Genomic DNA, 130195 nt, shown 5'->3' on the forward strand with positions numbered 1-130195 from the left:
CCTGCAGTTTATAAAGCACCCTGTTCTTCGGATAGGCTTGGCAAATCAGCCACTATCCGTTTAGATGAAGGCAAATCTTAATGTACAATCACGACTATGGTCAATCTGACTTTTCAGACCATGTGGTTGGGCACAACTTGTGTTGCTCTCTTTACCATTTACACAGGGTTTTCTGAAAGAAAACCATGATCCACCAGAGTAAATTTAAAAAGGAAAGACTGTCTTTGGAATCTGCAACAGCACCCAGAAATCAACCTAATTTTAAAAAATATGGATGCATAAAACTTCCGAAAATTTGGGAAACAGTAATTGCCAGAGGTCCCAGTTTATATCCTAAGCCCCCTACAAGCATCCATAGAGAATGTACTATCTAGGTAGTACATTCTCTATGGTTACCCACGTGTTTCATTAACTATTGTGTATGTGTGCACGCATGTCACAAGTGTTATTGATATCCCTGAAGATTTTAGTTTCTAATCCTTTCCTAGTGCTGTCAATACCCCATTAAATCTCCAGCATGATCTGTGTCTGTTCTGTGATACATCCTTATGAAGTGCTCTCAACAGCTACAACCTATACTTCAAGAAGAATACCAACATATTCCTTAACCTTTGCATACACATGGCAGTGATGTGCTATAGGTTCTGCCTCTAGTGTGTGGATTCATATTAAATTATCATACATTTATCATAAAAATAAATATTTATTTTATTATTATGTGACACCTCCAGGGAGTCCAAAGACTCATTGAGGGAGAGTGTGCCAACAGTATCGAACGATTATCTCATTCCAACTACTAACCGCGACCAAAGTTGCTTAACTTTTTACAATCCATTAGTAGCAGAGGCTCTACCAATCGACCAACCTTTGCTAGCATCTCAGACTTAACAAAATGGTCCTGACAAACATTGGTCTGGAAATTTTGCACTTCTAAGATACAGGAGCATGGGTACTGAAAATATGCAACATAGGTAGGTGAAACCCGATAAATCATGATTATAAACAATCAGAATCACATGCAACATCAGCCTGTAGTTGCATTTAGTCTAATAGCGTGGTTCACATTTATTGAATCAGTTGATGTGCAATTTTATTGCATGCTAGTGGAAATGAACATGAAACATATTGGTTATACTAGATCTTTCAGCCTACACGGGAGATGACAAACAAATGGTAAAGAGAACAACACAAAATACTTTTAAGAAGCGAGGAAATACGTAATCAAGTAGAAGACACATTTTTCACCCTCTGTCCAAAAAGAAACCGAACTTTTCGAAAATAGAAGAAACTAGTGGCACCACCTGTAGTACCTTTTTCTTGTCGAAAGCGGAAACCTTCATTATTGTTCTATCAACTGTTTATGACATTTGTTTCATTAGAAACCGAGTGTTATAGCGCCAAGAGTGACAGTGTGTTTTGACGAACGGTCGGAAAATGAGTTTCAAACAGAGAGCTGCGATTGACTTTTGTGTTAAACTTGGTAAAAGTTTTACCGAAACGCATCAAAGGCTTCAAAAAGCATACAGTAAAGAATACGTATCGCGTACTCAAGTTTACGAGTGGTTAAAGCGATTTCAAAGTGGTCCTCAGGACGACGAAAAGCCGGGCTGTAGAAAAACTGAACTCAGCGAAGTTTACATCCAAAAAGTGCGTGATTTCATCAAAGAAAACCCGAAATCGTAATTGAGATTGATTGAAGATGAATTGGGGATTCCGAAATCAACTGTGCACAACATTTTGACCGAGAGTTTGAGCTTCGTAAATTAAATTCGCGATTTGTTCCCCACAAGTTGACCGACGACCAAAAATCGTGTCGAATTGAACACAGCAAGGACCTCATCAAAAGCGCTTGTAATGACCCAAACTTCCTTGAAACGATCGTTACTGGTGACAAAACGTGGTGTTTTGAGTATGAGCCAAAAGCAAAGTGCTGAGTGAAGACCACCAGAAGAGAGGCATTCGAAAAAAAGTCGCTTGGAGAAGTGAAAAGTAAAGACAATGCTGATTGTTTTCTACGATTCCAAGGGCATTATCCACAAAGAATTCGTTCGGCCTGGTCAAACTGTCAATGGTGAGTTTTACCATTTACCTCGAAGTTTTGAAGCGAATGATAGCGAGAATTAGTCGCGTACGGCATGAATATTGTGAAGACCGACCGTTCGTCAAAACACACTGTCACTCTTGGCACTATAACTCGGCTTCTGATGAAATAAATGTCATAAACAGTTGATTGACACAACACTAATGAAAAGTGCCGTTATCGACAACAAAAAGATGCAGCAGGTGGCGCCATTAGTTTCTTCTATTTGCGAAAAGTTTGGTTTCTTTTTGGACAGAGGGTGTAAATAACGCCTATAGCTCAGTGGATGTGGCGTCTACTGGTAGGTTTCGACATTGAAAAGGCCTTTGACTCAGTGAGTCATCATTACCTACATGAAGTCATCAAAACTGCAGGTTTTGGGAAAAAATTTCAGAATCTGATTTCAAATATTTACTTCACAGCAGAGTCTCGCCTAATCATAAACAAGAAACTGTCTGCACTGGTTAAAATTAAATGCTCCATCAGACAGGGAGACAGTCTCTCTATGATCCTCTTTGGTCTCGCCTTAGCGCCGGTGATACGAGAAATATCAAAGCATCCCGGCATAGCGGGCACTCACATAGGTGGTGAAGGAAAAACAAAAGTGCTCGCTATGCCGACGATGTAACACTAACCGTAACTACAGCCGACTCCTTCACACTCGCATACAACATACTCAAAAAATTTGAAAAAGCGTCAGTACTCAAAGTAAACCTGCAAAAATGCCATGCGATGTTCGTCGGCAGGCGGGTAAAAAGGCCTACCATGCCAAACGACATAAAAATAAACAAGCACCTACCACTTCTGGGGATCGTCATAGGGGAACAAATCCAACACAACACACAATGGGAGCTTGCACATAAAAAAAATAACCAAGAAAATTACACAGATGAGACACAGACAACTATTACTAACAAGTAAAGCTAAAATATGCAATCAATACTTACTGTCTAAGATATGGTACCTCATGAACATACCAACTACAACGGTCAAGAAGTAGACAGAATATACAGAGTGCGCAAAATTCATCTGGGGTTCCAAATACGAACCCATCAGAAGATCCACAATATTCCATGCCATTGAGGCGGGAGAATCGGCTTAATAAGCGTACACCTAAAAACTGTAAGTGCGAGAGAAAAAATCATAGATGAGCTTACACAGAGGAAGAAGCGTGGAGCGCATATGTAAATATTATATGCAGCAGATAATTCCGACAAAGTAATATGTTCCCTTCTGCATTCGAGTGGCAAAACACCAAGAATGTTCCACGAGATTGCGGAAGGTTACAACTTTATTAACAAATACATAGGAATAAACGAATTCTTGAAGATGAGACCTAAAGCAGCACACATCAAACTCACGCGCACAGTTATACCACCATCACAACACAGGGAGATTGAAAGAGGGACATTAAGACTATCAAACGCACTTAAAAAAGCTTTCAATCTGCCCATAAACCCAAAATTAAAAACATTTTACTACAAAGTACACCACGCTAGTTTGCCCACCAAAATATGGAGCACAGTGAAAGGGATCCCTCTCCAAGGCCCCGCCAGATGTCATTTTTCCTCCAACCAGAAACACTTTACCAGTTAATGATGTACTGTCTTTACACCTCCCGAATATGGAACACAGTTCAAACATTCATAAAACACAAAAGAACATACATTATACTGGTTAAACGAAGGTAACATTAACACAACTAAAGCAATCATCATTATAACAACTATGTACTTGATTTGGACATACAGATGCGACAAAATTTACGGAAGCGAAACAGGACCAGACATACTCAGGAAAATAAACAACATATTAAAAGAAGCAATCACAGATACCATAAACAGAAACAAAATAACAAAACACCAATGGCGGCAAATAGGTCTCATCTCAGAATTCGAAGAACAACTGCAAATCATAAAAATAAAGGACCCACCATAAATAAAAAAACATAAAACGAGTATTTATGATATGTAAAGTAACTACATGTGTATGTATAAATATGGTATATGTAAATAGCGCTTAACACTTCATGATAAGTTAATAATGTATAATCCAAACTATATTATCTGTATAATCCAAACTGTATATGTACAATGTACAATCCAAAATTTATATGTCAAGTCAAACATAAGTGTCTCCGAAAGAATAATTATATGTATTATAGGTAAAATAGTCATATGCATAGAAGACGTATTATATGTAAAGTAGTAATAGGTATATATGTATGTGTATGCATATGTGTGTATATGTACATACATGTATAAATATGTATATTTATATATGAATATTGTCAGATTAGTTAACAATATAAAATCAATTGTTGTATATTCTAAAACAAACCTTAAATAGGTTTAAGGAAAGGTGTCTCCTCACAAGAGATAACAACGTAGATCGAATCCCATATGTAATTGGAAATATACCACAAAAATATAGGAATTTCATTATAAAAAGGAAATATGATTTATGGAAATAGAAATGTGACTGGTTACTTAAATTCATGATACAGAATTACATGGATAGCAAAGTTATGTTACATTAAAAGAAAAATACTGCTCAACTCACGTAAAAAGGACTGTAGGAAGAAGCAGACACTGAGCAGATTATGATGTTAAAAAAAATAAGGAAAAATAAATTGTACATAATATATAAAAAAATAAGCTAACGGCTTTTTATTCCCATATATAGGGAGTAGGTGAGGCCGTTTTTAGCCCTATCTAACTTTTGGAGACTGAATGGGCAGTTCAATCTCCACTGGTACCCAATCAGAGGTAGCTGACTCAAGGCTATCACTATTTAAGAGGCACGCAGTGAAGAGTGACGGCTCAACAAGTGCCGCCATCTCTTGGTCCCTAACATTCGTATTTAATGTCTGAAATAATGTGGGTTCTATGGTCGATTTTCTTGAGTTTATGAGACGAAAAACCCGAGTTTACAGGAGAAAAAACCTGCTTGGCCGTGCCAGAGATCGACTAACTCGGGAACCGGTCGAAAAAAGGCTTAGAAAAATTGCCTCTAGTCGCCGACTAGACTCAAAACCAAGTCTTCCTTCGTGCGGCCAAGCGCCGTGGTATGCAAACACCACATTCACTGAGCTACATAGGCTCTTAATAATATATATATATATATTATTAAGATATCAAGAAATGTAAATCAAAATGCCAATTAGAATAAGCATTCTATGTACAAATGTATATATTGTAAATAGTTGTATATATATTTATTTTGATTGTACATAGATGCTTTAGTGTTAATAAAATATAATGGATGTGGCATTTGCACACCATGGCACTTGACTGCATGAAGGAAGACTGTTTCGAATCTAGTTGTCGACTAGAGGAAATTTTTCAAAGCTTTTTTTCAACCGGTTCCCGAGTTAGTCGATCTCTGGCAACGGACAAGCAGGTTCCTCCTCCCCCCCGGAAACTCTGGTTTTTCTTCCCGTAAAATGAAGAAAGTCCACCGTAGAACCCACATTATTTCAGACATTAAATATATTGTGGTAGAGTTAGGGACCACGAGATGGCGGCACTTGTTGAGCCGTCTCTCTTCACTGTGTGCCGCTTAATTAGTGATAGCTTTGGGCCAGCTATCTCTGATTGGCTGCCAGTGGAGATTGAACTGCGTACTCAATCTCCAAAAAGTTAGATAGGGCTAAACGGCCTCGCTTACTCCCTATGGGGAAATAACAAGGCATTAGCTGATTTTTTTTTTTTTGGAAAACTTTATTGGCATTCATTTCTAAAGGAAAGAAAAGTTTTGAGATGAGCTTAAAATATTTTGTAATCAATTCTAAGTTTCTAATTATAAAATAAATGTTTGGTACTTTCTGTTAGTTTACCGATTAGTAATTGGATCCATGGTGACAATTTTTTTTTTTGCTTAAAATCGTACAAAGTATCAACCGTGAACTTGAAAGAGGGTTTTTCTCCTTGAAACTCGGATTATTTGTCCTCAGAACAAAATTACCCCTTGAACATGCAGATCTACAAGTAGAATTACTTGTCCTTAAGCAAATGAAGCAGAGAAGGACGTCCTGGCTGCATTAATTCATCGTGATACCCTAATTCTATCTTCTGGGTGTTCCAGAAAGAAGTTGGCTAAGATAGGTGAAAAGAAAGAGCCTATTGCTGTTCCTTCCTCTTGTTTTTAAATTTTATCTTTCCATGTAAGTATCCGGATGTGATAGCAAATTTGAATAATTCCACAATATCGGATGGAAATTTTTGATTTAACAATTCTATTGTCTCCTTGTGAGGAATATTAGTGAAGAGTTTGAGTACTTGTAAACTCCAAGCTGCAGTCGTTTGTGATCGACACGTAGTAGACAGAGAATACGTAATTTGCGATTTTTTAAGAATATATTTACATGTGCAATGTTGAAAAGCTTCCTGTATTCATGTCAAATTGATTCACATCTACTGCTCGTTTACCTCTTCCTCTCTTCAACACGGAAATGTTTGATTTTGGACGAATTTTAATTTCATTTGCACAATAACCGAATTCAAAAGCAGTGGCGGCTCGTGGCTTGAAATTGTGGGGTGCTGAAACTTTCGAAATATACATACACATTGTAAGTACAGTGTATACGTGTTTAGATAAAATATCAAAATTATGGTAAAAATTTAAAAAAAAATTAAACATGAAAAAATATTGTTTATTATCGATAAAATTATAGTTTGGTATAATTCAAAATTACTTTAAAATAAAATCCATTACCATAACCCCAATAACGTTCTGAAATAAAAACTATAACAAATGTTATGTCTTTAATTGTAATGTCCAAATATTTAAAGAGACGGAGTATGATAAGCACTACGAACACTCTACTACTAGCGCAAACTGCATATAAACAATAGTGGAACTGCGCGACGAGCAGTGCCGCATTACGCTCATAGTTCGCATCTCATTATGACGTGATATGCTTGCGCGCGTTGCTACAAGATGGATTATTATTATTATTATTTTTTTTTTACAAAATAAGAGAATTGTATAGGATTGTTGATGATAAAATTAAATATTACAAGCAAATATAAATAAATTCATAACTACATTTATATATCAGAAAAATTGGGGGTGCTGCAGTTCCGCAGTGCCTATGCACGAGCTTCCCCTGTTCAAAAGGTCAAAAACAATATTTCAATTACTTTTACAGTGAATGGCGCTATTTTAATAGCTAGTGACATTTATAATCAATACAGGATAGTTCATTTTGCTCTGTGGGCTACCAAAAAGTTGATAGGTTTGAGGTTTGTAAAGCCATATGCGTGTTTAAATAAATATTTAGTATTAAAATTATTGCACTTTTTTTTCCTTTTTTTTTTTTTTTTTTTTTTTGCCGTAATAGGAACAAATTCGTCGGAAACGTTCGTTTCGAGCTTTTAAGAATACTGAATTCGCAAAATTAACAGGGAACGGATTTTTCATAAGATGCATTTGTATTTTTGCCAACCCTAAAAGTGATTTTTTATTATTATTCTGAGTTTATTTATTTGTTTGCTTGCTAAGTCTTTATTATTTTATGTACCACTGTTTACCTTATTTCTGAGTGCATGTTCATTTCCAGCAAAAAAAAAAAAAAAAAAAGCAACAAGTACGTAACATTTTCATGATTGTTTTCCCTTCAAGTAGCTCAATATTTACATTATATGTTCTCAATCAATGATCTGCAGAAGTACCACTGATCCAGTTCCGCCATTCCTCTTGTCAACAAGACAGTTAACTTTTTATATTTATTTGTATGCTTATTAAAAAGCCAGTCCGTGAAATTTTATTGCGTTACCTAGGTCAACTGTTGTTATACAGACATATTTTCTCCTGAAACCTGTTTGTGCTGAAAACTAGCTCTCTTGTGGTTCCGAATCTACTCTTTCAGAATAAAATGTTGCGATTCAGCTTTTATTTCAGTGAAGTTTATATTCGGATTGTGTGTGTTTGACACAGGTTCAACGCTGATGATCTACTGGAGCGTAAAGCATGCTGAATGTTTTAACCACATCGGGCGACAGGTTCCCATAAAACCAAAATCTTTTTTCTGGGATAAACAGTAAACGTGCATATTATTAAAATTAGGTCATGTTACTAGATCGGTTCCGTCAGTAAAGAAGCTGTAGAATCAAGCAACTGCAAAGATGCGAGCAGCGGTGATATGTGTACTTAAAAATCAACCATTTATGAATATTTTAAAGCAGAATCTCTAGGAATGTCTCCCATACAACCCCCCCCCCCTTTCTTTTATTATATAAATATCAGTGGCGGCTCGTGGCTTGAAATCGTGGGGTGTGCTGCAACTTTCGAAATATACATACACACTGTAAGTACAGTGTACACGAGTTTGGATAAAATATCAAAATTATGGTAAACATTTAAAAAAAAAAATTAAACATGAAAAAGTAGTGTTTATTATCGATAAAATTATACAGTTTAGTATAATTCAAAATTGCTTAAAAATTACTATAATAAATGTTATGTCTTTAATTGTAATGCTATCCAAATATTTAAAGAGACGAAGTAAACATGATAAGCTCTACGAACATTCTTCTATTGGCGCAAACTGCATATAAACAACAGTGGAACTGCGCGACGGACAGTGCCGCATTACGCTAATAGCTCGCATTTCATTATAACATGCATATGCTTGCGCGCGTAGCACTATGACACTGTGGTAAACACAGTGCTGCTAGCGTCCCTCGCCCTCCTAAGTGCTACAAGATGGATTTTTGTTATTTTTTATACAAAATAAGAGAATTGTTGATAAAATTAAATATTACAAGCAAATATAAATAAATTAATAAATATATTTATATATCGAAAAAAATTGGGAGTGCTGCAGTTCCGTAGTGCCTATGCACGAGCCGCCCCTGAAGCAAATGCAAAGGAGTTCGGTATTATAATAATCCAGTATTTATAATATTTATATTTATTATCTTCTTCTTTGAGTGCCATCTCCTATCGGAGGTCGGCGACCACCTTGGCAAATTTTGAGCGATTCTCAGCTATTCTGAGCAGTCTCTCAGAGTTCATACCAGTCCACTGTCTGATATCTGCCAGCCAAGATTTTCTTCGTCTTCCTTGTCCTCTTCTTCCATTTATCTTCCCTTTTATAATCAATTGAAGTATCTTATATTTTTCATTACGAAGTAGGTGACCAAGATATGCAGTTTTCCTTCTTTTTATGGTATCTAAAAGTTCACGTGATTTCCCCATTTGTTCCAGTACTTCCTGATTGGACGTTTTTGCTGTCCATGGGATTTTTAATATTCGTCTGTATAACCACATCTCAAAGGCTTCAAGTCCTTTTATTGATGTTATCTTCAAGGTCCAAGTTTCTGCACCGTACAGCAGTACAGACCATACATAGCATTTAACCATGCGTACTCTAAGCTCTAAGTTTAAACTGCGGTTACACAGTGTTGATTTCATCAAGAGAAAACTTTTTCTTGCCATTTCAATTCTAACTTTTATTTCCATTTCTGGATTGCAATCTTCATTTAACCAGCATCCGAGATATTTAAACTTTGCCACTCTTTCTATTTGTTTCCTATTTAAAGAAAGTGCTAAATTAAGAATTGGTTTCTTACTTATGACCATGAATTTAGTTTTAGTGATATTTATTTTTAATCCCATTTTTTCACTCTCTGCATTTATTAGTTCTAAAAGATTTTGAAGATCCTGAATACTGTCAGCCAGAAGAGCTGTATCATCGGCATATCGGATGTTACTGATGATTTCACCATTTACACTAATCTCTTCCTTTCTTCCTTCCAAGACTTTTTGAAATATGGCTTCTGAGTAGATGTTAAAAAGAAGAGGTGACAGCACACATCCTTGCCTTACTCCTCGTTTAATGTTAATGGAGTCTGTAATAATGTCATCAACTTGAACAGATACCTTTTGGTTCCAATATAAGTTTTCAATGATCCTGATGTCTTTACCATCTAATCCAATTCTTTTTAATAGTACAATCATTTTAGTATGTTGGACTATATTAAATGCTTTCTCGAAGTCGATGAAGCAAATGAATATTACCTTGTTTTGGTCAATACATTTTTGAAATAAGATCTGAGAACAGAAAAGGGCCTCTCTTGTTCCCAAGCCGTTTCTAAAGCCGAATTGGGTATCACTGATGGTGTCTTCACATTTTCTGTATATTCTTTTTTGAATTATTTTCAGAAACATTTTGAGAACGTGACTCATTAGGCTGATCATTCTATAGTCATTACAAGTTTTCGCATTTACTTTTTTAGGTAGCATGATGAAGGTCGACTGTAACCAGTCTTGAGGGATTATACCTGTATCGTAGATCTTATTAAATAGCTTTACTAATATGTTAATGTTGTCACCTTCTAATAACTTTACTATTTCTGCTTGTATTCTATCTGGTCCTAGGGCTTTACCATTTTTAGCTGAGTTTAATGCACATTCTACCTCTGATTTTAGAATGCATGGACCTTCCATATGTTCATAAGTATTTCTGGGTTCTGTCTGTTATCAGTAAAGAGTTCTTCTACATATTTCACCCATTCTTGTATTTTGTCATCCTTTTTGGATATAATTTCTCCCTTTTTGTTTCGAAGGATACAGAATTGTTTTTTCTTATATAAACCTGACGTCTCTTTCATCTTTTTGTGTAGATTAAAATTGTCATGTTTTTCCTGTATAATTTCTATTTCTTTACATTTTTCATTCATCCAGATTTTTTTTACTTTTTTGATCTTGTGCTTAATAATTTTCTGAACCTCTGTATATTTTGTTGGATTATGATTTTTATATGACTGCGTTGATCCATGAGAGAAAGAATTTCATCAGTCATCCAATCTATTTATTTCTATATTTATTATAATAACATAAATTGAAAAAAATCTCGAAAATAATAGAAATGATTCAGAAATAAAAATAAGGGGAAATATCTGGTTTTGACATTACGTGATTTTCTCCACATTATCTTTAACCCAATCGAAATTGTTGTGCTTCGGTGAACTTCTTATGCTGCAGTGACGAAGCAAGGATTATTATTACACTATTCATAATATGTTCCAACGAGTCAAGCTGTGTATTTATGCTAACAGCGACTCCATTTTGAACAATAGTAACTTAAACAACTGTAAAATAAAATGTTTTCTATGATGTATGAAATAGGATAGAGAGTGGTTTGTGCAGTGTGAAGTATCCTTGGCGATAAAGCCTTGGACTCTGTGGTGGTGTCATGTAACACTAATATCTGGAGGTTTTAATACGGCCTGAAAAAATTCCACTTTGAATTCGTGTAAATACTATTAAGAGTTTGTATTTCTTGTTGATTTTCATCCCTCTCCTCCCTGCAAAACAGGCAAACGTCCAGAACACACGCAATTCGACAAACGAAATATATTTAATAGGTTTAAGACTAATTGCCACATTCATTAAATTTTCGGAAGTTAGGTTTAGTAATGAGTTTTTTAATGAATTTTTATCGAAGCGTATGGCGAGCATAGCGCAGAAAAAAAAAAAAAAAAAAAAAACTCGAAATCTCTCAGAATGGATTTCGCGGCTTTATTTACTCCTGTTTTTAATTTCAGCGCAAAATAAATAATCTACAGTGGCTTTCATGAATAAATAATTCCAATGCTATAACTGATATTTCATAGAACAGCTATATTTCAGACTCCTGAACTGATAGAAAATCGTATTATCGAACAAACGAATAATAGTTCCAGAGGACTGTCAATTTCAGAATGGGATAATTCTAAAAATACAATTTTTGCTTTTATTCAAATTTGAGTAAATAAAAACAAACCTGCAAAAATGTATGATGTTTTTTTTTTGTTGTTGTTGTTGTTTTTTACGTTAACTACGAGAATACGAGCTTAGTTTGCTGGTGAAATACTTTAAAATTATTTTTATTTTATTTTAGCTTAGTTTTGACAGTGTATTCTTATGGCATAAGATCCACAGTATATCCACAATAATTACGAAAAACAAACAAATAAAAAAAATTAAAGGAGGAATATATTATTTTACCTTTAAGTTTTTTGGCGAAACATTTTGTATCGTAAAAAATTTGATTAAGACGTATTTTGGAGTATACTGGCCTAGTTTGCCTAGTGGATAAAGTACCCACTCTCCAGTCAACAAGATGCGGGTTCAAAACCCACTGTGGACATGGATGTTTGCGAAATTTCATCGCCCGGCGTGAACACACCACTGCCTCCGCTTATTGTAGGTTTATATTAGCTTGAAAAAGTTCCATGTTTAGTCTCTTGAGCAGAGTTTCTTAATTATGTAAAAATAAATTAAAATAATAATAATAATCCCTATAGTCTGCCTAAGCTGTATAGAGTTACAACCTTTCCCTGGTCGGATTCGATAAATAAATTGCCAAGAAATCGTGCAGACGTATGCCAGTAGGATTCAGTGGAATAAGTTGTTTTCTGTGACATTTGCTTTTAGCTATTTTTATTTTTGCAAAGGGAGTATATTTATTCCAAATTACTATCCCATATAACTTTCCAGATCGTGATAATCAGCACAGCTTTATTATTATTATTATTATTTTATGCTTCGTTTCTTCTCTGTTGGGGTTTACCGATGTGCTCAACCGTAAAATCTATATCTGCTTCATATCATATAGAGATTAAAGAAGTAGCGAAGCACAACTCAAGTCCTAAAGATGGATTGTGTTCTTGACCGAAAAAAAAGAAATTATGAAGATTTGAAACGCATTTAAACAAAATCGGTTTAAGATGTTTGTAAAACCTTCGAGTTAAAAAAAAAAAATGGAATTTGTTAATAGTTCTGATCATCAAAAAACAAGAGCAATTTGAAATTCGTGCTCAATATGAATTTCAGTGTTCTTAATTCGAATATTATTATTATTGATTATAGTGATTAATTATGTATAATAATTTGGCATTTGTAATCAATTCTTCATTTGTGAAATGGTTTAAATTGTGCATTGAAAGCTGTTCAACTGTAATCAGTTATGATCAGTTGTTCCGGTGTTTATCGTCTGTGGTCTTGTTATTAGTTTCATTCTATATGAAGGCGAGGTTGATCTTGGAAATTGGATTGTGTCCAAGGACATTTTAACCTATAGACGCACTGGGAGACCGCCAGTAATTCTTGCCAGCACCTCATCTAAATTCGATATTGATGCTAGAAGAAGCACATTTTCCAATATTCAAACAGTAATCGTAAAAAATAGTTTATGCGATGCGTACACAATATCAGTATTTCTGAACTTGAAGTTACTATTCCTGTGCCGTGTAGTAGGAACAATTAAGCCAATTCATCCTACCAAAAAAATAAAAATAAAATAAAATAAAACATATATATATATGAAAAAACTTATGGAGACAAAAACTGTATATTATTATACTGATATATATATATATAAAGTTTATTTTATTTTATGAATTAATTTTGTATATATTCTATTTACTCATATTTTATTTATTTTTTCACCAGAGGTCAGGCTAGGGTAAACGATTAACAGAACATTTAGATTCGTCTTACTTTTGTGTAGCATTATGTAGCTTGTGTCCTGTACATATGTATGTTTTCCTGATGATGACTTTAATACAGAGGACGAAACATCGTATATTATTTTCTTAAAGTAATTACTCCATCAGGTGTGTTTTCGTCTCCATAAGTTTCATTTTGAATCCTTTCATTATGAATTCATTATCCGTTTATTTATATCATAATCAACTGTTTACACTTTTCACTTAATAGTAACAAATTTGATGGGTAACTGATCTAACTCACAAAATGCCTTGTCATATATCTCCCTAAATTCATTCATCGATGTTGCATTGTAAAATAATAACGGATATAGGGATCGCATTTCCAAACATGTCTGGAAACCAAAAAAGTTTATATATTTTAATGTGAGAGGAGGAAACAAATTAGAAATTGATAGCACGATTAATATTTTTTAGATCGATTTTACTGATTAATTTTTATTTTTAAGAGGGATAAGAATAAGAAAATATATGTGTCGTAAATATGGATGGTTCGATATATACAGGTGGTACATAAACAGAAATATATGTTGCAGTAAGCTGAATAACTACTTTTAATGAAAAGGAAAGTTCAAGATTTTATAAGAAGATTGAATTGAGTTTAAGGGGTTGAACTATTCCAAAATATTGGAGAGTAAATTGGTAGCGACGGCAGACGCACCACTGAGATTTGTTTTCTTGTAATTGAATAAATCGATGTGATATACTTTTTTTTTAATTATAATACTTTTCAATTTGAAATTTCTTTATTTACAATTTTAATTTTCTTTATAAAATGTAGAATGTTTTTGCCTTCTAATATTCATTTATCCTTGAACTCTGTTCTGAATTTTTGAAAAAAATCCCCACTTCCAAACATGCATGTATTTACCAGTAATTCTTAAAAAATGATTACACTTAATTAGAAAAACATAAGTATATGCAGTCGTGGCCGAGTGGTTAAGGCGACGGACTAGAAATCCGTTGGGGTCTCCCCGCACAGGTTCGAATCCTGTCGGCTGCGAAGTTTCTTTTTTTGTTTGTTTGCCTAGAGACTTGTTTTGCACCAGTATACATCGCACGTATTCACAAGCCCAAGAAGATTTCGTCTAACAGTAAAACGTTATGTATGTTATTAAAACAGTACTAAACATAATATAAATAACAACCATCTGTTTTTTTTTTTTTTTTTCTTTTTTTTTTGGAAAAAAGAAAAAAAACCCTCCTTCCTAACGGATTTTAGGCCAGGTGGCCTATTCCGGTCTCATGCCTTCTCTTTCTTGGTTTTCCGATTCTTCTTTTTCCACTTATTTTATATCCGTATAATATTTATGGTAGTCTGGCGTTGTCCATTCACTTTAAATGTTCTATCCATTTTTGTTTTTACTGTCTTATGTAGTAATTAATTGGTTTTATATTCAGGAATTGTAAAATTTCTTCATTTGTCCATATCCAGTAAAGTTGGTATAACCAGCTGTTTTTCTGAGAAATTTCATTTCTGCTGTTTGAATTCGTTTGTCATTTTTCCTTTTTATGGTCCATGTTTCGCTTCCGTATAGCAGAGTTGGTTTTGACAAGACGTTATATTAAATGTCTGTGCAAAAAAAAATATTAAATGCAAAATATTAATACTAAAGTTAATAAAATAAACGGACACCGATCTGTTTTGACGTTATTCTAAAAGCTGTATTTGTGCCTAGGCATCAAATAATTAAAGTGTTCTTTAAGACAGTGTATAGTTTTAATTTAATAAAAAAATTGCAATTTATCATAAATGTATAACACGCTAAAATAATATATTTTGTCGTATATATGTCTAAATAAATTATTATTATTATATTTGTAAACGATAAAAGAGTGCCTTGAAATATAGTGCCTATGGATGTCAAACCATTTTTTAAATCAAGCTCATCTAATAGTTCGCCATTTTCAAGGTGTATACTTCAGATAGAAAATGAATTTTCAAGTAAACTTAAAAGAATTGATTACTTAAAAAGTCAATAGCCAGAGGAACTTTAGCACAGTAGAAGCAATCGTCTCGTATGCTTGCGTCATTGCATGACAGCCAAAGCTGAAGTAGACGTCGTAATTAACTAAATACCGGTTGGCATATCGCCAACTACGCTATAGTGTTGCCAAGCCCAAAGCAATATTCGCACTGATTAATCTGGCCTGTGGCCTTTAAAAATCAAGTCCACTTTCAGTAACCTCATGACAGCTGAGTGAAGAATAAAATATTAAAATTTGAAATCGAAGTTCATTTATACCTTATAAAGAAAATAATTAGATGAGATTATTTCAAGTATGACCCCGTGATAAGAAACAGTTTTTTTAAAGAAAGAATAATATCTCTATATCTTAACGACTCCATATCTTAAGGTATTAAGAATAACGAGTACTTAACTTGTCTTGGAATGAATAAATAATAATATTTATATTTATAGCAATAATAAGTCATGTCGGCACCTATGGTTCATGAAACAAACTTTATTATTGGTGGTGGCGTACTCAGTGCCCATAAAAATACTTATTAATAAAAATGCAAACACACAGCGTCTATGAGAACGAGATTAAAGAGGATACATGAAAGAGGAGCAATCTGTTAAGAAGATTACCTTCTAGGTACAATTCAGCATTCTTAATAATAGTTAAATATAAATTTAAATATTAAATATTTTATCAAAAAAAAATCAGCTAACGCCTTTTTATTCCCGTTTACGGGGAGTAGGCGAGGCCATTTAGCCCTATCTAACTTTTTATTTAAATAAAAATAATATTTAAGGTTTCGGCGGATTTGGAATTTATAAAGTGTCAGAAATTGAGTTGAAGTAATTTTTAGAATGAAATGACAAATTTTTGGAGACTTAAGATCCTATGACTCGAAGTGTTTAGGCCGGGATAGTCTAAATGAGAAATTCCCCTCATATTTCACCTCTTATTCACTAGTAATGGGATCAAAATGATTAGGCTGAAAAGAAATTAATCATAGGCAGCAGTCGTGGCCGAGTGGTTAAGGCGACGGACTAGAAATCCGTTGGGGTCTCCCCGCACAGGTTCGAATCCTGTCGGCTGCGGAATAAAAATTTTTATGATTTTCTAAAAACGTATTTTGTGTTAATGCAATGTGGCACAGAATGAGATTATTTATAGTATGAGAATAAAATTTACAGAATGAGATTACTTATCGTGAAGAATTTCCAGCAATAATGATTTTTTTTTTCATTTTAAGAAATATACATTAGTTCATAGCATGATGATTTGTTAAGGTAAATCCACTGATTACTTTATAATGAATAAATATTAATATCTCTCTGTCTTGAGGTAATAATATTAATTATTACCTCAAGTTTAATATGAGAATAACGAATTCTTATCTTAAAATGAATACATGAAAAAAATCATCTCGGCGCCTATCATTATGTAACAAACTCCTCTCTGAAATTTGTTTTTATGTGTGCAGTTGCGTAACAACAGAACATATTGGGAGCTATTAATCATAATGGGTCCCTATAAGTTATGAATACCAGGCTAGCATACTATACTTCTTAAGCAGATTTCATAATTATTTCCAATAATATGTGCCAATTAAGTTTTTGTATCACCAAATCAATTTTATTCATTTGAAAGCATGTAAAATAAATTAAATATTGCTATTATTAGTGTTTTATTAACAAGATAAATATACAAAATTTTATATTATGCATACCACACGTTTTAATGATAAAGAAGTAATCGCAACTTAATCAATAGTTCTACATCAAAGAGTGTGATTTGTTCATTTACAGTAATCGGGGTGATTCCGGTGCAACAGTAATTAAAATGGCTGTCCAAATAGGCTCCAAAAATTGTAGATTTGGGCGAGGAGGATAATAGCTAACAAATACCTCTTGCTTTGGAAGGAGAAAACTTTCCTGTGAATCCCACGTATCGTAAGATGTCAATACACTTCCTGTTTTCAAAGAAATTGAGAAGTCATAACAAAATTTCCAAGGGTAAGATTCCCACCTCAACGTAAGATAAGGGAGACACTGAACTCATGGGGATATCGATGTTCTCTAAAACACATTAATTTGAAAATAGTTTTCCTGCTCGTTCATCTTCGTAAGCTTTATATGAAACTTTCATCTATCCGAAATTTATTTTATGAAAATCAACACAATTACTATGAATGAGTACTTCAGCAGTTCCTTTCACGTTTGCAAACTCCTCTCTGAAATTTTGTAGTGCCTCTGCAGTTTTGCCTAGCATTCTTCAGGTAAGATGCAGATTAAAGGAATGAAAAACATTCGACAAGAACTTAATACATAACTTGGGCTAAATCACTGATAACTGATAACTTCTGTGGCTTGATGGACCTCAATCCCATGGATTATTATCCCGTCATCTATATGAAAATGGCTTAAATTAATGAGAATTTATCGAGCACCTGGCTCACCCATTTTAGGGTAGTGCGGGAGCGTTTGTACCGATGAGCAGAGCCGCTTTCGGACGCTTGTGTTTCCCCCTATCGTTTTCACCGTAGTTAGATGACTCTCGAATGAGTTGATTGGGATGACTGGCTGCTTTGGTGAAATATGTAATGGCAGTATCACGGAGAAACATGTGAATATCAGGAATGTCAGCGTCTCGGTGGAGGAGAGTATTCCTGACAAACCACGGAGCATTGAATATCATACGGAGACATTTGTTCTGGATGACCTGTAGCTTTTTGATGTTGCTAGGAGGGGTGTGACCCCAAGCCGGTGATCCATAACTTAATGTTGGTCTAATGATTGTTTTGTAGATCTGTAGTTTATTTTCTGTGCTGACACAGCTTCTTCGGTTGAGAAGAGAGTAAAGTTGCATAATTGCGGAGTTTGCCTTGCTGTAGGCATAGTCGATGTGAGAGTTAAAGTTGAGGCGGTTGTCTAGTTGAATACCTAAATATTTGGTGCTGGATTTCCATGGAATAGTTGTGTTGAAAAGTTTGACTTCTCCGTAGTGGGATGCCTTCCGTCTTGTGAAGAGAATGGCAGTACTTTTGTCGGCATTCACAGCTATTCTCCATTTCCTGAGCCATTTTTCCAGGTTTGTTGTTGCTGTCTGCACGCGCTGTGTAGCTAAGTTCGGCCTGAGAGATCTACTCAAAATTGCCATGTCATCCGCATAGCAAGCTGTGGTGGTTGATGTGTTAGGGGCGTCAGCAACGAAGATGTTAAAAAGCAGCGGAGAGAGCAACGAGCCTTGAGGAACACCTGCAGTGATTCTTTTCAAAGAGGATGTGAGTCCTCTCAACTTGACCTGAAATTTCCGGTTTTTAGAAAGGAGTCGATAAGGTAGAGCCGAACTTTGGCCATAAATAATTTATAGATGAGGCCTTTGTGCCAAACCTTATCAAAGGCTTTTGCTACATCCTGAAAAACAGCTCCTGTATGTTGTCGCCAATTGAATCCAGTAGTGATAAATTCGACCAGTCTGTGAACTTGTGTAGTACTGTGCCCGGTTCGAAACCCTAACTGCTCTTTCGGTATTGTGTTGTTATTGTTCACCACATCTTGAAGTCGATTGAGGATGATTTTTTCTGCAATCTTTCCCAAGCATGAAAGTAGACTGATGGGTCTGTAACTTTGCAGTAACTGAGGCGCTTTTCCCAGCTTATGAATGAGGATTATATCTGCTTGTTTCCATCGGGTTGGAAAATAGTTTAGTCTGAGTATTGCATTTATGATTGCTACCAAGTGCATGACAGCTTTGTGTGGAAGGGCCTTGATTGTTTTGTTGTTAATTTCACCTGGGCTTTTTTGTTGTTAAGCTTCCTAATGATTGAGTAGACCTCTTTAGGCGAGGTAGGACAGATATTTTCACAGTTGTTAGGCTGCTGGAGCACAGTACAGACTCGACGGTGAATTTTCTCTATGAAGACCAAATCCGCATGCACATAATTAGGACTGCACTGAAGTTGAAGAGCTTCAGCGAAGGCTTCTGCCTTTTCATCGTCCCTATAAACTATACCTCTTTCTCCGTGAATGGAGTGGATATTGCAACGGTCCGTACGGATAGCCTTTGCCAACTTCCACAAGGTCTTGGCGATCTTGAGGAGATAGCGTGTTATGAAAGCGACGTCTGATTTTATTTTTGTTTTTGATTAGAGCAAGGATTTCTTCTGGAAGTAGGTTTACTTGAGCTGGAGTGGAAATAGAAGAGGCTGCAGTTAAGCTAGTTTGAATTTTTCTTTCCAGGTTGTTGACTGCTGCGTCAATTTCTTCACAGTGGAGATATTCGGTACTGAATCCATGATAGTGTTGATTGTAGCCTTGAATTTTGTGAAATTAGTAAATGACTGACTGGGAATAAGTTGTGGATCCTCTCCCAGTTTTAGAAGTACTGGGTTGTGGTCTGAACTGAGGTCGTTAACTACTTGCAGCTGGAATTGATGAGATGTGTTTTTGAATATGGCTATATCTAATACATCGGGCCTGCCATGTGTTCCGTAGTGTGTTGGTTCAATCTGGCCTGCGATAATAATATTTCTCAGCTTAGCAAAATTTGAAAGGATTTTTCCATTGTAATTGGTACACCTGCTATTCCATAAGGGATGTTTTGAGTTTAGATCACCTGCTACTATTGTTGCTTCCGTAGCGTCAAGCAGCTGAGAAAAATCAGAGGATAGTAGAGTTCTGCCTGGAGGGTTATAAACAGAATATATTTTTAAGTTGCCTGCATTAATGGTGTAAATTTCTATGCCAGTTTTTTCCAGATTAGTTGTAGGAATCTTTTTTTATCTCATTATAACGGATGTTTTTCTTGATAAAGATTGCAGTACCTCCACCTCTGGCATTAGGTCTATCATTTCTAATTAACGAGTAATTTCTTAGCTTGGGATTATCACAGGGCCGCAGATGGGTCTCATTAACTAACAGGATATCAATTTTGTAGTGGGTAGCAAATTCTTGGAGTTCTAGAATGTTTGTGCTGAGTCCATTAGCATTCCAGAATGCAACCTGTATAGAATTTATTGCGATGGCCGAATTAGCCATTAATCAACGAGAATATGACTTGGGTATTTTTGAGAAATCTGTTTGTGTCAGCCTAGTTTGGATTTGATTTGCTAAAAGCTGATAGCATTTCTCCCAAAGTGGCAGCAAGCATTGCGGCAGAGTTTTGGCTGCTTGGTGTGGTTTCTGCCGATTTGTTGCATGAGGAAACTACAGAGGCATATGATTTATCAGGTGTAATAGCCCGCACTTTAATTTCCGATTTAAGGTGTGTGACTCGCTTCTCAGTGGACGGGGTTACTGCCTTCCTAGTCCTTGTGAGGTTAGATGGGTGAAGTGAACAGCCCTTGTAATTACTGGATGTGGGCTGGCACACTTAGCAGGAGTGGTTCTTGGTTTGGCACACGTGTGCGAGGGATGATTATTTCTGCACTTCACACATTTGTATTCCGCCCTACAAAGTTTCTGCGCATGACCATACTTTTGACAGCGATGGCATTTCCGGCGGATGTCTTCCTTCCGAGGGGTTCAGTCTTGATAACCAAGTTACAGACAGTTTTAAGGTCATAATAAATCTCTCGTTGATCTTTACTGATCTCCACCAAGATCAGAGGCATGGGCCGCTTATCCGCACTGTACATGCGTGATATTTTTATTGGTGTTAATCCTTGCGATTTGAGATCAGTGGCTATTTCTTCAGATGGTATGGTTTCTATCAAACCTCTGATTACCATCTTGAGATTTTTTTCACTTTTAAGTTGAAAAGCGTGATATGGGACATTCAATTCATCTAAATGTCTGGTGAGCAGACGGTAGTCCGATGCACCTTCAGGCTGAATCTGGACTCCTTCATCGGTGTTCTTTGCTGAATTGAATTTAATGTTCTTGTTTTTCATCAACTCAGTGATTGATGACCATTTTTCTTTTGATCGTAAGATCACTAGTGGAATTCTCTCTTTAGATTGAGCCACTGTATTCGTCTCCACCACTCCCTAAGCCTGTGCTGCAGTATCCATTGGTGTTGCTCTCTCTGAGGTCCGAGACAGCATTTCAGGTTCTAGAGACTCCTTTCGCTTCTTCCTACTGACTACTTGGAAGTCGTCATTATCCTCTAGTGTGTGAATATCAGCTGATGTGACATTTTCTTTGCTGGAATCTTGAAGAGGGTCAGGGGATTGGCAGTCCTCTGATTCATCCTCTTCTATTTGGTGAATTGCTACCTTTCCTGGCCATTTCCTTTGCAGCAGGCCTCCTACATGTTTGAAGATTGCCAATAGCTGCTTGAAGTCGAGCTCATCGTATGGAGGAGTCCATAATTTGGCCTGAGAGAAAATAGCGGTTTTCGGGTTTCCCGAGTAATCCTATAGACTGAGAGTCTACTAGCAAATCCCGTAGACAGCTTAGAGTAAGCGTCTACCAGCAAAAAGTTAGTTCATTATAGGTGACTATCCTAAAAACAATAGGAAAAAGGAGTTTCGGGAACTTACTTGGACACAGTACAGAGACCTACCTCCCTAAAATACCATTCATCCACCACTGGTCCTCATTGCGGGTGGGGCCTGCCGGCCATCAGACCTCTGTATATTTCATACAGAGGGGGAGATAGTAGGTCTCGAACTGTGTTAGTTCCAGTGCAATGCCAGCTTCCCGAAAAACCTTATATAAAATTCAACTAGGCAGAGTCTAAAGGAATACGTCCGATCACAATGAATCACGCCCAAAACCTCAAATCCTAATGGGCTGAATCACAAAATGTAACGTCTTAATATGAGGCTACCAAGCCAGTGCAATTGTATCCCAGTGAAATGGCTATAAGAAGGAACTGACGGAGTTTGAAAGAGGCTTTGTGATAAAATGCCATGTTACAGTGCTATCTATTCTGCAAATTGTTGAAAAATTGGGCCATCCTAGGTCAACAATCAATGACACCATACTGAGGAGGAAGCGCAGGGAGTCAACTGCAAATGTTAAACGCACTATATACTCGTCACACTCATCAAACGTGACCATAGGAGGGACTATGAAGGATATGTAAAAAAAAAGGAAAAAAAAAGAAACGCCATTTGTCTGCCGACACGTTGAATGCAGAGTTCCGGTCATCAACTAGAACACGAATCTTCGCAAAAACATTTACAACCGAGACTCACAATGGGTTTCCACGATAAGCCCCACATCACCCGAACCAACATGTAGTCAGTGATGCAAAAAACGTGTACAGTGGAAGCTTGGAAAGCTGTGTTATACAGCGATAAATCACGCTACATCCTCTACCGAGCAAATGAATGGGTGTAGCAGTGTGATGTATGGTCCTGTTTTGTTTTTTTTTCCTACTTTGGCCACAGATCGCTGTTTGTTTGTGGTGCTATGAATATTGAACTTCGAGAGTTATCTGAACATTCTGGACATTGCAATGCTTCCTAATTTGTGGCGTTTCTACGGAATTGGCCATTGTCTCTTTCAGCAAAAACAATGTGGTTTGTAGACGTCACCACACTTGACTGGCCTTCACAGCATCCTGATCTCAATCCTGTTGAACATCTGTGGTATAAACTTTAGTGTCGGGTGAGGTCAAGGGACGTCCGTCTCACAATAGTCCAGGACCTCATTACATTCCTAGAGGAAGAATGGTCCAAAATTCCTATTGATCGCTATCGTACGCTTGTGAAAAGTGTTCCCCGTAGGATTTCTGCAGTCATCGTAGCAAAAGAAGGTTCTACATCTTAGTAAGGTGAGCGCCATGGCTTTTGTTCCTCACACTATGATGTCCATTGACTTCTTTCTAAGCTCTGTGTGTGTGTGTGTGTGTGTGTGTGTGTGTGTGTGTGTGTGTGTGTGTGTGTGTGTGTGTGTGTGTGTGTGTGTGTGTGTGTGTGTGTGTGTGTGTGTGTGTGTGTGTGTGTGTACAAAGTGCTTTCACAGCGGAACAAACATGAAAAAGAAAAAAAAGAATGACCAACCTTTTAATGGTCTAATTTAGAATAAATTTAAAGAACAAGAGACGTCTACAGTTTCCAGGCACTGAGATTCAATTCTTTGATAATTTGAAGGTTCTCGGTAAGGATTACTTTGCCAAATTTTAGCACAATTCATTATAATGTGACCATGGACGAATTCTCCATGCTTGCTGCGTAAACTCGTTAATTGAGGAAGAAGTAATATTTATTTGTTAATAAATGCATGCATTCATAAGCATTCCATTTAGGCTTTTATTTTTGTAGACAGAAGACGTCTTAAGCTTGCGCGGCAATAATTGAGCTTTGCGTTGGGTATCGAACGCCAATGCCTGCTCCTCTAGTCAAAGCTTCTTTGGCTTGCTCGGTTGTAGGAGCTTCCAAGTCATCGCTACAGCACTGTGATTTCATGCACGCGCATAGCCATTTTTGCTCCCTTCACGTCGTCTTAAACACAGCCCATACGCAGTCATAGTAGCTCTAGCCAGAGAGCTTCAGCTAGCCTTTACAAGTGTGCTTGTTGCTTGGGAAAATTAAGTTATAACCAACTTTTTATGAAGATGTTATTGACCAGTTCATAAAGAACCGTAGGGTAGAATTTGTATTCAAGTAGCTAAATTGAAAAAGATAGAATATCATTTGTGAAATAAATGTTGTATTTGTATGATTAAATGTACATAAATTTCTAAATATATAGTTTTAAATGGTCAGTAATTTATTATTCCGGTAATCAGACTTTAATCTCTCACTCCCTGAAGGATAATAAGAGCAAGCGTGAATTTCAAGACCAGATTCGTCCCTGAATGTGACACGTAGAAATATAATGTGTGCTGATATAAAATACCTTACACATGAGAGAGGTCATAATAGCTATAATACAACAGTCCCTTGTGATGCAAAGTGCTGTGAAGAAAGACGAAACCTGTTAATATGTTTTTGAAGATCCGGAGCTCATATTCATTGAAGAAAATATGCAAAAACAGTAATAATAATAATAATAATAATAATGACATAAACGCTATTTCAAGGAACAGGTGGAGGGAAAGAAAGAAATGGGGTAAGAAGGATAATAAGAGCAAGCGTTTTATACATTTGTAGCTGAACTGTTTATAGACAATGATCAGCAGCCGTTGACGTTACATTTGAGAAAAGAGGATGGTTCAATGGAGAGCAGCGCACATAAAAATACCTGTTGAAATTAAAAAAAAAAAAAAAAAATATGTATATATATATATATATATAGCATAAACAGAACTTTCGTAAAAGGATTACGGGGAGTACGTAAAAAGAGGGGAAAACTCTTAAGCAGATTGCCTTCTTCCGGATACAATGAAGCATTTTTAGTTAAGCTTGGCAGCATCATCCTAAAGGTGAAGGCAAATATAAGATCGACAGTTTTGGATCTGTAAAACGTCAGAAGCTGAGAAGAAGAGACAATTGAGAAATGTTTAGAACGAAAAGAAACAAGAACCAAGTTTTTTTAGAGGCTGAAGAGATGACTTGATGTATGTTTGGCGAGGATGGGCTATAAAAGTCAAACTAGGAAGAGAAAAACGATCATAAGCGGAGATTCGAATATTGTCAAAAATGAGGACTGTGAAGTAAAATCTTTTTGTCGAGAAATAGGACTGGACTATGTTTGAATAGCATCGAAATTCACTACGTTATCTTGACCTTATTTGAAATCAGCATTTAAAGCATTTTCATGACGATCTTGAAGCTTGAATCATTTGGATACCATTTCTCAAATGAAAAAATTTGATCAAATCTCTTGGAAACATCACGAGTTTTTGTACGGGAAAGTCTTGAGAAATCACGTGAGTTTCTGTAGACTTTTCCATGTCTTGGGTACAAAAGTAGGTAGGATTAGCTTGGAAATCTACCATACAATGAGAGTTGTAGGATTCATTGAATAGGCGATATAGGATGGGTGTTATTTCTACAGCACACGTTTTTAGCACAATCGAAAGGATATTATCTGGACTGAGGGATATCAGTATAAGTTCACCTATCCCAGGTCCAACTTTTCCCCTCTTTATTTATTTTATTTATTATTATTATTAAAAAAATATGATTATGCCTAAACCATGGTGTGTGTGTGTGTGTGTGTGTGTGTGTGTGTGTGTGTGTGTGTGTGTGTGTGTGTGTGTGTGTGTGTGTGTGTGTGTGTGTGTGTGTGTGTGTGTGTGTGTGTGTGTGTGTGTGTGTGTGTTGCTGGTCAGGCACAAGAAATGTCTGTAAACTGATAAAAATAATGTAATACGGATCAATGATTCTTGGAGTGATTCAAGAATAATTCCTGTCCATTGCATAATAAGGTCAGTTGCTTTGCACTATTGCTGTTCTTGTTTACTTGAGTATACAAGTGAAAACACAATTCATTACTTATAATAAGTAGTAGTAGCTGTATTACCCGTCATCTTCTGATTCCTCCCCCTCCCCAATATTGACTCTCTGTCTGTCACACACACACACACATAATTTTTTAAACTGGATAATGCTAAATTTGTTCTTTTGAAGTTAATATAATGTGATTTATTTATGTCGTCAAGCAGAATAGAAAAGGTCATAGTCTCTGACTCGCAATTGTAATTTTCTATTTCAATATATACACATACCAGACACCGAATTAAAAACTTTTATTTAATACCATGTTGGACCCCCCTTTAGCGACTGCCAATACCGATCCTGTCTTCAATTTCCTGCGTATAGTTCGGTCGGGAACAGCCTTAAATAAATACTTCGGTCAATTCAGTGTTCAACCACATAGGAATTTTGTTTATTCCTACTAGCCTTCTCAGACGACGGCGGTTTTGTTCCCGACAGACAGTTACACCTCTTAGACAAGCAGTGCAGGTTATTTGTTTGTTATTTTTCCATTGATTAAACACCCGGATATCTCACCTTTTGAGAAACCAGTCAGTTTTGTTGTTTTAAAAAACGCGGCTCCAGCCAGACGGACACCTACGATAAGCATACACGCTGCGTAAGTGATGTTTATGTAGAATGAATCTTTATACATCTGCATAAAGGTTTCTAATCCAGTGGCTGGTATGTGAATAAACAACCTCTTTAACATTGAAATTAGTAACTAATTAGATTAGCGATTTGGAATCCAGCAGTTATTTACTTTCCATAAGTATTAGATTATTACCAGAAATCCACAGAATTGTCTCTCTTCTGAATTCACAAAAATGTCTTATAGAAATATCATTTGCATCCATACCGCTAGGCTGCCCAAAGGAAGACGGTTTCTGATGGAAAAACGATTTTAGCAGCCTATAACAGGAACTTTTCTAAGCTATCCTTTCACCGGTTCCCGAATTAGTCGATTTCTGAAATGACCTTAGGTTTTTGCCTCCTGGAAATTAGGATTTTTAATCACACAGTTCAAGAAAAATTGACCATAGAACTTACACTATTTCAGACAATAATAATTTGCATTAGGATTAGATACCCCGAGAGGGCGGCAGTTGTCTGCCGTACTGACTTCATCGGATGCTGTTTAAAATCATTGAGAGGTTTAGGCCAAGTCTTTCGTATTGACTCAAGATGAAGATTAACTTTCCATCAGTCTCCAAAACTAAAACGACCTCGTCTACTCCCTTTGGAGAATAAAAGGCGTTATATTAGCAGATTTATTATATTTTATTTTGTTTTTTTCTGAATATTGCTTATTCAGACACTGTTGTTAAATTGCCAGATAACTTTTGTTGTTGTTTTACTGCAAATCCCATCACAGTTTGAGAAAATTTTAACCCCCCCCCCCACCCACACACACGCTATTACTCTTTATGATATTATAACACTTGCACAAGCAATCAGGACCTGGAGATTATTTATCATCACTTCTTAAACCCAATCTTTAGATAATTTTCCAGTAGCATGAGAATAGATAAATTATTCTCGTTCTACTGGTGAACTTAGTTATTATAATGGAGAGCGTAACCTATGTTATTATAATTCTATTTGAACTAAAGAAAGAAAGATTCTATCTATCTGTGTTTTTAGTGATAACAACCAGATAAGATGTCATAATCTTTTTGGTGGAGCATGTATTTTATCTCTCCTCTAAGCATGAAACTGTCATCCTGCTTATTGGAGTAGCTTACAGTGTTCTTTTGTTTGGTCTTCATAACACAGCTTCTGGATTATCTAATCCTCACTTTAACAACAGTACTAATATTAGTGTACTCGTATTGTGGGCTGACAGGTTTTCGTTGTGAAGATGTATAACCACCACGACAAACAAAAACATCTCTTAATCTGCTATCACATGTAGAGCAGTACGTTTAAGCTTCCTTAGAAACATTAAATACGGTTTAGCATAGAGTAGTAAGTTTTTGATCCGCTCTGTATCACACATTCAGTTTTTTGTCTTTTTTTGTTTGTTCTAAAAACATTCAATGTTCCTCCAAACAATGCCCAACTTTCTCTCAGATGTGTTAAAATAACCACAACAAACACTGTCTAATAGCAATCTAGCTAAAAACCCTCTCCCGATCAATATTTTTTTCCTATTCATTCCGGGGAGGGGAATGTCTGTACTCGCTCTCATTGAAATAGCTGTTGTAAGCCATGCTTAATTTTACATTCTGATTATTTGCAACTCGTCACGACTTAGATTCGCAACAGCGTTCACCTTTCAAGCATTGAAATGGACCGAATTATTAGCGAAAGATGGCAGGGGAACCATATTATTCAAAAGTGGAAGTTAGAGATGGATATAATCTAAGAGACTGATAATAACATGAGTACGAAAATGGAAAAAATAATATTGGATTGATTAAAAATTATTACAATTGAACTGTATAGTTACTACTACTACTACTACTACTTAACGTTAACTTGTGTTAAAAATTGTGTTGCAAATCCAAAAATATCGTATTACAAATAATAATAATAATAATAATAAGAAGAAGAATAATAATAATAATAATAATAATAATAATAATAATAATACCGCGTTACAGAAAATAGTCATTTTTAGGATTACATATTTACGATTTTTTTAAAATTTGAATTCCAAAGTGATGCACCAGTTTGCAATAAACAACGAAGATGATCGTCTGCTTTACTATTTCTAGTTTTAAACTTATTCCATTTTATCAGGAGAAAATGTTTGCTTGGAAATATCTGATAATGATGCGTTAGAAATTGCCCCTAAAATAAAAGTAACAAACTCTTCAATGAATAATTGTTTTACACCTGCATGTGAGTATAACTAGAACATGAGTTTGTGGCTGTGAGTATTTTGAATGAGTGCTTACGAGCTCACGTTTATAATGCTTGATTATATAAATCGATATTTTTAAACCATTTCACGATATTTTCTTTAAGGATCATATGAAAACTTCTAGGGTTTCCAGACTTAGAGTTAACCTATTCTTTCACACACAAAAAAATATTTTACTCCATTGTGATTTTTGTTATACTCGAGACATACAGAAAACTTATTACTACTACTCCTACTAGACCCATATTATTTGCGCTTGCTTTGTTTTTCCGTTCTGAACCAATTATGAATAGCAACACGCCAATTTGTTAATGTGCCATAAAAAACAGAAAGAAAATTTACGCACTAATAAACTATAACAATGTTAATGTAAGTATTTCAATGGCTGAACAGGTGTGAGATAGAAGTGAACTATTCTTACTCTCAATTCTATTTCCTTTTTTATTAAGGAGGTAGCATTACATTTAAAAATACTTGCATAGAATTTTAAACATGATTCTTTTCTTTTAAAATATTACAAAATGCGATTTTTACTCTATTTTTTTCAATAAATGAAAAGGAAGTGTAAATTTTAATTCTTCTAATTCGAGCTAAATATCCAAAGGGCTATTTTAGTCACTTCTGTATAAAGTATAGTCTATTATTTTATGGACAATATTGAATATGAAATATTAAATTTTTCTCACCATAAAGTACAACGGGTTGTTTTTTAATTTTTTAATTTATTATTATTATTTTATTTTTTAAGGAGGATAGGAGGTTATTTTTTCTACTAGCACGAAAAGCTGTTTCCTTTCATATTCATCTTTTTTTTTTTTGGAGGGGGGGAGGAGATTTTATGCCCGTTTGTTCTACTTAGTAGTATAGCGAAAATAATGAGTCGCCATACGCAACAAGTCTAGTCTCTCTGGATATAAACCTTTGTTTTTTTTTACGTTTTTAGCTAATCAACAAAATATTTTGTTTTAGAAAAAAAAAAAAAGACAGATTTTTTTTTATTCATTTATATATTAAGGTTGGTTAATATAATGCTAAACGAATAATCTTTAAATAAATAATTAAAAAATAAAAGGCATTCTTAGTTGCAGGGGAATTTCGTCCTGAAGACAAAATTTGACAGGGGGCCCAATAGACATTTTATTCCTATAAATAAATAAAATAAAATAATGTAGTTAAACTACTAGTTATATTCGATTAGAATTTCTCCCTCAAGCTAAAATTCTGAGCTAAACAGTGGCACACCCAAAAGGGGAGAAGAGGCCCTGGCCCCCTCCGAAGAAAAAGGAAAAACACTACAAAATTTTCCAAAAATCTTTTCCTAATTAAGATTCATTTCTTTATATATATATATATATATATATATATATAAAGACATGTATACTAGTAGACATGTCTTTAGTAAATAATAGACATGTATACTCTGTATTATATAAATAGACAGACATGCTCGTGTTGCTTCAGTGCATATCGCGCAATGCAATGTTCGGCTGTTAACCATTATCCGCTCAAGTTATTTTGGCAGAACAATTTTGTCTGATTAGACTACTGTTCGTTTGACATATCTAAGATTGATTCTACTAAGTTTCCTACAAGTAGTCATTAAAAAGCAAATAATGACTGCCTAGTTAAATGGAACATTGTTTTTTTTTTTTTTTTTTTTCAAACTATGAAACTTTAGCTGCTGGAATTTCTCAAACGTTTTTCACTCTATTTCTTCATAGGCACTGATGTTATGCAAGAATAATACTGTAGATGACGTAGAACTTTATATTTGACAACTGTGCTACTTTGTTATGCTAGATTTTATTTATTTTTCTTTTCTTTTCAACAGATAACACACACACAAACCACCTAGAGATCTGAGAAATTAATAGATAAAGGGGAGCCGGAAGAAGTGCAAAATTCGAATGTTATTTATGGGGACTGAGGTGTTTATTGTTATTACAAAACTAGAGTCGTGTGTATATAGGTTTGCGGATATCCACTTTTTTATTTTATTTTATTTTATTTTTTTCATTTTGAAATGTTCTAGCGTAAATCTCTAAAATCCATATTTCTACGATGAATAATCAAAAAAATCTTACTTTCTATGAATAACTCTACACTTTTCGTGTAATTCTTAACCGATGCATCCCTAAGGAATTGTGCTTTATAGAGAATGAATATGGCGTTTATTTATTTAAGCCCAGATAATTAAACAGTTTCTTTCAAACCCACTGCGAAATTGAAGAATGATTAGTTAAATGACGCAATAATTTTTATTAAATTTTATTTTATGTTAAATTCAATTCCATACACGAGAGGTCTCTAAAACCTATACCACAACAGTAGTACGTATTGGTACTGCAAATATTATTTAGTATTATTATTTATTGACACTTATATGATGACTTCATGTCGGTATTTACATGATTTTACTAAACTAGGAGCTCTACAAAATATAAAGATTACCGATAATTTAATTTAAACATATCTAAATTATTTAGCGATTCAAAATGAGTATTTGACATTTTTACGAAAACTAACGGGCATAAGTGAGGTGAGTATATCTTAGCACTACTGAGCAAGAAAAATTCTTAGGTAGGTCAATGAATGTTATACTTTTTTCTTATTTTTTCTGCTGATGACGTCATTGTACACCTGTCTCAGCTTTTGAAATTTTAAAATCTGCAACCAAGAAATTTTTTGTAGGGAGTTCTGAGAAATAGTTCATGTGCTTTTTAATATTATTATTCTTTAAACTAAAACTTCATCTTTCACTTTATTTGCATATGTTTCATCTACAATCATACAAAAAAAAAAAAAAATCTCTCTCTATCTTTTGAAGCTATGCGTTTACTTATTACTGGTAAAAGTAATAAGTTAACGTGATGACACTAAAACCTCCTTTTTATGTCCTCGTTCTTTTTTTTTTTTTTTTTTTCAAAAGAGAGCCGGTTAATTAGGTTAACTAAATTTAACAGGCTATCAGCTCTCAGTTAAGTTGTTTAAAGGCAACGAAGTAACTTTAGTAAATAACTTTGATTACACTCCCACACACACATTCAATATTTTATGGATTTGTGCTCCTTGTGTATAAACATTATATACTTGCTGGAATAATGGTTACGAAAAGACCGAGTTTTGGAAAATGATTACAACTGTTTTGTATTTTAACGATAAAGCAGTAATTTATGTATCATTAGATAACCAGATAAGGGTCAAGATAAATGTTGCAAAAATAGTTCTGGGTTAGCAAATTGTATATGGTGTATGTGTGTGTGTGCGTGCGGAAGAGGATGGCATTTACAACTAATGGATTCACTAATTTTTATTATTTTTTTTTTTGGAAGCGTGTACTCCTACATTTTTTGTTTGCTTGTTTACTTGCTTGTTTTGTCTCATGCTGTTTTTAATATTGAAAATAAAGCTCTTTACAGAAATTTAAATCTAAACAAATTTGCTGGTCACCTTTATTCAATTTTCTTTTCGGGTATCCATTAAGAAGTTTTTGCGTTAATTTTTTTTTTTACTTATTTAATAAAAAAAACTTTTAATTAAAGCTTTTAATGTATTAATGATAAAAAAAAGGACTTTTTCATCTTAATTATTGAATAATTGGTATTAGTAATAATAGTAATTACGGTGACCATACGATCTTTATTTAAGAGGACAGTCATTTATTTCACAGTTCTGTCCTTTAGAGTTTTTTTTTTTTTCCCTAAAATGGCCATTTTGTCCTTTATTTTGTGAATTGAAATAGTAAATTGAATACTGGTGCCCAGCACACGGCCCATAGAAACATGAAACTGTCATTTCACCGACATTCGCTAGCGAAAAGATCGAAGAATGGCGACAAAATGACGAGTCCTGCCAACGTAGATGGGTTGAATTTTTAAATATTTCACAGATAAACACGTGTCTCTTAAAAACGTTTTAAAAATTGTTGAATTTTGCTTATGTCTCCCTGGATCTAATGCCCCCACTGCACTTTCACTGGTACAGATATTAGTGAACAACACTTTATGTGGACCAGTGAAAAAACCAATTAAAAATCGAAACACTGAAAGCATGCATTTATACCAAATGCAGCTTTGACATGAATTGTATACAGTTTCATGAATTTTTAAAACACCAAGCTGATTTGTTAAAAAAAAGTTCATTCTTGTGAAAAGTGTCAAAATTAATTTTTTAAAGTAATAATATGATTGTTTAAAATGCTATGTATATGCTTATATTTTATAACAAATGTTATAAAGCTTTTTAGTTTTAGTGAAACAAATAAACGCAACCTGCTTTTTTATAATGAAACAATTTCTGATTTGTCCTTTATTTTCTCCAAAAAAAATATGGTCACCGTTATTATTATTATTATTATTATTATTATTATTACATGATACCTCCAGTGAGTCCAAAGACTCATCATTGATTAGGAAACTGTTTTCGTGGTTCAAAAACACTTCAAGACATCAAAATCGTAAACTTAAAGATCCATGCGATTCAGATTGGAGACCTGAGATAAGTTCTGTTAGGTTGAATAGTCGCTTATTATTATCATTTTTTTATGGATATCTCATTAAAATAAATCAAAATGTTTAAAACAATAGTTAATTTACTAATCCCAAGCGGACAATCATTTGATCCTAGAAAAGTGTCAGTTTTTTTCAAGCAATGATCTTTATAAAATTACTAAATTGCGGCTTTATTTTGGTTTGAATGCATCATATTATTGCAGTTTTAGCTACCGCATAATTAAAGGGAATTATTTCCTTCTAACCTTGACTTCTTTTGTGAGAAATTTTATATACTTTACCATGCGTATACAGCTCATGAACTTCTAACGAGGAAGGGGAATTGATCGACTTTTCTAAAGTGAGCAGTTGGTAAATGCGGCCAACGGTATTAGGAATAACTACCAACTCTGCTTTGCTTAGGGATATCGAGGACATCCGGAGGTAATGGAAAACAAACGCACCTACTAACGTTAACGTTCTACCTTGTTTCCTAAAAAATAAAAATAATAAAAAAATATAATAATCGCCTGTTCCCTATTCCATAGATAACTCCCAGTGAGAACAACACGTGAGGAACCCAACGCTGACCGAAACACTCCATTGAACACAGAAACAGGTCAAGTTTGAGTACCTCTTATTCAATAGGCAATAATGATCGTGAAATAAAAAAAAAATAGTAATAAAAAAAACTGAAGAAGTTAGAACTGACGGCAACATCATAACACGGTCCACAGGAAATGTAGGTGGGGCTAGGAAATAACCCGCAGAGAAATTTTCTCTTTATCAAGGTCTTTGAAAAACAAAGCCGGGGGGGGGGGATATTTAAATAGAACAGTCATCTTTGCTATTAAGTATAATGTTAGGTGTGTCAGGCAGCAGTTGGTTATTTCTGTTTCTTGTGGACTATCGAGAGGTATCAGCAGTCCGAGGCAAAAGGATTGGGATAATTTCCTAGAAACGTAGCTTGCTGTGCGAATAAAAGACTTAACTCAAGTATTTTTCATGACTCCTCAATAGAATAGCTACATCATAGGTGAATGTAAGTATTTTAGATTTAGAAAGAATATAAGTATTATGATACTAAATGATTATCTTCTTACATCCGTTATTAGTATGACATTTCTTTATTTTAATTTCTCTTTAAGAATCTGATAATCAGTGATTTGATTTCCAATCTTTATTATAAGAATCTTCTCTCTAAGCTCTCTTCAGAGATTTTTTTTTTTTTTTTAAATCCGAGAGGAGATTATAGCAACAATAACATTTCGATAATATTTGATAAATGTCATGACATAGAATGGCAACGAACAAGTTTTAGGCATCAAAATTACCAGTAAGAAGTCGCTTTTTCAATATTTCATGATAATTTATTACTGTTTCAAATGAGATATTTTTAATTGAAACGTATTAGATAATCATCTTTCCAACTCGAACACTTATTATCACTGATTTATATGCAAGATATAATTTCGATAAAATATAAGAGATCTTCTTGATCTCTCTCTCTGGAATTTCAAATCAGAAGGTCTTTGGTTTGGGACGAAAAAAAAAAAAGTTTCTTTCTTCAGATTCTGTCATTAACAACATGAGAACACTTCTAAGCATTCTTAAGACGAGATGCGGTATTCAACTGTTCAGAAACAGTCGTAGGATTATTTTATAAATTCCAATTCTTCTTCTCCTGGCAGAACAGATAAATCTGATTAAAAACACAAAAAATCAACAAACATCACACGGATGTCTTAGTTGCCTCCTTATTAATTCTACACGCTCATTATGTAAATATTTATAATTACTATTTTTATTGCTAAACATTTTTGCATATTTTATTAGATTGTTTATTATCATATAATAAATAATTAGATAAAAACATTTTTTATGGTATAAGTTTTTTGTCCTATCGAAAAAAACTATATCTAGGGATTTTTTTCATTCTATCTAATTTTCATTTGATTTTTATTAAGCTAGTCATATATTGCTAAACAAGAAGCATTGTTTTCTGGTGCAGGATATTTTACTACTTATCGAAACTGTCAGCTATAAAAGGTACTTAGCTACGAACTACCAAGAGCGCTAAAAACCAGCTACTCTGTTTCACCAAAAGATGCCATAAAGTTTTAACAGAAGTACATAAAAAGGCTACATCCGTTTCATGGATTTAAATGTCAAGTGACCCTCTGTTGAGCGGTTAGTGAACTACAGCGTTTTGCGCAGTTCACTAAACCGTTTTTGAGAATAATGAAGATTTCATTAGTGTGAATATTCAGTAGGAAATTTCTGATTCCAAGACCCATAATGGCAGCCAGAAATCTCAAATTCTTACTCTTTTTTTGTGTGTGTGTGTGTGTGTGTGTGGAGGGGACAAACGAGATAGTCCATACTATACTTCCATATTACGTCCCTCCCCTCTCCAAACAAAACTCTGAAGAAGACAAAGTGATTACATTTGTACCATTATGTATCGCTTATCACGTAAACACACTAGTGATTCATATTGACACTAAAATTTTCATCCGTCAAAACAAAAATTGTCACATTTATAAATAAAAGTTCAAAATTCTTAAGTATGTTGTTTAAGATTGCACTGCGGACACCATGGAGATACCGTACAATAATAATACATTTCAGTATCTGGTAATAACATCATACCTTACGTAATTTATTAATTTTTAGGTGATTTGTCACCTGGATATTTAAAAATTTTAATTAAAAAGTTGTGCTTTTTTTAATATTTGGAGTGTTTTGCTTTTAAACATCATCTGAATTTCAGCAATATTCTTTTACATGCAATATTACTATAGTGGTAGGAAGACCAGCATATGCAATACTGTAATTTCTCATCAAGCTCAATTTAATAAATATAAGAGCTCGCAAATGAATACTAGCTGCTGTGTGGGGCAGCCCTGAACTGTCATTGTATGTTTTCGTCTAGCATTTAATACTTCACATTATATATTTTGGTTGACCGTCCGTCTCCCAATTATAAAATGTAACTTGTAACACGTATAACATTATAACTTGCCTGTCTGGTTGGCCCAGTGGCTGTATCCGCTCTCCCACCAAACAGGCTGTACATTCGAATCTCGCCGTGGGCTTGGATGTTTGTAATTGCTTTTAGGCAGAAGAGGGGGAGATGAATTTCGTCATCTGATGTCAGACCACCATGTTTAGTGAATGCTTGAAATGGCTTGAAAAAGTTCCATGTTTGGTCTCTAAAGCAGGATTTCCGGGCTATGTAAACAAACAAACAAAGAAAACAAAAAAAAGTAACAGGAGAATTTTTATGGGTTAATGACGTCATATATGATGTCAATATGGTTGTTTCAAGATTAATGTGTTATTTTCGGTAAAATATTTAGATTATGTTATATTTAGAGTCAAAATATCACATTCTAAAAACTTACGCAATTTTCTTTTTTTTTTTCATTTATTTCAACAAGTGTCCCAAATATGCATTCACCTGTTACGTCATACAAAAGCACTGGTCCATGTATCTCCTACCTATACATTTTTAATGACAAATGTCTTAAAGCAAAGAAATATAAATAGACATTCAGGTTAAGCTGATTACTATATCAAACATTGAAACACAACCATCCTGTGAGTTTCTTTGTTAATAGTGATGGAGAAGAATCTATCGACGTACTTTTTTTTTTTTGTTTTAATGTCTTAGCTGTAGCTATCTTCCGATAAACCGATGATTCTTTTTTCTTCTTCTATGCTAGAACATTCTTGAAAGGAACACCACTTATGAAGCCAGTTGATCCACTTCATCTTCATCCAACGGATAGAGAGTTATTATTATTTGGAATTATTCTGAAGCAACTAAGATGAGGGCCATATATTATGTCTGTTAACTGTGTTCTTCTAGGCGGTTTGCCTGTTTTGCCGATGGAAAACCCTTCCACAATTACGAAATTAGTTATCTCACCTTCAGTTGAAAAGTCCTGATGAAGGTTCTTCGCGTCCTAGATGGGATTCGAATCCAAGTCTTTCTAACCAAAGATTATCGTCGATATCGACAGAGTTGCAGAGGGTCCAACTAACAGAGAATGTATGAGTTTTACACTACGAAACACGGGTAAATCAGCTGAGAAGACCACGGAAAAGAGTCCAGCTTTTTCTTGCTATTCTTGAGAAAATCAGTTGGTCTGAATACATCCACATTGAGAGGTAGTAGGCAGTATAATGGATATCTTAAATGGATATGGTATTGAGCTTTATATTCCTCGCTCACAGGGAATAGACACACTTGACTAAAGAAATAGTTTCATATAGTAATAACCAATCATTTCACAATATTCGGAACTGGTGAGGAAAACAGTTGAGACGCCATTGTCGCTTGAAAAGCTTATCAATTCAGTGTTTCGAACGTGATAATATCCATCTAAAAAAAAAGAAAAGAAAAGAAAAGAAATAGATTCTCGCTACCGGGTTTCACAAAAGAGATGAAATGACGTAACTCTTGTAAGGGAACTATTTGAATCTTCCGTATGGATGGATGTCATGTCACAGATGACTTGAAGAGAGGCTCCATTTTCCTCCTAGTGAAAACTGACATACGAGGGATATACCCCTCCTATGCATCCGTTGGCATCTTATGCCAGCATGGACGTGTTGTTAGTGTTAAGAGTAGACCAAAACGTCCTGCTAGCATTTCAAAGAAACCATTTTCTGAACGCTTCTGCTATGCTTTTGTGATTTACGCCTCCAAAAACAAGTAGTAGAATAATTAATGCTGACGTTCAGATTTTGATAAATAGGAGGGGATAAACGCAACATTTTCAGGAGTGAATCATTGGACGGGACAATAAATAGGGCTAATGTTTCAGAGTTTTCTTTTTAACTTGCTTCTTCTTTTCAATAGAAAATGGTCGTAGTTTTATATTGTTAGGTAAAGCTAATTGGATCACTTTCAATGACATTTCAATTAGTTTTACTTCAATACCATTTTATAAATCTTTTAATCATAAACTTGCTTACTGACGATGAATTATGTAATTGACTACGTTGCTACGTATTCATAACCTGTTGTTATAGGAGTGTGAAAACATTCCCTCCACCTATCTTATTCGTCAACCAAAGAAAAACATATCATTATGTATATCTTTGTACAATGAAATGCTTTTGTATATTCTTTGTCATGCATATCTCTCAAGATCATGGATGACTTGATCTTGAGAGATATGCGTGTCTCTTTTGCCTCTCGCCACCGCACCGATACGTGACTACATTTTTATTGGCATTATTATGACTACAGTATTATTTTTTTACACTGTAAATACTCTCCACTGTCTTCAGAGTGTAAAAAAAAGTAATAAGAAATCAATCCCTCCCTGCAATCTTTTATTTCAAACTTTATAATCGCTAAAAAATCTTATGATTACAGAAAAATGTGTATATACAGTATATCTAACGTATATTATTGTCAAGTTACGCATATTTTCGTTAGTGGTTCCATATTAAAGTAGTGGATAATCTATGACTAGGCCGTTAACCTCTTTGAAAAGCATGCAGCTTATTTTCACTATTACGCAGGTGAACGATTTAGAGGTTATTCCACGTGATTCCATTCAGCAAATCTCTGCCGTTGGACAGATATGCAGTTAAGAATAATAAATAGACGATTTAAGAATATATCATAAATGATAACAGTCATCAAGGAAATTTGAAAATTTGTTTTAGATATTGAAAAAGAAAGGTTTAACTTTTCAAAACGAACGCCTTTTATTATCTATAAGGAGTAGGCAAGGACGTTTCTTCTGGAGTCTGAGGTGGAAGTTTAATGTCCACCAGCAGCCAATCAGAGATAGCTGGCATAAGACAATCACTAATTATGCCAGCTAGGGAGGTAGACAAGTGCTGCCTCCGTAGCACTTGTCTACCGCCTCGATTTTCTTAAGTTTACAGGAGATAAAATCCGCTTGCCCATGTGCCAGAGATCGAAACAGCAGAAGAAAGGGTTAGAAAGAATTCCTCTAGTCAGCGACTAGATTCGAACTGAGAATGGCCTCTGGGCGGCCCTTTGGGCGGCCTAGTACTATGGATGCAACGTTACTTCCACACGGCTACACAGGTGAGTATTTGTGCACAATTATTTCATAATGAAAACACAATACGAGCCAGGAAAAACATTACTTTGTGGACTGTGTAGAAATGTCCATGGTTGTGTAGAAAAAATATTAGATAGCAAGAAATCTGGGAAAAGTTTTGATCAATGAAATAATAGCATCCAAATAACTGTTGAATCTTTCTGATAAAAAAAATAATAATTTTAATTCTTTACTCCCAAGGAATGATTGTAAAAAGTATTTTATAAAAACTAGAAAGTATTTTAAAATTTATACGAGCTTATCAGAATCATATAATAGTAATTTATATATATAAACACTTTTAACTTAAGTGTAACACTTAACTAAAAACAATGTGCTATTCTTTTATTATTTTATTTTAGAGAAGGCATTTTAAAGTTGTAGGGCTCAACTTATCAGATGATCTCAGGAAGTTTTCGCACAATGGTGAAAATAAGATTTAAGATTCGGCCATCTCTCCTGCTGCCGATACTGCTCGTGCTAGTAAAGGGCATAGTTGGAGACCTTAAACTAAAGAAGACGCTGATGACAGCGCTTCTGATTAGCGCCATCAAAAAACCAACCATTGTTCCACTTCCTATTCCTCTACCTTTTCCTTTCCCAGTAAAAAGCATCAAGTATCTTCCAGTACCGTAAGTGTTTGTGTTATATTTCTAAATTAACAAGTTAATTTAGCCTCTAAATTAACAACTGTATTTTGTATATATTTCCTTTTGTATATCCTTTCGATAATTCCAGTAGGCTAACTTTGAGTTTGTTACCATTTATAGTTAAACAAGTAAGAAAATAACTGTAGATTATATATATATCACTAACTCCGTGGAAGTGTTAAATTATTATATTAATCAATAAATAAATCATACATGTCTTTTTATTCTCCAAAAGGAGTAGGTGGAACTCCCAAGTACTAACGTTTTAGAAATCAGTTAGCAGTCTGCCTCCCTTCTGGCTGTTCTCCAGAAAAGAAGTGCTATTGTCTAAAGAAGGAAATGAAAAAGAATATGACTGATAACTGCTGTATCTTGTGGTCCTAATCTTAAATTTGTTTCATTATGTGAAACAATGTGATCGATGGTTGAGTTTTCTGAATTGTAATGCTAAAAATCCGATTTTGTAATGAAAAAAAAAACTGTTCATTTTGGAACTGGCTAAAAAAAAAGTGCCTTGGAAAAATTTCTCTAGTCGGTAATTAGGAGGTCTTCCTTCTGCAGATCGAGCATCATATAGTTTCCTGGGAGTTACACAACTCCATAATAATGATAATAATCAATTTATTCACCAACTCATTTATAATAATAAATACATACGTAAATTTACCTACTACTACCTTCCTAACCATTTCCCCCCACACCATAAAAAACGGCTTTGATAACTACTTTTTGTATTGCTCTTGCACACTGCTAAAAATATAGGAGGTTCAGACAGAGAGAAACTTGTCTGTACAAAAGAGCGACTGAATCGTGAACCATGAAAAGAAAGATTTAGAAAATTTTTTTCTAGAATGAAACCTATAACTGGCTTTCTATGGGCGGGCTACCATTATGGATGCAAATGTCATTTCCGCATGGTACACAGGTACTGTGCTGTTGAAATAATAAAACATAAATAAACAAAAAAAAAAAAAAGAAATATAACTGAACAGAAAACTTAAAACTATTGAAAGATCCGATCATGTACATGTATTTTTTTACGATTGTTTCGGGTTCCACTATCAATATGAACCACAACTTGTATGATCCTTTCGATAAGAAAACTTTGTGACAAGCATGAATAAAAAAAAGTAGCTTTTTCTTTCGTACACGGCTTAATGAATATTTTTCTATTTTATAAATTAAGTGGATATTAAATCCAGCATCATTTCAAAGCCGAATACAGAAATTATAAAAGTTTCGTGCGAAAATTGACTAGAGAGCTTCTATGAATTCTATGAATTTATTTATTTATATTTTTTAATTCAATATCTAGATATACTTTTTTGATATTTAACTTGCCTATAAATTAACCAAACTATTCCTATTTATTCCAGAGTCCCTTCTAAACACGGAAAAATTCCTGTAAATGTTGGTGCCCATCTTTATCCCGATGCGCATCTATATGACAATAATTTCTTAAGTCCCTTGGATAAACTTGGCTATTTCGGAAAATCGGGAGACATGAATGCTTTGTCCAGTGAACATCAACCTCAGTATTCTTCACCGTATCCATCTGAAGAGAAAAATTGGCAAGAGTTTTCCGAAAGTGTACCTCGGTATATGTATGAACCACCACCTATCCCCAATGAACCATATCCCTTCCATCCTATAGACTATCACCAAGAGGAAAAGCACACGCAGCCGAATTACTATTCGGAGAGTGCACCAAGATTTCGACCATCACCAAGGCCTAGACAAAGGCATAGACGTGTGAGATATTCATCTAAAAGTCAGCGTAAACATCCGTGGCGTCATCGATATGAAATCGACATGGAAATTGATGTCGGAAACCATAAGCAAAAAGATGAAGAGGATGAAAAGCCAGCTCAGATATCTCAAAACAGGAGATATCACAGATCGTTCAGATTCCCATGGAAAACTAAAAGAATATTTATTATATGAGTCTTAAAATATAACTTAAAATATAACTCTGGTTATATCCATCATTCTTCAGGCTCAATGAATAACCAAAACAGCAAGCAGGGAAGAGTAATAATTATCCAAACTATTGTTAGTAGTATTAGTAGTATTATTATTAGATAATTTATAAGGATGCAGAATTACTTGGAAATTCCTTTGATAGGTATACCAAGTATAAAATCTCTTATCTGTTAACGATCAAATGTTAGTATATATTTTTATGAGTATAACGTCCTCTTTTGATGAAGCCAATGATCTTTTCATGATTGCGTAATTTTGTAGTAGGTATTTGCAGGCAATATGCTGAACACTTGCACATTTTTATTCAGTTTAAAGGCAGCTGTTTTATTATCTCAATTAGCTTTCTCCCTATAATTTTATAGAATATTATTTTTTAATTTAGGCCACATTAAAGCCTCGAGACCTCTCATATTAAATTCAAACAATTTGGAATTCAATAAATGTAACTTAATGATTCTTTCCAGTCAAGCTGCATATTATTGTTAGTTTTTTCGAGTTTAGTTTCAAGGAAACTGAAGTTATCTGTGTTTATAAATTGCATGTATTTATTTATTTTGTCGCTTTTGAGAGAGGAAGATCATAATTTCTGGGTCATCTAATAACGAATATCTTAACTTTCGGTGAAAAATGTGTACAATATGTTCGGTGTTTCGAATACAAAGTATCGCTTTTGTTATTATGATTATGTTTCTACCCTTTATTCGTATTAAACTACAATGATAATAGTAAATCATATTATTATCGATTAAACAATTTATATTACTGTATAATAGAAAGCATGCTCGTTAGGATGATATTTTTGCTTGACTAGTACGATAATTATTAAATTCGAAACAGCAAGGACAGAATTGCAATAAGCATTCCACTCAAAGAGGTCGCTTCCATCGTATTCCCTTTGAATTCAACGATGTATATTAGAAAACATTTTAACTATTTTTAACATTTTAACATGATTTCCCATAAATTTACATAAAATAAAATAAAATAAATCATAGCAGTATTCAATGATGTCACAGATAGTTTAAAAAAAAATCCAGGAAGCTTGCAATTTTAATTGTTTTTAAACTAAGAAAAATCGATCGAATAACTCACTATTTCAAATAATAATAATAATAATAATAATACCAGATATAGTTTAGAAATGCGAGGTGAGGACAGTTGTCTTCGTATCTTTGAAATAGAGGGCGTAGTATTTATTTAAGTTTGTTTGTTTGTGTTAATTCACATGTTATTAACTTATAATTATTTGTTTATATCTTTTGTCAGATTCAAATGGTTTCGAGATAAATAAAATATATAAATTTCAAAAATATGGAAATGTGGAAGAATTCAGAATGGCTGATAAACAAAGCATAATAATCGAGATTTTATCTTATCAGTTGAAAATTGTACTACAATATTCTAATCTAACGAATTTGTCCATTCCATTGTAATTGTTAAAAGATGTGTTTAAATGTTAGGGTCTAGGAATTTTTCTTTTGCATGAAAGAGAGAGAGAGAGATTTTGGATAGTCATATACAGTGACACACACACACACACACACACACACACACACACACACACACACACACACACACACACACACACACACACACACACACACACACACACACACACACACACACACACACACACACACACACACACACACACACACACACACACACACACACACACACACACACACACACACACACACACACACACACACACACACACAAAGAAAGAAAGCGATGAAAACCAGTGAATCATCATCTTGTGAATATATTATTTTCCATGTAGAAAGTGTTTAGATGTAGCTTGCAGGGCAAGCATGAACTCCATGTAGTTGTTATATTTATATATATCAATGTCATATGTAATGGCAAATAAATGTTTGTTAAAATTTTTTTTTTTTTTAAATTATGTGTTTGTGATTACTAATACCTTTCTCATGTTTCGATTTTGAATGGTTTAAGAACTCTATTAAAATGACGATCAACATTAATTATTATCATGTAAATTTGTTACTTTAAAAAAAAACAGTGTCCTAATTTATGTGAAATGCATTTATTGCATCAATAACTACAAATATTCTTGCATGAAAATATTGTGCAAAAGTAACACAAACACAGTGTTATCCTCCCAGGGCAAGACGAGCGATAAATAAAGCAAATTCTATGTATGTATGGAACTCATGCGGAACACGTACAGTGTTCAAAATGGCCTCCATCTATAGCCACGCTGCCGTTGAGATTTCTCGACATTGACAGTTTCACACGCTTGAAAGTTCCTAGTATGTGTCTGATGACAGTGCATGGATGCTCATCATGCTCCTCCCACTAGGAGAGAATGCACCAATGATAATACATAAATTAAAAAATCACGTGATTTAGAGTGGGCCATTTAACTGGTCCACGTCGACCAATGCGTTTTTCAGAAACCTTTGATCACGATACTCTTGAGCCTCATTATTGAAGTATGATCATGCTCCGTTATTCGTGAACCACATGTTTCTCTCCACGAGATAGATGCTTTCTACTAGGATTTGCAAAGAAATCACAATGTAAAGTCTTGAAAGTGTCTTTGGTAAAACACACGGTCCAGTTACTTCCTCTGAAGATACTTGCCATACGACGAAGAACTGTTACTTGTGTCTTAATTGAATAACTGCGTGTGGATTTTGATTGGACCATATGCAACTGTAGAGATAATTCAAAACACTATCTCGGGTAAAACATCACTTCGTCTGTGGAAAGCATACAAGAGAAAAAATGTTGGTTCCTTGTACATTGCTGTAGAAACCCTTGAAAAAAAGAATCAATCGACCATGATGATTGTCTCATAATAGTGCTTGAACCCGCTGTTGATAACAGGAGTAAAGCCAATTTACATGCACAACCAAGCAAGTGACACCTCTCCTACTACACTTCTGCATGTGCTAGTGCATGGATATCTGCCAGTACATATTGCTGCCTCCATTGGCACATGAAGTACGTGTTCCGACGTACTTCATGTGCTTTCGGTTGGCACCGACCATAATAAATGTACATATGAGCCAATTCACTCAATGTGAACTCACCTGACTTTGCAAAAAACTGATATGATATACAAAGACTGAAAAAAATTGTTATTTGCTCAGGATGAACTTATTAGAGCGAATGCAGTTCCACGCACGTCTTGCATGTAACTGTTGTTTACAATAACTTGATTCATCTGCTTTGTATATTGTCAGCGTTTGTGCCGCAACTACAAAGAGCTGTAACTCGTAAATTCCAGGTTTCTAGACTCTGTTTATTGGGACACCTTTTCAGTAGTTTTGAGGTGTAGAATACACTTTAAGATATATACAGGAATGTAGAATCTTTCTCTCTCTCTTTTTTCTTCAGTAGAAATAAGTTCTCACATACACCAAAGTGTGACCTTACTTATAATTGTTTTATTACTCTATTTCAAGTGGACAATTTAAATTTATAAAATCCATCATGAATTTTTTTTCGAGTATAATTGCCAACACAGAGTGAGCTTCATCTTTTCCACTGTCTACTTGATCAATATGCACAATAGAACCAATACAAACGTCAGAATGCTTGGCCGAAGGTCATTTTATTTATTTATTTTTTTTTTAATTTATAACTTATTTATTAATTTTGTTTTTATTTATCTATTTATGTATTGGTAGTAAAGTTAAGTGCCGGTATGGCTTAGTAGAACGGCTTGCCGTCGGCTGCAAGCGCCCGAAGGAAAAGCGTAAGTTCAATTCTAGTTGACGACTACAGAAACTTTTTCTAAGCATTTTTAAGACCTGTTTCCGAGTTAGTCGATCTCTAGAATGGACAAGTGGGTTTTTTCTTCCGGAAACGCGGATATTTCGTCCCATAAACTGAAGAAAATCGACCGCAGAAACCATTTCAGACAGTAACATTGTGTTAGGGTCAGGGACCAAGAGATGGTGACACTTGTCAGTCGTCTCTTCATCGGATGCTGCTTAAAAACAGTAGTAACTTTGGGTCAGCTATCTCTGGTTGTCTACCAGTGGAAATAGAACTTCTCTCTCAATCTCCAAAGATAGATAGGTGTAAAATGGACTCGCTTACACCCTATAAAGGAATCAAAGGAGTTGGCTGATTTTTGTTAATATACTGTAGAAATTTCAAAGTTTTCTTTATTGAACGAAATATTTCCATTTTAAATGCTTTCCAAATTTTGTTTAAATTTTCCATTATCTTGTGCATTATCTGACATTCATGTCGTCAATATATTTTCAATGCTCTACAATACCCTCATTTTGGCAGAAACCAAGGCTGTGCCCCTCTTTTTTATGAATGGTTCACACCCACGAAAGATTATTCTAAACCTATAGCGCATTTTGTACCGTGGGTGGACTGAGGATTTTTTACAATTTTTATCAATTTTGGGAGATTTTTATAATTGTAATTTTTTGTAATATGTTTGCAGTTGTTTGCAGAATTTTTAATTCTGGCCACACTTCTTGAAAATTTTCTATTATCACTCCTCTTTTCTTTATCATTTCTATATCTAGGCACTGTCAAATAACCAACAAGGCTCAAGTACTGTATCAGCAACGACAGTACAAATATAAAAATGTCAAGTTCTGCAAGTGAATTAAGTATAAAAACTATACTTAATTCACTTGCAGAACTTGACACATCCACTATCGTTAGGAGATGCTTAAAAATAAATTTCGGTTACAAAATATGTTTTATGCATATTTTGCAACCGAAATATACGTTGATTGAATTCTTTAACTCAATCCTCATAGTTATTCTATGGAATACCTAGTTAATGTCTAAAATAACTTATAATTTCATGCTTTACCTAAAACTATCATTTATAAAATGCCAAGTTATTCTAGATAATAACCAATTTCATACTTTAACGGCAATATTATTTCAGTCAGAGCCTCCGTAGTTCAGTCAGTATAGACGAAGCTCTTTGGTCGGATAGACCTGGGTTCGATTCCCGTTAGTGACGTGAGGAACCTTTATCCGGTTTCTTTCGACTAAAGGTGAGTTAGCCGGTCTCTTTCGACTAAAGGTGAAATAGCAGGTCTCATAACGAGGTGGAGGGTTTTATCCCTGTAACTCGGATTTTTCATCCCTCAAAACAGCCAAACTGGTCCCTTGAACACACACGGCTACAGTCATAAAATATTATATTATGGCAAGGAAGGCACCGGGAAACTATCTTGGTCATAATCATCTCCCTAGTAGCATATAGCTATCCCCACCAGCTGTATGGCTGAGGAAATAGGATAGGATGGGATTATTCCAGTCAATCGTGAGGTCTGCTTAGCCAACCTCACGATTGGTCGGCTAACGATGGGTAATCATAATGTTTCCGAACATCTGTGAGTGTGTGTGGATTCCGCACTTCTCCAAATCGCTATAATATTCTTAAATTCAATTAATTGGAATGTTTTAGAAATATTTCATTAGCAATATTATAGATGTTTTATGAATTTACGAAAATAACGAGGTCAAGAAATATTTATTGGAGATTTATGACCAAATAAAAACTTTATTCCAAGGCTAACTTTAGTATCCCCCCCGACTTTGCTATCATTTAACGAAATTAGGACTGAGAGGAAATGGAGCGAAAAAGGAAAACTAAACAGTATATAATTGGAGCATTAAGGAATTTAGGATAAACAGATATTATGGAGCTCCCAAACAATATGTGGTGTAAACATTATAAAATTCAAAAAAAAAAAAAAAAAAAAAAATCAGCTAACGCCTATTTGTTCCTGTATAGGGAGTAGGCTGGGCCGTTTACCCTATCTAACTTAATTAATTATAATTAATATTCTAAAAATCAGCTTGATACGAGATCGCTCTATGCAGATAAAAGTGATAAAAGTTTTGTAGATAAGTAGAAGTTATCAAATTATGAATAGTTACGGGGTCAAAATAAAATAAAATAGTAGGAAGAAGAAAATTTAAGATTTGTGGATAAGTAATTCACAATTCACGAAATATGCTACATGTTGTTAGGTTGTTTATGAAAGTGTTGCTAACAAGCTAAAGTACTTGTTACTAAGTTCTACCACCACCACTTTCAGTTTTAGCACATTTCTTTGAAACTATGATGCATGCTGTTTAATTCTATACTGAAATTCAATCTCTAGTTGTCAAGCATTAATAACAATAAGTGTTATGTCAAGTATACATATGACTTTGTTTAATAAAAGATCAAAAACAAAAAAAAATCAGTAATGCCTTTTATTTCTTTATAGGGATAGGCAACGCTGTTTTAGCCCTATCTAACTTTTGCAAACTGAGTGGGCAGTTCAATCCCTACCAGTAGCCAAACAGAGATGCTAGCCCAAGGCTATCACTAATCCAAGCGGCCAGCAGTGAAGAGACGGCTCAACAAATGCCGCAATCTTGTGATCCATAACCATAACACGATATTTTTCATGTCTGAATTAGTCTGGGTTCTACCGTCGATATTCTTGAGTTTACAGGACGATACCTGAGTTTCTGGGAGAAAAAACCGTTTGCCCGTGCTAGCGATGGACTAATTTAGGAAATGGGGAAAAAAGGTTTAGAAAAAGTTCCTCTAGTCGGCGACTAGAATCGGACAGACAATGCTCTTTCTTCGGGCGGTTTAGCACGAAGATAGAAGAGGAAAAAATATATTAAATATCGTGAATTAAAATATATGTAGTTTCTATATTTATACATACAAATATAATTTAACTTTTATTGAAACAATTACTATTTTTGGTATTCACCCATATACGAGGGTGGTCTGAAAAGTTCTCGGCCTCGAACATAGACGGCAGCACTATCGGCAAGATGTTTTCTTTCTTTTTTTTTTTTTCAAAGTTGGTAGATCTGTCATAAGCATCTATGTGAGACTGCAAGTCATTTTATCAAGTAGTTTGTTTTATACAGCTGATGAATCAAACGTGGTGTCTGTATATCCCCTAAAATGGATAAAATAGAGTATCGTGCGGTTATAAAATTCTTTGTAAAAGAAGGTTTAATGAAAAGAGAAATTCATTCGAAGTTCATAAAAGTTTATGGGCACTCTTCTCCTTCATTCTTGACAATTGCGAAATGGGCTGCCAAGTTTAAACTTGGCCATACCAGCCTTGATGATGATCCATGTGAAGGACCCAAAAAGGGTAACAACACCAGAAATCATTGATCAAGTGCACGATATGGTATTGATTGTCCGACGAGTCAAAGTGCGTGAAATTGCTGAGACTATAGACATTTCAGAAGAACGTGTAGGATATATTTTGCATGAAGCATTGCAAATGAAAAAGCTTTCTGCAAGATGGTTGCTGCGCTTGCTCACAGCAGATCAAAAACGCACTGGCATGAAAATCTCTCAACATTGCTTGGAGTTTTATTTAGTTTTATTCTTTAAATAAGAATAAAGCTAATTTTGTGCGTCGATTTATTACTATGGATGAGACTTGGATTCATCATTACACACCAGAATCCAAACAGCAGTCAAAACAGTGGACTCATTAAAAGTTCAGTGCCAAAGAAGACAAAGTCGGTTCCATCGGTGTTTTGGGATGCTAAGGGCATTTTGTTTTATTAACTATCTTTAAAAGGGTAAAACAATAACTGGAGAATATTATTCCCATCTTTTAACCAGCCTAACGAGAAAAAATTCGTGAGAAAAGACCCAGTTTGTAGAAGAAAAAATCATCTTTCATCAGGACAATGCACCTGCCCTCAAATGTGTTTGGGCAATGGGAAAATTAAGGGATCTGCACTATGAATTGTTGGAACATCCACCCTATTCCCCAGATTTGGCTCCCTCTGACTTCTATCTCTTCCTCAGTGGTCAACCTTTTCAAGATAATTAATAAACAAAATGCCTTTAGCATCCCAAAACACCAATGCCATGACCTTTCCTGCTGATGGAACCGACTTATAGACATTGGAAATCCCAATGAATTTTGTCATTATGTGGTAAGTAGGAGGAAGAATAACCATGAAAGGATAATTTTAATGAGTGCAGTTGGTAGGGGGGTGAAGAGGCAAATGAAAGTGTTGAACTACAGTGACCAGTTTTCATGGGTATAACAATATTTGAAGATAGATATTGTTATGGTAGAGGTGATGAGGACTGATGAGAAAACAGAGGTTGATGAATTGAGTTACTTCTGATATTGCAGAATCTGAATGGGAATATAGCTGTGAGATTGGATGGAATATCCTCGCATTTTAAGAGGTGCAGGAGAAGTGGCGATGTCTTTGACTAGGCTGTTTAATTTAATTCTAAACTCTGGTAAATCCCCAAGAGACTGCAAGAATAAAGGAAGATCTAAGTCTGTGGTAGCAAATTATAGACCAATCTGTATCTCAGGAGTGGTGGTAAAATTATTGGAAAAATTGGTCAAAAAGGGAATTTAGTAATGGGTGGATAAGAATATGACACTCTATGTGAGGCAGCATGGCTTTGACAGGATTACTAAGGTATGACCTACCGACATACTTTGTGAGTAGGTCATACCTTACTAATCCTCTCACCACCATCACAACAATAATAATGTTGAATAAATCGCACTTTTAAGAAAGACGTGTATTATTTGCATAACTGAATAAAGAGGAGAATTGCGATAAATATTGGTCCTAGACAGTTCAGATGTACATTAAAAAACAAGAAGATAATTAAGAGGCTATACACAATAGGAATGGATAGCCTATGAAGAAGCTGTACTCTTTTTATGATCCTGAGACATCGGAATAAAATCATCAGATACTGAATGTACCAGCTTAATTCTGTCATAGGGGTGGAGTGAACAAAATTTACAACACGTTCCATCAGAAATACGCCTTATATGAAAAGGCCAAAAAAAGTCTTATCCAGATAGAAGAAAATTTGGGAAATCTTGAGTAACTCGGAAAGGAATAGCACAAGCCACGAGAGAAAGAAATTTAGATAATAACTTATGAGTGGAAAGGAAACGTGACACGAGATGTAAAAAGTTGCTCAAGTCTGGTCGCCTGGATGCCTTTCTTTGGGATGAGGAAGCTGTAGAGAGGATTCAGAGGCGAGGGACCAAGATAGTGAGTGGCCTGTATAATGTTCTTTATGAGGATAGATTAGAGGTTTGTGGATTGCAGAAGTTAGTTGATAGGAGAAAAAGAGGGAGATATGATAGAGACATTTAAGTTGCTTAAAGGATTTTATAGGATAGATACAGGGGAAATGTTTCAGCACTTGGCTAGAGGGACCAGAACAAGGGTTCATCCCTGGATAGATTGGATCTCCACGATGATTCTTATAGGGATAGGCAACGCTGATATATATATATATATATATATATATATATATATATATTTGGACAGTAGTGTAGCTAGGCCTTTTGCCGCCCTGGGTTGTCCCTGAGTTTGCTGCCCCTCTCAATACACACTAAAAATACTACAAAAAGTCAAAATAACATATAAGGAAATAAATCAAAACACGTGTTTATTTTTGAAGTAAAACTTTAATTTCAACATTGTAAAATGTTGTTTTCTTGCTTTTCTGTTAGCAAAATCGTTGATGATAGCGGAGAAGTCTATTTCATAGTAATGTTGGTAATTCTTATAAAAAAAATCAGCTGACGCCTTTTTATTCCCGTATATATAAGGAGTAGACGAGCCCGTTTCTAACCCTATCTAATTTTTGGAGACTGAGTGGGCAGTTCAATCTCCACTGGTACCCAATCAGAGATAGTTGGCCCAAGGCTATCACTAATTAAGCGGCATGCAGTGAAGAGTGACGGCTCAATAAGTGCTGCCATCTCATGGTCCCTAACCCTAACACTCGTATTTAATGTCTGAAAAATAATGTGGGTTCTACGGTCGGTTTTCTTGAGTTTACGGGACGAAAAACCCGAGTTTCCAGGAGAAAATACCCGCTTGCTCGTGTCAGAGATCGACTAACTCGGGAACAGGTCGAAAAAGGCTTTAGAAAAATTTCCTCTAGTCGCCGACTAGACTCGAAATCAAGTCTTCCTTCTTGCGGCCAAACGCCGTGGTGTGCAAACGCTACATCCACTGAGCTAACAACCCATCATCCTTTTGAAAACCAGGCAACCAAATCTGTGCACACTAATCCATATGCAATCTGATGAAAGTCTTGTACAGTGGGCTCATAACATCCTTACTTCTACATGTCAGTGTTATTCACATCATTCCCTGTCTTGTCCTTTTATTCAATAAAACTCCTCTCAGAATTCGCAGTAGTATTACGATATTCGGAAATGAGTTCTGGAGACTGTATTTTAGAAATTAATTGCAAAAGTTCAAAAAGGTTCAAAGTGTCGCCTGGGGAGGATCTCCCCCTACGGACCCTCTGTATTCGAACGACTTATAATAATAATAATAATAATAAAAGGTAGCCACTGACAATTGGAGAAACCTGCAGAAGAAGAAGATTTTCATGAAGCGACATCTATCACAAATTAAAATGACTGCCAGGAAGGTTCGTGCATTTGTTGATATCATTAAGAAACTATAGTTCTGTTATGTTTATGTAATTACAAAAGGTCGTGAGTGATCTAATGATACTGGAATGAGTGTCGATGTAATGTTTGTTTGCTAGATTCCTAGTTGGAAATACTTATGACAGAAATCAGTTGCTGAATAGTAATTGGAAAATATGATGTATTTGTAATGAATAGACGTTACAAGAAAAACAGTATAAAACAGTAACGAGTTTATTCCCCACAAATAACATCTGAAAATAAATGTGAAATGTAAGCATATAGTATCTGTTTACAAGAATGTCTATAAATCTGAGCGACGTAATTAATTCAATGTACGATACATCTAACAGCACGATATGATCGTTCCTTGAAATTCCAGTAAGGCCTTTTCTTCCAAATTTCTCTATTATTTAATAGGCTGTGATCAGCTGTTATTCTTCTAAAGCACTCTTAACTATCGACTTATCTATTTCCAAGTCGTTTACTTGATATTTTGCTTTAGAATCTAGGAAACACTGTTGTTACTAATCTTTCATTTTCTGTTTTTAAAATTGCCATACCCTTAGAAGAATTCTGTTCTTTCTTTTTCATTTTTTGCTTGTGTGTTTATATATATAAGATATGACTTGCATCATAAACTGTTTTAGACACTATAACTTCTTCACCTTGGTATGTTATTCTATAAATTTTGATGTTTAAAGTAAACGTTTTGCCTAAACCCATGTTATTCTTAGCCAGTTTATCTATTAGCAGTTTTATGCCTTCTCATTATAAGGCAGTCTTCATCACTTTATTTCCTTTTATATATATATATATATATATATATATATATATATATATATAAGAAAGTTCTGATAAAACACCTAGAACAAAAGTGATATTAAAGCAACTGATATAACCACAAGAAAGAACATACTAATACAGGAGTTATGAAGGTAACTTATGTTCTATATCAGTTGCTTTAATATCAATTTTGTTTTATGTGTTTATCAGCGCTTTCCTGCTCCCTCCTCCCTCGTGTGTGTGTGTATATATATATGTGTGTGTGTGTATATATATATGTATGTGTGTGTATATATATATATATATATATATATACTGTGTACAGTGTAGCAGAGTTCCAGTCAGCTGAGTTTCAACCTTCTGATCAAGTATTTTGAATTATTCAGCATAATAGTCACTGTATACTTCTATATATAAGCATTTCAGGTTCAATATCAACTGCTCCGAATGTTTTTTTTTTTTCCTGATAGTTTTTTTATCTATGGTATTGAAAATAGCTATATCTCACCCCTCAATGAGTCTTTGGACTCCCTGGAGGTGTCACATGATACTAATACTAATATAGTCTACCCAGATATTTTGTATTATGGTACTGCTTCTAGCTACAGAAACATGTTAAGAATTAAGATAAATTCTTAACTTATTGGATTAGATATTAAATTATTAGATTAGCTATATGTATTAGATGAAATATATGAATTAAAGAAAGAAATGGATTGAACATATTGAAAGAATGGACATTTTGAGATTACCTAAAAAGATACTTCAGTACCACCCAGTTGGAGGTTGTAGAAGTCAGACAATTAAGGAAAAGATGGAGTGAGGCTGGAACAAGCCGCTTGGCCTAAATCCCTGAAAGGATGATGCTCTACTACTGGCTATCTCATGTAATAATTTTTTAAAGTAACCCTCCCAGATATCCAGAATATCTTCAGTTTTTATATAAGTTTTGTTATATCCTTTCTGATATCTTGAAAGCTTACTTTGACCACTCTTATACATAGTTGTCATATATTTTTCTTTATATTCTGTAAGCCATGCTCCTTTTCATGGACTGCTTCTTAACTTCTTTTCACTACCATGTATAAATATTTAAAAATAGTAAATATTTCTATTTTAAAAACTCTGCACCCTCATTCGTTCATTTATGTGAATCACATAAATTACAGATATGAGTAACATTAAACCTGTTATCAAAATTAGAGAGATTCAGATCAGCCATTTACTTTATTATTATTATTATTATTATGTAACACCTCCAGGAAGTCCAAAGACCATTGAGGTAGGGTATCCACTCTACAGCTCTCCGTCTCCACCAGTGGCAGCTGGTGAAAATTTTAAGTGGGGGGGGGGGGGTGCTGCATACATATACAAAAAAAAAAAAAAAACATTCCCCTAATCAGTAACGAATTTATTAATAAATAAATTTATATATTAAAAATTGCTTTATTAAAAATATTTCATCCTCACCACAAACAAACACCAATAATAAATGTTTTGTAGCAATGACAAGTGCAACGAATATCGGTGTTAGATCGCAGTGCATTTATTTCATGTAACGATAATTGAAAAAATATAATTCTTTTCATATTTTCAACAGTGACACTCGTCATAATTCAGCCTTGTATCTATAATAAATAAATAATTATGTTATTTTAACAAAATAAAATAAGATTTACAAAAAAAAGTTCACTACGAACACGTACCAATAATAAACATTTCATATCTCACAGGGGCGCCAGCCATATGTGCAATGTGTGCGATGCACACAGGCACCAGGATAGTAAAGGCACCAAAGAGGAGGAAATACTTAAAAAAAAAACGTTTTTTTTTAAAGTGATTTTTTTTTATTGGGGGGGGGGGAGGAAAGGGGCACCAACTAAAGTTTTGCACACAGGCACCAGACACTACTGGCATGCTACTGGGTATAGGGGCACCAACTAAAGCTTTGCACACAGGTGCCGGCCACTACTGGCATGCTACTGGGTATAGGGGCACCAACTAAAGTTTTGCACACAGGCGCCGGACACTACTGTGTATAGAGGCACCAACTAAAGTTTTGCACACAGGCGGCGGACACTACTGGCATGCCTCTGCAAGCGGCAGTGTATCTAATGACGTAACTTGCAATGACAGCAAATGAATATCGATGTTAGATCACAGTGCATTTGTTTCGTGTAACGATAATTGAAAAAATATTATTCTTTTCATATTTTCAACAGTGACACTCATCATAATTCAGCCTTGTATCTATAATAAATTAATAATTTATATGTTATTTTAATAAAATATAGTTCACCAGGCACACGCACCAATAATAAACATTTCATATCTCACAGAAATAAGGCATGTAAGCTTGCTAAAAATACACTGCAGTTTGAGCAGTTACAGTTGGGAATGACGTAATGTGTGATGACAAGAGCAAACGAATATCGGCGTTAGATCGCAGTGCATTTGTTTCGTAATCTAAAGCGTTAATCGAACAATTCCAATTATTAACTATTCAGTCAATGTCAAAACATAAGCTGTAACCTTTAACATGTAGTACTGCATTTATATAATGTTGTAAGCATTGTTATTATTTATAAACACAAACAGAATTTAATTTTTTCATTTTTTCCTTGGGGTGCTGCAGTGTTGCAGTGCTTATGTATGGGCCGCCACTGGGCTCCACCAACCGCAACTACCTTCATCTACACAATGCCATCTACTGCTGACCACCACCACTAGTATTTTCACAGACAATCACAAACATCCATGCCCACGACGGGATTTGAACCCGCAGCCTTTTGGCTGGAGAGCGGATATGCTAACCACTCGGCCAACCAGGCCGGCATTATTCAGATAATGTTAAACTCCTGAATAAATTCAGTCTTTAAATGAGCCTAAATTCAGTACCTTCTGTGACTTTTTTTTTTTTCCCCATATAATTGTACTTTACTTCTTATGACATAAATTTATGCAAAAAAATTTATACAAATGACTCCCTACTATATCAGCTTTATTATTATTATATAATTTATTTCCAAATTTGCTATCTTCACTAAAAACTATGGCTAAATAGCTGAAATATTTTACTTGTTTTATAGGTTCTCCACTGATAATGCAGGAGATATTTTCCATGTATCTATTTTCTCAGTTTTTTCTTTTTTTTTGGCTTTAATGTTGATTTTCATGGCAAATTTTGTTACAGCAGGTACTGAATTTAGGCTCAGTAAAGTAATAAAGATAGTGAGATATTATGTACACAGTGCAGCTCTTTCATCAGCATGCTGATAGTTTAATATTAAGATTGCTGATGCATTCCTTTATATAATATAAAGGAATGCATCAGCAATCAAAACTATACATTTCAGAAGATTGGCAAGTAGATCTGCAAGCCCATTGTCATTAAACTATAGTGAGTCCTGGCACTAGTTCTTTTCTCTCTCGCTAAAGAAATATATCTTGATGCATGTGGAGGTTACAATTGATTGATTTTTTTTTTTTTTTACTTTGTATATTTACTTTGACACCACCTCTGGGTCTGGCTCCCACTGACGAGACCTCAATAAAGGTCAAAACCAGTCTGGGTAGTGGCCCTTCCCTTAATGCATAGCATTATACATCTCTGCAAGGAGATGTGCTTTGCATTATGGGGAGATACTAAGACAAGTGATGAGAGCTTAGTCCACCTTTACCACGAGTTGCCTCAGTCCTGAAGATACTTCAGGCGCAAACTTTGTTTGCTTACACTTGGATTGCCTGCCTGGTTGGCCAAGTGGTTAGCATATCTGGTCTCCAGCCAAAAGGCTGTGGGTTCGAATCCCACCATGGGCATGGATGTTGGTCTGTGAAAATACTAGTAGTGGTGGTGAGCGGTGGATGGTGTTGGTGGAGACAGAGTTGTAGAGTAGGTGCCCTCCTTGATGAGTCTTTGGACTCCTTGGAGGTGTTATATAATAATAATAATATGCATAGTGACCTATATATGGTATATAATATAATGCATGTATATCTCATTTTTAAAGATTCGAAAATCTCTGATACCTAGGTTAATTTCCCTGACAAAGAATTGGTGACTTATTCATCTATGCTTTTAAAAAGCATAGATGAATTAAGGCATTAATGCTGAATTTGTTTTGCATCACCCACTCCTTCCCCCTATATATATATATATATATATATATATATATATATATATATATATATATATATATATTTTTTTTTTTTTTTTATCATCTGGCTATGTTCTTGATTGATCTTTTTCATCTACCTAACAAAATAGTTGATTCTTTTACTTCCTGTAAATAGATGGTACAGACCTTAGCTTATCTTTATTATAGTATAGGAAGACAAGGGTTTGAATCAGGAATGTAAGGAATATTTACAAGAATATTTTTATTCAAAGATCAATTGTTTAGTCATGTCATTAACCAATCTGTTCCAAGTGGCAGAAGCAACCCATTTGTGCACAAAGTTGACTTTGTATTCTGACTTGTTATTATTCACACTTTCCTGATAATTAGTGCCTGGATGCACACTGACAGTGATCACCTGGGTTGTGGCTAGCCATATGCAGACTTTTGTGAGGAAGGGATATATGTGAAATTATAAGGCTGGTGATTATGACAAGCTTAGGAGACAGCTTGGACTATAACTTGGAAAGAGGAGTTGAGCAGTAAGGAAATAAATGCTGCATGGGAACTGACAAAGAAATACATAACAGCACATTAATATGTGAATACTGAATGTACTGAATGAAGGCTGGTGATTATGACAAGCTTAGGAGACAGCTTGGACTATAACTTGGAAAGAGGAGTTGAGCAGTAAGGAAATAAATGCTGCATGGGAACTGACAAAGAAATACATAACAGCACATTAATTTGGAATACTCCAAAGGCCAAAAGACTGAATAAGCTAGGTGTGAAATGGATGAATTTAGAGCTTAAGCACAAAATCTGGAAAAAGAAGGTACTTTGGAAGAAGAACAAGATGAATAATAGTAATAATCAGTTACATGAAGAGTATAAAGAACTAACCAGGAGAGTGACTCGGTCAGTAAGGAAAACAAAAGTGTAGTATGTGCAGAAATTGGCAAATCGGGTGAAGAAAAACCTAGAGAGTTTTTTTTAGATATGTGGCAAGTAGAAGGAAGAATGATCATAGTAAGATGATATTAATGGATGAAAGTGATAGAATGGTAACTGCTCCAGAAGATATTGTTGAGGTATTCAGTGATCAATTGATAAGAGTGTTTCCTGATCAGAGTGGAATCATGAGGAACTTAAGTGTGGAGGATATAGGAGAAGATGGCTTAACTGTGAGTGAGCAGGAGGTATTTGAGGAAATAAATAACCTTGAATAAGGTTATTTATTCAATTAGTCGACATATCACCATGCATCTTAAGGGAATGTTCCACGGAATTGGCAGTATCGTTGTCATGCCTGTTTAATTAGAGTTAATTAGTCTTGCAACAGCATAGGTTTCAAGTGAGTGGAAGGAGGCTAAAATTGTTCTACTGCATAATGCTGGTGATAAGGCTGTAGCTTCAAATTATAGGCCAATCTGTATACCTGGAGCTGTGATGAAGGTACTTGAGAGATTGGTGACAAGTAGGATACAGCAATATTCTCTGTGGTCTCAATATCAGATTTTGTGTCTTAAACTTAAACTGTCATGAAATGATAACTACATGTATACAGAGGAATATTATTCCAGCCCATGAAGGTATTTTCAGAGGATTAAGCATTCTAAAAGAGATTTGGAAAACCTTGTAAATGGGATGCTTAAGGGGTCTTAAAGGGTCAAAGCTGTATAACTGAGAGGAGACCTCCACATAGCCTTTAAAGGAATGCGAAGAACCGACCAGGGCTTCTGACCTAATGTCCAATCCTCACCTTCTCGTGGTGCACCCTGTTGGGTATCTACTTGGATACTGAACGGACGAGAATGGGCTGGCAATTTGGGATTTAGCCGACCAAATTGTATTCTTATTGGTTAAACCAAAATATAGAATGATGGTACAACATGACAAAATTTCATGCCGGCTGGGCGCGTCGCCCGGTTAAACAAGGCCCCCGTTGTTTTCGCCAGGGAACCAGGGCGAACAGCAAAAAGTCAGCTACTGGAACAAATCTGAAAATAAACCCAAACTCAACATCACCAGAGTTAAAGATCGGTACTATCAACATAAGAAGCCTGAATGGCAAAGAAATGGAGCTAGCTGAGGAATTAGATAAGTACCAGATCGACATAATAGGGGTGACTGAAACAAAAAAGACCAAAACTAGTGAGATCTTTCTGAGCAATAAATACAAAATGTTATATTCAGGCAATGACAATCAAGGAAAAGAAGGAGTAGCCATAGTATTCAACACAAAATACGAGGCTAATCTTCTTGAATGGCAGTCAGTCTCAAGTAGAGTAATGTGGACAAATATGAGAATGGGGAACTGGACAATGAGACTTATTTGTGCCTATGGTCCCACAGAAGGTTCTACTAAGGTAGAAGTGGAGGAATTTTTTGAGGCTTTAGAAAAAGCAACTGACACAATGAAAAAGGAAAAGTTGGTCCTTGTTGGGGATCTAAATAGCAGAGTAGGAAATGATTGTGAGACATGCAAAAATATTTTGGGAAAATTTGGAGAAAAGAGCAAAGCTAATAATAATGGCAAATATCTGTTGGATTTCTGCTCAGGACATGGACTGGTTATTGCTAACACCATGTTCCAACATAAAAATGTGCACAAATTCACATGGAGAGAAGAGGCTAGGAATAAAAAAGTCTCATTGACTGTTATTGTTGATAGTGATGTTTTCTCCCTGGTGCAGGACACCAGAGTGTACAGAAGATTTCAAATTGGAAGTGATCACTATTTAGTCTTGAACAGGATAAAATTGAATTTCATATTGAAAAGAATAACATGTAAGAAAGTTTTAAAGTGAATAAAAGTTGAGCAGCTCTCAGATGTGAGCTGTAGACTAAAATACACAAAGATTATTGAAGGAAAAATGAAAGAGTTTGAGAACAGGAATCAAACCTTGGAGATTCAGTGGCAAACTCTGAAGAAAACATTGATTGATTCTGCCAGAGAGGCATGTGGTGAGGTTGTTTGTAAGGATAAAAAAATCAGAACTCCCTGGTGGACACAGGAGGTTAAAGAGGAAGTGAAGGAAAAGAAGAAAGCATACCAAAAGTTCCTGTCAAATAAGTCAGCTGCTTGTGCTCTTAGAGAATATAGAGACAAATGCAAGAATGCTAAACACTGTGTAAAACTAGCTAAACAAAAGTCATGGGAGGACTTTGGCAAGAATATAGAAAATAAATATCAAGAAGGTGGCATAATATTCTGGAGGTTTTTGTTGAAGAAGCTTAAGAATGGAGGAAAGAGTGCTATAAAAGGAATTAGAGATGATAAAGGTGACATGAAAACAGGAGAAAAAGATATCCTTGAAGTATGGAGTAATTACTTTGATAAACTGCTAAATGAAACAAGCAGTGATGACAGCACAGTGGTAAAAAACACTGACCAGGCATGCAGTGAGGAATACATATCCATACTTGAAGTAGAAAAAGCCATCAAAGGCTTGAAATGTGGAAAGGCAGCAGGAGTAGATGATATTCGACCAGAAATGCTGAAGTATGGTGGTATAAGAGTCTTACAGTGGCTGCACTGCATAGTTCAGAAAGCCTGGACAGAAGGACGAATTCCCGATGATTGGAGTAGAGCTCTCATAGTACCCATATATAAAAAGGGAAATAAAACTGCATGTGAGAATTAGAGGTATTTCCCTACTGAGTGTACCTGGCAAGATCTATGCAAGTATACTTGAGAAACGGTTGAGAAGAATTGTGGAAGAAAAGCTTGGTGAAGAACAAGCTGGATTCAGGCCAAATAGAGGCTGTCAGGATCAGATCTTCACTTTACGACAAATAGTTGAGAAAGCATGGGAATATAACAAAGATCTGTATTTAAGTTTTGTCAATCTGGAAAAGTCATATGACAAGGTGCCAAGAGAGAAGCTATTCAATACGCTGCACTTATATGGTGTCAATGGGGCATTATATCAAGCAATACTTAGTCTTTATTTGAGTTGTAAGTCAGCAGTTAGAATTGAAGGAAGTACAGGAAGATGGTTTAATGTTAAATCTGGTGTGAGACAAGGATGTACATTATCCCCTCTGTTATTCATTATCTATATGAATCACATTATGAAGGAAAGTGGTATTAAATATAATATCAAAATTGGAGATATTAATGTCAGCTCGTTGCTTTATGCGGATGATGTTATACTTCTAAATAAATCTGCTACAAGTCTGCAAGATTCTCTGACTAAATTGAATAGCTCTTGTAATAGATATGGTATGAAGGTCAGCAATAAAAAGACAAAGACAATGAAAATAGACAGAATCATTGAAAATGTCAACTGTGTTGTGAATGGAGACCCTGTGGAACAAGTAAAACATTTCAGCTATTTAGGCACGATTTTTACTGAAGATGGTAAATTAAATATAGAAATAGACAACAGAATCAGCAAAGCTGGTATGGTGGGAAGTCAATTGAATAAATTCATATGGAATAAGAGAGAAATTAGTCGGAACACTAAATTAGCTGTATACAAGACAGTGTTCAAACCAGTTTTAACTTATGGATCTGAGAGCTGGGTCAGAAGTAAAACACATGACCAAAGACTAGACACTTCAGATATGAGAGTCCTGAGAAAGATTATAGGTGCGAACAGATGGCATCAATGGCAGTATCATATTAAAAACGAGGATATTAGGAAAGAACTTGACATTGTCAGCATCCAGAAATGCTTTAGCAGAGCTAATCTCAGGTGATATGGTCACTTAAACAGAATGGGCGAGGAAAGATTAGCAAAACAAGTGTTCTCTGCCAGGTTGGCAGGAAAACGACCAAGAGGAAGACCAAGATATAGGTGGATTGATATGGTACAAAGTGCTTTAGACGATAGAAATATAAGATTGATAATATTGGAGTGTTGACAAGTAACAGACTGATTTGGAGGAAAATTGTAGATAGGAAATTAATAATGATGTAATTTTTTTCATGTAGTACTATCATATCCTGTACACCCCTTGAGGGTACATGGCAGGAATTCGATGATGATGTAAATGGGATAGAATGGCTTTCAATATTTTGAAGTAAAGTGGACACATGACATTACCCTCATCTACCCAATTTTGTATACAATCTCATTCATGAGAGATTCTCTCCAAAATCTTAGCAACTACAGAAGAAATGCAAACTAGTTTATAATTTGTTGCCTCCATTTTACATCATCTTTAAGCAGTGACACTGTCTTACCTTCCTTTCTTTTGGAGACCTTTCCAGTAGCTAGACTTTCATTGAATAGCCAAGGCACTGGAGTTGTCAGTTTCCTAATACATTCTTATATTATATCGTTCGATTTCTATCCTTGCTAGATCATCCTCCTCAATTAACCAAGTTTCACTGATGCTAACAATGTTTGAAGAGACTGAGTCAATCAATGCCACAAACTCATTCCCTTTAATTCCTAAAGCTTCTAGCATTTGTATACAAAATAACCAGTGCATTGCCATTATTACTCCCTACATATTCCACTTAGCTCTGCAATATACTGTACACCCTATGATTTCTCAAGCCATTATTCTCTCTCTCTCTCACACACACACATGTATGCACTTTCCCAGAAAACAACCATTGTTCCAAATAAATACCTGCGTCCTTCTGCATTCAAATGTAATTCATGTGTTGCATACATCTCTCTTCTGTCCTCAGTTTGCCTTCTTTTACGTGTATCTGCATATTCCAAATCTTTCTTCCTACACATTCTTGATATCTCATTCATCATCATTTCTTTTCTCTTCCACTCTGCATTATCATAATGGGACTACACAATCACTCTCTTTCCTCTGACACATTTCTGGTGCACTATCCCTAATATTGATCTCGCATTTCTTGCTACACGATTCATGCTACCTCTCAAGTCATTCATACCAGCCATTACTAACATTTCCTTTTTGCCCCATTTCATTGCCATTACCACACTTTTGTTCCACCTGGCAAGCACTCCTCTGATACTCTACACTGCACACCTGGAATCACTGAATCTCTATACACACAATACTCTAAATAGATTCATTCTTTTCTCACTGGCATCCCTGACTCTGCTTCCAGTCTCTATTTTTCTCTCCTCCGCTTTTTCTCTTTCCTCTCTTATCTCTATCCCTTGCCTCCACACTCTTCAACATTTTCCAATTTCTTTCTCCTTCCTTGTCTCTCATATTCTCTCTCTCTCCCCCACACCCTTCTTTTACACCTACTGTCATTCTCCTCACACTAGCCAACATCTTGCCTCCTAATTTCTCTATTCATCCTCCTTAATTCAGTCTTCTTGTTTTCTATCTCCTGTCACAGCAGGTTTATTTTTCTCTCCACACATCCTGCTTTCAATTAATATTCACACACAATCATACAGATTGTGTGTGAATACAATGCCATGCTGCCCAAGGTCAAATCCATGTGTACATCTTTCACATTCTCTTTACTCTCTAACATGCTATTAGTATCCACAAATTGACATTCACCTATTTCTGAAGCATTATCTCTGCTGCTGAATCCAAGATTGAAATGCTTGTCTCCCAGCACGTATATCCCAGCACATGCTATTAGTATCCACAAATTGACATTCACCTATTTCTGAAGCATTATCTCTGCTGCTGAATCCAAGATTGAAATGCTTGTCTCCCAGCACGTCGCACTGCCTATGTTTCATGCATACATACACATTCTGTTCCTCACCTGCCACATTTTTAAACCATGGGATGCATACTGTACTTTCATTCATAGCAAGCTGCAAAATTCTCATCTGAGCTACAAATAATGTAGTCTCTTGATGATGGTGAGCTCAGCGACTGTGTCAGAACTGGTAGCTGCCATGATGAATAAGATTTATACAGTTGGATATGATACAGAGACAGTAACATCTTAACAAAAGGTCCTGATAAAAAAAAATCTTTCCTTACTACTAATATTTCTTTTTTTTTTAACAGCTCACGTTGACCAATTACATATTTATATATATATATATATATATATATATATATATATATATATATCTTTACACGCTACCACTACCTCCATACAAAGAAATAAAACAGTTGATGAGAAATGAGATACTGATAGAGTTCTGAGGAAGATTAGAGAAGTGAACAGATGGCATCAATGACAACTACAACAATCATATAGAAAGGAATTTAACATTTTTAGCATTTAAGAATGTTTTGGCAGAGCTCTAAAGTGGTATGATAACTTAACAGATTGGGAGCATTAAGGTTAACAAAACAAGTGTTGCATGCAGGATAGCAGAAAAAAAGATCCATCTGGGTAAATGCAGTTAGAAAGTATTCTAGAGAACCATAATATAATCTCTGACAGTATTTGTTTCATGACAAGTGCCAGACTGATTGGGAACGTTGTCAGTATCAGTAATGTAAACTTAATCATATACTACTATCATAGTATCCTGTACATCCCTGGAGGGTGTCTGGCATATGATGATGATGTTTTTAGACTAGTGTTATAAATTTTAGTTTTGATTATTTTTATGTGTGTAATTTTTGGTTTTTGCTTGCTTGTTTTTATAGGTTATCTTGAGAAGGATTTTTCATCCTGTTGGCATATTGGTTGGGATTCCTTCTTTTAGTTTTCTTCCTGTAGTGCTTGCTGAAGAGGATAAAAAATTGAAACCATGCTGTTGTGCTAAGAGACTTCCTAAGCCAAGTGAGGTAAAAATTAATGTATGCCAGATTAACATTTATTGGTGGTAAATGTAAGACATTAGATTTATTCTTATTTACATATTGCAAATAAGAATAAAACCATTGTTAGAATAATAAAATAATATAAATAGAATAATATGAAATATCAAACATTTTTCACATTTTTTAAATTTATTAATCATTCTTAAGAAATCTGCTCTTTCATTTTAATTAGAATAAAGTGCCAGTTATTCCCTAAGTGAGTACAATTTTACTTACTTTATACAAATTTTAACACAGTGTTCAAGAACTGGCCCAAATAAGTTTCGGCTCTCTGTTTTCATCAGGGAACAAGGGTGAACAACAAAAAGTCAGCTACTGCAACAAACTTGCCCATAACAGAATCGAATGCAACAATTATTGTGAGAAAAATTGCAGGAAAAGAAGTGCAATGCTAAAATGAAGAAGAGTAAGACGAGCAACTCACTGATAAAGTTGACATGTGATGCATGTCAACTTTATCAGTGGCCGCTTTCCTTGGTTATCAAATTCCATGCTCTCAAAAATTCACTTATCTTCATCACTTTCATGAGTGTAGCACAATTTCTATACTACAAAATGAAGGACCGGGGAGAAATGAATAACCGTGAGAGAGGTACCAGAAATGAGGAAACCATACTGTATCTAGTGTCATGGAATTCACACATAGAGGATTGCAGTGGGAAAGGATGTCTTCCAAGCTGTTGTGTGAGTGGTCATGCATGAAAATTATCTTTATCCTTATAATTTCTAATGGGTTCAAACATTTTTACCAGACAATCCTGGTCTTTATATGTGACTCCTGCCTGTGAAAGGTTGTAAACTTCTAGTACTTTAGTACTGTGGGTGAGCAAAGGATTTTTTCCATCTTTATTATTAATGTTATATATTATTTTGTATTTTTATTTATTATTATTTATTTTTTATTTTTTTTTGCATGATTTGCAACCTTGTGGTGAAATTCATCTCCCACCATCACCTAAAGACAGCAAAAAACATTCCATGTTCATGGTGAGATTCACATCCACAGTTGGTTTGGAGAGCAGATGTGCTTACCACTCAGTCAACCAAGACAGCTATCAAATATGGTATTTTGTCAGCGGTTTCTACAACTATATATGCAATCTAATGATGTGCTTTTCACATGTAAGGCAATTTATATGCAAGTGGTATTTTGAGTTAACACTGAATCGCATGTGAAACAGTCAAAATCCGTATGCAATTATTATTATTACATGACACTTCCAAGGAATCTGAAGACTCATTAAGGGAGGGCACCTACTCTACAAATTTCCTCTCCACCAACTACCATTAACTGCCACTACCATCATCACCTACATCAACACTATCTACTGGCCACCACCAACACCACTAGTATTTTTTGTCTGTAAATTGCATGTGCTCTCAAGGCCGATTTGTCTGTATGTGGGATAAAAAACCTGAGTTTCTGGGATAAGAAAAAAACAACAAAAACCTGCTAACTTCCTATGAGATCAGCTAACTCACCTTCAATTGAAAAGAAATCATATAAAGATTCCTCTCATCATGATGAGAATTGACCTCGGGTCTTTTCCAATCGAAGGGTGCAGTGTACCATTGTTCTTTCAATTGTGCTATGGAGGTGTTTAAAAAAAGCATTCCACAGCTGACAGGATTCGAACCTGTGTGGGGAGACTCCAACGGATTTCTAGTCCATCACCTTAACCACTCAGCCATGGCTGCTGACATGTATTCAGTCAAGACATCAATAGTAGTACTCTGTTAATTCATGGGGAGGTATTATATTTGGAGATAGATTAATAAGGTCATATGTTTGTCAAACAAGTTTGCAGGACCTTTATACTATGACTTGCAAAACCTGGTAGAAATCTTCCATGATGTGCTTGACAACATTCCCTCTGGCATGGAGAAGAAATACGGTTCGTGTATGTTGGAATTGCTGAGGACTGTAATTCAGAAATATGAGGTTTATAGACCTGTGTTTTTTGGCCCCTCTTATTAATTTTGAGATGGAGAATACGTCCTTACAATTTATGACAGGGATGTGGAATTATCCTTCGATAATACAGTGAATGACTGCTATAGCAAACCCCTAGTGACCAGAGACATAATTCATTATAATGTGAGGCTTACTATAGATAACTTCCTATAGAAGGCACTGTTACTTAACCCTTTCTTTTGTTTTATGGGAATTTCATTCCCATGAAATGCAAGAAATCAAAGAAATCATGAAGAAATAACACAAAAGAAATTGTGAAAAATCTAAGAAAAAAAATCAGAGGGAAAACAGAACAAAAGAAATTATGAGAAATAAATCATAGGAAATGAAAAAAAAGAAATCTTGAAAATGTAAAAAAGGAATTAACTAGAAATGGAACAAAAAAATTGTGAGAAATGAAAGAAATCTTCATGGGGAAATAACATAAAAGTAATAGGCAAAAAATCTTGAAGGAAATTCTAGAAATAGAACGAAAGAATTTGTGAGAAATAAAAGAAATTACTAGAAATAGAACAAAGGAAATGGTGGGAATCTTAATTCCTGGTAGGTAACTATGGCTCTTGCTGCCAAAACTCTGGTTACCCCTGTCATATAACATATGTGAATCAGTCATTGGCAGATCCAAAGCCAATTTCATAAAGGCCAACAGCGCAAAACTTGCTTCCTGTCCAAATTGAGACTGTTCCTTCTGGTCACTTCCTAAAGTTGGTGAATGCAACTCCTGCCTTCCTTCATTTCTGCTTATCTCTCTCTCTCATCCTGATTGATGAGACAGAGGTGGAAGTGCAACTATTACCCACTGTTACTTAACCCAAAAGATAAAGCTCACCTCCTGACATCACTATTTTCCTCAAACTCCTGCATAGATAACCAAGGGAAATCACCTTCTACAATATTGAAATCCAAGCACTATATGCCTCCTATAGTTTTTCAACAAAAAAAAAAGTCATAATAAAACTACTAAATAACTTGGATACTAAAAAGTCTTCTGGTCTTGATGGCATCTCTCCAGTTCTCAAACATTGTGTTCCAGAGCTAACACCGATCTGGCATTGTCTGTATAATTTGTTATACATATCTGACACTTATCCTAATGCATGGAAGTAATCTCATATTCATCCTATTCCAAAAAATGGGTAGTAGAAATCTACGTTCAAACTACCAACCAATTGTTATCACCAAGATAATGGAGAAAGTCATCAATAGCCAAATTCTCCGGTACTTAGAGACCCATCAATTAATTAGCAACCACCAGTACAGATTCCATCATTCAAGATCCACAGCTGACCTTGTAGTTTACATCACCCACCACTGGACACATACCATGGAAAGGTTCGGAGAAACTTGTGCTGTCCCCCTTGACATTTTCAATGCCTTCAACTGTGTGTGGCATCAAGGCCTACTAAACTAATTGCCATCCTTCTTCCATGGTAGAAGGAGCCATCCATCATGACTATGAGTCAAAGTAGATGGTTCCTCAAATGAGATGGCTCTTCACTACCAATGCTGGAGCGCCTCAACTTGTACTTACAATAACCACTAATCCTATCTACAGTTTATATCAGTGCCCTTTTCTGAAAATGCTCATTGATATGGTGTTTATAAAATGGTAGTGTCATATTCAGTTTTATTTTCATATAGAATATATTAACAGTGAATTTGAAAATTACTTTTAGCCCATTGCAGACAATCTAAAGTTAATATTTGATCACCTGGGTTTCTTGAGGGTCAGGAGGTGGTAGAGAGGATTTAAAGATGGTGATGAAACTGTGACAGGTCTGTGGAATACTCCCTATGAGGACAGATTAAAGTCATGTGGATTGACAGGCAGAAGAGAAGGGATATGATAGAAACTTAACTGCCATCAGAATGGATATGATAAGTTACTAAAGGGATTCTATAATATTGACACAAAAGAAATTTTTCAATACGTGATGAGTAGGAAGAGAACAAAGGGGATCATCCCTAGAAGCTGTGTAAGAGTGTGGTTAATGAATGGATGAAAGAGATTTCCAGAAGTAATTCCAAGTTCCCCAAAAGGTTAATGAAAGGTATGATAGGTAATGTGTGGATAATGTTAACGTGGGTCTCCTATAATGAGTCTTTGACTCCATGAAGATACCTATATAATAATATTTCATTCTCAATTTTCTTGTTTTTTTATGGTAAGTTATGCAGGGTGATTCGAAAAGATGGACTCAATTTTGTGTAACTATATTTCCTGAACTATACATCGTATGTGAAATGATGTACATAACATTTGAAAGAGGAGGTCCTAAAGTTTGAAATACTACCGCTAGAGTGCTTGCCTAGTGCACAGCTATGCAGCTGCATCAGTTGTGAGCAAAATGGCTGCTATGCAGCACAAATTTTTTTGCGTTCGTGAGCTCATTAAAACCAACGACTGCAGTGCAGCGTGTGTTTCAACATTAAACCTAAAAGCATTTGTCATGGAATTATCAATTTGAGTAGACAGGTTGTCTGTGTAAGGGAAAAAGCTCAGGCAGACCATGTGTATCGGAGGAGAACGTGAGACGAATTCAATGACTTTTGAGCAGGTATGGGGTGAATTCAGCTACCGTCTTGATGTTATCCATGTAGCCGGAGGGGTTGGGGACACATTTCTAGACTTGAAACAGTATGAAATTATTGAAACTCCACCCAGAGCCCTGGAACAGCAAATTTCAAAAGTTCGAAAATCAGTAGCTCCATACATAAATGCTGTTGAGGTAAATTTAATATCATTCAATAGATTATTTCTATAAAAATATGTTATTTGTCATTTAGTGGCATGCATTGCATTTTTCTAGGCTAAAGATCTCTGGGACCTGATTCTTCTAAAAGTGTGTGTGTGTGGGGGGGGGAGTTTGAACATCTATATACTTTATTGTGAGTATAATCAAATATACTACTTTACATCATATTTGTTGCTAGTTCTGTGCTTGATATAGATTGAATCACCCTGTGATATTTAATTCTCTTATTTTTAGACTCCACTGGTGTATTCCTCTCAGTTTTCAGTGTTACTGTTAGTTAGTTGACTTCTGGTGAACAGTATAATGTAGTGTGTGTGTGTGTGTGTGTGTGTTAATTTGGAAACTGCAGTAGAGGTTTTTATGATAATTCTTAAGGATGCATAAATCACATTTTGTTTTGGAAATTGTAATTAATCAAACATTTACTTATCTTATACATTAACTGTGTTTGTATTATCACATAGAAGATCACACACATTTCAACATTATTTAATGCGCATTTATTAATTTTGATCTAGCTTCCTATTTACAATGATCCAGAAGACTTGAAACAGTATGAAATTATTGAAACTCCACCCGGACCCCTGGAACAGCAAATCTCAAAAGTTCGAAAATCAGTAGCTCCATACATAAATGCTGTTGAGGTAAATATAGTATCATTCACTATCATTATTAAGCTTTAGATTATTTCTACAAAAATATATTATTTGTGAATTAGTGGCATGCATTGCATTTTTCTAGGCTAAAGATCTCTGGGACCTGATTCTTCTAAAAGTGGGGAGGGGATTTTTATTTATTTTTTATTTATTTATTTTTTTTGTATATACTTACCAGTACGTTAAGTAGTGACAAAAATTCAGTATGATGATGAAATCTCTTAAAATGACTTCATAAATCACTGCTCAGTTTATTATTATTAGTATTTTATTTTATTGATCTTTCATCATAAAGGTTGTGTTATTGATATTATGCAGGCATCTAAAGCAATGAGATGACCATCTTTTGTCTGTTAATCTGTTAACTGTATGCATTCTCCTGTGGTTTATCAAGAGGGGGAGGGATTCAGAGAATTTGAAGATTCGAGTGGTTTTGTAGAGGGAGAATTAGATCTTAATGGTCCTCTGTATATGCCTCTGTTCTTATGTAAACTTGCTTACATCATTCTGCTAGGACAGTACATAAAATACTATCCTACCAGAATAAGTAATATTAAAATATAAAAATTTCTTATAAAATATGCAAAATTATTCTTTATTATTATTCCAAAATGCAGGATGTAATTTATGAAAAATAATTTATATTCGTGTTATATATTTTATTTATTTATTAGAGTGTTACAGACCAGACGAAGACTATTTACCTAACTGGTGTGGAGCACTCTAAAAGTAAGCTTTATATTCAGAAAATGTACTGTTAATGCTTTTACTGTTAATTTATGGAGCTATACACTATACATATTTATTTCCAGATGCTAAAAGGTAATACAGATACATCACTGAATTTCCAGTATCCTTAGTTCCATAGCCATTCTGGATTAACGATTTTGCTAGACCAACAGATGTTACATAATAATTTATCAGTACTCCTCTGACTCACTAATTATTATTATCATTGCTATATGACACCTCCAAGGACTCATTGAGGGAGGGCACTCTAATCTGTTACAAACAGCTCACCATCTCCACTACTCTCCAACCAATCACATGATGCCACTACCATCTTCTACACACAACCCACTTACTGTATGCTACCAGCAGTAGTATGTTTTGTTTGTAAATTGTGTATTCTCCTGGTCAGTTTGCCTGTATTCGGATGCAAAAGTCAGTTTCCAGTCAAATAAAACCCTGCTACTGCATATGATATTCAACTTCAATTGGAAAAACCTATATTCCTCTTTTTGCAACAAAAATTGAACTCGAGTCCTTTTCATTTGAGGGGTGCAATATACTGTCACTCTTCAGAGAGGTATAAGTACATCTTGCAGAGGTGCTTATACCTCTCCCATGTCTTGAAAACACCATTGATTGCTAGAAACTTAAATATTAAATGTCTAAATATCAATTTAAGTGATTTTAATGAAATACATACATTAGTACAGATAGAAACGATAAGGTTTAGCAGTTTAGTATACTGAAAAAGCACACTAAAGCAGGTTTATTAGTTGCTGCACTTACATGGACTGTTACAACAGTACCGCTCTCAAAGTGCAAAATTTAGAATTTTATTGGGATTGTAGAACTTTGTTCAATAGTTGATTCATTATGGCTCTTTGTTACATGGGGAACAGAACATCTTGAAACAAAGATGTGCTTTGATCTTTCCCTGCATAATTTTTCATACATCAAATGAAATTAGTATTGCTCTATCTTGTCCTCTGATTAATTTGTCATCATCATGCATATGAAGGATTTAGGCCTAGCATGGCCTGTTCCGGCCTTAGAAGTCATCGTTGAAGCATTTAAGAAGACGTCCTGGTTTTCTTTTTCCTAATGACTTGTACTTTAAGGCTTGTTTTGGTAATCTTTCTGTTTTCATTCTTTGAACGTGTTCCATCCATTTATGTTTATATTTTTTTTCCTAATTTTTTCTATTATTGGTTCTTGGTTTAATTCTTTCATAATTTCTTCATTTCTTTTGTGATCAAATAGGGTATACTTTGCAGTTTTACTCATAAACTTAATTTCTGAACTCATAAACAGATTTCGCTTTCATACATTAAGACTGGTAGAGCTAATGTATTGTATACTTTTAGTCTGGTTTGTTTTTGAACTAGGTTTAGTTTAAATATAGAGTTAATTACACCTGTTATTTTTAAATATTTTGCAATTTTTACGTTTATATCTTTTTCATTTTCATATGTGATCGTACATCCTAGGTAGTTAAATGAATTCACCTGTTCTGAGATCTTGTTATCTATTACTATTTTAGTTCTTGCTGGATCTTGTTCTTTAAAGGCCATAGTTTTTTATTTTTCTATTGATATTACATTACCATTATCTTTTGCTATCTCACTTAGATCTAAAATAGCTTTCTGTAAGTTATCTTCAGAATTTGTAATTATTATTTGGTCGTCGGCAAAGAGGAGAGTGTTTAAGTTTAATTCCTTGATGTAAATTTTTATTCTGTTTTATTATTATTTCATTTAAATAGATATTAAAAAGAGTTGCTGAGAGGGGACATCCCTCTTAGCAACTTGAAGAGAGATGAATTGGTTTATCTCTCTCATATATGATAGCGTGTGATTTAATCTTATTTGTATTTGATTATTTTCATATATACTTGTGATAGCTTTTAGGATATTATTTAGTATTTGTCTTTCTTTTAATATGTTAAATAATATGTTTCTTTTAACTTTGTCAAGGGGTGCTTAAGGGTAAAAGCTGTATAACTGAGAGGAGACCGCCATATAGCCTTTCAAGGAATGTGGAGAACTAACCAGGGCTTCTGACCTAATGTTTAATCCACACCTTCTCGTGGTGCACCCTGTTGGGTATCTACTTTGATACTGAACGAACGAGGATGGGCTGGCAATTTGGGATTTAGCCGACCAAATTGTATTCTTATTGGTTAAACCAAAATAAAAAATGATGGTACAGCATGATAAAATTTCATGCCGGCTGGGGCGTCGCCCGGTTAAACAAGGCCCCCCCCCCGTTGTTTTCACCAGGGAACCAGTGTGAACACCGAAAAGTCAGCTACTGGAACAAATCTGAAAACAAACCCCAACTCAACATCACCAGAGTTAAAGATCGGTACTATCAACATAAGAAGCCTGAATGGCAAAGAAATGGAGCTAGTTGAGGAATTAGATAAGTACCAGATCGACATAATAGGGGTGACTGAAACAAAAAAGACCAAAACTGGTGAGATCTTTCTGAGCAATAAATACAAAATGTTATATTCAGGCAATGACAATCAAGGAAAAGAAGGAGTAGTTATAGTATTCAACACAAAATACGAGGCTAATCTTCTTGAATGGCAGTCAGTCTCAAGTAGAGTAATATGGGCAAATATGAGAATGGGGAACTGGACAATGAGACTTATTTGTGCCTATGGTCCCACAGAAGGTTCTACTAAGGTAGAAGTGGAGGAATTTTTTGATGCTTTAGAAAAAGCAACTGACACAATGAAAAAGGAAAAGTTGGTCCTTGTTGGGTATCTAAATAGCAGAGTAGGAAATGATTGTGAGACATACAAAAATATTTTGGGAAAATTTGGAGAAAAGAGCAAAGCTAATAATAATGGCAAATATCTGTTGGATTTCTGCTCAGTACATGGACTGGTTATTACTAACAGCATGTTCCAACATAAAAATGTGCACAAATTCACATGGAGAGAAGAGGCTAGGAATAAGAAAAGTCTCATTGACTATGTTATTGTTGATAGTGATGTTTTCTCCCTGGTGCAGGACACCAGAGTGTACAGAGGATTTGAAATTGGAAGTGATCACCATTTAGTCTTGAGCAGAATAAAATTGAATTTCATATTGAAAAGAATAACATGTAAGAAAGTTTTAAAGCGAATAAAAGTTGAGCATCTCTCAGATGTGAACTGTAGACTAAAATACAGAAAGATTATTGAAAAGAAAATGAAAGAGTTTGAGAACAGAAATCAAACCTTGGAGATTCATTAGCAAACTCTGAAAAAAAACATTGATTGATTCTGCCAGAGAGGCATGTGGTGAGGTTATCTGTAAGGAAAAAAAAATCAGAACTCCCTGGTGGACACAGGAAGTTAAAGAGGCAGTGAAGGAAAAGAAGAAAGCATACCAAAAGTTCCTGTCAAATAAGTCAGTTTGTGCTCTTAGAGAATATAGAGACAAATGCAAGAATGCTAAACACTGTGTAAAACTAGCTAAACAAAAGTCATGGGAGGACTTTGGCAAGAATATAGAAAATAAATATCAAGAAGGTGGCAAAATATTCTGGAGGTTGTTGAAGAAGCTTAAGAATGGAGGAAAGAGTGCTGTAAAAGGAATTAGAGATGATAAAGGTGACATGAAAATGGGAGAAAAAGATATCCTTGAAGTATGGAGTAATTACTTTGAAAAACTGCTAAATGAAACAAGCAGTGATGACAGCACAGTGATAAAAAACACTGACCACGCATGCAGTCAGGAATACATATCCATACTTGAAGTAGAAAAAGCCATCAAAGGCTTGAAATGTGGAAAGGCAGCAGGAGTAGATGATATTCGACCAGAAATGCTGAAGTATGGTGGTATAAAAGTCTTACAGTGGCTACACTGCATAATTCAGAAGTCCTGGACAGAGGGACGAAGTCCAGATGATTGGAGTAGAGCTCTAATAGTACCCATATATAAAAAGGGAAATAAAACTGCATGTGAGAATTACAGAGGTATTTCCCTACTGAGTGTTCCTGGCAAGATCTATGCAAGTATACTTGAGAAACGGTTGAGAAGAATTGTGGAAGAAAAGCTTGGTGAAGAACAAGCTGGATTCTGGCCAAATAGAGGCTGTCAGAATCAGATCTTCACTTTACGACAAATAGTCGAGAAAGCATGGGAATATAACAAAGATCTGTATTTAAGTTTTGTCGATTTGGAAAAGGCATATGACAAGGTGCCAAGAGAGAAGCTATTCAATATGCTGCAGTTATATGGTGTGAATGGGGCATTATATCAAGCAATACTTAGTCTTTATTTGAGTTGTAAGTCAGCAGTTAGAATTGAAGGAAGTACAGGAAGATGGTTTAATGTTAAATCTGGTGTGAGACAAGGATGTACATTATCCCCTCTGTTATTCATTATCTATATGGATCACATTATGAAGGAAAGTGGTATTAAACCTGATATCAAAATTGGAGATGTTAATGTCAGCTCTTTGCTTTATGCGGATGATGTTATACTTCTAGATAAATCCGCCACAAGTCTGCAAGATTCTCTGTCTAAATTCAGTTGTTGTTGTAATAGATATGGTATGAAGGTCAGCAATAAAAAGACAAAGACAATGAAAATAGGCAGAATCATTGATAATGTCAACTGTGTTGTGAATGGAGAACTTGTGGAATAAGTAAAACATTTCATCTACTTAGGCACGATTTTTGCTGAAGATGGTAAATTATATATAGAAATAGACAACAGAATCAGCAAAGCTGGTATGGTGGGAAGTCAATTGAATAAATGCATATGGAATAAGAGAGAAATTAGTCTTGTATACAGATAGATTAGCTGTATACAAGACAGTGTTCAAACCAGTTTTAACTTATGGATCTGAGAGCTGGGTCAGCGGTAAAACACTTGACCAAAGACTAGAGACTGCAGATATGAGAGTCCTGAGAAAGGTTAGAGGCATTAACAGATGGTATCAATGGCAATATCATTAAAACTGAGGATATTAGGAAAGAACTTGACATTGTCAGCATCCAGGAATGCATCAGCAGAGCTAATCTCAGGTGGTATGGTCATTTAAATAGAATGGGAGAATAAAGATTAGCAAAACAAGTGTTCTCTGACAGGTTGGCAGGAAAACGACCCAGAGGAAGATCAAGATATAGGTGGATTGATACGGTACAAAGTGCCTTAGACGATAGAAATATAAGATTTGATAATGTTGGAGTCTTGACAAGTAACAGACTGATTTGGAGGAAAATTGTAGATAGGAAGTTAGTAATGATGTAATTTTTTCATGTAGTACTGTCATATCCTGTACACCCCTTGAGGGTACACGGCAGGAGTTTGATGATGATAATGATGATGATAACTTTGTCAAATGCTTTTTCAAAGTCGATAAATGCAATATGTGTTTCTAAATTGTATTCTCTTCTTTTCTCTATTATTAATTTTATGCAAAAGGCCGAATCTATACATGATCGTCCTTTTCTAAATCCATTCTGTACTTCTAAAATAAAGGTTTCGGAATATTTCATTAGTTTGCTATTTAAGATTCTGCTTTATATTTTGTAACAGTAAATTAGTATACTGATACCTCTATAGTTTTTAGGTCATCTCTATTACCTTTTTAAAGATAGGAATCACAATTGCTTTTTTCCATTCTATTAGGGGGATACCAGTTGAATAAATTTTATTTAAAAATAATAAGAATCTTTCTTTGAATCTTGTTCCTGCATATTTATATAGTTCTGAACCTAGCTTATCTTCTCCAGGTGATTTTCCGTTTCTTGTTTCTTTCAGGCTGATTTCTAATTCTATTTTTTAGTTACTTCCTTTTCATTTTCGTTAATTGTTTGCCAGTTGTCTTTTTTAAAATATTTGTCTGTCCATAATTCTGTGTAGTAATTTAGAAATTCTCATAATTTCAAGTCGGTGTTTAATTTTATGCTTTCTTTGGTATCTGCATTTAAGTGTTTCAAAATCTTATATACATTGGGTCTTATTTTATATAAATCATGTTCTAAATTAGAAACAAATTTGTTCCATGAGTCTCTGTCTTTTTCTGACTTCTCTTTTAGCTATGGCTCTTATTCTTTTATATTCTATTTCATCTTCTAATCTTTTACTGCTTAACCATTTGTGATAGGCTTCTTTTTTCTTTTTGATTATTTCTTTGATTGTATCATCCCAGATCTTCAGTTTTTTTCTTTTATTGAATTTTTTGGTCTTTCCTAAGCTTTCATATGCTGCTGCATTTAGTATCGTTTTTATATTAAGCCATTCTATTTCTTCATTTTGTTTTATTTTATCTAGATATTGGTTAATTCTTTGTTCATATAGCCATTGTACATTTGTGTCATTCAATAGTCTAGATTTATAAACAAATGTTTCAATTTTTCTTTCTGTTTTGTTACTTGTAGCCATTTAGGTGGTAATCTTAATTTTATTTTAACAAGGAAGTGGTCACTGCTTATTTCATATCCTCTGTGAACTCTCTAGTGAAAATTTTGATGTTTTTTCATTTAATATAAAGTAATCTAATATTGATTTACATCCTCTTGCTGCAGAAGTATATTTATGTATATCTTTATGTTTATAGAAAGAATTCATTATTTTTAGGTTATTATAAATTACAAAGTCAATCAATTTTTTACCATTCCTGTTTAGAGTATGTTCTCCATGTATTCCTATATTATTAGTAATTTTCGTGTTTCCATTTCTTGCATTTAAGTCTCCTGCTAAATTACGTAATCATTTTTATTTATTTTATTATATATGTTTTGTAGCTGATTATAAAAATCAATATTATCCTTCTCTTCCCTCTTCTGGGTCATATAAACCAATCAAAAAAAATCAGCTAACGCCTTTTTATTTCCGTATACGGGAGTAGGCGAGGCCATTTAGCCCTATCTAACTTTTGGAGACTGAGTGGGCAGTTCAATCTCCACTGGTACCCAATCAGAGACAGATGGCCCAAAGCTATCACTAATTAAGCAGTACGCAGTGAAGAGAGACGGCTCAAATGTGCCGCCATCTCGTGGTCCCTAACCCTATTTAATGTCTGAAATAATGTGGGTTCTACGGTCGATTTTCTTGAGTTTACCAGACGAAAAACCCGAGTTTCCGGGAGGAAAAACCTGCTTGCCTGTGCCAGAGATCGACTAACTCGGGAACCGGTCGAAAAAAGGCTTAGAAAAATTTCCTCTAGTCGCCGACTAGACTCGAAACGAAGTCTTCCTTCATGCGGCCAAGCGCAGTGGTGTGCAAACGCCACATCCACTGAGCTACACAGGCTATCATATAAACCAATTATTGTTAAATAGCCTATCTATTTTTATTCTAGCTTCTATTATTTTTCATTCCATAATTTATAATGTTTTAACTGTTTTGAAAGGGAGTTATGAATCCAAATCATGACTCCTGCTTGTGCTCTTTGGTCTCTGTCGACTCCACTGTATATCACATTAAAATTTTCGGTTTTTATTGTTCCTTTTAATTTCTTTTTTGTTTCAGTGATTACTGCTATTTTAAAATTTCTTTCATTTAATAATTGGTCTAATTCTATTTCTTTATATGCTATTCCTCTTATATTCCAGTTTGCTATGTGCATTATGTTTTGTCGTTTCCATTTTTGTTTTACCTTTTCCATTCCAGGGTCGTTTCCTATAGATTCAATCCGATTATCTTTTTCTGTCAGCTTACTAGTAGAATTATGTTCTCCATGTCAGGGGACTAGCCTGACGATGGAATAGTTCAGTGGTAGGGCTGCTACCTTAAGGCTTTTGAACTAGCCTTCTTCCGAATTTAAACCCATAGGAGGAATAGGGTATATTGAAAGGGGAAAGAGTAGATTATAGAAGAATTACAGTAAGGCTTATAGAGAAGGCATAGTTGTAAGGCCAGAAATGAAAAGACCCCATGGCCCTCGAGTACTCTAATAGCATAAGGGTCATAAAATAAGAAGAGTTGGCTGATAAAGCCTTATAGGAAAAATTAAAGTAAGTGGATCTTTCTCAAAGTAGGAGGAGGAGAGGATAGATCCAGCTATGGGTCCATGGGAGTGCCACTTCCCTTACAATCAAGATGATTGGCCCTTATGGCCCTGTTGGTCCATGAGTCCTTATTCAGTATATTCGAACCATCCCATCATATACGCACACAGACACACACACACACAATTTGTCAACTAATTTATCTGGTCAGTAGTAAGTTTTCATCTACATCTGTTTCATTTTCATTGTCATGATTTTCACTAAAGTCCGCACGGTTAGCCTAGTGGCTATGCGCTTCGCAACCATATGCTTGGGGAAGGAGTGTCCTAGGTTCGATTCCCATCGGTGACGTGAGGAGCTGAAGGATCTTCCTCAGCCATAGCCAAGTTAGCCAGTCTTGGGCGTGGACAGCAAGGTTTTTCCCCCAGTTTATTCTGGGGTTTTTCATCCCGCAAAGCAGGCAAACTGGCCTCGAGAACTCAACACTACAGGCCATAGTATACACCGGGGCAGAGTGAGGTCCGATGATCAATGGACCCTCGACACCGCAAGATAAAAGAGGGTATAAGGGAGATGAGATGAGATGATTTTCACTATTTTTATCAGGATTCAGAACAATATCTACAGTTTCAGATGCAAAACTGTATCAACAAAAATAAAATCCTATGTGCATGTATATCACTATACAGTGAAGTCAGTATAGTGATGAACAACAGGTGTTTCTTCATCAGTGTTCATCCACTCAACCAGATATTCTCATTAAGCCTCTCTACTATACACCTGGCAGCAGGATAACACTTTTTGCATACTCAAGCAAATTGTGAACAATTTCAATTATCATGTTAAGACAGGCCTCAACTTTCAATGTTGAGGCTTGTACCCTCTCCCAAGGTATATGAGTGATGAACCAATGCATTTTTTTCATGTTAAATTCTTTAATAAATGTCTCTACATGCTTGCCAGTATTTACGACATCTGACAAAATGAAAAGTGAGTGATACTTAGACTTCACAGAGCAACAGAGCATAATATTCCTTGGGCTTGTGTATAAACATTTATTTTGTGCAGGAGTTCAGCTTTAGGGCAAGCTGAACAATTGCTCAGAATAAGAATTTTGCAATCTTTTGGTTGACCTAAAATGTGCAGCATGCTCACGCTTAAAAATGATGTGCATATCCTGTGTGACAGAATCAGTGATAATTAACAAAACTTATTTGTAATGACTGGACTGCTCCTCAGTATAGTTCGCCCACCGATTAGAGGTCCCTCGACTCTTTTGCGCATGTCAGAAAAAGGAGAATCTATTCCGATAATAGGGTAATCAGTCTGTCCTCTGGGATGAGTTTGTTTATTATTATAGGTCGGAAAATTTAGCTTTTCTTTTATGAACGTTGCTGTTTTTAAAGTGTAACTATTTTGCTTGTATAACAGTTGGAAAAATGTACGTAGAGTGTTAACAAAATTAAAAAGGTATAGCATAAAACAAAAATGTAACTAAGTTTATTTTTAAGAAAGTTTTCTATAAAATAAAAATAATTATACAGAAAAACAGAAATTATTTCAAATGACCTTAGGTATTCTAAACTTACAGTCGAGAGAACTGAGACACTTTAATGTCCTAACCTCATTAATTATTTATGACTTGTTGTGACTCTTTTAACAAACCCATGCAAAAAAAATGTTGGAAAAAATAACATTGTTAAATTCTTTTAATCTTCAGAGTCATCTGAATCAGTGTCCGAATCGCCATCATTTTCACTTAAACTGATCACCAAAGGTCCACATAATTCTTCGATAATTCCGTCTCTGTCCCAATATATATTTTCCAATGAGGTGACATGAGAGCAATATTTTCCCCAGTTTTGAACTGTAATACTTTCAATCGCCTGTTCTGAAAGCTTAAAAAGTTTCAGCATGTCAATATCCCCAGTTTCGTTGCGATGGCGAATGAAACTTTTCACTTCTGCCCAAACATACTCAATAGCATTAATATCGCAATGATATGGTGGTAGTCTCAAAGTAGAAATGCATGCTCTTTGAGCATCCTGTCGAATTTAAATAGTTTAATTATGGGCGAGTTTCTTTTGACCAAATTAAGCAATTCCAATTTTTTGCATATCTGGAGAATGAGAAATGTTATTTGCAGAGAGCCAATCCATAAGAACTTGCTTCTTATTAGACCAATTTGGAACTTTGTTTAATCGAATAAACATGACTTTGAAAAAGCATTTGACAAAGTTAAAAGAAGCATATTATTTAACGTATTAAAAGAAAGATAAAGGCCAAATAATATCCTAAAAGCTATCACAAGTATATATGAAAATAATCAAATATCTACTTAAATGAAATAATAATAAAATGGAGTAAAAATTTACATCAAGGAATTAAACTTTCACCTACAGTTAACTTAAATACTCTCCTCTTTGCAGACGACCAAATAATAATTACAAATTCTGAAGATAACTTACAGAAAGCTATTTTAAATCTAAATAAGATATCCAAAGATTATGGTATGATAATATCAACGGAAAAATCAAAAACTGTGGCTTTTAAAGGACAAGATCCAGCAAGAACAAAAATAGTAATAGATAACAAGATCTTAGAACAGGTGAATTCATTTAACTACCTAGGATGTATGATCACATATGAAAATGAAAAAGATATAAACGTAAAAATTCATCATCATCATCAAATTCCTGCCATGTACCCTCAAGGGATGTACAGAATATGATAGTACTACATGAAAAATATTACATCATTACTAACTTCCTATCTACAATTTTCCTCCAAATCAGTCTGTTACTTGTCAAGACTCCAACATTATCAGATCTTATATTTCTATCGTATAAGGTGCTTTGTACTGTGTCAGTCCACCTATATCTTGGTCTTCCTCTGGGTCGTTTTGCTGCCAACCTGGCAGAGAACACTTGTTTTGCTAATCTTTCCTTGCCCATTCTGTTTAAGTGACCATACCACCTGAGATTAGCTCTGCTAACGCATTCCTGGAAGCTGACAATGTCAAGTTCTTTCCTAATATCCTCGTTTTTAATATGATATTGCCATTGCTGCCATCTGTTCACGCCTATAATCTTTCTCAGGACTCTCATATCTGCGGTCTCTAGTTTTTGGTCAAGTGTTTTACTTCTGACCCAGCTCTCAGATCCATAAGTTAAAACTGGTTTGAACACTGTCTTGTATACAGCTAATTTAGTGTTCTGACTAATTTCTCTCTTATTCCATATGAATTTATTCATTTGACTTCCCACCATACCAGCTTTGCTGATTCTGTGGTCTCTTTCTATATTTAATTTACCATCTTCACTAAAAATCGTGCCTAAGTAGCCGAAATGTTTTACTTGTTCCACAGGTTCTCCATTCACAACACAGTTGACATTTTCAGTGATTCTGCCTATTTTCATTGTCTTTGTCTTTTTATTGCTGACCTTCATACCATATCTATTACAACAGCTATTCAATTTAGTCAGAGAATCTTGCAGACTTGTAGCAGATTTATTTAGAAGTATAACATCATCCGCATAAAGCAAAGAGCTGACATTAACATCTCCAATTTTGATATCATGTTTAATACCACTTTCCTACATAATGTGATCCATATAGATAATGAATAACAGAGGGGATAATGTACATCCTTGTCTCACACCAGATTTAACATTAAACCATCTTCCTATACTTCCTTCAATTCTTACTGCTGACTTACAACTCAAATAAAGACTAAGTATTGCTTGATATAATGCCCCATTGACACCATATAACTGCAGCGTATTGAATAGCTTCTCTCTTGGCACCTTGTCATATGACTTTTCCAGATCGACAAAACTTAAATACAGATCTTTGTTATATTCCCATGCTTTCTCGACTATTTGTCGTAAAGTGAAGATCTGATCCTGACAGCCTCTATTTGGCCTGAATCCAGCTAGTTCTTCACCAAGCTTTTCTTCCACAATTCTTCTCAACCGTTTCTCAAGTATACTTGCATAGATCTTGCTAGGAACACTCAGTAGGGAAATACCTCTGTAATTCTCACATTCAGTTTTATTTCCCTTTTTATATATAGGTACTATGAGAGCTCTACTCCAATCATCGGGAATTTGTCCCTCTGTCCAGGCTTTCTGAACTATGCAGTGCAGCCACTGTAAGACTCTTATACCACCATACTTCATCATTTCTGGTCGAATATCATCTACTCCTGCTGCCTTTCCACATTTCAAGTCTGTGATGGCTTTTTCTACTTCAAGTATGGATATGTATTCCTGACTGCATGCCTGGTCAGTGTTTTTTACCACTGTGCTGTCATCACTGCTTGTTTCATTTAGCAGTTTTTCAAAGTAATTACTCCATACTTCAAGGATATCTTTTTCTCCCGTTTTCATGTCACCTTTATCATCTCTAACTCCTTTTACAGCACTCTTTCCTCCATTCCTAAGCTTCTTCAACAACCTCCAGAATATTTTGCCACCTTCTTGATATTTATTTTCTATATTCTTGCCGAAGTCCTCCCATGACTTTTGTTTAGCTAGTTTTACACACTGTTTAGCTTTCTTACATTTGTCTCTGTATTCTGTAAGAGTAAAAGCTGACTTATTTGCCAGGAACTTTTGATATGCTTTCTTCTTTTCCTTCACTGCCTCTTTAACTTCCTGTGTCCACCAGGGAGTTCTGATTTTTTTATCCTTGCACACAACCTCACCACATGCCTCTCTGGTAGAATCAATCAATGTTTTCTTCAGAGTTTGCCACTGAATCTCCAAGGTTTGATTCCTGTTCTCAAACCCTTTTATTTTATTTTCAATAATCTTTCTGTATTTTAGTCTACAGTTCACATCTGAGAGCTGCTCAACTTTTATTCGCTTTAAAACTTTCTTACATGTTATTCTTTTCAATATGAAATTCAATTTTATCCTGCTCAAGACTAAATAGTGATCACTTCCAATTTCAAATCCTCTGTACACTCTGGTGTCCTGCACCAGGGAGAAAACATCACTATCAACAATAACATAGTCAATGAGACTTTTCTTATTTCTAGCCTCTTCTCTCCATGTGAATTTGTGCACATTTTTATGTTGGAACATGGTGTTAGTAATAATCAGTCCATGTCCAGAGCAGAAATCCAACAGATATTTGCCATTATTATTAGCTTTGCTCTTTTCTCCAAATTTTCCCAAAATATTTTTGTATGTCTCACAATCATTTCCTATTCTGCTATTTAGATCCCCAACAAGGACCAACTTTTCATTTTTCATTGTGTCAGTTGCTTTTTCTAAAGCCTCAAAAAATTCCTCCACTTCTACCTTAGTAGAACCTTCTGTGGGACCATAGGCACAAATAAGTCTCATTGTCCAGTTTCCCATTCTCATATTTGCCCACATTACTCTACTTCAGACTGACTGCCATTCAAGAAGATTAGCCTCGCATTTTGTGTTGAATACTATGGCTACTCCTTCTTTTCATTGATTGTCATTGCCTGAATATAACATTTTATATTTATTGCTCAGAAAGATCTCACCAGTTTTGGTCTTTTTTGTTTCAGTCACTCCTATTATGTCGATCTGGTACTTATCTAATTCCTCAGCTAGCTCCATTTCTTTGCTACTCAGGCTTCTTACGTTGATAGTACCTATCTTTAACTCTGGTGATGTTGAGTTGAGGTTTGTTTTCAGATTTGTTCGAGTAGCTGAGTTTTCGCTGTTTGCCCTGGTTCCCTGGCGAAAACAACGGGGGCCTTGTTTAACCGGGCGACGACCCAGCCGGCATGAAATTTTGTCGTGTTGTACCATCATTTTTTATTTTGGTTTAACCAATAAGAATACAATTTGGTTGGCTAAATCCCAAATTGCCAGCCTATCCTCGTTCGTTCAGTATCCAAGTAGATATCCAACAGGGTGCACCACGAGAAGGTGAGGATTGGATATTAGGTCAGAAGCCGTGGTCGGTTCTCCGCATTCCTTTAAAGGCTATGTGGAGGTCTCCTCTCAGTTTTACAGCTTTGACCCTTAAGCACCCCATATTTAAAAATAACAGGTGTAATTAACTCTATATTTAAACCAAACCTAGTTCAAAAACAAACCAGACTAAAAGTATACAATACAGGGTGTTCGGGATAAATTTGACATATTTATAATTAATTATATTTTTCCGTAAGTTACATGTATTAACACACATTTCTCTTCATTTAAAAGTTTGGACCCTTCTTCATTCATATACAAGATGTCAGAAAGGATGGATAGCTGGAACCCACCTGAATCATGGAAGAGAATAACTTGTATCATGATGATTCGTGCCCGCCATCAAAATAAGGATATTACGACTGCTGCCCAATGCTCCCTGAATACAGTAAAAACAATCAGGTATGAACTAGAGACTTGCAATGGTGACTACGAGGATGTAGCCAGAAGAAAGATCCCTAGCAGACGATCTGATTGCGTTCGTACAGCAGAATTCCTCGCAAATCTGCAGGAGCAGGTGTTGAAGAACCCTGGCATTGGAATTCGGGCTTTGTTCGTGGAGTTGCTAACTGTAGTCAAGCCCTGGATAACAAGGGTAGCCAATGGTAGGCCGTATGTATGGCAGCAGGATTCGGCCCCTTGCCACACCTCTGGGAAAAGTCAAAAATGGTTGTCTGAAAATTTCTACGACTTCACCAGTCCAAATGTTTGGCCTCCAAACTCCCTAGACCTTAACCCCATGGATTATTTTGTATGGGGCGCAGTTGAAAAAGACACCAATCGCACTTCCAGTAATACAAAAGCCCAGTTAATGGATAAAATTAAAACAGTTTTTGCGGCCCTTCCCAGGGAGACTGTAGCATCAGCTTGTTCGAGGTTCCGAAGCAGAATTGAAGCTGTGATCGATGCTAATGGTGGTTATTTTGAGTAAATCTTGTTGATAGTATTGTAATTAACTCTGCCTGTAATGTTTTTTTGTCAATTCATTAAATTTAATAGATACAAAGAAGATTTTCTTTTTCCTTACGAAACTGTCAAATTTATCCCGAACACCCTGTACATTAGCTCTACCAGTGTTAATGTATCGAAGCGAAATCTGGACAATAAAACAAAAAGACAAACAAAGATTAACAACAGCAGAAATGAAGTTTATGAGAAAAACTGCAAAGTATATCCATTTTGATCACAAAAGAAATGAAGATATTATGAAAGAATTAAACCAAGAACCAGTAATAGAAAAAATTAAAAAATATAAACATAAATGGATGAAACACGTTCAAAGAATGAAAACAGAAAGATTACCAAAACAAGCCTTAAAGTACAAGCCATTAGGAAAAAAGAAAACCAGGACGTCCTCTTAAACGATTCAACGATGACTTCTAAGGCCGGAACAGGCCATGCTAGGCCTAAATCATTGATACGTATGATGATGTTTAATCGAATAAAGTCATATGAAGCGTTATGAATTATAACAACGGCATTTTTAGGAAGGTTTGGAATCAGTTTTTCTTCTGCCCACTTTTCGAAGATCGTAGAATTCATTTTCCCATGGTAATCTCCAGTAGTTGAATTGGCTTTGTATAGTAAGTTTGAATTTGGTAAAAAAACCCATTTCTCCACCTGCACACAAAATTATTATGCGCCGTGAGGCATTTCCGGTTTGTAGCACTCCACATTCTTCTTTAGATTGCCAACATTTTCCATAAGTTAAATTACTATCAATCCAAGTTTTATCTAGATACACAATCGGTCTTTTCTCCTCCCTGAAATGTCTTATTGCTCTCAAATACTGCGTTCTGGATAAAACAATGTCACTTCTCTCCATGATAAGTTTCCTTTTATTCTGGGACTTTTTAAAACAAAATCCGATTTCATGAAGTATTTTCCTTAATGTTTCTCTTTTCCAAAGAAAATTAATTTTTTCTTTAAGCACAGGAATCAATTTCAGAACAGTTGGCACTCTTTTCTCGACCACGTAAAATTCGTGAATAGTTCTTCTTATAACGTCTACATCAAAATCATTCAAAGCTACGGTTTCGATGGTTTTCTTTCTCTGGTGGTTTTTTTTTTTTAGGAGATTAAATTTTGGCTTACCTTCACCTTTTGATTCCCTACGAATTCTTTTAACAGTCGACCCCGATACGCCTGCAATTGCACTTGCACGTTTTATGACTTGAGAAAGGGGAACAAGAAGATGGCCTTCTGACGATTCTTTTTTGCAGAATGTCAGCACATTATTCAATATTCTTTTGCAAGAGCTACTGAAATGTTTAACAACAGAACTTGTTGACTGTACTGGATCCATCATACAAATTAATAATAAAAAAATAATGCAAAAAAGTGACAACAAAAATCAAGCTAGTACTAGTACAGCGACAGATAAGAAAGCACATGATTTCGCATATTGGCGACCAATTCGTACATCCTTCATTTCTTTCTCCCCTTCAGCATGAATCGACTATTCTTGGCAAAATGCCAAGAAGGGATCTACAAATGGTGGGCAAACTATAGTCATAAGTGAGGTAAAAATACAAACAACTATTTGTGATATAAAACATGTCATTATACTTGACAAGAAATTATATTCTTGTATATATAGGCTATTGACTTTTCATCAGTTGCTTCAGTATCTCACAATACAAAAATCTTTCCCATAATGTTTTTCACTTCCCAGACTACTTTTCAATCTTTATTTGAGGATTTATCAGTGGAAGTCAGACTCAGGAAGATACCAAAGTTAAATCAATGCAGAAGTCATATTGTATATATATATATATTCATTTGCTTAAATTTGGATAAAGAGTTAAACCAAAAATATAACTTCTTGTGAAGTTTAGTATGTTTTGTAATCCAATGGTAAAACTTCTTACCACTATCTCAGATTCAGAGTCTTATAATATGGTGATATTTGTACATAGAAAATATGACTTCTGCTTTGATTTAACCTTGGTGTCTTTCTGGGTCTGGCTCCCATACAGTAAATGTCAAAAAGGACAATAAAAGTCAAAACTGATCTGGGTAGCGATCCTTCCCATAATGTTGTAATAGGTTTCACGGTATGATAAGAACACAGATGGTTAAGAAAATAACTATTTATTAACTTAAAAGCTAAAGTTATTTTCTTAAACTAAATAGTTATTTTCTTAACCATCTGTGTTCTTATCATACCGTGAAACCTATTACAACATGTCTGATGAACACATAAGCCTATCCACACATATAAATATCCTTCCCATAATGTTTTTGCATTGTAGGATACTATGGCAATCGACGTGAAGTAAGTAGCCTCTATATATGTGTGTGTGTTTGTGTAGATAGTTGTGAAGATACTTCACTTGCAAACTCTGTTTGATTATGCTTGGGTAAGGAATTAAAAAAAGAATATAATTTCTTGTCAGATGTGATATATTTTGTAACTTGGCAGTAAAACTTCTTAATGCCATAGAATTGGCATTGTATAGCTGCTAGTTGAGCTGAAACCATTCTTCTGATTTCTTTAGATAAAAATTCTTCAAAAATTTCATTTCTGTTGATAAAAAAATTCTCGCTCATCACAGACAAGGACGAGTAATTTTATTTTTAATTTTTGCTGTCATAAATATATTTATTAGGAAACCCATCTACTTGTATTTATTTTGCTTCCTAAAATTATTGAACTTAGGCTTTAAGTAGATACACAAAGCAGAATTCATAATTTCTAGCAACAGTGTACAGTTGCATAATGAACAGGGATTTCTCTACTAAGATGAGAAAATAACAAAAAAACCAACTGTTCTTTGAAAACTCTGGATTTCTGGATGTCGTTTGTTTGAGGTTGGAAATCATGCAATTCATTGTACAGTGACTAATTATAGCAAACACCATTATCACCAACTCGCTCACTATTACAAACTACCAACTAAAGCTCCATAGGCACAACACTGTTCTAAAGGAAATTAACAGATTGTCCTCTATGACAAAAAATTCCTGTGATCCATACAAGTTTGCTGCTGTAGTTAGTCCACTGTATATTGCCAATATTGTTTTAATTGAAAAGCGTCTTTTAGTAAATTATTTACTCAGAAAAATATTTGAACTATATGGCTAACAAATGATGATTAAACAGATTTATGGAATTAATACAAAAAGTCATCTAATCTGTAAAGGATTTATAAAGTAATTACTTCCTATGTGCATGTATGAAACAGCTGTGCAATTTTTACTGTTGAATTGATTTTTGACTAGAAAAATGTTAATTATAGAGAAGAAATGATATTTACATGGTTGTTATTGAATATAAGTGAAATCATTCTGCAGTCATTATGGAAAGTAATACCCCTCTTGGAGAATTTCCAGGAAAGACAGAGGATTGAGGATAAAGAACTTGATGTGGTTACAGCCTAAGACAGGAGAATGTGGAGGAGACTCACTGAGAACAGCGACCCTATTTAAGTGGGACAAGCTGCAGAAGAAGATATACATAGTACTGTTTCATTTGTATGACTCATAATGGATTACACAATTTTTTGTGAAGGATCAACACTTGTTTGTTGATAGGAAGTTAGTAATAATGTGAAGTATATTGTGCATCCTTTGAGAGTACATATGAGAAATTTTATGGATTTGACAACATTTTTTTTTTTCGTTTACACACACACACACACACACACAATATGAAAATTAACATATATACAGGTAACCCTCGTATAACGCAGTACTTATACAACGCGGTCTACAAATTGTGGTATCCCTTGTTCAACGCAGTTTCAATATAATGCAGTCTACAATTTCTAGTAACCCTTTATTTATTTATTTATTTATTTATATATATATTTATTTAAGGTTATTTTTGACGCGGGATTTAAAAATCAAATTTTATCTTCGTTTAAATTTGTGTCTGCCCGTATCGCGCAAGTAGTTATAAGTATCGAATTTAGTTTTATTGCATTACTGAATAGAGGGCTTTTGCAGTCTGTGTCATTCTCAACAAATAGTGCAATTAGAGACAGAATAAAAACGGCACTAACTAATAACTCGCATCTCACCTCTCACAGAAACTAGGCTGTATAGACTTAAGCAAAACCATATGTTGCACCTAAACTAAAAATATTTTTCAATTATGAAATAAGTGTTTCATAATTGAAAAATTATGAAACACTATCTAACTAAAAACTATTTTTCAATTATGAAATAAGGTTTTTTTTTATTGCATTTGAAATTCTCGATGTCATTATGACAGATCACAAAGGATAAATAAAAATAAAAGACTACCAAGAATTGAAACATGCCATATAATGAATGTGTGAGTTCGCCTGCCACCTCAAACACAAACAAGAAGCCATAAAATTCAACCAAGGGTTGAAACGTTTGTGTGATTTGAGCCAGTCAGTAATGAGAAGTTCCATCAGAACGATAAATGACACCCTGTTGTGAATGTGTTAAAACTAATAATGAATGTTGTAATGACAGTTTCAGATGTTATGGAATTCGATTGAAGAGATTAGCATTTCAACTCAATACTTGTCGGTTGCTTTTGTCTTTGGGTCGCATGATCTTTTGTTAATATCGCACCAAAACATCTTTATAGCTGCTGTCTTGTGTAAAACAAAATTCAGCTTGTACGTATTGTGACAATTAAAAAAAAACTTGAATAATTTACAAGCGTATAAATTGCAAGCCTGTAAATCGTTGACATACCAGCAAAATTCTCAGACGTGCCATAGGTTTGCCATCTAGGGTTTACTGTATAAAGTGTCTATTGTTGAAAATTGTCTTCCTTTTCTGCCAGGAAAGCGCATTTAAAATCATAAGTGTGTTATTCTCAAGCAGAGCAGTTTATTTTCTTATGAGTTACATACATATGTAATGCTTTTTTTTTTTAATGTAAAAGTTTATTTTTATTGTAATGGCCACTAAAACTGCAACGAAAGGGGAAAAAAACCAACATTGAAGAGGAAATTCATTTCTCTCGAAGAAAAAATTAAAATCTTGGATTGGTTGAAAATTGGAGAAAAACTAGGAGTTGTTGCAAGGACTCTGAATTTAAATGAATCAACAATTCGAACAATCAAACAAAATGAACATAAAATCCGAGAAAGTGTTATTGCTGTGTCAACAGTAAGCGCATTGCTTGTGTTCGCGATATTCTAATAGAAAAAATGGAGAAATCTCTAATGATTTGGATAGAAGATTGCACTCAAAAGAAAATTCCTTTGGATGGACACCTTATTAAGCAAAAAGCTCTCAAAGTTTATAAACATTTAAAACAACTTGATCAAGATTCTTCAGAAGAAATCTCTCAGCATGGATTTTCTGCCAGTAAGGGTTGGTTCGAAAACTTTAAAAAGCAGTTTTCTTTGTATAATCTTAAAATCCAGGGAGAATCAGCAGATGTTGAAGCTGCCCATAAATACCCAGCAGAACTTTTAAAAATCATTAAAGAAGGTGGTTACAGTGCAGACCAGGTGTTCAATGTAGATGAATCTGGGTTATATTGGAAAAAAATGCCAAAAACACACCTATATTTCGAAAAATGAAAGATCAGCTCCTAGATTCAAAGTTTCCAAAGATAAAATTACTCTACTATTTTGTAGTAATGCATCAAGTGATTACATGGCAAAACCAATGTTTATTAACCGATCTGCAAATCCTCGTGCGATGAAAGGACTCTACGAGTCCATCCTACCTGTTTATGGGCAGGCAACAAAAAGGCATGGGTTACAGCTAGCATGTTTGAAAATTGTTTTTCAAGTGTTTTGTACCCGATGTAGAAAGTTACACAAAGAAAAAGAATATGGACTTCAAAATTCTACTAATTTTAGATAACGCACCAGGCCACCCAACAAATTTAAGCCATCCGAATATTAAATTAACTTTTTTGCTGCCTAATACTACTTCACTTATTCAACCACTCGACCAAGGAATAATATCAACATTTAAGTCATATTATATTCGGGGAACATTTCAATTAATTTTGGAAAAAATGGAATCTAATCCAAACATGACACTGCCTCAAGCACGGAAAGAGTTTTCAGTATTGAATTGTGTAAAAATTATTTCTTGTCCATTAAGGAATTACAACCCTCTATGCTGAATGCTTGCTGGAAAAAAATATGGCCTGAAGCCATAATGGAACAAAATTTAGTACCTCCAGTGGATGCCGAGCTATGTCATATAATAAACATCGCACACATTTTTGGTGGAGAGGGCTTTTGTGATATGGTTGAAAACGAAATTAGTGAATTAATTTATGGAGAAACAGATTTAGAGGAACTGATACAATTAATAGATGGCGGGGAAAGTTCTGCCTAAGATTCTGATTGTGATGAATCCGTTAAAGAATTCAGTTTAAAGAAATTAGCAGAAGGATTGGACTTGGCAAGAAAGTTAGGAAGTTATTTTACGGATAATGATCCCTCAATGGAGCGCTCGGGAAAATTCATGAGACAATTGGATATTTGTTTAGCGCCATATTATGAACTTAATAAAAAATTTTAACATAGTGGAAAGCAAAGGCTTATTACCGACTTCTTGATGACTAAACCAGCCGAAGTATACAATGAGAATTATACAAATGATGTCCAAGAGATTTCAAGTGGTGACGATCTCCAGCCACTTAAAGAACATCTACGAAATGTTATTTCTGAAGACTCTGATGACGATTAATATATGCGCTTTATTTTATTGTCTCTAAAACATTTATGCATTATGTGCAATGAAATTTATGTTAAATTTGTAATTTTTAGAATTTTATACTACTTATTTGTCATAGTTTATGTTTTCTTAACTTACATGAATTACCTGAATTAAATAAAAATATTGTTTTTGTTTGATATGTCATTGTTTATATAATTTAAAAAAAAAAAAAAAAACGATTTCGGAACCTAACCCTACTTTTTCTATGTGATCTATGTCTTGTATAATGCGATTTATATAACGCGGCATTTCTATGGAACCTAACATCCGCGTTATACGAGGGTTACCTGTATATGTCTATTGCATTACTAAGCCTACCGATGATTTCTGTAGTCTTCACACAGCAGGAAGTGAGTGTAAGCAAAGGCACTCACATTGATTCACAGACAACAGAAATATTCTCTCTCTTTTTGTGGCTATCATTCTTGCTTGCACTTATGTGATTTACCAGCCAATTTATGGTTGTTGTGAGCAGACTATAGTTATCTATTTATTTGCTCAGCTATGTGCAAACAGAAATAATTCTTTATTCTTTCTTATAAATAATAGATGTATTTTTTTTTTTTCAAATGGCAGCTCAGCTTATATGCTGTGTTGTATATTAAGAACTACTGAAATATTTGAAAAGTGCATATTTATACATGTTTGTGTGAGTAATTATTTTATGCAAATTATTCTTCTATGTCAATTAAATCAGATTTTTACTTTTTTATTTTTAATAGGTGCTTATGCTTATATTACTGATAAAGCCAACATTTTGCCCCGTGCAGCAGCAATCACTGCAGGTGGCCTTGGGGGCTTTCTTCTGGGTGCTAGAGGTAAAAAAAAAAATATGCCTGTAATTATGTTAATTTGTAAATTTTATATATGCAGTTTTAGCAGGATTATTTTTATAATATATTGCCAAAGTGTGAGCAAAATATCTCAAAGGATTACCCAAATTTTAAGAAACACTCTGAAAAATAAGTTGTTAGGTTTTAATGTGACCACATTTACACAAATCTGGTCACCTGGACTTCTTGTGAATGTGGATAGCTTAGCCAAATAGGTTGAAAAGAGAAGTCTGATAGAAACAGGTAAGTTAATATAAGGGTTTCATAGACTAGATGCTAAAGAATCTTCCATTATATAACTAGACAAGAGAAAAGGGGAGTGTAGATAGTAAAGAGATAAAGTCTAGATTTTTTGCATGGAGTATGTTAATGAGTCAGAGGTGGTTACAAGTGCTTTGTTGGTGAATAGCTTTAAAAGAAGGGTGATAATAGACATTCAGTCAATAACATTAGTGTATCGCTCCAATAATGAGTTTTCATACCCCATGGAGATGCCCATGTAGTAATAGTAATAATAAAAGTTTCTTCTCTGCATTTGGAATGCACTCAGTGATATTGGAATATTTATAAAACCTATGAACAGTAGAAACTGGATGTCTTTTTGGAAGGAATGGAGTGATTGGTCATTAAAAAATCTTACTGTTCCTCTGTCTATTGAAGCAAAGATTTTTAAGACATTCTTAGAGGCTCTATTCCAAATGAGAACAGTAGCCAATGGTTGAATGGATTTGTGATTAATGCAGAGTCGGTAGTTGTTCAGAAATAGTAATGCATTGAACAAAATAAATAAATAAAAACAACTATTTTTTTGCATCCTGAGGAGGTTATATTTGTCATATATTTATGCCAAGAAAGATTGGAGGTTAGAATTCTTAAGAAGAACAATTTTGTCTTTATCCAAAGATCTGAATGTTGTCACAAGGAAGACTGTAAGTTGTTCCCCATCCCCCAAGAAATGAGATAATGAAATGGGATTAAGTTTCACTAGTAAATTGACGTGTTAACAGAATCCCATTGTAGAATGGTTTCGTGGTCAGAATTTAGGGAAGTATGCTGAACTCTCATCAAAATTGTGAATTGTATTTTCAGTCAACTGAATTATTGATACATATAGAAGGAAGAGGAGGCCTCTGTAGCTCAGTGGAAGTGGTGCTTGCATCCTCTGTGCTAGGCTGTCCAAAGATAGACTTATAGTTCAAGTCTAGTCGCCAACTGGAGGAACTTGTTCTAAGTCTTTCTTCGACTGGTTCCTGAGTTAGTCTCTGGCATGAGCAAGTGGTTTTTTCCCCCCGGAAACTCGGGTTTTTCGTTCCGCAAACTCAAGAAAATAGACCATAGAACCCACATTATTTCAGACAGTAACATATCCTGTTCAGGTTAGGTACCAAGAGATGGCAGCACTTGTTTGCTGGTCTCTTCATCAGTGGCCGCCTATAGTTAGTGATGGTCATGGGACACTATCTCTTATTGCCTTCCGGTGGAAAATTGAACCGAAGCTAGATAGGGTTAAAAGGCCTCCTTTTAAAAGGGAATAAAAGGTGTTAGCTTATTATTTATTTATTATAGAAGGAAGACTAGCTTTGTGGAATTAAACCAGCATTTGTAAAGTTTGAGGATAAAGATCCATTTACATCCTGAGTAATATGCAATGTGTTAGTATTACAATAATTTATGATGCAATTAAAAATTAGAAAGAATTTTCATTTAGCTTTCGGAATAGTGAGTCATTGACTTTTTTTATATATGTTTATATAGGTGGCATAGTGCGGAAGGTTTTGTATAGCAGCATGGGTATAGCAGCTGTTTCAGCAGTGTGCTATCCAAGGGCGGCTCTGGAGATAACAAAATCTGGTTACCATACTGTTAGTGAGAATGCATTGTCTACTGTTAAACAGTATACTGGTAAGACTTGAGCACATATCTTAATATAGCAGTGATTCATTCAATTAAGAGTTTAGTTTTTGATCTTCACCATCTAGTGATATAGCATCCACTATACCTGTAAACAGTAGATATCATGACCTAACAATTAATATTTCAGGAATAGTTTCATATGAACAGCGTCCTTCCCAATTGTTCTGTTATTTGTTTTAATCCTGATTTGATCAGCTCTCATATTTCAGTTTTCTTAAGCACTTGTAATTGTGTCAACCCATCATTATTTCATTCTCAGTTTGTTTGTTTTTTTTTGCCATTTTTGCTTCCTACACTTGTCTTTTGATAATCTTACATTTCCATTCTATTGAAAGGACCTACCATCTTAGATAAGCTGTACTCACACGTTATTGAATATCATCATCATCATATTCCTGCCATTTACCCTCAAGGGGTGTACAGGATATGATAGTACTACATGAAAAAAATTACATCATTACTAACTTCCTATCTACAATTTTCCTCCAAATCAGTCTGTTACTTGTCAAGATTCCAACATTATCAGATCTTATATTTCTATCGTCTAAGGCACATTGTACCGTATCAATCTGCCCATATCTTGGTCTTCCTCTGGGTCGTTTTGCTGCCAACCTGGCAGAGAACACTTGTTTTGCTAATCTTTCTTCGCCCATTCTGTTTAAGTGACCATACCACCTGAGATTAGCTCTGCTAATGCATTCCTGGATGCTGACAATGTTAAGTTCTTTCCTAATATCCTCGTTTTTAATATGATATTGCCATTGATGCCATCTGTTCGCACCTATAATCTTTCTCAGGACTCTCATATCTGCGGTCTCTAGTCTTTGGTCAAGTGTTTTACTTCTGACCCAGCTCTCAAATCCATAAGTTAAAACTGGTTTGAACACTGTCTTGTATACAGCTAATTTAGTGTTCAGACTAATTTCTCTCTTATTCCATATGAATTTATTCAATTGACTTCCCACCATACTAGCTTTGCTGAGTCTGTTGTCTATTTCTATATTTAATTTACTATCTTCACTAAAAATAGTGCCTAAGTAGGTGAAATGTTTTACTTGTTCCACAGGTTCTCCATTCACAACACAGTTGACATTTTCAATGATTCTGCCTATTTTCATCGTCTTTGTCTTTTTATTGCTGACCTTCACACCATACCTATTACAACAGTCATTCAATTTAGTCAGGAAATCCTGCAGATTCGTAGCGGATTTATTTAGAAGTATAACATCATCCGCATAAAGCAAAGAGCTGACATTAACATCTCCAATTTTGATATCATGTTTAATACCACTTTCCTTCATAATGTGATCCATATAGATAATGAATAACAGAGGGGATAATGTACATCCTTGTCTCACACCAGATTTAACATTAAACCATCTTCCCGTACTTCCTTCAATTCTAACTGCTGACTTACAACTCAAATAAAGACTAAGTATTGCTTGATATAATAGCCTATTTGACACCTTATAACTGTAGCGTATTGAATAGCTTCTCTCTTGGCACCTTGTCATATGCCTTTTCCAAATCGACAAAACTTGAATACAGATCTTTGTTATATTCCCGTGCTTTCTCGACTATTTGTCGTAAAGTGAAGATCTGATCCTGACAGCCTCTATTTGGCCTGAATCCAGCTTGTTCTTCACCAAGTTTTCCTTCCACAATTCTTCTCAACCATTTCTCAAGCATACTTGCATAGATCTTGCCAGGAGCACTCAGTAGGGAAATACCTCTGTAATTCTCACATTCAGTTTTATTTCCCTTTTTATATATAGGTACTATGAGAGCTCTACTCCAATCATCGGGAATTCGTCCCTCTGTCCAGGCTTTCTGAACTGTGCAGTGCAGCCACTGTAAGACTTTTATACCACCATACTTCAGCATTTCTGGTCGAATATCATCTACCCCTGCTGCCTTTCCACATTTCAAGCCTTTGATGACTTTTTCTACTTCAAGTATGGATATGTATTCCTGCCTGCATGGCTGGTCAGTGTTTTTTACCACTGTGCTGTCATCACTGCTTGTTTCATTTAGTAGTTTTTCAAAGTAATTACTCCATACTTCAAGGATATCTTTTTCTCCTGTTTTCATGTCACCTTTATCATCTCTAATTACTTTTACAGCACTCTTTCCTCCATTTCTGAGCTTCTTCAACAACCTCCAGAATATCTTACCACCTTCTTGATATTTATTTTCTATATTCTTACCAAAGTCCTCCCATGGCTTTTGCTTAGCTAGTTTTGCACAGTGTTTAGCTTTCATACATTTGTCTCTGTATTCTCTAAGAACACAAGCTGACTTATTTGCCAGGAACTTTTGATATGCTTTCTTCTTTTCCTTCACTGCCTCTTTAACTTTCTGTGTCCACCATGGAGTTTTAATTTTTCTATCCTTGCAGACAACTTCACCACATGCCTTTCTAGCCGAATGAATCAATCAGTTAATATTATTGAATATTAATAATGTCAAGTTCTCTTTTAATATCTTGTTTCTCTAATTGTTGGTATCTGTCAACCCTAGCTTAATTTTTTAAAATTAATTTCTGTTTAATATCTAACTTCACTTTCAGATTTATATGTTAAAATATCCCCCTTCTTTCCTTCAGCATTGAGTTAGTTGATCTCAGAATGAAGGTGTTGGGTTGGTTTTCTTCTAGTCAAAAACATGAAAACAACCTTGAACACATTTGGTAGTAGCTCCATTTACATCTGGAAATAAGTAAATATGAATTGACATAAATGGTGGCATCCATGATGTTGCCAACCCTAGATGGACATGTCCTCTGGTGGATGGCCAATAAGAATATAAAATTTTAAACCATTTTAATTACTGCTAGCTTTGTTTTGATTTCTCTCATTCCATATAAATGTATTCAAAATAGCTTTCTGCCAGTTTGAATAAATTTCCTTATTTAATTTGTTGTCTTCACGAGAAATTTTGCTTAAATAGCTATAATCTACAACCTGTTCTTGTAGATTCACCATTGAAAATGTTGTTGTTTTCTTTTTCCCTATCTAATTTCATAGTGTTGGTTCTGACAACTTTGCTATGTGCTTCCTAGCTGAATAAATATGAATTGAGGTAAATTCATATTTACTTCATATAAAATCATTGTTTTCCTGAGAGTTTGCCACTAAAACTCCAAGGTTTGGTACTTGTTTTTGAACTCTTTAATTTTTTTTTGAATAATATTTGTGTAGATGATCGACATTTCACCTGTAAAAGCTTCTTCACTTGACTTCTTTTTTTAAAGTCTCCTTACATATTTTTCTTTTCATTATTATATTTTTATCCTACTTAAACCTGATGATCATTTCCAATTTCACATTCCCTGAATATTCGTGTATCTTGAACCATTGTGAAGACTTTATTATTAATGGTAATGTAGTCAAACAAGACTTCTTTTCCTTGTCTTTTATCTTCTCTTTATGTTCAGACATGGTGTTAGTGTTCATATCCTGAACAGAAATCCAACAGATACTTAGCATTATTATTAGCTTTGCCCTTTTCTCCAGATTTTCCCAATGTTTTGCATTGATGCCTTGAGACCCAAATAAGTTTCATTGTCCAGTTTCCTATTTTGAAATTTGTCTACATTTAGTTGAAACTGCCAATCAAAAAGTTTAGCTTTGTAATTTGTTGCATGCTATCATTTCTCCTTTCTTCCGATGAATACTATTGCCTGAATACATTATCCTATATTTATTATTTAGCAGAATCTCACATGTTTTAGCTTTCTTTGCCTCAGTAACAAATTGAGTTTATGCAGTACCTCTGTAGTGCTTTTGTAGAGTTCAAATTCCTTTCCATTGAGTGAAACATTAATTTTAATGATGTTTCACTCAACTTTTATTATTTATTATTATTTTTATTATTATTTTTGCCATATTCCTTGATATGACTGCTGCTTTTGATCGTGTTTGGATCAAAAAATTAATACAAACAATACATGATATTGGAATTAGAGGAAACGCTTTAATCTGGATTGCTGATTTCATCAGAGGAAGAAAGATCAAAGTCAGAATCAATACAGCAATATCAAAAGAGCGGAGAACCTGGGCTGGTGTTCCCCAGGGCTCAGTACTCAGTCCCTTACTATTCCTTCTATATGTCAATAATATTCATCCCTACCTTACAGAAGACACAAAAGTAACTTGCTATGCAGATGATATAGCCATCTGGCACACTAGTGCTAAAATCAAAGAATCAGAGGAAATTCTAAACAAATCCATGAGAGGATTAGAAAAATGGTCAAACGAACTCAAACTTAAAATCAACCCAGACAAAACAAAACTAAGTACATTTAGTACAGACAGGAAAAATAGACATTCCTACAATCCCAAAGTCATGATCAATAACAAGCTAATTGAAAAAGTCACAAATCCAAAATACCTTGGTATTACGCTTGATCAGGAATTACGTTTTGCACAACACATCTCTAACACTTCCAACAGAGCTCTAAAAAAATTAAATATACTGAAAAGGCTTTGTGGAACAAATTGGGGTGCAAAGCCAAAAATCCTCAAAACTACTTACACTACACTAATAAGGCCAATAATGGAATATGCAGCACCTATCTGGTCACCTTCGGCTTCATCGGTAAAGAAAAACCTAGACAAAATACAAGCAAAAGCATCCAAGATTATCATTGGTGCAGTCTCATCCACTAACAACATCAGAGCCCAACAGGAATGTGGGCTTGACCTGCTGGAGGACAGACGAAAATTTGCCACCATAAAATTCATAAATAATATCAGAAGCTACCAAAGTGATCATGTCTCCCTAAAAACCTATGAACATTGGAACCAAATTTGCAGACTTCACAGATCATCGACTTTACAATATGATGACACTATCAGGAAAGAAATAGGTCTTGATCAGCTAAATGTCCACATAAACAAAGAACCTCTATTTTCCAGTCCTTTACCTTCAAATACCTTCATAAATCTAAACCTTACCAAACTCTGTACAAAAAAAGAACCAAAAGAAATGCTTAAAGAAAAAGGCCTAAATACCATCAACCTTCTTTCATCCTCCAAACAGGTTATTTGTTATACCGATGGATCATCAGACACCAATATGATTAATGGAGGCGCTGGTGTTCTCCTTCTACTCCCGAAAGGTGAAAAACTTTCAATAAAAGTTGGATCTGGGAGAATCGCTTCCAATTTTACCAGCGAACTCTACGCAATAATTAAAGCACTAGAAGCCTACTTAAATCTATCATCATCTCAACAATCTGAAGGAATTATAATTTACAGTGACTCAAGATCAGCTATGGAGGCAATCAAAAATGGCAATACCAAGCTCACACAAGACATCCATAAACTCTTAAATCATCTAAAGTGTTTAGGTAAAAGTTGCATTCTACAATGGATTCCTGCTCATGTAGGCATTGATCACAACGAAGCAGCTGATAAATTAGCAAAAGAGGCCAGAGAACTCAACCAAGAAACTCATATGATAACTCTTGCTGATGCCAATGCACTAGCAAAAGCTAAACTAATTCCATTGAAATCAGTGATACAACATCAAATTCCCGAGATCAATGCTGACAGAAGGACCTCCACTACGATAGCAAGACTACGAACAGGACATTATAGAGGAATGAAGATCAATACAGATGATACGAGAACATATAGAAACTGCAACAACTGCCCCAATACGGAACTGACACCCACTCACATCTTTACCTGTCCAGCAATTACAGCAGCCTTGCAAGAAATAGATCCTAATCCTGAACAACAGCTCTATACAAACAAAATCACAGACATAGCCAAAGCAGTACAAAGAGCGCACGGAAACATCTAAGACTCTTCAAAGGACAAGACAACAACAACAACATTATTATTTTTTATGTGCTTCCCACTCATAAAAAGCTTTTATAAACCTATAAGGCATTTGTACTGTGGATTGGCTAAGGATTTTTTTCTTTTTTTTTTTTTAAATTTAATTTCATTTATATTTTTTGTATTTTTTTTTTTTTTCATTTTTTAACACAATCCAGAAACCCTGCTCTAGAGTCCAAACATGGAACTTTTTCAAGCCACTTCCAATAAGCAGGACAGTGGTCTCACACCAGGCAATGAAATTCATCTCCTACCTAAAGAAAATCAAACATCCCCATCCACAGCAGGATTTGAACCTGCAGCATGTTGGTTGGACATCAGATACATTAACCACTTGACCAACCAGACCAGCATTTGTACTTTATTAACATTGTCCCTTTTTCTAATAATAACAGTTATTGTTGTAAAGTTTTTTTTTGCAAAGATATCTATCATAAAAATGTGCATGTGGTTTTGCATTTAGGTGTAGAATACAATTTGGTTGGCTATGTCTCAGTTTGCCAAGCCATCCTCATTTGTTCAGTATCCAAATGGATATCAAGAAACAGAGTGCCTCATTCAACTCTCTGTATTTATTCATATACACCTGCTTGGAAACAAGTCAACAGACTCCCCATGGACAAAGTACATTGTGCCATGTAACAAGTCATGTGCTTGTAGCTGGTATAAATTGAAGGAATATGATGCTCCCAAGTCAGTGCAGTTCTGTCCAGGTGAAATGGCTGTGAGAAGGGAACTGATGGAGTTTGAAACAGGTGTTGTGATAGAATGTTGTATTGCAGGCCCATGTGTTTGGCAAATTGCAGCAGGTATCACTTGCACAACTGCAAGTGATACCTGCTGTGGACGACCCACCACACTCACTGAGCGTCACACTTTAGGGTGCTATGAAGGATAATATGTAAAAACCTCCATTCATCGGCTGACACATTGAATTCAGAGTTCTGGGCATCAACTGGAACACAGATGTGCACAAAAACATTCAGAACCGAGGCTCACAACATGGGTTTCCATGGTAGGACCTCAAAATGCAAGCTCCATGTTACTTGGATCAACATGCAGTGTCATCTTCAGTGGTGCAAAGAGCGTGTATAGTGGGACATGAAAGTTTGAAAACTATGTTATGTTCAAAAATCCTTCTCTATCACTCCATATCTGTATCTCTCTCTCCCTTATTTATAACACCCCTACCAGCTGTTTACTAGTTACCGTATTCTTTTCACTCGTTCATGCTCTAGCATGCACGATACTTCCGGTTTCACTTCATTCGTGAAGTAAGGGAAACCGCCACCATTACACATTATCTTCACAGTACTTGAAAGCTGTAAAAACTCACATTTTCAGTCAACAAAGTAAGTCTTTTAAATTTATCTGTTTTAAACATACCTAAAAATTACACTGTAACACTAATTTTGGATATAGTAAATTACAAGCAAATTTTTCTGCTACATTCACTTCATTAAAATGTTAATGCTATATGTAAACAATGCATGACTATATATATACATATAAAAATCAACAATTAATCGTGTGATTCTTACAATATAAATGCATTACCAAAAATGGTAATTTGGAACAGAAATCTCAAGTTTACACTAATTTACATAAACAAAATTTTGTAGAACATCTGTATGGATATACTGATGGTCTATACCATGAATATTGAACTCCAAGAGGTTCTTGACTGGCCTGCACAGAGTCTTTCTTTCAACCCTATTGAACTTGGCTAAAGAAATCTGCAAGAGAATTGAGTATAGTTTCTCATCTGATTATTAACTTGCTCTTAACATGAGCACATTTCCTAATCAGTAGGAGAGCAAGATAATTCTATTATATAAGGATGAAGCTAAAAATTATGTGCAGTCAAATCAAGAGGGAGAAATGGAGTATAACATCATAACAGAACCATGAATTGGATTTAAGGTTAGTTACAGGAGGCCATGCAAAAGTATGAAATTCTGGAATACTCCATAATTTCTAGGTAGATGAGTTAGTTGCATAAAGAAATCTTTAGGCATTAGCTGTTATTCGTATTATAACTTTTTTATGTGAATCCCATCAGTGAAAGGCTGTAAACTATAGATTATTACTATGGTTAGGCTAAGGGTTATTAGAAACCTTGCTGTAAAGTCCAAATGTGGAAGTTTTGTATTCTGTGATAAGTTTTTTTTATATTCTGAGATACTGGTTTGTAACCCAGAGGTATATTATCAGCTTAATGAATTATGCAGTTTATTTTGTTGTTATGTGATATTGTGAATTAATACTGTGAAATAAGTCATCATCTAAAGAGATGAAGCTATGAAAAGAGATGAATGATCAGAAAGGAAACTGATCCTCATAAATAATTCTTTTATCATTGATCTTCTAAGTCAAGAATTGAATTGAGAATTATTATGTGGTCTGCAACCTTTTCAGACTCGCGGACCCATTCAACTTTTATTTTTAATAATCGGGCTGAAGTGTTTACTTAAGAGAAAATAGTGAGTGAAAAAATACTTAAGTTATCAATTTTTATTATATCAATCTTAAAAAAACACAGAAATATTTTAAGTACGAGATTACGAGATAAAGTACGACATTCTCGTAATGATGTCTGATATATTCTTTCATAACAGCAACACTTTTATGACAAATAACACAAAGGGGCTTACCCCCATTTTCAATAAAGAAGTACCTGCTGTTTCATTCATCATTAAACTTTCTTCATTCATTTGCAGTTTTTTGTTTTCTTGAACTGATTTTTGAAATTTTTTTTAACAAATATATATCCTTTGAAAATAATAATTGATGTTATTGAATTATATTAAAATTAAAAGATGGACCAGGGAACACGACTGCAAAAGTGCTCTAAAATCTCAGTTGTCAGATGAAGTCGCCTTTGTTATCCCCACTCATAATGACTCACGCCAAGTTCCATGGCGATATCATGAAGTATAGGTATAAAATTATTTTTAATTTTTTATATTATAAAATGTATTATTTAAATAATTCAACATATGGGCCACATGCCATATAAATGTGATCAATCTTTTATGGGCCGCAAAAAATGCATGTCTGGGTTGCCAATTGCTGACCCCTGCTTTAGTGCAACAAAATATTTATCATTATCTTATCAAACTTTTTTCAGAACAGAAAAATGGGGAAAAAGGAAAAATTATTATTATTACAAGAGAGCTAGGGACTGGTTGAAGGAGGCCACATATCACTTATACCACATCATACCTTATCTTGAATGCATTCACACTAACTGCACCTGTCACCTCCAAAAGCAAGCTACTCTAGTAGCTTGCCTTTGAGCAGTGTATTTTTAATAACATTTCACCTAGACCTACTCACTGGTTCAGATATGTGGATGATATTTTTGCAATTTGGAATGGTTCTTTCTCTGAGTTACAGCAGTTTCTTTCAAAATTAAATGCACTTCATCCCAGGATCCAATTCACCTTAGAAGAAGTAAATAAGCAGCTAACTTTTTTAGATCTTTTAATTCTTCGTCGACCAGATGCAGCCTGCAGTTTTCCTTTTTTTTATTTAAGAAGACTCATACAGGGCCATTATATCCATGTTGAATCTTATTATTCTAGTCAAAAGGTTGGAAGTATTAAAACATTAGTACATCATGCCCATTCTTTATGTTCTTCAGACAAACTGTTACCAAAAGAATTACAACATATTAATTCCATCTTTTTTATCTAATGGTTTTAAGGATTCTCTCATCAAATGATCTTTTAACAGTTATGGTATCTTCACCTCTTTAAATATGGAAGAAATAATTCACATCCTATCCTTTAGGTATATGGCATTAGTGAACGCATAGCAAAAGTTTTAAAACCACTGAATATTTTTGTTGTCTTTCACCCCATCAGAAAAATCTCCACCTTTCTCACTTCTCCTAAGGACAAGTTTCCACCTCTGAATTATTCAGGCATCTACCAGATTTTTTGTTCTTGTGAGTTATCTTATTTTGGACAAAAACAGGAAGATCTGCTTTTATTCATCTAAAAGAACACAAGTCTTATATTAAATACCATCAGCCTGAATAGTCTGGACTTGTAGAGCATGCTGTCAATACTAAACATAGAGTTCATTGGAACAAGACACGAGTTCTTCATAAAAGTTGTTTCCTAATGGAATAGTTTTATGAAGAAATGTATCAAACTTTACCATTGTCCTAACTCAAACAGATCCAATGGTCTGTCTATCCCCTTTGTGGGAGATAGTACTTTTTAAATCAGCTAACCTTTCCTAACTTTATTTTGTCTAAATATATATAATTTTTTTTTCCAAATAACTGAGGAAATTATTGACCTTTTATAGTTAACTTACATTAGCTACTTAGGTGATGCTTTTTAGAATTGTCTGATAAAGTTTATTTGCCATTCTGTGATCTTGTACTGATGATGCCTATGATAGAGTTTTTTATGTGAGTTTTCCACCAGTTTTATAATTCTTTTCATTATGCCAACTCACGGTATTTCATTATTGAAACAAATCATTAATCTTAGAGGCTGAAATTTCTTTAGAATAGGCTGGATTTTTAAATAACACCTTTGTCTTTATTTTTGCACCATTTCACAAAACTAAAAAGTGTAGTTTGCATTTCCTTTATTTATTTTCCATAATAAGGGGCACATTTATATAAATTATTCATTAAAATAGGAAAAACAAGTAATGAAGTTTAAAAAACAGCCAAAAACGGTTAACATTGGCAATGGAGCCAGAGACTAACTTCATGATGTCAGTAACGTGATCCTGTCTCTGACTTTTCTTTGCAAGATAATTGTTTTTGAAATAACACTATTAAACAAACCTTTTCGTAAAATGTTCAAGTATATAATTACCCCAAGGTAATTCACATTGTGAATTGTGAAAATAAACTTGTGCCAATGCATACGTTTTGTCTTATTTGCTATTACAATTGGTAGTGAAACAAATGAAAATTGATCTTCCTAAATTATATTTATTATTATTAACAGTATCTCTGATTTTGATAAGAATGGTGATAATTTGCAAGTTATGCAAATTGTTTGAGAATTCTTGACTATTCATTTCAAGATTAATCTGCAGATACAGGATGGGATACAAATAGTGCTGCCTGTTGTTGCATAGGTTCAAAATTATTTCATATTTCAGAAACAGCAGTGAGGCATAGCTTTGAGAGTATATTCATGCAAGCTAATTTTTGGCAGGAACAGTCAGTCAGTAAAGGAATTAACTTGTTAAATTAATTACATAAGATACTGTCTCCTGGTGGAAAATAAAACTTCTTTATTACATTCACTGGATGCTCCTGTGAAAATAAACTGATAGTGAATGAAATATTTTAAAATGGAAAAAAAAAAAAGTGTAAATTATGAGAAGAAAATGAGGCAATATATTTTGAATGCATTTAGAAAGAATCTGAAAATTCACTCGCCACTTGTTTTTGATAACTTGCCTGTGGTGAGTGGATTTCTGGAGCCCTGCTTTTAATCATGACTAATTTTGAAATAGGTACAGTCAGCTCTTGCTATAGCAAAGTCATAGGGACCACAGGAATATCTAGTAATAGTGGATAGTTTGCTACTGTTAATTTGTTTTTGGATAGCTTTGTTTTCTCTGCAGCATTGGTTAGGACTTTTCAACAGGTTGTTATAAAAAATGAGTGAGTTTATTATAGTAGTATATGCTATAGAGAGTATTAACTGAATAAAGGATGTTAATAAAATTTGCTGATTAATTTCCAGATTGTAATTTGATCTACCACTGTAGACCATCGTTATTATATGAAATGGCATATTTATGATATGCAATATATATATATTCTTTTGCCTTTTCAAATAATGAATCGGCCTTCTTTGAAAACTAGTAGGGTTTAGCCACTAGTAGAGTTTTCTCAGACTAATTTGTTTTACAGACAAACCAGTCTGAGAACATCCAGTTGTTAGTGTTAATGCATAAACATTGGTGACTTCGAATTGTGATGCCGTTTAGCCATGAAATGGTTAATTACTCACATATATATTGTTTCTGTTACCATTCATGCATATCTGTTATAAGTATGCCAAGAGCTGTAAACTTTAAATTATTAGTTCATGTGCAGGGTGTTGATTAGTAGTTATAGTTATGAACTTCTTTTATTGCATATTTCATGTGTTGGCTTTGGATTTTATTTAATTATACTGAAATATGCAAGCAAAAATCATAAGTTGTGAAATAGTTGGCTGTAATTAAGCAGCTATTTATTCTTCAGAATTTTTTGAATTTTTTTTTTTAGTTTCTGTTTACTAAAAACACACACACACACATTTTATAGTTTTATACTAATAATGCTATATGTTATATGCATCAAAAAAGATATTTTATTTATTTTTTAAGGTTATGACTTAAATGAGATATCAGTCAAAATGTTTGACTTCAGTGACTTGAAGAAAAAAGTGGATCTTCCATCATTTGATCAAATTGGCCAGCAAGTGAGTGATGTTCATTTTTATGGATTTAGACTGTTTGAAAGGAGAACGCATGATGAGGAATGGGTAATTGTATATAGCAATTGTTAATTACTCTTAGTAAAAAAATGAATTAATGTATTGTATGCTATCTGGGCAGGGCAGATAGCACACAAATTAAAGTTTTAATTTAATAACTCCTTTTTCTTTATATCAGCTGTCTTTCTAATGGCCCAGAAATGATCTGTTTTCCTCTATAACATTCTGTGTGGTCATAGACAAAAAAAGGTTTTGTTGTCAAATGTTTGCCCACCTACTTGATATTACCTGCAATTCAAGATTATCCTTGTGTTTAGTGTTGAATACTATAGCTACTCCTTCCTTTCCATGATCGTTATTTTCTGAATATAACATCTTGTGGTCGTTATTTAGAAAAATAATGATAAACAAGATGTTTGTCTTGCCTGATTTTGTCTTGTTTTGGTAAGGAACACCAGTATATCAACATAGTATTTTTTTTCTGTTGATATGTCTTATGTTGATGGTGCCTATCTTGATTTTTGCCAATGTTGAGTTTGTTTCAGTAGCTTGTTTCACTGCTTGCCATTGTTCATTGATAAAAGTGGTGGGCACTTTGTTTTACCAGCAGTATCCCATTTGGCATGACATTTCATCTTGTTTAATCATTATTACCTTGTTTAGACAAATATAGAATAAAATTTAGTCAGCTACCTCTATTCTCTGGAACAACCTTCAGTAAGAAGGCTTTTCCAGAGAACAGCCATCAGTCTTTTGATCCTTTGTGTATGGGATCAATAAAAAAAAAAGTACATGACACAAAGGCGAGGATTTGGCATTAGGAACCCCCTATTCTCTACTTTCTGCAAAAGTCTGTATGAAGTACTCTTCTTTCTAGTTATCTTGCTTTGATCCTGAAGCTGATGATCAAATGCAGAAAACCCTGCTTACTTCTCAAATGGCAGGTGGATCTTCAGTTCTTAACCAAGGCTATCAGGCATAACTTCTGCCCATCCATGTTTCTCTCTTGCTCTCACATCCATATATTGTTATTATTATAGCATCACCCAAAGACAAGACTAACTTTGATTATTCTTCTCCAACTCCTGCATTGATGAGCAAGACAAAATATCCATCACTTTGCCAAGTAGTGCTTCCTGCATGTCTCAATATCAAGTCTTGGTACCAATGGACCCCCCCCCCCCCCACTTCTGTGTCATGCTTAAAATTTGTTCCTGAATTAACGAATTAACATACGTATTGTATTTATAAATCTTCCATACTCATCTGGCATATACCCTGCATCTTGGAAACAAGCTTATAATTATGCTATCTTCCCATTGGACTCTCATCAGTTCTAGCAAAAATAATGGAGAAAGTCATCAACAGTCATCTCCTTCGCCACCTTGATGCAGTGACCACCAGTATGGATTCTGCCACTATCCACCCACAGCAGATATCCTTGCCAGCATTGCCCTCAGTTGACAAAAGCTATGAAAAGGGGAGGTTTGTGAAATGCATGTGGTTCAGAATGATTAAATTATATACTAGAATAAATTATATGGAACAAATCTGAAAATAAACCCCAACTCAACATCACCAGAGTTAAAGATCGGTACTATCAACATAAGAAGCCTGAATGGCAAAGAAATGGAGCTAGCTGAGGAATTAGATAAGTACCAGATCGACATAATAGGGGTGACTGAAACAAAAAAGATCAAAACTGGTGAGATCTTTCTGAGCAATAAATACAAAATGTTATATTCAGGCAATGACAATCAAGGAAAAGAAGGAGTAGCCATAGTATTCAACACAAAATACGAGGCTAATCTTCTTGAATGGCAGTCAGTCTCAAGTAGAGTAATGTGGACAAATATGAGAATGGGGAACTGGACAATGAGACTTATTTGTGCCTATGGTCCCACAGAAGGTTCTACTAAGGTAGAAGTGGAGGAATTTTTTGAGGCTTTAGAAAAAGCAACTGACACAATGAAAAATGAAAAGTTGGTCCTTGTTGGAGATCTAAATAGCAGAGTAGGAAATGATTGTGAGACATACAAAAATATTTTGGGAAAATTTGGAAAAAAGAGCAAAGCTAATAATAATGGCAAATATCTGTTGGATTTCTGCTCAGGACATGGACTGGTTATTACTAACAGCATGTTCCAACATAAAAATGTGCACAAATTCACATGGAGAGAAGAGGCTAGGAATAAGAAAAGTCTCATTGACTATGTTATTGTTGATAGTGATGTTTTCTCCCTGGTGCAGGACACCAGAGTGTACAGAGGATTTGAAATTGGAAGTGATCACTATTTAGTCTTGAGCAGGATAAAATTGAATTTCATATTGAAAAGAATAACATGTAAGAAAGTTTTAGAGCAGCTCTCAGATGTGAACTGTAGGCTAAAATACACAAAGATTATTGAAGAAAAAATGAAAGAGTTTGAGAACAGGAATCAAACCTTGGAGATTCAGTGGCAAACTCTGAAGAAAACATTGATTGATTCTGCCAGAGAGGCATGTGGTGAGGTTATCTGTAAGGATAAAAAAATCAGAACTCCCTGGTGGACACAGGAAGTTAAAGAGGCAGTGAAGGAAAAGAAGAAAGCATACCAAAAGTTCCTGTCAAATAAGTCAGCTGCTTGTGCTCTTAGAGAATATAGAGACAAATGCAAGAATGCTAAACACTGTGTAAAACTAGCTAAACAAAAGTCATGGGAGGACTTTGGCAAGAATATAGAAAATAAATATCAAGAAGGTGGCAAAATATTCTGGAGGTTGTTGAAGAAGCTTAAGAATGGAGGAAAGAGTGCTGTAAAAGGATAAAGGTGACATGAAAACAGGAGAAAAAGATATCCTTGAAGTATGGAGTAATTACTTTGAAAAACTGCTAAATGAAACAAGCAGTGATGACAGCACAGTGGTAAAAAACACTGACCAGGCATGCAGTCAGGAATACATATCCATACTAGAAGTAGAAAAAGCCATCAAAGGCTTGAAATGTGGAAAGGCAGCAGGAGTAGATGATATTCGACCAGAAATGCTGAAGTATGGTGGTATAAGAGTCTTACAGTCTTACTTACAGAGTCCTGCACTGCATAGTTCAGAAAGCCTGGACAGAGGGACGAATTCCCAATGATTGGAGTAGAGCTCTCATAGTACCCATATATAAAAAGGGAAATAAAACTGCATGTGAGAATTGCAGAGGTATTTCCCTACTGAGTGTTCCTGTCAAGATCTATACAAGTATACTTGAGAAACGGTTGAGAAGAATTGTGGAAGAAAAGCTTGGTGAAGAACAAGCTGGATTCAGGCCAAATAGAGGCTTTCAGGATCAGATCTTCACTTTACGACAAATAGTCGAGAAAGCATGGGAATATAACAAAGATCTGTATTTAAGTTTTGTCGATCTGGAAAAGGCATATGACAAGGTGCCAAGAGAGAGAGGCTATTCAATATGCTTCAGTTATATGGTGTCAATGGGGCATTATGTCAAGCAATACTTAGTCTTTATTTGAGTTGTAGTTCGGCAGTTAGAATTGAAGGAAGTACAGGAAGATGGTTTAATGTTAAATCTGGTGTGAGACAAGGATGTACATTATCCCCTCTGTTATTCATTATCTATATGGATCACATTATGAAGGAAAGTGGTATTAAACATGATATCAAAATTGGAGATGTTAATGTCAGCTCTTTGCTTTATGCGGATGATGTTATACTTCTAAATAAATCTGCTACAAGTCTGCAAGATTCTCTGACTAAATTGAATAGCTGTTGTAATTGATATGGTATGAAGGTCAGCAATAAAAAGACGAAGACAATGAAAATAGGCAGAATCATTGAAAATGTCAACTGTGTTGTGAATGGAGAACCTGTGGAACAAGTAAAACATTTCAGCTATTTAGGCACGATTTTTACTGAAGATGGTAAATTAAATATAGAAATAGACAACAGAATCAGCAAAGCTGGTATGGTGGGAAGTCAATTGAATAAATTCATATGGAATAAGAGAGAAATCAGTCGGAACACTAAATTAGCTGTGTACAAGACAGTGTTCAAATCAGTTTTAACTTATGGATCTGAGAGCTGGGTCAGAAGTAAAACACTTGACCAAAGATTAGAGACTGCAGATATGAGAGAGTCCTGAGAAAGATTAGAGGGGTGAACAGATGGCATCAATGGCAATATCATATTAAAAACGAGGATATTAGGAAAGAACTTGATATTGTCAGCATCCAGGACTGCATTAGCTCTGCTAATGCAGTCCTGGATGCTGACAATATCAAGGTGGTATGGTCGTTTAAACAGAATGGGCGAGGAAAGATTGGCAAAACAAGTATTCTCTGCCAGGTTGGCAGGAAAACGACCTAGAGGAAGACCAAGATATAGGTGGATTGATACGGTACAAAGTGCCTTAGACAACAGAAATATAAGATCTGATAATATTGGAGTCTTGACAAGTAACAGACTGATCTGGAGGAAAATTGTAGATAGGAAGTTAGTAATGATGTAAATTTTTCATGTAGTACTATTATATCCTTTGAGGGTACATGGCAGGAATTTGATGATGATGAACTTTATACTAAAGAACTTAGTTACTTAAAAAAAAAATTACAAGAGGCTGAGTGGGGTGGAGTGCCTTTGTTCACAGGATCACCAACAGTCGAAAACGACTGGATGGCACATAACAACATTTACTATGCATTCCTTGTTTAATCTGAAAGCAGCTTTTCCCAGTATCTTCATTAAAAATTAAGCAAAAGATAGCTTTTGAGATATTGATTTAATTAGAAACAAAATGCAAAGAATGTTATAAATTTATTGCTCCAATGAACTATATCTCATTTTATTTGTGCTTTGTACTTTCAGATCAAGAATATATCCTCTATGATTAAAACATCAGAAGGTGACCCTGGTCAAAGTAATCCTGAGGATAAAGATATGTATACAACCAGGTCAAAACAGTGATACCCCCATACTAAATTGTATAGCATCATAGTGTGAATAGTTTCATAAGTAATCTGTAAAATAAACTATTTAACATTAATTTCTGTTGCATTAATATATTATACAACCAAACATGTTTTAATATTGATATGCAAATTACATAATTTTTGCATAGTTGTATTTGTAAGGCTCAGAACATATAACTGTTTGTTAGTAATTTTTGAGACAGATGAACTTAGATTTACAAGTTATGTCTTAGACTAACTACACACACACACACAATATCTACCAATAACCGTCCTTGTTATTTGAAGTTATGGAACATTCCAGGTTTGTTAATAACATAAAAACCAGTGTACAGATAGTAGGAAGCAATATTTCATTGTAGCAGTTGAATACAGGTGGCAACACGACATGAGCTCAGTAACTTTGAGAGAGGTGTCATCGTGGATTGTCACATTGGTGGCATGTCCATACGTGCCATTACCGCTCAACTGGAGCATCCAAAATCAACATTTGCCAATGTGATCAACAAATGGAGACGTTCTGGCATCACTAGTCCAGGAAAACACCCAGGGTGGCCGCCAAAAATAACTGACAGGGACAGGAAGGTGTTAAAATGGGTGGCATGCAAAAACTGGCTACAGTTGGCAAAGACCATCCGTGATAAGCACCATTGAACACTGGTGAGCACTGTATAAAAAGAACTACTTACTGAGTTTCCATGGAAGAGTAGTGGCACACAAGCCGAACATCAAAACAATGAACAAGGTGGCTCATCTGGTCTGGTGCAAAGAGCATGTGAACTGGACAATTGACCATTGGAAAACGGTACTCTGGAGAAATGAATCAAGGTTCACCTGTTTCCAGTCTGATGGCAGGGTGTGGAGGCAGCTTAGTGAATGCTTGTTGCCACAGTGTGTTGTACCCACAGTAAAGTTTGGTGGTGGTGGTGGAGTAATGGCATGGGTGCATTCAGCTGTTTTGGAGTGGGACCACTGGTCATTGTCCATGGTTACATGAGGGCAGCTCGGTACCTTGATATTCTGGATAATCAGGCTGTAGAGTTTTTATGGAATAGACCCGTGTTACTATCAAGACGACAATGTCCCATGCCACAAAGCTGCAGCTGTTATGGAATGGTATGAAGAGATGGGTGTTAAACAACTGCCCTGGTCTGTGCAGAGTCCTGATCTCAATGTCATCAAACACCTGTGGGATGAATTGGAGCAGCATTTGAGTCCAGAGCAGCACGTTGCTGAACTCAGTGCTGCTTTGATGGAGGAATAGAGAGAAATTCCACATGATGTCTGCACACATTGTTAGAAAGCCTTCCTCACTCCAGGTGATCCAAGCCAAAGGTGGACATACCTAATATTAGGGTTTGCCTGCTGGTATCAATTGTAAATTGTTAAAATGCCCGGACAATTATTGATAGATAGATTGTGTGTGTGTACACAAGAAGTTATGTGCATGTGTGTGTATTATGCATGCACATATAAATTCTTTCTTTCAAGGTTGCATGGTGGTCAGCATTCATTGTGTAAAATGGGTGTTAAATGGGTATTATCAAGATTCTTGTACATAGATCTCATACCATCTGCTCTTCTTGATCCCCTTCTGTTAAATGAAGTGAATAAAATTAAAAACAATCTGATATGTAATGGATACAACAAAACTACCATTCAAAAAATTATTGATAATTATCATCCTTCTACTGGACTGCAATCTGATGTGAAAAGAATTTCAATACCTTTCCTTAAAGGAACCCTGAAATAAATAGCAAGGATTTTTCAAAAATTCAATCTATACACTTCCTTCAACCTAGCTCAGAAACTGTCTTCCTTTCTACCATCCACAAAGGATGCATTACTACCTTTTTCTTTACTAAGTGTCCATTAACACGTTTGCTGCTACGCTATTTCAGCATAGTTTGTTCCCGTAGGCCGAGCAATTTCACTCCAAGGTCAGTATGGTAATCTCGTAGTTGGCTTGTGCAGAGCATCTATGACTATATACAGTTTTGCTGCTAGCTCCACAAGCCAAGCATTTTCACTTCTTCAAGGTCAGTACGGTAATCTCGTTGCCAGTGGTAAGCGTCATACGAGTATATAGCTCATATACGAACTACGAGTATACTCGTAGTTGGCAGCGAATGTGTTAAGTATCCTGCTCATACCATCTTTGTTATTTTGGACAGATTGACTGTTCTGCATTGATTAAAATTGAAGAACATCAAGACTATATTACATTTTTGGAATCCGACAAGTCTGGCATTGCTTTGCATGCTATTGACACTAGGCACAGAGTTCTTTGAAACCAGACTAAACTTCATTACAACAAGTTCGAATTCAATTGTCTTTTCTTAGAAACATTTCAAACTCTACAAAATCATCTGAACCTATCAGACTGCATGCCGATATCCAAGTTTTGAGAAGTGATCATTTTTACAACTTTTTACAATTGTTCCTTTGAACTTTAATAGTGTAATATCTTATACTTTAGCTGCGACTGAGACACAAGCTAATACATGCATGGTTTATGACTCATTATTGAGATTCATCTTTTGAATGTAATTAACAGTCTGTCTCCCTGACAAACTGTTAATTAACTACATTCAACACTACATCCACGTTAGATGCAATATATTGGAGTTTTTAAATAAAATTCTATATAATTTTTTGCTGCATGTGTAAGCTGTAAAGTTACTTTATAATGTCAAGTGCACATGTTCCATTAAAGATATTAATTGTAAAGATGCATTTGATGTGGTTCCACTGTAATTTTTTTTTCTCACCTATATGTTATTATACTTATATATAAAAAAATATTTATTGATTTATTTTTTTTCACCATAGGTCAGGCTAGCATAAACAATTAACAAAACAGTTAGATTCAGCTTGCTTTTGTATAGTGTCTAATCCTTTGGATAATACTGATATTTTGTTGTTAAAGGGTGGCCTGAAATATTAATGAGTTTTTGAGGAGTCATCTTGCTTATTAATACACATATTTTTTTTTCATGAATTAAGTATTGCGATTTTGATGTGCAAGTTTTTTGTTGCTAATTAATCAGATCCAAGAAGCAAAGAAACATTTTTTTTATCATTTTTTGTGATATCAATTCCATTACAATTGAATTATCTAATATATTATGACAAAAGCACATATCTTTTCAGTTAAAAAACATCATATTCAGATGTTTGAAGGTCTATTGAAAAAGAAAAATATGTGTATTAATAAGCAGTTTGACTCCTCAAAAACTGACATGTCATTAATATTTTAGGCCATCCTTTTTAGAATGACGAAATATGAGCATTATCCGAAGGATTAGACTGCAGTAGCGCCAAACTCCATTCCGATCATGGACTTCATATATATTATAGATAAAGGCCTTTGTATCTGTTCATATAATTTAATTCAGTGTATATTTTATTTAAATCAATACCTCCTTGAATGTAATCTATCTAGAAAAGAATTCCAAGCCTTATCTGCTCTAAAACATAATAAAAACCTAATTATTACTAAAGTTGACAAAGGTTGGGCAGTTGTAATTCATTATCATCATCATCAAATTCCTGCCATGTACCCTCAAGGGGTGTACAGGATATGATAGTACTACATGAAAAATTTACATCATTACTAACTTCCTATCTACAATTTTTCTCCAAATCAGTCTGTTACTTGTCAAGACTCCAACATTATCAGATCTTATATTTCTATCGTCTAAGGCACTTCGTACCGTATCAATCCATCTATATCTTGGTCTTCCTCTTTGATCCATTACATCTACAAATTAGGAAAATTAGCTGAATGCATCACTGAAGGCAGCAGAAGCCAGTGGAAAGCTTATGTGAGGACACCACATATGCCGGTCTATGAAAAATTTGATTATTTTTTTATTAAGAGTAGTAAAGTTAATTTCATTCTTTGCAAAAATTAAAATTGCAAATGAAAATGCCCCCTCCCCCCCCCCAAAAAAAAGTGTGTTTATTCAAGCATTATGGTCATTAGTTTTATGAGTATCTACTATTGTTTTTGGTCTGTGGCCCTGATTAGTCTGAAATGTTCGCTGATAAATCTCAACCAAAAACATTATAGCAATTCAGAAGTTTCTCATTATGCTATCACAGTTAGCCAAGTTAGCATACACACTGTCCAACCTGCAGGTTCCATTCCAACCATGGGCATCTTCTAGTTGGAGATGCAGCTTGAAAAAATTCCATATTTGGTTGCTAATGTAGATTTTCAGATTACCTAATCCTTATCCCACCAATTTACTAATAATAGCATACTATATTACATAATTTCTCATATTTTTTCACTTCCAAGCCATATTGGCTAGTCACTACATTATTCACTGATGATCTTATATTCATAGCTTATACTAAAGAAGGCTTGCAGGAACTCCTCAACCAAGCAGGTGACTTCTTTCAAGTCCAAGGCTTTAAACATCAAGTGGCAAAATTGAGTATGCGTTCTCATTTCCTCCTCTGGTAGAGGCAAGAAATCAAAGGTTGAGAATTCAAGTTTTTTTCCAGCACAGCATGTCCTTGCATTCTATCTTAGTTTTGGAGGAGAGTTGCAATACCATAGCATTTTCTTCTCTCTGACCATTCATTTTTTCCATCTACTCTGGATCTTTTCTCTTCTCTCTGATAAGCTACCCTTAAACCTCAACAGTGGCTCTTCATTCTGAATTACTTCCTTCTTCCTAGACTACCACAGGTTAGTCCTAAGTAAAGTCTCTCTCTCAGTACTGTCCTAGGTTCTTGGTTCCTTACAATGTGTCATTAGCATGCCACTGTAGAGAGTTTGGAAGTCTTGGGATTCCCTGGTTGCAATGGTTAGTGCCTAGATTTTAGCTATACAGATTACTGAATTTTTCTTTCTCTACTTCAAAATTATGTCTTATTGCCTGTAGGACTTCATGTATTAAGGATGATTATCAACATGCCTCATGGGTGTTTGATAAAAGGACACCAATTGCAACCATCTTGGCTGAGCACAGGAAATGGGATTTAATGTTGCACCATTCAGTTGACAGAGCTGCATTACTAGAATCTAAACATGTTCCATCTCAACATCAGTGGATCAGGAATGGGACTCGCTTCTTGCCTGGATTTGAATATATAGATTTAGTTAGGACAAGAATCAGTGCATTGCCGACTTGAGCTCATATATCTCTGGGAAGAAGTGATGACATGAACTGCAGAGCAGGTTCTCAGATTATAGAAACTTTGGCTCATGTTCTCCATGCTATTATCACACACACACATGAAGTATGTGTCAGAAGACATAATGCAATACATTGAAGAAAAAAGGTTGGATAACAGCAGTAGAGCCTAACTTAGTGTGGCCACATTAGAAAGAATTCCACATCATGCAAAATTTATCCCTGCAACTGTATTCTTTAAAGATGTATAGTGTCAGCAAAATTATATAGACGTACTAAGCTTTACTCTCTTGGAATCATTTCCAGATACTCTTTGCATGTCTTGCAAGGTTTACCAGAGCATGACTTCTTGAATCCTTAGTTCTGGAGTTGAATGGCACAAGATATTCTTGGGAAGCTAGGACTCTTCTGGTCTTGCATGTGGGACCATAGTGTGTAGCACTGTTTCCAGTGCTAAGTTAGGAAAATAAAATAAATGTAAAAATTTAGAATCTTCCTTGCATAGAATTCACATTAAAGTATCAATGAATTTCAGCTATTTGAATATCTTTGCCACTTACTATCAAGAATAACTGTGTTGTGTGTAATACAAAGGTAAATGTTTTGAATGTCTGAAATAAATTTAGTTATTAAACTAAGTTTATAAAGGTATGCTGGAAGCAGAAATAAAAATTTGTGAGGAGTAATGTATGTTGATCTTTTTAAATTAAACTTTTCACAAATTTTGATTTAGAACTTAGTATTATGTTTGGAATTATTTTAAGTCACATAAGATCTCCTGGCAACAGATGTAGAAGCTTACCATGCCTTAGATGGGAGTGCAGCTCCATCAGATGTTTAAAGTGATTGGCTAGTCTAGCTGTTTGGAAAATGGTTTAATTTTTAAGTGCTCGGTTTTTGTGTCATCTTTTCTGAATAAATGTGCACAACACTAACCACTGAAAGGAAACTAGACTACATAGTTAAATATCACATAAAGGTTGTACCAACCTGGTTGGTCGAGTGGTTAGCATATGTTATATCGATGTTTCTATATTTAATGTTTAATTTAGACTTATTAGTTGTGGAATATCTAAAACACAATACAAAATTCATACACTCAATTATGCTCAATGCTAAATAAAACTCGAACTAAGAGATTAACACATTCTAAACTAATTAAATCTTATAAGGCATGCTTTATAAGATTTAATTTATCAGGATTTAATCTTGGAGGGGACCGAGTACTCAAGATTTAATCTGGGGGGGGGGGGGGGGGGAGTTGAGTAGACAATTTGAGAATACACACAACACATTGCATATGACCTATGACTGAGCATCTGCAATGATCGCCAATATGTGATACCCATGATCTCTGACCTGGCTCGGGCAAAGTATCGCCCGAGCACTACTTCGTTCGCCTTGAGTTCACAACGGCCGTGATTCCCAAGAGCCAGAGGGTATTCCCCTTATGTGACAACTAATTCATAAGTAGTACAGAAATAGAACACATGACACAACATAAATAAAAAAAATAAAGAATTTTAATTAGGAAAAGATTTTTTGAAAATTTTCTAGTATTTTTTCCTTTTACTTTTGGGGGGAGCCAGGGCCCCCTTCCTGGGTGTGCGAATGGTGCAGGTTATCAAACTGCACAACCCAGGAGGGATCTAATATAGGTAAAGTGAGTTTCTGTGGTAAGTGTAACACATGAAACACTAGCCTATGTGAACACGTTAAATCTCCTCCTTGATGGTTACCCTTGGAACCATAGTGTCTGGAGCTGGCAGTACAGTTAGCTTAGTTCATCACTGAGTTTTATTATCTGATGAATGTGAGAACAATTATTTGACGCCAAGAATTGGCATTTCTAATAGTGAATAAGTTTTGGTATAATGTGTGTTTGGAAAGGATAAGATGATTGTGTGCTTTTCTGGTTTGGATTTATTTAGTACAGTATTTGTAAGGGCATCTGGATAAGTAAGATATCAGATACATATAGAGATGCAAGTTGCCCGACTGGCTTGCATGCTACAGAGGTGAGTATACAAAAAAAGCCTGGGCCTAATATATGTGTATACAAATGCCAGAAGTATCAGGAACAAAGATGTAGTTTGATGCCTTGATGAATATGTTCTGGCCTCAAATTATAGGTGTTAGTGAGACCTGGCTCTCAAAGGCAAATATACCACACTAAATGGTAATGTTCCCTGTAAGCTGTGCATGCATGTAGGTCAAAAAAGGAGCACACAAATTTTTGGCTTTCAGAATTTCTAATTTACAGTCAGCAAATTTTGAACATACTATAAAAACAAATCATATCATTTGTTTTTATAGTATTTATTTTATTTACTGTAGCAATATTACTCTTTCCCCTTCCAACTTAATATACAGGGTGTTCGGGATAAATTTTGACATATTTATAATTAATTATATTTTTCCGTAAGTTACATGTATTAACACACACTTCTCTTCATTTAAAAGTTTGGACCCTTCTTCATTCATATACAAGATGTCAGAAAGGATGGATAGCTGGAACCCACCTGAATCATGGAAGAGAATAACTTGTATCATGATGATTCGTGCCCGCCATCAAAATAAGGATATTACGACTGCTGCCCAATGCTCCCTGAATACAGTAAAAACAATCAGGCATGAACTAGAGACTTGCAATGGTGACTACGAGGATGTAGCAAGAAGAAAGATCCCTAGCAGACGATCTGATTGCGTTCGTACAGCAGAATTCCTCGCAAATCTGCAGGAACAGGTGTTGAAGAACCCTGGCATTGGAATTCGGGCTTTGTTCGTGGAGTTGCTAACTGTAGTCAAGCCCTGGATAACAAGGGTAGCCAATGGTAGGCCGTATGTATGGCAGCAGGATTCGGCCCCTTGCCACACCTCTGGGAAAAGTCAAAAATGGTTGTCTGAAAATTTCTACGACTTCACCAGTCCAAATGTTTGGCCTCCAAACTCCCCAGACCTTAACCCCATGGATTATTTTGTATGGGGCGCAGTTGAAAAAGACACCAATCGCACTTCCAGTAATACAAAAGCCCAGTTAATGGATAAAATTAAAACAGTTTTTGCGGCCCTTCCCAGGGAGACTGTAGCATCAGCTTGTTCGAGGTTCCGAAGCAGAATTGAAGCTGTGATCGATGCTAATGGTGGTTATTTTGAGTAAATCTTGTTGATAGTATTGTAATTAACTCTGCCTGTAATGTTTTTTGTCAATTCATTAAATTTAATAGATACAAAGAAGATTTTCTTTTTCCTTACGAAACTGTCAAATTTATCCCGAACACCCTGTACTCTAATTATTTCTAGCCTGCACCTTGTGAGCAAACTGATGCTAATGTCAGTAAGTTACAGAGGCATATTTGTTTAGTGTCTATCTAGACCAGTGGTCACCAAAGTAGTTGATATCGACCCCCAGGGGTCGATATAACATTGTTAGGGGTCGATTCAGGCTCAGGGGTCAATAGAAAAATATAAGACATCATTGTATGGGTAATATTTAATTTGGTTAAATTGGATTACCTCCACCCTGAATGACAACGCAATTAAGAGTGAATTGTGGGAACAGTGACACGAACAGGACCTGTAAGATGGAGCAAGGTCATGAAAATAGTTACGGAGGCCAAAATGACGTATTTACCAATAAACGGATGAATTTACTAAAATTTTATATTTTATATATTATTTATCCCTCCTATCAAATATGTAATATTAAGAAGGACGTCAAAAGTATCCCTTTGATGTTAAGCCAAAATAATAATATATACTATATTATACATACAATAAACACTATAATTATAAAATAAACAATCTAAAAACTCACATAAGCATCTTTTTTGCTTGTCCTATTATGATTACGTAATAGTAAAATAGAGGGGGTCGATAAAATGTCAAGAAACTTGAAGGGGTCGACGGTCAAAGAAGTTTGGCAACCCCTGATCTAGACAGTACAGTCACTTGAACTCATGCTGACTGTGGATGGATTTTTTTAACTAAGAATTAATTTAGCACTCACAATTTAAAGGTTATAGCTAGATGAAAAAACAGGAGCAACATTAATGCGAAAAATATTACATGAGCAGTTTTAGTGCATCAAACCCTGAAAATGTCACTGTCAGAATTAAAGCAGAAAAGAGCTGAAAATTTGTTTAAATTTGAGTGGCTGGACAATTTGCTTATCTCCATGTACATGCAATATTTAACTAGACGGAGTAAGCATTTAGATTGTTCTTATAGAAATATTTAGCATGCAAGATCTTTTACCAAAGATGTCAATAATTTTAGATATATCAAATTAAGAGTTTGTGGCTCCTGATTGTGAACACAGGCTACCAGATACGTTGAGTGAGACTGGAAACTAGCAGACAAATGTTTTTCATGTGCACATGGGTTGGCAAAAATTACAGGGAACATTGCTAACTAGGTACTGAATATAAAGCATTCAGTATTTTTAGAAAGGATAGACAAGATAGGAGATGAAGGGATGTATTACTAATGATGCTAGATGATTTGAGTCCATTTAGGGTAGAAAGGTATGACTGCAATATTAGCAATAATTTTTGTTGGCAGTGAGTGTAGAGTGAGTATGATGATGGCCTCCCAAATTTTTGGTGAGGTGAGGTAGCTGCATTTGTTGAGATTTGGTATGTTGCAACGCTGAGGAAGATTCTATGAAAAGTCTCTCAAATTTTATATCTGCTTGCAGGCCATCATGAAACCTTTAGCAAGTTTCCATCACCACACCAGTTAGGGCTGCAGAATTCTGCCGTTCACACTCAACTTGTGTTTGCTTTCTAATCGGTGTGCCTATGGAAATGCCTAGGCAAAATATTGATATAATAACTTATATCAATATTTATCAATATATCAATAACTTATATCAAAATACTAACTAAATAAATTTAGTTAGTATTTATTATCTGTAGATGTGTGTTTATTCTGCTCAACAAATATGTGGTGGGATGTTACAGACCTGGTCAATCAGTTGCTAGTGGCAGTGAAATGCATTGCCAAATAAACCTGATAAGAGCTAAAAGAGTAATCATTATGGGTGATTTTAATTATTGGAGCATTGATCAGGTGGCATTGAAATCTTATGAAAGAATGATGCAGAACTTAATGAGATGCTGTGGGATTAACTTAAGCAGCATGTTACAGAAGGAACTCAAGTCAAAATACTTATATCACATTATAGTGTCAGGGGATTCCAGTTAAAGATGAGACTGTTTTACCTCCAGCTGGAGACAGTAATCAAGCTGCCCTGCCCTGGGAAGTGGCTATGTATATGGCTGTTTCATTCAGAACTACAAATCTAGGTCATATGGTATTGGCTGTTAGATATTGGTAATAATGGTAAGCATATTAAAAAAATAGTTAATCACATAATATTGGAATGTGTCCCTAGAATTTGAAGAATGAATGTGATGATTCTTATCGAGAGACTTTTAAGAAAACCATGCTGTGAAAGAATACTCTGGGCATAAGGATATCAATTATATAAGGCACAGGCCAGAAGAGTTACTAGTGTTATGCAGAAAGCTATGTCTGAATGTGAAAGGAAATAACAATGCAAAAGAATTTTATCATTGTGCTGTAAGTAAAAAAAGAGAATCGACATGAAAGAATAACTCTTGAATGCTGATGGTATGTGGGTGGCTGATGCAGAAGAGGTTGTTCAACTAGAGTGCCCATTTTGCTAAAAGTTATCAATGTGGAGTATGTAACACGAAGCTCAATGCTACTTCTACAGTGATTGAAAAAGCTCAGACGTATGAAGAGAAGGTATTGCATAAACTGAATAGGGTCTGATGCTAAAAGAGTGTTTAGATGAATAGGCTGTGCCTTAAACATGGTTGTATAATCTGAGTCTCAGCACAAAATCCCACAGGAAAAGAAATATCACATAATTACACTGTACAGTGCACAGAATATGCCAAGAAATTATATTCTTGGTTTAATTCCTTGAATAAAGGATTAAACCAAGAATATAATTTTTTTGACATCTTTAATTTATAGCATAACCAACTTGCAACATTGTGGTGTTGAAGATTTAGGGCAAGTTGATAAGAGCTTGCATACAGAAATGAATTGGAGAATTGTACTTTCCATTGAACAGAATGGATTCACTAAGGAATGGTAACGTTTAGTAACTGGCTCATATTTTATATTATGGTTAAGGCAGACAAGGAGAATGGATACACTATGATACTTATTGAACTTTCTCAATGGTTTTGTTAGAATACAACATGGAAGACTTATATGGTTGGAGGATATTGGATCAGAATATAAAATATTAGCTTGCATAAGAGGATGGCTGACTGACATATCAAAGAGTGGTGTATGATTGAGGAGGGGGGGGAAGAGTGCGCGTCTGAGATCAGTTCTTGGTCTATCCTTCAGCCTTTATACTAATGACATTGGTAAGGATTTAACAGGAGACATACAGCTATTTGCTGATGATACAAAGATAGGCAGAGTAATCTGGAATGGAAATAATATAACACTTGCAAAATGATTTGAATAGGCTGGAATCGTGAAGATGTCAGTTCCATCTTAGTAAATGATGCAAAGTTATGTACTTTGGCATGATGATGATATATCCAATGGCATATTAGACTGGTGGAATTATGATAGAGGAAACTGATAAGGCTAGGGATTTTTCAAGTTTAGTAGATAGGAAGCTGAGTTCAGGGTCCATAAAGCAAAGAGTTGCATTTATAACTGAGTTGCAATGCTGAAATGAGCATTGACACGTTTAGATAAAGAAATAATTTTGGTTCTTTAGAAGATCTTGATAACTCACCTTGAATGTCAGGCACAGATCTATTCTCCTGGTGTCTGAGGTGATGTAGATACAGTGGATAGACAATGCAAAGGAGACTGTGTAATGTAGACTTAGGGAGGACTGGGAATTTGTGGTCTGCAGACATTAGCAAAGAGGAGAAAAAGGAACAATATAACTTTAAACTTCTGAAAGGATCACATAATACAGTGGTGGCGAACCTTTTTATGTGCATGTGCAAAAAATTTACCAATTGAGTTGACATGCTGGGCTTTAATAGAGGAAAAATTAATAGAAAATTAATCTAAATTTATTTATTTATAAATTTACAATATATAGATTTATTTATATATAAATTTATAATATTCAGTGTGAAACTGATTATTGTATTATTAAATTGATTTTAATGATGTTGGTTTGAAAAAAAGTAGTGAGAAAAATATATTTATGTATTGTAACTCACCATAGAAGTCAGCTGAGTAGGGGAAACAGGATGTCAACTTGTCAGCAAAACGCATACCCTATTTACTCGAATATAACTCGCACCCCTGATTTTACTTTACTTAAAAAAATAAAAGGTTTTGCATACACCTTGCACACGAAAAATGTTTAAACATGTATAAGCATAATTTATCTTTAATCAATGAGTTACTATCACATCAAGGTGATAGTAACTCACTCCCTGCGGTTAACAGCATGCCCTCCCCAACAGCAATTATACTGTAGATGCAAGAAAAACAAATAGTTTTATTGTATCCCTGAATAAGGTACAGAGCCTTTTGCAGTCTGTGTAATATATTTCTCAACAAATAGTGTAATTACAGACAGCTGGAATAAAAAGGGAGCTAACTAATGAGTCACGTCCCCTCTCACAGAAACTATGCTGCATAGACTCAGTCAAAACCATATGTTGCACCGGAAACACAGTATTTAACTAAAAACTATTGTCCAATTTTTCAATTATGTGAAATAAGTGTTTGTTTTATTGCATTTGAAATTTTCGATGTCATTATAACATCACAAAGGCTAACTTCAGATAAAATTCTACCACGAATTGAAATATGCCATATATAATGCATGCATGAATTTCCCCTGCCAGCTCAAACACAAACAAGCAAGCAGCAATAAAATTCAACCAAGGGCTGAAACTTTGCGAGTTGAGCTCGTCGGCAATGAGAAACGACACCTCGTGAATGTGTTAAAACTAAGAAATATATAGTGAATGTTATTATGACAGTTTCAGATGTTATGGAATTCGGTTGAAGAGAATTAGCATTTCAACTCAACAATTGTCGGTTGTCTTTGGGTCGCATGATGTTTTGTTAATACTGCACCAATCATATGCACGTCTTCATAGCTGCTCTCTCGTGTAAAACAAAATTTAACTTATATGTATTGTAACAATTAAAAAAAAGGTTGAATAATTTATAATAAGTGTATAAAAGGATATCACCTGTAAATCCTTGATGTTCCAGCAAAATTCTCAGGCATGCCTGAGAATTTTGCCATTTCAGGTTTGCCATCTAGGATAATTTTTCATTTTATGTAGGGTGGGGAGAGTATTAGAGGCATCCATGGATGTTGAGAATGTAGTCAAGAAAGGTATGAGCTTGACCTTTCTCTTAGCACAGTGCACAACTCGAATGGCTTACCTTTGGAGTTGGTGAGTGCAGATAGTGAATTCGAGAAAATGGGTGGTATGTGGTCTTTGACCCCCTGGTAACAATAATAAGCAGAACTACAAAGTAGATGATTACGATATACTCAGGAGGCAGCTTGAAGCAATGTAATGACTTAAACTAAGTCAGGAGGATAAATCCAGTGAGAGTTAAATGGATGAGTAGCACTATTAAGCAGGAGTTGCAAAATAAGAAAATGTTATGGATGGTATAAAAGAAGAAAGGTGGTTGGCAGGCTGAGGAAGGAAAGATGAGATTATGAGAGAATTTGCCTTATTAAAACACTTAAGGAATAGAACAAAGTAGTTAAGGATATAAATTAAATTAACTTTAATAAATATTTTCCGATATTTCGGCAACGTCACATTGTCAATTTCTAAAGGAACTTACACAAAAGTTACGTGCACGTAGGCACTACAACACAGAAACTGAGAATGAAGAGAAGAAGCTATTGTTCTCCTAACAGTCCTGATGGTGCCCTCTAGCAGGCTAAGTAGGTGTTCTTGGCCGTTGGGCTGAAGGTCCTGCAGATGTAGGCCTCCCAAATTTGGGGCAGTTGCATACACCAAATTTGTTGAGGTTTGGAGAATTTCTTAGGGCTGAGGCTGATTCCATAAAGAGTCTTTCAAATTTCAAATTTGTATTTGCTACGGTGTATCACTAGCTTTCTTCCACCGTATTCTGTGGCGTGTATCCAGAGCATAGTCCGCAAGCACAGAATGACTGTATTTGTGAAAACGGATGTAGTCCTTGTGTTCCGAAATTCTGATATTCGCTGTCCTGCCTATTTGGGCAAAGTAAGACAGTTTACAACTGCAAGGGACCTGGTAAACATCAGGTAGGTCTAGGGGATGTGGTTGGTCTTTAGTGAAGCGGATAAGGGATGCCAATTTTCTGTAAGGTTTGTAACAGGAGGTCAGATCATGTTTTTTTATGATTTTGGTAATCTTTTCCAAGGTGCCTCGGATGTAGGGAATGGTGATGGATTTAGAGTAATCCTTGTTGTGGGGGGGGGGGGGGGGAATCTGTGGTTTGTAGGTTCTAATATTTTTTGGATTTTTCTGGGGGGGGGGGGTAGCCATTGGCTGAGAAAGTGTTGAGGATGTGATTTAGTTCAGTGTTTAGGGCCAAGTCGTTTGAACAGATTAGTTTAGCCCTGTTGTATAGTATTTTCACTACTCCATATTGTTGTGAGGGGGGGGGGATTGTTGGTGAATGTATCTGCCTGTATAGGTGGGTTTTCTGTAAACTGAGAAAACCAAGGATCCATTAGGCTGGTGGGTTACTAGTGTGTCTAGGAAAGGGAGGCTGTTGTTTTCCTCTTTTTCCAGAGTGAATTTGATTCTGGGGTGTTGGTTGTTTAGTTGTGTTAAGAAGGAGAAGTGTTTCAGAGCCATGTGGCCAAATAGCAAACTCATCATCAACGTAGCGAAGCCATATGGTTGGTTTTTGTGGGGCAGAGTCTAAGGCTTTTTCTTCAAAGGTCTCCATAAAGAAATTGGCCAAGGGTGGGGAGAGTGGTGAACCCATGGCTGTCCCCTGTATTTGTTTGTAGAATTTTCCCTGCCAAACGAAATAGCCTGAGTTCATTGTGAACTGAAATAAGGCTGAGATATCGGGAGAAAATTTAGCTTGGATTAGCTCTAAAGTTTCCTTGAGTGGGACATTTGTAAACAAAGAGGACACATCAAAGCTGACCATTATGTCAGTATGTTGGAGTGTAAGGTTTTCTATGCTGGCTTTGAAATGGGCTCAGTTTTTTGTGTGTGATGGTGTGTTGCCAGTATAGTGTGTGAGCTCTTTGGCCAAATGTTTAGCTAATTTGTATGTGGGGGAAATCAATGCCATCCACTATGGGACGTAATGGCACATTTTCTTTGTGTATTTTTGGGAGTACGTAAATACGGGGGGGGGGGGGGGTATAGAGTTAAACGGCTTTAATCTGTTGGTAACTTCTACAGGCCAAGAAGTGACTCTCTTAAGGAGCCTGTGAAGTTTTCTAATTTGAGAGTTGGTGGGATTGTAATTGATAGGGAGGTAAGTGGCCCAATCTAATAGAAGAGTATTCAGCTTACCTGTGTAGTCCTTTTGGTTAAGTACTACAGTTGCATTTCCCTTATCCGCTTTGGTGATAACTAATTCTTTATTATTCTTCATTTCCTGTCGAGCTTTATATTCCTTGTTTGATATGTTGGTTTTTGGTGGTCTTGCTTTGGAAAGGACACAGGCTACATTCAGTCTTACACTGTTAGCGACTTGATGTGGAAGGTGGCGGATTCTGCGCTCGATCTGGATCATAATATCCTCACTAGGTATTTTATTGGGAGCAATGGCGAAGTTGTGTCCAAGTGGCAGCGCGTTGAGTGCTTCAGGGTGACTGAAGAAAGGTTGATTACCGTGTTGGTAGCAGGTTTTGGAAAGACGGTAAAGTTCTTTTTTAATTTTTCGAACTTTTTCATCTGTCGGCCGCGTATTTTTTTAAATTCTTTTTCGGCAGCGGTACATGAGACGTCATGTAAAATCGACCAAAGTTCGTGGTTCAAAGTGCGCGAAAGCTCATCTTCGACGGCACGAATAGCTTCGTTAATGTCCGCTAAGAGCGATCGCGTGGCTAGCGCGGTTATATAGGGTGTTCGGGATAAATTTGACAGTTTCGTAAGGAAAAAGAAAATCTTCTTTGTATCTATTAAATTTAATGAATTGACAAAAAAACATTACAGGCAGAGTTAATTACAATACTATCAACAAGATTTACTCAAAATAACCACCATTAGCATCGATCACAGCTTCAATTCTGCTTCGGAACCTCGAACAAGCTGATGCTACAGTCTCCCTGGGAAGGGCCGCAAAAACTGTTTTAATTTTATCCATTAACTGGGCTTTTGTATTACTGGAAGTGCGATTGGTGTCTTTTTCAACTGCGCCCCATACAAAATAATCCATGGGGTTAAGGTCTGGGGAGTTTGGAGGCCAAACATTTGGACTGGTGAAGTCGTAGAAATTTTCAGACAACCATTTTTGACTTTTCCCAGCGGTATGGCAAGGGGCCGAATCCTGCTGCCATACATACGGCCTACCATTGGCTACCCTTGTTATCCAGGGCTTGACTACAGTTAGCAACTCCACGAACAAAGCCCGAATTCCAATGCCAGGGTTCTTCAACACCTGTTCCTGCAGATTTGCGAGGAATTCTGCTGTACGAACGCAATCAGATCGTCTGCTAGGGATCTTTCTTCTTGCTACATCCTCGTAGTCACCATTGCAAGTCTCTAGTTCATGCTTGTTTTTACTGTATTCAGGGAGCATTGGGCAGCAGTCGTAATATCCTTATTTTGATGGCGGGCACGAATCATCATGATACAAGTTATTCTCTTCCATGATTCAGGTGGGTTCCAGCTATCCATCCTTTCTGACATCTTGTATATGAATGAAGAAGGGTCCAAACTTTTAAATGAAGAGAAGTGTGTGTTAATACATGTAACTTACGGAAAAATATAATTAATTATAAATATGTCAAATTTATCCCGAACACCCTGTATATTAGGAGAGCTTTTTGTGACACAAACCGGTGCTTAAATTTTACAGTTCGGGATTACTTTATTATCCCGGCAGCGTTTCAGGAACGCTAGACGATTTAATTGTCTAGACAGCTTCAATTTCAATTTACCGTATTGGCGGGCCTTCCGTGCGATTGTATCTCCGTGGATGATGTTGATTCTCGTAGACAGTCTTATACGTTGGTTATGCATTATTAAAACACTTAAGGAATAGAACAACGTAGTTAAGGATATAAATTAAATTAACTTTAATAAATATTTTCCGATATTTCGGCAACGTCACATTGCCATTTTCTAAAGGAACTTACACAAAAGTTACGTGC

General features: G+C 35.1%; 1 protein-coding gene and 2 non-coding genes across 3 annotated transcripts; all 3 read left to right on the plus strand.

The window, feature by feature from the left end:
- The first annotated feature begins 14499 nt into the window (after nt 1–14499).
- On the plus strand, nt 14500–14581 carry TRNAS-AGA (transfer RNA serine (anticodon AGA)). Its single transcript has one exon. It is a non-coding gene; the product is annotated as a tRNA-Ser (tRNA).
- A 1968-nt stretch (nt 14582–16549) lies between these two features.
- On the plus strand, nt 16550–16631 carry TRNAS-AGA (transfer RNA serine (anticodon AGA)). Its single transcript has one exon. It is a non-coding gene; the product is annotated as a tRNA-Ser (tRNA).
- Nucleotides 16632–52315: 35684 nt separating this feature from the next.
- Nucleotides 52316–112785, plus strand: Mic26-27 (MICOS complex subunit 26/27). The gene is made up of 8 exons (XM_090407334.1): nt 52316–52377; nt 64801–64941; nt 70227–70352; nt 71039–71093; nt 93413–93508; nt 95279–95425; nt 107647–107741; nt 112608–112785. Exons 1-8 carry the CDS (start codon nt 52336–52338, stop codon nt 112704–112706), a joined length of 801 nt encoding a protein of 266 aa, XP_090263460.1. The 5' UTR covers nt 52316–52335; the 3' UTR covers nt 112707–112785.
- Nucleotides 112786–130195: the final 17410 nt, after the last annotated feature.

This window comes from Typopeltis vanoorti, chromosome 17 (genome assembly GCF_054136105.1).
Source record: "Typopeltis vanoorti isolate ZY-2024b chromosome 17, IOZ_Tvanoo_1.0, whole genome shotgun sequence".
Classification (NCBI taxonomy): Eukaryota; Metazoa; Arthropoda; class Arachnida; order Uropygi; family Thelyphonidae; genus Typopeltis; species Typopeltis vanoorti.

What these genes read in the sequence shown, in the direction of transcription:
- Mic26-27 (XM_090407334.1), top strand. Translation starts at nt 52,336, where the DNA reads ATGAAGCGACATCTATCACAAATTAAAATGACTGCCAGGAAG. An exon ending in TTAAAATGACTGCCAGGAAG is followed by an intron (nt 52,378 to 64,800) that starts GTTCGTGCATTT and finishes TTGTTTTTATAG; the next exon opens with GTTATCTTGAGAAGGATTTT. An exon ending in TGGTGTGGAGCACTCTAAAA is followed by an intron (nt 71,094 to 93,412) that starts GTAAGCTTTATA and finishes TATTTTTAATAG; the next exon opens with GTGCTTATGCTTATATTACT.